This window comes from Haliotis cracherodii, unplaced genomic scaffold (assembly GCF_022045235.1).
Source record: "Haliotis cracherodii isolate W230 unplaced genomic scaffold, xgHalCrac1.p SCAF_5, whole genome shotgun sequence".
NCBI classification, from domain to species: Eukaryota; Metazoa; Mollusca; class Gastropoda; order Lepetellida; family Haliotidae; genus Haliotis; species Haliotis cracherodii.
In genome coordinates this window covers 30,710,656-30,833,443 of record NW_027266308.1, presented here as the reverse complement: position 1 = coordinate 30,833,443, position 122,788 = coordinate 30,710,656, and the positions used below count along the sequence as shown (strand labels likewise).

Here is a 122,788-nt window from a genome sequence, read left to right as displayed (position 1 = left end):
TTAATTAACTTACGGAAATCAATAAATTATACAACATACGTGTCCTTCTTGTCATGGAGGCCCTCAACACAGTAAAACAACATATTCGTAGTATACGATATACATTCAGTCATTTGGAGTATAACAAATGGGGGTTAACTAGAAATAGAAAACAGCACACCTGGCAAGAATGGAAACAAATGAGAGTTATCTCCCCCAGCTGCGTGACTACAGTTACATAATACTCAATACAGTTGTTTGATTTGTTTGTTGTTTAACGCCGCTCTCAGCAATATTTCAGCTATGCGACGGCGATCTGTAAATAATCTAGTCCGGACCAGACAATCCAGTGATTGACTTCATGAGCATCGATCTTCGCAATTGGGATACGATGACAAGCATGGGTTACTGAAGACCTATTCTAACCCGGATCTTCAAGGGCACTCAATACAAACTAATACAGTCATATTGTATTGTTATCTTAAAGTGGTTACATCTGACGTATATGAAACAATGGTGGGTTGAAGCCTGATATTCGATGTTTCTTCATTTGATTTCGTGGCTGGATTCTCCAGTAGGTGAAGCTCATTGTTCATCATGTTCATGCTCATCGTCGTTATACTGTTGCCAGCGGCGCGCGCACTCACGCACTCACCCAGACAAATGTTCACAAGCACCATGCGGGGATCCAATCCTAAACGTATTCGTGAAGGGCGAACACACTAACTACTGGGCTACATGTGATTAATGTTCGTTTAAAAATGAAATCTAGTGTCCATGTACCGAAAAACAACACCAATAACAATTCCGCAATATTTAGTTTTAATGATTTATCATCGCATGTATAAATGATGATATTGAAAGCTATTTACAAGGTGAATAAACAGTGATTCTAGTTACGGTATATACAATACAGCACACATAGTCACAAACACAACGAAGGAAACACTGGAAAAAAAACAGATTCCAATTAGGGAACATAAACGTTGCCATGACAACAATGACGCCATAATATTTACTCGTTGACTCGGTTGATGCATGTCATCGTATCCCAACTGCGTTGATCGAAGCTCATGATGTCAATCACTGGATAGTCTGGTCCAGACTTGATTATTTACAGACCGCCTTCATATAGGTGAATTATTGCTGAGTGCGGCGTTAAACAACAAACAAACAACAGGAACACAACAGCCTCTGTCGTCTATTGGTGATGCCCGGAGAGCAGAAGGTCGATGGTTCGATCCCTGTGGCCGCGTCACACCAAAAGACGTTAAAAAAGGTACTTGTTGGTACCTGCTTTAGCGTGGCATTAAGGGTACTGGCCGGCTCGGCGTCAGCTTATCGTGTCTGAATGGGGTATCCATGTTGAACTGAGGCATGACATGGGATGAGATGCATGGATTCAAGCCTACGGCAGGACCGGAACCAGCTACTAACGCCAGCTCAGTTGTGTCATTGACATTGCTCAGTTGACCTTTGGAACACCCCTAGTCTGTTTTCAGTCATCTGGTGTTACCAAATGCAGCTGCTATAATTTCACTGAAATATCTCTGAAAGCAAAAATATCTCTTTTTATGAAGTTAAAACGAAATTAAAAGCTTCTTAATTACTTAATTAATTTTCACATTCCAAGAATGTTATAGATACTTTACAGGACCATGTAACTAATAAATATAACAAACAGACGGCCTCTTCTGCGGGTTTGTTATTATTATTAGTTTCGAGGTCCTGTGCTTACAGATAGCAGATACGATTTTGCTGTGAGTGCTGACAAACAAGTCCGATATATATTTATACTCACGTATATGCTCCACATGCACTCGTTCTTGAGAGACATTGAAACAAGTGACTCACTCATGACATAGCGTTCGCAATCCAAACAAGGTCTCGGTCCTTGTCAAACTGTACATCTCTTTCGACAGTTACATTCCGCCCTCGGCATTGTTTTATTAAAAAGTGATAATTACTCAATCCAACATTTTAGAACATTCAAGGCCATACCTTATTTATATCTATTTATATCGATGTAATACAACCGTCCTATACATTTCTATCTCAAGTTATACATGCACGGCATTGTGACCTAAATCGGGACTCAAATATCTGGACCACAGCTTATGGGCGAAGTTCGTGTATTTATAAAATCCGGTGTACGATCAAGGTTGAAACTAGTCTTTCCTTCCGCCAGCCAAACGGAGTCAACTACCGAGCTAGCTACCACCTCTACCGTTTCCTTTATACGCCATCTGGTAACGGTGTTATTTAATCAGTAGATAGCTTGTGCTCACGACATGTACGAGTGACCAGTGTTTGTGCAGTGAGAAAGCCACCCATATTTTGTCTCATAAAATCGGGAAAACTGTGATATCGACACCCATTGGAGGATGATTCCATGACCTACATGTGCGCGCGCATCCACAGTGGAACCGATGCACTAAAACCAGGCAATCGATAATACTTTGGTAAATACGCGATTGTACACATGTCGTCATATGTCAGGCGAATGTCATGCGATGACTGGGTCGACATGCAGATACTTTGTAGTTGTGTATACAAACAGACAACCCATCAATTATTATCTATCGCCGTGTTTAGCAATTTGTTTATACGATAGCTACTATGATGTGAAATCTTGCGAAACCAGCGGCCGATGTTATTCATGCTTCTAAATTTAATAATTACTCAGTTTCCCAAATCGGCGGGACCACAGGGTAGTCTCATCGATAAGAAGCGGGTTCTGTCCTTTTATAGACATATCTCTGGATTTAAGTCAAGGCGTCTCTCTGTCCGGAAACAGCCCTTCAGTTAACTCGAGGACACTGACAGCAACGAAGCGGCGCGAGGTATGTTAAATATTATTACATGCACCATATCAGCTGTAGTGTTTATTATTTACGCTATGCAAGGCCGCACTAATGTTGGCCCAGAAATTTCGTTCTAATACTTAATAGCAAGATATGATGATAATGATAGAGGTCCTTGAGTGAACAACAAGCGGTTTCCTTCTGTTACCTATTATCAGGAGAGGGTGTGGGTAGGTCTCAATAAAATATAAAATAATAATAATAATAGTAATTTGAAACAAAGAAAGAAGAAAACATTGTAAATTAATATGTGAAGTAGTTTTTTGTTTGAACCTTGATGGGGTAAGATAAAGGATGTTCTTTGATGATAGTTTGGTACTATTCAGCCTGAATTTCAGGTGAAGGGTATTGTCAGTGTATGATCCTATTCACTGAAGATGCTCTCAATGTTGGATCCTATTCAGTGAAGATGCTCTAAATGTTTGATCCTATTCAGGTGAAGGTTGCTTTCAATGTTTGATCCTCTGCAAGGGGAATGATGCTCTCAGTGTTTGATCCTATTCAGAGAAGATGCTCTCAATGTTTGATCCTATTCAGGTGAAAGTTGCTTTCTGATCCTAATCAGATAATTGATAACTCAGTGTTTGATCCTATTCAGTTTGAGGATTCTGTCAATGTTTGATCCAGTTCAGGTGAAGGATGGTCCTCCACAAGGAAGACAGCATCCAGCTGAAGACAGCTCTGGGTACAAGTGAGATACAGCTGCTGATAGGGGACATCACACAGCTGCAACGAGATGAGGCAGTGGACGTTGTGATGGTCTCAGCATCTCAAGGTACATCTAAAGTTTAGATCTTTATTTCTGCACACCCTAGCAACAATCCCTTTGCCTCGGAGACCAACGCCTTTGAGAGTTTTCATACTTAATAATAATGATAGGTAACTTATGAAGTGTATTCACAACTTCCTGGGGATTATACAACCAAGGCTGCCCTTAAGATGCTTTCATTTTTCCATCCTACCAGGTACCCATTCGCTCTCATCTTCCCGAGGCAAGAGAGTTTACTGACTATAAAAGTCCAGTTTCCACCCTTGCCAAACTAGGCTGGTATTATGAAGTTTCATTTTGGCTGGACTAACAAGTCTATGCATAGTCCAATCAAAATCATACAACAAAATCAAAATCCAGTTCGAAAACTGTCGTGCAGATTTTGGTCGATTGCAGGATTTGCAAAGGATGTGCACCGCCAACTCGTTATCAACAGATATTCATCCAAATCTTCAAGGTGCTACATGATTTGATGCACTTCACGATGTAAGACCCATTTTATCACAATATAGATCTTGATTATCGATAAGATCGATTGACAGGGCGCCGCCATTTTGTTTGAAGCAAATGCAAGAATCTCATTGGTCCATAGGAGAGGCTCAGAAGGGACATAACTCGTTATAGCCACTGGTGGCGCTACAAGCGAGCCTAGGAATTCCAGCCTAGTTTGGCAAGGATGGAAAAAGGGCTTTTAAAGTCAGTTAACTCTCTTGCCTCGGGAAGATGTTCACTCCTGGGTGAAAAGATGCAAATTTCAGAATGGGGCAGGTGAGTGAGTGAGTAGGGGTTTACACCTCCATAGCAATCTTCAAGGAACTTAAAACCAGGGTACACTGGGGGTGGACTTCACACATTGTACCAATGTGTGGAACCAAACATGGAACTTCTATTTGTTTGACATACTTCACAGGGAACTATTCATCTGGCGAATTCTCGGTATCAAAATCTCAGACCCTTATCGGAGCTTTGAGTAGGAATCTGAAGATCAGTGTCAGTGAGCTGTCGAAGGACAAGGAGCTTGACCTCAGGACTAACTTCCATTGCTGGGTGTCCAAACCTCTGCCACACAATGTGCCATACCGACGACTGGTGTGTTTTGAGAGGTAGGAACTTCTTGTGTATATACACGTCATTTCAAACATATTTCGGCAATTCATATAATATGGGGGATTTAGATTGAGATTAAAATCAAAGCAAGGATACATGACAACATGAATATGATTTGTAACATTCGACAAGGCACAGTTTGGGTTGAACAGGTCAGCAGAAAAACAAATCTGGTTCAAATGGAGGATATTTACAATCTGTACAGTAAAATTCAGTATGTCACAGGAGAGTTTGCTTCATGATTCAATATTTTCACTGAACAGATACTATTCATGGGATCAGTTACCAGTTATATATTTTTGAAGTTATATTTTCTCGTTTTTGTAATGCTACGAAAGTAAAACAGAGAGGCAAATAGAAATACATTTCAATTGTCTCCATTAATAAAAAGAACCATTTTTTTTAAGTTGACGTACATGATATGATTAAAAAATTGTGTGTGGGTGGGAAACACTGATAAATTCAAAGTCCCCCCTTTTGTTTCTCTTTTGGCCAGAGTGCGTGGATCTAGAAGCGGAACAACGGCACAGCAGATCAGCACCATGTTCCGTGCCATGACACCCATTTTTAACAATGAAGACACGACCGTCATCACCTCCCTCCTAGCAACAGGAAACCAGGTCAGAACTAAATTAATGACTTAAAAAAAACATTGGAAACACATAAAACAAGAAATGATAAAAAGAAACGTTAATGTTAAGTTATTGTTATAACATTGTTGAAAATTTATAACCTTGAGCTCAGGAAAAGCCCAAGAGCCTAAGTGGGTGAGAGAAAGACCATGTGCAGCATGCAGACAGCTGAAGTCATGACATAAGATTGAGCACCCTTTCATGACCTGCCAGGGTGGCTCAGTGAGAAACCAGTGGGTTACAATACTAAACATGATAAGTGAAGTTGCAGGTTAGATTCACGTCATGGAATTTTCATGTAAAAAAAATTGTGACTTTTATCCTTCTAAACACTAACATTAAATGCATATTGAAAGAATGTTTATACAATTCAACTGTAAAACCTCCAAGGAGATCTTACAAGTCATATATGAGACCTCCAGGCAGGTCTTACTATTTAAATGTGAAACCTCTCAGCAGGTATCATTTGAAAGGAGTAACTCTTACACGGTTAGGCTAGTCAGGTTTTTTTAATTGCTCTACAGAATTTTTAGTGGAAAATACCTGTCGGAAGGTGGCAAAAATGCCAGTCATAATCAATTTAAAAAAGAAAAATTCCTCCACTACAGGTCAGCTGGTAAAACAAAATTTGTACATCTATGCATTCTATCAATTTCCGGAACAACAACAAACTATAGTTTGACTCCCATGTTTGACATGTGTCAACTTCAGAGGGTGCTTGTTAAGAAAAAATATTGTTTTGGTGCAATATGCTATCAGTGGGATTAAAAAAAGAGCAAATTTTGAAAAGAAAAAAAAATGCCATTATAAAAAATTACATTCGGCAGACTCATAGCTACAATACAGCAAAAGTGGCAGTAAGTTTACAGTTAGTTTTCCATGATTCTGCACAAGGATTAATATCAACGTGACTCTTCAATTCAAGAAGTGCCCAGGCCACATGTGATGATGACAACTGAATCAATGTATTCTAGGGCCAGTCCCGAGTGTCTGTACTGCGTGCAATGGTAGATGGAGCTTGTCACTGGATCAAGGCTGGCCTCCCTCTTAGATGTCTGAAGATCGTTCTCTATGCTTCTAATCCAGACAATCTCAACAAGAAGGACAGCGAAGCAGTGGAACTTTTCAAGGATCTTAAGCAGGTCTGGGAGTCCTCTAACCTCAAACAGGTGAGTTTAGGAATGGAGTTCTACAATTGTTTGAAGCCCGTTTTGCTGGAATATTTCTGAAAGTGGTGTAAAAATGAACTTTCTCACTCAGGGCTGGTGTTCAGGACCTTTGTAGACTTTTTTTTCTCTCACCATCAGTTTCATCCAGTAGATCACCATCAGTTTCATCCAGTATCTCACCATCAGTTCCATCCAGTAGCTCACCATCAGTTTCATTCAGTATCTCACCATCAGTTCCATCCAGTAGCTCACCATCAGTTCCATCCAGTATCTCACCATCAGTTTCATCCAGGAGCCCACCATCTGTTTCATCCAGTATCTCACCATCAGTTTCATCCAGTAGCTCACCATCAGTTTCACCTGATATCTCACCATCAGTTTCATCAAGTAGCCCACCATCAGTTTCATCCAGTATCTCACCATCAGTTCCATCCAGTAGCTCACCATCAGTTTCATTCAGTATCTCACCATCAGTTCCATCCAGAATCTCACCATCAGTTTCATCCAGGAGCCCACCATCTGTTTCATCCAGTATCTCACCACCAGTTTCACCTTATATCTCACCATCAGTTTCATCCAGTAGCTCACCACCAGTTTCACCTTATATCTCACCATCAGTTTCATCCAGTAGCTCACCATCAGTTTCACCTGATATCTCACCATCAGTTTCATCCAGTAGCCCACCATCAGTTTCATCCTGTAGCTCACCATCAGTTTCATTCAGTATCACCATCAGTTCCATCCAGTATCTCACCATCAGTTTCATCCAGTAGCCCACCATCTGTTCCATCCAGTATCTCACCATCAGTTTCATGTTTGCAGCCAGAAGAGGATCAGAGTATTGATGTGTTCATCTCCCACAGTAACCATGACAACCATTGGGCTGACAAAATTGCTACCCATTTGACGGAGATTCGCCCTGGACTGAAGGTGTACAAACAACAGCTCCAGTTCTCAGCCGACGAGGTGTGGCAGGAAAATGTCTTCCACGTCATGACGCAGTCGGTCAGGTGGGTACAAATTCTTTACAACCCCACAGCCACTTCTACTACTCCCTGCACAAATGTGGCCAAGTAGTATAAATGTATTTCATGTTCTCAATTGTAAAATAGGGGCCTAGGTGGCCCAGTGATGTGTTTTACCTGTACCCAATTGTAGATAAGGGCCCAGGTGGCCAAGTGATGTAAGTGTATTACCTGTACCCAATTGTAAAATAAGGGCCCAGGAGGCCAAGTGATGTAAGTGTATTACCTGTACCCAATTGTAAAATAGGGGCCCAGGTGGCCAAGTGATGTAAGTGTATTACCTGTACCCAATTGTAGATAAGGGCCCAGGTGGTCCAGTGATGTAAGTGTACTTCCTGTACCCAACTGCAAAATAAGGGCCCAGGTTGCCCAGTCATCTAAGAGTTGTATCCCTTAGTCAGGTCAGGATGGGTGAAGCGTTATGAATGTTTGTGTCTCAGAATCATCACCATCTTGAGCCCTGCGTATGTGGAGAGTCAGGAGTGTCTGGAACAGTTCAACATAGCTCTGTGTGTGGATCGCCTGTCTGCACACCACCAGATCTATCCCATGTATGTTGAGACGGTTGCTTGTCTGCCCTCCTACATGCAGTTGGTGCAGTACGTGGAGTGCAGGTTAGCTCATAATGAAATAATGCGACTCATTACATTTTAACCTGAATATTGTGGTTTATGATGCCTAAAGTCACCAATCAAAAATAAAATTAGAACAATATTTATTGTCTGTTTGCTTTTTAAAAAATAATTACTCCTATAGTATGTATAGTTGGTGAATGATAATGATAAAAATATACACTAAAAATGCAACAAATACAACTGTTAATTCTTCTGAACTTTATAACTGCTAGTCTCAAGCCACTGCATACCCCTATTGTAGACAACAGACTCTTCTAGGTCAGGTGTGAATACTTAATACCAATAAGAAATACAATGGAGATTAAGCATTTAGATTTTCCTTGCCAAACTTACTGACTGACACAATGCAAAATAAGACATATCACATATACAGTTCATTTGTATTTGCTATCAATCTACACTATCCCAGATGCAGACATCAATGAGCATTAGGCATGTTAAATAACGTTTAATAACATTAATGTATTTCTTTCCTACTGCAGAGAGCATGCAGGAGGGGAGGTAACTCAGACACTGATCAAGAATGCATGTGTGAAGATACTGAGTTCTGTGCCCGAGGCTCGTGTGGCTGGGCTGGAAGACAGCTGTGGACAAGCCCAGTGTCCCAGAAGCATGTATGATGTGTTCATATCCTACTCCCATAGTTACACTGACCCTGCTAAGAATCTACTGCAGTGTCTACAAGAACAAGATTCCACACTCAGTGTCTTCCTTGACACAAGCGAACTCGAGACTGGTAAGACTTACTGTAGTTGTCACACAAATCTAAACAGGTTTTGTTTGAAAGAGAAAACTTAATCAACTTTTCAAAATTCAAATACTATTTTCCATCTTTAGTATTTGAAACCCTGTGGGTATTAGGGGCTAGAAAAGGTACACAGCCTTCCAAAAATGTATTATTGATATCACAAAATTGAATTTATGATATCAAAAAATACCGAAGACTTTAAGATATCCCAAATTAAATTCCGTGATATCATTAAATACATTTTTAGATATCACAAAATACATTTTTAGATATCACAAATTCAGTTTATATCTAAAATTTGGATTTTGATCATGTTGATATCAGTAATTATTTCATATCAATAATTATTTCATGATATCAATGATTCGAATTTGTAATATCAATAATTCATTGTGTGATATCAATAAATGAATTATTGGTATAATAAAATCAGGAATTAATAGTAAAATGGCATCTTACGAGTATAGTCAGCAGCCTATGCATGTCGTAAAAGGCGAATAAATGGATTGGTTGGTCAGGCTCGGGGACTTGGTTGGTTATGTATGATTGTATTACAATGGTGTGGGATTTGTATGGTCTGGACTAGTTTGTCAGGTCCAGATTGTATTATTTACAGGTGGCCATCATATAACTGTACACCTTTGAAGATCCAGGACAGAATTGGCCTTAAGAATCCTATGCTTGTTGTAAGAGGCGACTAACAAGATCAGCTGGTCAGGCTTGTTGACTTGATTGATCTATGACATTGTATCAGATGTTCATTATATCAATCACTGGATTGCCTGGTCCAGACATATTAATATTGTGGAGTGCAGCGTGAAAAACAAACTAACTTAACATTACAGGCAGTTCCTGGCAGCAGAGTCTATACGACGCCATGGACAATTCCCGCTGTGTGGTGGCGCTACTGTCCCCAGACTATGTCAAGTCTGACGTCTGTGAGGAGGAATATAACATAGGCCTCGCTAGACTGCTGGCTGGGGTAAGACAGGTGCACTGACACCATTATTCATAACTTTAACCGGTGTAGCCTGTTGGTACCTCAAGTCCATTAGGATCCCATGCTAGTCATAAAAACTGACTCAAGAGGATCAGAATCAATGACTTGGCTGATGGCAAGCATCATTGCTTGTTGATTCATCAGTCACTGATTCATCTGGTCCAGCATCAATGAGTCATGAGCTATCGTAATATGGCGGGAATATTGCTGTCACTCTGCTCCATGAAGTTGATACTGCCGTCTGTGTTCCTACAACTACAGCAGCCCATGTACAAGCCATACTACCTTAATCATTAGATTTCCATCTATCCCTGCCTCAGTACCAACCTCCCGACTCAAATGTAGCACAGTTTTCATCCACAAAGTTTATAACTTTAGTCGGTAGAAAAAACAATGATCCGGATAATAGTAGCTCCTCAATGTATATCTTTGCATGACAAAGTGTTCCTTTTTATTGTTTAATGATTGTCTGTTTATCCTGCCAGGAAGATGTCTGCCTGATTCCTGTGTGTATTGAACCCATGGAGACTGTCCCCCATGCCTTCAGTCATGTGACCATACTTGATGGATGTGCAGCCAATGAGAAAGAGGCACTCAGCTTTCTGAACCAGGTCTCTGAAGATGTCATCAAGTTTGTCAAACATGGGAAGAAATTAACAGTCATTAGAAAAGTAAGAATCAAATTCTGGTAAATAATTACATGTTTGGATCTATTGCCACAACAATTTCTTTTCATTTAAGTTTTCTGATTTCTTATGAACGTCAGCGAAATAACTTCTATCCTTTTATTGACAGATACATAAATCATAACAAAACAGTCCATTTAAACACCAAACTTTAATTATTTAAAGCTAACTATATTAGTGAGGAGAGTAGCTTTTGTTATCACATCATTCGTCCCAAAGATTCCCTTGGTTTTGCAAAGGTAATAAAATGACGGGTACGGCAATGTCATTCACTTGCACCCAGTAAAGTTGGAATTTGAAAGAAATCTGGGCCCTGTTGATGCTGAAAATGGATTAATATGGGTGTGGGTTTGAGACAAACTAAGGCTAGATGAGCTGCTGATTACCACTTGAGGCGGTATATTACCACTTCCCGATGCTATATACATTATAGTGTGGAGCTTAGTGATTTCTTTTGGTAAGCTGAGCGTTCTCTATTGTAATGGACTGTTCATTTTGGTGACCCAATGATCATTTGGTGGAAAGTGCACAATCTGAAAATAATTGTCGTCCCAATTTGATGTAATTTTTAGACATTGAAGAATTCCTGGCTTCCCCTAAAGTAGTTCTGTATCTCTCTGCTCAATTGATAATGTAATCACGTGACATGCTGACGTTCATCGGGAAATGAACGAGTTAGCTTGGTGGTGTTCATCAAGGTGAGGTCTCTCGCTACTGTCAATATTGTATGATGACCAATACAGTTATTACATTCCCTCTTGTCTTTCAAGAAACATTGAGAAAGTATTGGATGTAGTGAAGGTGACAGATGGTACATTTAAACACATTTGTAGCATCTCCATGATCACCAACTATAATAGTATTGCATGTCTTCATTTCAGCCAACTCTCTCCGTTACGCCTAAGCAAGCTCAAGAGCTCCGACGGAAACAAGAATTTGATGAACTGTACAAATTAGAGGGCAAAGATATAGTGTATAAAGTGTCAAACCAGCAGTCAACGTACAATGAGCAACGTTTGAGCAGAAGCGGTCAGCGTATTGTGTTCAGCTTTTCTCACGACTCACTCCGCCTTGCTATTATTCTGTCTGAGTTGATAAACCAGGCATCACCAGGCACAAACTGCACTTTCATCAGTGAGTATAACAAAGATAGACTCCACTTGTTGGACCAGTCCCAGCTTGTGGTGATCATAGTATCTGACGGGTATTCCCAGTCAGCTCAGCTCCTTGAGGAGCTCCATCTTAGCCTCTGCCGACAGCGGAGAGAAAAGCCCACGAGAATGATGTATCTGATCGAGGGATTACACCTCAGGACCAAACCCCAGTATCTCCATCTTCTGGACTACAAAGTCAGCATCACTGACAAACTGTGGACTGCACTGACACCACCAAGGAAGAAATCATTCAAAGACACTGCTCCTGTCAATGAGTGTTTTACAACATCAAGAGGTGGCATGGGAGGAACATACAACTGCTCTCTGGCAGAACGCCTGGCTCTCAGCAAGGCGGCGCTAGAAATACTTGATATTGTCAACAATAGGTGAGTGAGTTATAGCAGTTTTGTGGAGGCACCAATATTTGACTTCGTACTTTGTAGGAAATAAATTTATTAATTAAAACAATAAATTTGATGTTAGTACCGGTACCATTCAATCAACTCTGTAGCTTGTTTTATTTATCTACGAAAATTCAGGGTAGGTCTGTCCAAACAGGTGTAACCAGAAATATCTTGATTTTCAGTCAACTCCATCACCTACTTTTTTATACAGTCAAGTCTCATAAATCAGACATGGTTGGTTGCATATGAATATGCCGGATTAACGAATATGTCGGATTAACGAGTATGTCAATTAAGAATTTAAGTGGTGTCAGTATATTTCCTCTGATGCCAACTTTACATGGTACTGAACTTGTGACAGCTGAATCTTACAAAAACCTCCAACTGTAAATGGAGCACAAATAGCACTGTGTTTGTATACCCATCTCTACCTCAGGCAGTAAGAATATACAGATGTGTTTCTCCTCCTCCAGATCAGTGTCCGGAAGCTGCATGAACATTCTCAACACAGCCAGCCTCATCACAGAGGTTGGGGACAGCGAGGTGCCACTCAGACAAGTACGCCAAACAGAAAGTGTCATTTAGACAGTATTTATTCCAGAAAATTTACCAAATGTACATTTATATGAAATTCAAATGATTGGCAAACAAGCTAAAAAGCCTATGTTAGTGCCTTGCCTTCAAAATGTAAATTCTTTGTTTCAGGAATATAAACCTTATTTTCCTAAGACTGTTTGATGGTTATCATTCTTATTTACCCACTAATTTATGTGATTAACAAATCACTTGGAGGTGGAATAGTTCATGTTGTGAGGGGGTGTCAGCTATTTGGATGAAATTGTTCGTGGGAAATAATACAACAGACTGGGAGGAAAGCATGAAGTGATACGGATTTTAGATGATATAATGTGGGCTAGTCTGGGATTTTCACTTATAAGAAGAGGAGCAAGATAGCTGAACAACTGTATAGAAGCCCTGACCAGTGCAACATAAATGGTTGAAGATTTGGCTTTGTTTTGTTAAACATTGTTAATATAACCTGTATGTAATCTTTGACCTGTCTTTTAAATGTATGTGAAATATTGACCAACAACAGTGTCTATTTCTGATTTCAGTGTTCATTGCCAATACATATGGATGACCTTGACCTATGAATGTAGGACTTACAACAGGGGAGGTAACTACTGATCAAGTTGGAGACAAGCCCATGCCAGTGATCGACAACTACAAACTCTGCTTAAATGAAAAAATTTCTCAACTGAAGGATACTCTCTCAAGAACACTCTTGTATTAATATGAGTTTGAAAATGTTACATCAAAGTCATGATTTTTTGTAATTCATTATCACATTCATACTAATCAAAGGGCATGATCACTGAGCCTATGTTTTTCATGATGTGCCATATTTGTAGTATGGGCTTGATGGTGCTGAATTTTCAAATATTTTTATATCCAATTTTTAACTTTTTTAGGACATTACAAACTGCCCTTTTGCTACTGGTAATCTTTGGAAGAATTGGGACTTCGAAAGGGAGCTGTGTTTTGCTTACTTTGAAAAGTAGATCCCAACATGACACATTGTAGATGTTAACCCTTGATACATGTGGTGCTTACCTACCATGAGGTGAGGTGAAATGGGGGTTTAATGTCGCGTCAAAGATTATTGCAGTTATAAAGCAATGTGTGTGTGTGTGTGTGAGTGTGTGTCTGCTTGTACTAGTCGGGACTGATGGTGATTTATAGTGCAAACCAACTGAGGTACCATGCCGCAGTTTAACATGAATACCCCACAAACACACAGTTTACCGACAAGTCCTTGTTTAAGCCCCTCAAAGCCAAGCGCCAGACAGGGTAACAACAAATACCATCTTTTAACATCTTTCGGTATGACGCGGCCGCGGATCAAACCCATGACCTTCCTCTCTCCGGACAGACGTGCTACCACTAGACCACGGTGGCGGTCACTTACCAAGGACATCACAAGATGAGAACAATTTACTGCAGCAGTGAGTTATACATAACCCAGGAGATCATATCCCAGTATTACCTTTTTTTTTTAAGTTGAGCTTGACTTTTGTCAGCATGATATATTGATCGGTTGATGCATGATAAGAAAGTTAAAGGACAAGGTAGGATGAGGGACTATTTTCGTAACAATATTTCAAAGTTTTCTGCAACTTGAAATTATGCAAAAAATGGCCCTTTTCCTACCTCATTCTTTGTAGAAGTGCACTGGGCCACAAAATGAATTGGGGCTACAAGTTCACTTCCTGTACAGCACAAACATTGTGAGGATGAACTGAATGGATAATATATGATACCGTTGTTTCCTGTCTATGTCTTTTGTAGGCAGGTTTATTTTGGACTGTGCATGTATATATTACATGTATATGTAAATATATGTTTATGTAAATGTTGTTCCAGCTGTGATCTGATGAAAGCTGACTTCCTTATTGAGCTTTTGTTGAATTTGTCAGGCAGAAGTATTGTTTTTTCTTTGTTGTTTAGAGCCACACTATTCCAGCTATGATGGCATCCTGTTAGTAATCGAGTCTGGACCAGACAGTCATCTTTAAAAACACTTGTTTTTAGAAAAACTCATTGACATGACAATTCATACTTGATATATGCATTAATAAATGGTAAAATTGAGTTGTGTGTTTTTTTGTTTTGAAGTAAAAGTATGAACTTTCAAGGTATTATTCTAGTGCATCCTTGATTATCCAGTGTGTTGTGTCTCTATTCACCATGGCTTGAGTGGCGCAATGCCATAACAGCTTTCCAATCAGATTACTGTTAAAACAAGCCAAGACTTCACTTGTACTTGACTTGACGAAAGCCATCCCAAATATAACTGGTAACTTCCTGGCAGCAAAAAGAATTCCGTACTACATCCTAATATTTCAGGAAAACAGTTTTCCAGCTAAAATAACTCACATTAAAGTCTATGGATTTGATTAAATGTATTGAGGACTCCGAAGTAAGATGCCTCGATTTTGAATGCAGGTCCATGCCAAACTCTTTCAGAAGTTCTTTTGAATGGTTGTTGATTTCAAGCTCATGAGTGCGAGACGTCACATCCGAAACTAGGCTTTGTTGACAAATGGGCCCAGGGTATTTGTGATAGAATGGAGATATACACTGGAAAAATCGAGAATGATTCTGGTGAGGTTTTGCTCATTTCACGCACATTTCACGTGGGAGTTCTTTTCCATGTGACCTAAAATCATCTCTATAGATGCTAACACTGTCAGGATTTTCGAAAGGGTTTTGAACCAATGAACTTTGATGGGGAATGGATGCCCAAATCATTGGGGTAGCTCACTACCTCAGAAAATGATTTACATGTGCCAGGAACAGTAACATGTCAGAATATGCAAGATATTTTCATGTTCGAGTGTAGTGTAAGATGTAATCAACTTGAAATGCTACACAAGTTTTTTTACATGAAGAATTATACCAATAAAATATGCAGTATGTGGCCAAATAAGGCAAAAAATAAATCCTGGTCTCCAAGAATATGCAAGCTAACTACTAAGTGATGTGTGTAAGCATAGACTAATTATTTTCAATAACAGCAAGAGCTTTCCTATTTCTGCTGGTCAAGGGGCCATAGCAGGTGCAGCAAATAGACACCAAGTCAAGTACTGAACACGAAGCAAAGGCTCAGCGTCACTGTTTAACATATTCGACATCCTGAAATACCATGTATGTTGTTAAAATTCCACGTCCCAACTCTAAGCATCACATGATACAAAAGTTTCATGAAGCAAACAATTTTTTATTACAATGGTCGTGATAAGTGAGATAAATACAATGTCATTTATTTGTAGAACTCATGCTCTGTTTCGTCCTTCTTGATGTTATTCTTGTAGCCCTTCTCGAAGTCCTTGGCCAGAACAACGTACCTGTTCTCTCGCACTGCCTGCATACCAGCCTGGAGTAGGAGAAACAAAACCAATGCTACTGTTGCAAGCTTGAGGTAGACAAAGTGCTCTTTCTGCTGAGCTTACTGGATGATGAATGTCACACCATTTTATAAGCTCATCTGTTCTAAAATCAGGACGGGATGAATACCTTCACTTTCACCTTTTAATTTTGGTCAAAAAGAGTAACCAAGGGAGTAGGGTTTTACGCCACTTTTAGCAATATTCAAGCATCATCGTGGAAGGAACACTAGAAAATGTATTTTTAGAGTAAAGATATCATTTACACTTATCCTGACTCGTACACATGAGTATGAGTATGAGTCAGGATAAGATAAAATTGGGCTTCACACATTGTACCCATGTGGGAATTGAACCTGTGTCTTCGTTGTGACGAGTGAACGCTTTAACCACTAGGCTACCCCAACGCCCCTGGTCAATCAGAAGATAACAAAGAAAAGATGCTGACTCTTGGATGTGAGTAAGTCAATATTATATTCGATAGTTGATAACATCAGTAGTTTGTTTGTTTGTGTTTAAAGCAACATTGAGCAATATTCCATCTGTATGACAGTGGTCTGTAAATAATCAAGTCTGGACCAGACAATCCAGTGAATGACATCCTGAGTATCAATCTACGCAATTGAGATATGATGAGATGCATCAACCAAGTCAGAGAGCCTGACTACCTGATCATGTAAGTTACCTTTTACAACAAGCATAGTTGCCTCTTACGACAAGCATGGGTTGCTGAAGACCTATTCTCTACCCAGATCTTCATGGGTCGATAACATGAGTAGTATTCATTACGAAGACACATCATTAGTCCGGTCACACATTGTAATTGTCACTTTAGCCAGCTCTTACCATACTTACATCATGGACACAGGATACCTATTCTGCCCTGGAATCTCCACTAACTCTGGGAAACAGGGACATAACAGTGAATCTCACACTGCCCTGGCAGCTGTTACATACCTCCTGGCATATGGCATTGATGTCTGCCCCACTGATCTTGTCAGGGCGAGCAACATAGTCCTCCAGGTCGACCTCCTCACTCAGATTCATCTTGCTCGTAATGGTGGAGAATACAAGACGCTTCTGTCGCCTGTCGGGCAGGGGGAACTCGATCTTCCTGTCAAGCCGTCCAGGACGGAGGAGGGCAGGGTCAAGAGTATCTGCTCTGTTTGTTGCCATGATAACCTGTAACACATTTGCACAAATGCAGATGTATTACAAGGTCCTTGTCGAAAAGGCATATTAAAACTTTAGTGAGCAACTTGATTTCTAAGTATGTCTGTGCCTGTAGTATGTAATAGAAAACTTGTCATCCTTATATCTAAATATATGCCAACTATGCTGTGCTAGCTTTTGTTGTTTTTGTTTAATGTATTTGTCAGAAGCACTTTGTTCAACATGTGCAAAGATTAATTGACATGCACATTGCTCATGACAGTCATGACAACTGAACAAACTGGATGACAACTAACTTACCTTGACATTAACAGTCTGGTCAAAACCATCCATTTGATTCAATAACTCTAGCAAGATTCTCTGGACCTCTCTGTCAGCTGCAAGACAAATAAATTTCTATTCCAATGAAAAAAACCCAGAAACTTCTAAATATTTGTGACTATGTTGTAGGTGAGGTGGGGTATAACGTCGCATCCAAGATTATTGCACTTACATAGTGACGTGCGTGTCTGGACTAGAGTTGATTTTATAGTGCTAGTCCACTTAGATACCAAGCCACTGTTTAACATGAATACCTCACTCAGACACAGTATACTGACTCTGAGCCCCTTAATACCTAGTGCCAGTCAAGGTAACAAGTACAATCTGTTGACATGTTTTGTTATGAGGCGATTGGGGATCAAACCAAGGACCTTCCACTCTCCTGGCAGACACTCTACCGCTAGTCCACAGAGGTGGTCTCTATGTTGTAGAATAAGATTGTGATTCTTTTTATGATGTTGTGTGGACCCACCTCCTGTTTGAGCATCAAATCGTTTTGTGGCTATGGCGTCAATTTCATCTATAAATATGATGGCTGGGGCATTTTCTTTGGCGAGCCTAAACACATCTCGCACCATCCTTGGTCCCTCTCCAAGATACTTCTGGACAAACTCAGATCCAACCACACGAATAAATGCAGCTGAAACATAATTATTAATAGTCACACATTCATACACATAGATACATAACAACATGCAGCATCAGCTTATAGATGTTAAATTTGGCACCATCAAATCTACAGGCAACAAAGAAAACACAGTACGGTTATCTCTCTTCTACGATGACCTTACACACGCCACAGTTGGAGATAAAGAAACCCCAAATTTCAATCTCTCTTGTCCTTGAAATACAGTTTTAGTCAACTTGTTTATTTCAAAATGCCTACCAACAATGATCAAGAAAGAAGTACTTTTCTATTAATATTTGCCTCTGTGGTGATGCAGCTGTCAAAAGCAGCTGTTTCAACCTGAGGTGGTCATAGTGAGAGTTAAGACCTCTGATTGACCATGGTCATAGTGAGAGTTGAGACCTCTGATTGACCAATCAGAATCAATATTTTGAAATGTCACGGTAGACTCTTTAAGCTTAACATGTTATACGTAAACATGGTAATGGGTTGAAAGCTAACATTAGCAAACAAATGCACTCAAAGCAAAATTCAACTCTTCCTACTCAAAAACTGTTGGCTCCAATGTCAGACTGTTATGACAAGAACACTGGAAGCAGGGATTGTTCGGATAACACACCATATACTTCATCAAAAAACAACCCAAGAGAATAAAAGAAACAAGTACAGCACAAGTTACTTAATCTATAGAAGGGCCCTATCTGACCTGCAATGTGTAACTGAGGTGACAGTGAACAAACCTGTTGTGTGATGTGCCACTGCCTTGGCTAACATGGTTTTGCCGCAGCCTGGGGGTCCAAACATGAGCACCCCTCTAGGTGGGTCTATACCAATCTGCTTGTAGAGCTCGAAGTGGGTGAGTGGTAGCTCCACAGCTTCTCTCACCTCCTGCTTCTGGACATCCATGCCTCCGATATCACCATACTTCACATCCGGCTTCTCATCTACAGGCACATTGGTAAAGGAAATCATATCAAGCAAACTGTTACATATGGCCATGAATATCATCATATACTTAAGTTAACAAACTTCAAACATTCACACATCAAATGTTACTTAGCATGCTAAGAACTGTCTCTTCATGCTCATGAGTTTCCTGCTGGTAGTTTGCATGATAGGGTCAAATACTTGGGATGTCATGATTCATCATGTTCACCAATACATTGCGAATATTCTCAGACAATATGATACATGATACACACTTACCTGTATGATTATATTTTAATACCATATCACTGCATACATGGAACATTTAAAACATAATGACAATTGCTGAAATACAATAACAAAGGTGCATATTTAAGTGCATATTGTTTGGGCAACTTCTGCTATTTGAACCAATCAGCAATCAGTTTGAAATAGTTTTATATGATGATATTCAGCCACATTTAATATTCGGGACTGGTTAAGTTGGGTGGGACACACTCGTTACAAGCCATATCATTGGCTAATAATTTTTATGCTATCATATCAACTGTCTGAACTTCTGTCAATATCAGCATGAATTCTCAAAGCTAACACAATGCCTTACTGAAGATTGTATTTTATTTATCGGGTAAATACAAATCCAGTGTATGGAAAGACTTGTTTCCAATATACTATGAGGAAGGGGGAATTACAAAAGTTTGTGGGGAAAAGACTGTGTGTACATTATGCAACACATTCTTGTTCGGGAAATGACAATCATACATCATGTACGTGAAAAACAAGAGTCATCAGAAAATTACCCCCAGCCCCAACTTTGGAAAAGCACCACTTCATGTACCAAGTTTCGACGAAAAATCTTTCACCTTTTTCAAGTTATGCTCCGGAAACGATATATGGATAGACAGATGGGCGGGCGGACTGACAGACACACCAGATGATGACTATATCCACCCACCCCCACCCCCCAAGCTCTGCACTCTACTGCATACAGTGAAACCATGCTAATATAGAGAGTATAATTCTCATTAAAATCGTTGGGATTGACAAATCATGTTGGAAAGCAGGGTTTCATTTTACCTGGTAACACAAGGCTAGGTCATCACCAGTCTCTTTTGAGTCTACTTGCCTGAACATGGCCATAAGCATCATTTTCTGTAGATTTTATTTTTAATGTTATTATTAGCATGATTAGACTATTACTAGCCGAGCTCATTGGACGAGCTTACACAACCTAATAAAATTCTACTAGATGCAGGCTTCAGACCACTGTTGCAGACTCCAACAATGTCGTAAAGTAACATCATACATCTGAATGCAAAGGTTGTAGTGATGTTCCAGGCATGACAAGTCGAGTACTCACCAGCTTGTAACATTGTGATGCTAGAGTCAGCCTCCGGGGGAAGAACATCCACCAGGGCATTGCTGTGTTTGTGCAGAGCCACACTGGCTGACGGCTTCAGTAGCTCACGGTCAATGGTGGACAATATCCGCACATAATAGTTGGACCCTGATAATTAATGTAATTAGGAATAATCAGAAATTGGAAATTTTCCAATAAATTGTACATTTATATACTTATCCACCTGACACTATGCATCTCTTTGATCGTATGTGGAAAAGTCTCCAGATTAAAAAACAACAACAATTCACCCCAACACATCTCACCTCACAATGGTCACCACCCAAACAAATGGGTAATGCATTGGAACCTGTGCAACAGCCTACACGATCTGATCACTTAGTTACCCCTGGTTCATCATTCTCTTTCGTCAGATCTAACAGGCTAGAGGAACTGGTTCAAAACAGGAAATAAATATACATTTAAAACACCACCTAGTGTCGAAAACAACAATAACCTGTCAGCGGGCAAACACATCAAACCTGGTGATATGATCCTGAAAACGGTAGATGGACATAAGAGCATGAGATCGGGTATAACGGGTATAACATGAGGAACATGTTTTCACGTTTGACATCGTTACATGAACGACCACATAGCTGTATAGAAAGAGCCATATAGCATGCTACTTATATCAATCCGTAATGGGTCATCAGACAATCGATTGTACTACACTGGACGCAACCATGGACAATTGAGTGCGCCTACTCGTCATCTCTTTTAACATTTCGTCAATTCTATCAATCACGCCTGAGGGATGAAGCATGCCAAGACGAGAAGACGATCGATCAACAATATCCATAACTGGTTCTTTGAGCTAGTAGCAGACAACACAAATACACAAGGCAAAGGTGAGAGGAATAAAGGGTCAGGACACTGTCAAAAAACCCATGCCTTCCGGCGACTTTGATGTTGAAGACCTAAGTCTCTACAGATGAGCAAATATACCCTCTGATTGGGTAGACAGCCAAGTAGATTCGGAATGTAACTGATGATCTGGCTGTGCAGGAAGCTGTTACTTTGCCATAAAATCCCTGTGAAAAACCTTCACATTATCACATCATTAAACAGGACTTTGTTAACATCCAGGGCATGGACTTTGCTAACACTTGCAGCAGTTGCATGGGCCAGTTAAAAAAACGGTTTTGAAAGTGATCAACTCAAGCTCTTTGTCATCAAGCGGTTCATATTCGGGCGAAGTCAAATGACGAAGGATGGCGTTAAGATGTCAGGTGGGAGGATGGAAACGGGAGGACTGTTCCTCCAACTAGTATGACCGGATGAGAGACTGACGTTCAGCAACGGTAGAAACTTTCAATCCCTTGGTGGTAGCAGTGATGGAGATCTTAAGTGATGGATGAAATTGGCAATCTGCTGTAGAGAAGAAGTGGTGGGAGTGGAAATGTCATGAGCATGACAATAGGCCTCATAGCCTTCCACTTGTGATCAGACCTTTGGCAGAAGTGTGTTGAGTCTCCGTATATGTCTAAGCTCTGTAAATGTGCCAAGCACAAGGATGGAGTGTTGTGAATGAGGGGTGGAGCAACTGGGAGTGAGGCTGCAGAAGAAGATTCTCACGGAGTTGAAGACAGTAGAACCACTTTCTGTAGAACCCGAGGTAGAAGTCCGGTCAGGGGAAAGGCATAAGTGTTGAGGCCTTCCCGTGAGATCGCCAGTGCCTTGTGACCCCAAGCTTGCAGATCTGGAATGAGAGACACGATGCTTGAGAGCTGAGAGTTCAACCTTGTTGCAAACAGATGGACATCTTGGAGCCGGCAAAGGCTGCAGATCCACTTGAAGATCAACGGGTGAAGAAGCCATTCCGTTGGTGACAGTTTGATGGGTTGAGATTAGGAGTTGACCATCATGAACGAGACCCTCGCTTGAACCTGAATATTGAGGAAGTCGCTCAACCAGAAGAGCGACTTGGTGGATCCAACTTAATGTACCAGACGACCGAAATGTTGTCTGACTGGATCATGAGGTGCGACGAAATAGGTTTTCCCTGCCTTGAACTGGAGGTAGTTGACGGACTAACCCCCTGCCACTTGTAGATCGTGGAAGTGCGCTCCCCAACCCAAGACTGACGAGTGAACAAAGAGGTGAAGGGTTGGTACCAACAGTCTAAAAAAATAATTTGATGTTACTAGCCACTATTGGCTAGGGAGAATGGTGTCTGGCAATTATCGCTCTTGATGAAGGGCATGAGGAAAACCTGAATTGGCCAGAGGTGAAGTTGACCCCTCAATGTGAGCGCTTGCACCTAAGTCAAAAGGATCTGTTGCCATTGCAGAAACAGGAGCGATTGCTTGAGTGCTAGGAGCATGAGATGTTGATTCCTTGACCATTGATCCAGAGGGACAAGCATCTTGGCTAGGCTGATGTCGAAAAAGGGCACCTATAAACAGGAGTCGCTGAGTGGGAGTCGTCTCAGACTCGTCGACGTTGATGAGCCAACCAAGTTGGTGAAGAAGACTTTGGAGGACTCGAAATGTTGTAGAAGAACGTTGGAGTCTGCATTGGCCTGGATACAATCTTCTATGTAGGACTCCAACATGAATCAGGAAATGTGGAGGAACTTCATTAAAGGCTTGGTGAGGCGGGGGGAAAAGACATGGGGCTGAAGAAATTCCAAACAGGAGCACCTTCCATTGGTAGTGGCAGCCTTGGAAAACAAACCGAAGGAAATGGTGGGTCTCCCAATGGATAGTAATGTGAGGTGAGGTGAAAGGGGATTTCACATTGTGTCCAAGACTATTGCATTTATATAGGAATTTTTTTTATTTTATATGAAATCCTGGGAAGAATCATAAGGAGCAAGATTGATGTCATGCGGATATGACAACATGTGTAAAGTCTTCATGTTGAAAATGAGCCGAAGATTTAGACTGTCTTTCTTTTCCCCAAGAAAAATTGGCAAGTAGTATCCTGGTTTAGCAGGAACTGGACAGAGACATTCTATAGCATGTTTTTCAAGGAACGTGCCTTTAGTGTCTTCGAGTATCTGGAGCTGGCTGGCCAGATACAAGTGGGGAAATGGAGTGGACATTGTCAGCGGAGTCAAAGTCGGGAACAGTTTATATCAGAGGGCGAGGCAAAGGGATCGTCCAGGATTGCCAAATTTCCTGCAAAAAAAAGGAGTCATTCGCCTATGGGCGAGTCAGCAATGGACACAACTTGAGGTGGAAGTTCCAAGTCAGCCAGAAGCTGTGGTAAGTCACTTGTTTGATGAGTCGCCTCCTTGGGCAGACTCTCCGATGTCCTTGGGACTGGAGAAAGAGACAGTACATCCAAAGGAGGACTTGGACTTTTGCTATCCTTGGGGGCATTTTCCACTTCTTTCTTCTCTTGGTCTTCCAATTGTTGACGCTGTAGATGGAGAAAGTCGACCAATACCTGAAGACCTGTATCCCTTTCGCCACTTCATGTATGCAGTCTGCAAAAAGACTCCTTGATGAGCAGGCAAGCTGGTATAAACAGGCTTTAAACTGGTCATCCCATTGGCAATGTTGGAGCACTCCTTGCCATAAGACAGGGACTTAACCCATGTGATGGGAGATGAGGTCGATGATAGCCATGATCTTCTACTGGATCAAGAGGGCCAAACCTTGATTAAAGGCATCATCTTGTGCTTTATGAGACAGCTGAGTCAAAAGGGCCTTTGTTGCTGAGAGGATGATAGATATCAGAGGGAGAATCTGCCTAATTGTTGAATCAAGATGAGCCAAATCATGATCATAAGTCAAGAAGTCAAGGAGTGTTTAGGGCAAAGGGTCAAGAGATCGCTTTCTAGTTCAGGAGCTGCAGCAGTCTGTGACATGCCATGGGTGCCAGAATCCTCCTAGGTGAAAAGTGAGGACTTGATACCATCGCGCAACCAACAAAAGGATGCAAAGGCCTTGTCAAGATTGGTAGAAATATCCTGCAACACAGGCCTGGTGCAGAGCGTGAAGTAAAGTCAGCCGAAGAAACTACAAAACACAATAAATGACCCTCTGCCGAAGTAAAACAATGAAGCTGAAGCTGGTCTTCAATCCAGTGAGGGGTTGGCAGGTTCAAAGCTCTCGAAGAGGAATCAGGGAAGGTTTGATGGCACATAGCTTCATCAGCTGGTGCATGATCCACAGCCCGAGGAACTGGAACAACTGTGCCTCGAGGAACGGACTGTGGGGCAGAACAGGACTCGAAATGTCCATACCGAGAGTCGCCGAAAGTTCAGAAGGTTGTTGGAGAGACGTGGTTACCGCTCGTAGGAACGATTGGAGGTTTGGTGCTGGGTCAGTAGCCTGATCCCTATGGTCCTAGGGAGCAGCTGTGCAGGTGGATGGAGCGTCACAGTTGGGGCTGGTGCTGAAGAGAAAAGTGGAACTGGAACCAAAAGCAAAGGTCAATCCTTGGAACGTTGATTGTGGGAGCGCCAAATCTGAGAGCGATCAACTGGACGTTGTTCTTGAGAAAGTCGATCCTGAACGTACTGATCATGAGAATGTCAATGCCTAACCAGTCAAACCCAAATGTTGCCCTACATGAGCAGTATTTAGAGTTGCGATCAGATGACTGATCATCCTCGGAGCATCTGTGTGTGGATGAGGAGCGGGACAGATCTGTATTAGAAGACAAAACTTTGACAGTCAGTAAAAGTGGAGTCTATGGTAGTCACAGTCGTCGAAGGATCGAGATTGACTTTAAGTGAAGAGGAGCAATCATCAGCATCAGCGCCATAGGAGTAGAATCAGAGGGAAGTGATTATCTGTGGAAGCCTCGGTTTCCGACGACCGAGATGTATCAGCAACATCATTCCAACTTCGATTTGGAAGACAATGGGTTTTGTCGTGTCCTTTGATATCTTTTCTGAATCCTGCTATTAGGATAGTAGGCGGTTCACTTCTCGGCGATGACACTTGTTAACAGTGTGGTGACGAGAATGAGAATGATGTGGCAAGGGTAAGCTTATGATCAGATTGTGTAGGTCGCTATGCATGGGATTACAGTACATGACCAGTTTGTTTGGACGGTGACCATCGCGATAATGGGATGTGTTCGGGTGAATCATTTCTTAGAAGCTGCAAACTTTGTTCAAGCAGGCTTACACATACGATCGAAGAAAGAAGGAGATATGCATAGTGTGAAATAGGATTAGTTTAAAAATGTACATAATGCTATCACATTATCAAAAGATAATACGAAAAAAATCAGTATTTTTCCATTCTGTCACTTGCCAATAACATGACTACCATTGTCTACACTCCATAATAAACCTAAGAACATGATACAATTACATAACTTTGGTACATATGATAAATCCATTATTGGTTTTGTTTAATAAGTGAACCAGAGTTACCTCCCTTACTCTACAGTGTCATGCAAACTTGTCATTCTTTTGTGATAATCTGAAACCAAACTTTCTTGCCAACAAGTAAACATTCTTCCTTCTCAGGTTGTTTTGTATACCGTATATCGCTGTGTATAAGGCGACCCCCTGTGTAAGACGACCCCCCAGTACACGCCTTCAAAATCAACCCGAAATCCTATACTCTGTGTATAAGGCGACCTGGAATGAAGCACATCACAAGTGCGCACACAAATATGCAATATATGTAATAAAAAAAATATGTTTAGCTTGCGTTGTTTTTTCTATGATGATTGGTCACATGTGTAACTCCAGCACATGTTGCCATTTTGTGTTTACACGGTATGACACCAAATTGGTGCCCGTAAAATAAAATTCATTCATGAAGTAATAACATATAAGAGACAATGGTGAGTAATTTAATCGCCAATAATATATGTTGTAACTATCTAGGCTTATGTGTGCTTCACATTCAGCGTGTTTATTCCACAATCACTCATACACACCGTCTCCAACAGTGTTAATACAACTGTAAAAACAGCGGGAATTGATTTCAGCTTCACCGGTTATCACATGTTAGGTCACATGTGCAATATGCAAATGCTTACCGGTACTTCCGGCTCTCAACTCACAATACACTATTCTAAAATTTAAAGATAAGATGCTTCTCCAAAGAAACTGCAGTGCATAGTCGTATCCCTACAGCCTATGTCATCAGAACGCACCTGTTGTCGACCCTACTATGCCTGTGTTCTGGTCAACAGCCTCCAGGAACTGTCCAATAACAAGAGGAACACTCTGAATCCGCTTGACCTCTTCCTGAGCATGGAGATACTCCTTCTTGAGGTTCTTCTGCTCATCCTTGATGTACTCCTCCTGAACCTCAAGGAACTCCAGCTGTCTCTCTAGTTTCTACAAAACAAAAATAACTTTTAATTTCACACATACCGCTAAGTCTGTGTCAGAATACTGGTAATTGTGGAAAAAATACAGATGCACGTCAAGGTTAACATTGTTTACGAGGTTAAAAGTGTTTATATTTTATGTGAAAATGAATAAACATGATTCAATGTTTCATTCTTCTTCTTGCTCTTACCATGGATAAGAGAGTATGACACTGACTGAACATGATATTAAGTGTTAAACGTGTGTGTGTACTAACAAATTAGAAATAGAATACTTACTTTGTACTTAACATACAGGTCCTCCAAGTCCAGTGATAGGGGATCCACATGAGAAATTCCAGATGATGTCCCAGGACGGGAATCTGTGAGTTGTGAATCCTCCTGTAAATTTATGTTAAATGTACTATTAAATCTGTGGTCAGACAAATTTGTAACCAATAATTCATTGTACATATGCCAAAACTGTGCCAAGATGATGACCAATACACAATACAAGTACTGGGATTATCTAGATCTGCTCAGTGGATAGTCCTATAGTCCTGGACCATGACAGTGGAATACATGTACATATGTATTTTATGAAACCAAAAGACCCATGTTCGCAGCAAAAGTAAGGAAAAATTCTTCAGAATTCACAAAATAAAAACGATAAAATAAATCCAAATTTGAACTTCAGCATATTCAGGTTGGAGTCTTTCATCATTTATCATGTTCATACGCCTCGAAATTATGAAAAGAGGTAGAATGTGTGCCTTTATCCTCTGACAGGTGTCTAACAAAAGACATTCAACTCAAGTATTCTGAATGCCAGTCTAGCATAAGTAAAGTGATGCATCATCATAGATGGATCCAGGGCACCCTAAACCCCCCACACTTTGAAAACAAAATGTAGTATATTTTAGGCAGTAAACATGGTAAAATTGACAGAAAAGATTTTGATATGTTGGACCTGTCCCTTTTAAATATACTGGATCCACCCTTGACCATGCATCATTGCATAGCAATAAGTTAGTTAGTATCTCTCAAAATGTACTTATGACCTCTTTGAGATGATGTATTTTAGTTTCCTAAATAAATTATAGTGCATGTATTGCCATGATGGTGGATCAGAGACCATATAATAGAGGGACGGCCCTCTAGCCAATGCGCGAAACCACCAGCGCTACAGTTTGTACTGCGCAGCCTGTCCGGAAGCGAGCGAAAACGTGTGTTCACTGCAGTCATCGTAGTCGACTTTTTTACCATACAAAGGTAAGATTTCAAAATATATTTTTATGCTCACGTATTTCTTAACATTGTCAACATTACGACTGAGATTTGTTGATGCGCTAAAGCATATCGTTGTTATTGTATTCGATGAAATGGTCACGCTTTGTTGTTGTTCGTGTGAGCAAAATGGCGAACATGTAAATTCGGGAAAAGTGCGTATTTTGACTTTCAATAACGGCCACTAAATATCAATAAAAGTCCTTGGTTACCAAGTTGTGTGCAAAGCAGATATGTCAAAAGGTGGCTTAGTGGTATTATTAAATCTGTGGCAGTCGCGTTATGTCTGATTTTGACTGCGGAAATGACACTAAATCTGACTTTTCCCGAAATAATTACACCACAACACTTAATTTTCGCATGCGTTCAGACTAATGTTTGTTCTATTTGCGGTATTGAAATAAATATGTTTAAATTCGTCACGATTTCCTCCGTGGCTTGGTACCACCCTTATTTTGCTACCATCGGTATTTATTTTTTTATGATTTTTGGCGCTAACCCACATTTTCGTCATATATTCACAGTTTAGTGTACCCTAAAGCAGACGACATAACACCTCTTTTGTCTGTGATTTTGGTACAAATATATTTTTCAAGGCATTGTAATAATTTTCTATTTTTGTATTGATATCAGAATATATTTTGTAAGATCCATATTAAGTTTTTGACGATTTGTTCAGCCATTTCATTGTAAGTCTAACATTACTATTAACTTTTTTCACTTTAATGGGTCTCTTGAACCAAACCTGCTGAAGAAAACTTTAGATAATTTGTCAATGATTATATTTTTATTTAGAAAAAGTCTTTGTTTAATTTTTCTTTTATTAAAATATTTTATATGTATTCTCCCTAATAAATGCTAAATAAACATTATGAGTTATATGACCTGGACAATCATTAATAATGTAAATATGATTAAGGAACTACACATTTTGTGTATTTAGACAACAATAAAATCTATTATATGGTCTCTGGGTGGATGAACCAAAAATTGCAAATGGCAATGTTTGTGAAAAACAAGTGTACTTTTGACTCTTATCATTTGTATCAATCCTAAAATATTTTTTTAGGATACAGCTATCAAACAAATATTTGAGACGTGAACCATATTTCAACATATTAAGTTCTGGGTTGCCTAGACAGATCACCATGTATATTGATGAGGCTGCAGTAACACTAGTGAAAGTCTAAGCAGAGAAGCGCTCATTTTAGCAATATTTGCGTTCCCGGTTATCTAAATTAGTTAAAAGAGGGTATATTGCACTGTACATCATGCTTAAACCGGATCCATACATCAAACTCCGGAGTCTTACTTTAAACATACCTAGACCAGCGTAACAGTTTCAGTCCCTGAATGAATGATAAAGCATTTTTTGAGCAAATCACGATAGAAACATCAAGTGTAAACACCGACATTGAAATCATCTGCTTTCTTAATTCTGGAATGTGTTTATCGTCCTAGACAGTGGTAAATGGTATGTCATGGTTACATGTTGATATCTTTTGTACAACGAGAGAAAATGTATCTATCTGAAAGCACCTTTTCAGGAACAACGATGCCGATTTCCTCCATCTTGAAAGTGCCCGGATATGACGTCACTTCCTCACAACTCATTGTTTACAAATGGCGACCAAGTGCGTAGTTTCTCAATGAATGACAGTGACAGTTAGTTTCAGACCAGCATAAATAGACCAGCAAGGTATCTATCGACTCATTCCAATGACATTCAAACAACATTATATTATGATTCATATACGTGTAAACACGATGTGATTCCGATAATGTCAAACAAATAAACAACGGTGACAAAATGTTAACTTTCCGAATATACGTTTAGAATGTGTCAGAATATGAACATAAATAGTTTTAAAGTGATGATATACGATAGACTTCCGCCCGTATCCACTTAAAAATATATATAACTAAAAGGAATGAGAGGCAATGCATACATATACACTTTTAGAGGGGTGCGATGGTTAGGAGTCTTTTCAAAGGGTGCAGGCTAAAACGGCACCTCAGCAAAACGTCACCGATTTCTTGGGCGAAAACGGCACCTCATATGGCGAAAACAGCTACTAATTGTCACGGCACCTCTATTTTTAATAATGATAAGAACGTATATGTAGTATTTATGTTTTCCTTGGGTGGACACGGTCTGTTATCCGAATAAACATTCTTGGCTGCCGTCAGAAAGGGGAGATATATATGAAATATCTATAACATTACTATTTATATCCTACTTACTAAAATAAATATTAAATATATAATATACCTGTAGTCCAATTTCTTGACATTTCCGGCAGACTCAGTTTCAGCTTGACATTGAGTTAATTTGAGTAAAGGCCTCCCAATCAGATCATTTGTCAGAGTCAGTGAGTAAATTTGACACAATTTAATTTAACAATTATTTGTGTTTGCAAGTGACAATGTAAGTTTAATTTCATTTATTTTACTTCAAAGCATCTGATGTCTTCACAATAAGTTTAGTTGCGCCTCCAAATCAGAGTCAGCGAATAGAGGCTGGTTTCTAATGTAAACTTTTCTTAACATTTCACAATATTTTGTGTTTGCAAGTGACAATGTGAGTTTAATTTCATGTATTTCAGTACCAAGATTAAAAAAATAATAGGGTGCCGTTTTCGTCAGGCAAAAGTAGCCGTTTTAGCTTTAGGCAAGGTCACGTTTTCGCCAATTGGTGCCGTTTTGCTGAGGTGCAGTTTTAGCCATAACCCCTTTTCAAATGTACTTTGTCCTACAGGAGAACCAAGAAATCATTATTATTTGATATAAATCACTCAAAAATTGACTTAAGGTTTCTTTTATATGATTTGAGTAAGATTCATGATCATACTTCAAATCTTGATGTTATGCAATCTAACTCCTTTGCCAGTCCCTGTCTTTATGTGTCATAGCAAATTATATCTTCTTTTGCAGTTAATCAGTCATGTTGTAATGATAATAATGTATATGAGGTGGGAATCACCCCTTGCCATTCAGCCTGATATGAAAGGCGGGTACATGTCTCCCAGTGAAATATGCACTTCTAGGAGGTCCTGATGGGGGGCACCACCTCCGTTGTCTAATGGTAGAGTGTCCGCCTGGATAGTGGAAGGTCCAGGGTTCGATCCCCGACCGCGTCATACCAAAAGACGTTAAAAGATGGTACTTGTTGTTAGCCTGTCTGGCGCTTGGCATTAAGGGGCTAAAACAAGGACTGGTCAGCTTGTAGTCAGTATACTGTGTCTGAGTGGGGTATTCATGTTAAACTGCGGCATGGTATCTCAGTGAGCTAGCACTATAAATCGGCATCAGTCCGGACTAGTACAAGCAGCCACACACACACCTGCATGAATATCGCTATATAAATGCAGTAATCTTGGATGCGACATTAAACCCCATTTCACCTCACCTCACCTCTTGAGGTGGGGTGTCACAAGTCAATAGTAAAATTTGGGGCCTTTAGTCAGCAGTCATTAATTTTTCAGCTTAGTCAGAAAAAATGGTGCAAACTGGTTATCCTTATCATATTTAGTCAGTCAATTTGAAAAGTAACTTTGAACAACAACAGAAGAAAGTGTATACAGTTATGTTATCTAAGGTGCAGTAACACTTTGCTTTTACTGCAGTAGAATAAAATTAGCATGAAGGAAAGCAAAAGTTGAATGCAGATTGTGAGTTTGTCTGTCGGGAAACATGGGGTTCTGCTTTCGTTTCATTACTGTAATTATTGTTTTGCAAATACCAAACACTGACTGGTTCTGTTGTGTTGTTAGACTTAGTTATGCATGACATCTATGAGATTTTCGAACAATTATGATAAACAGTCAAAGTTTCCTATTTACGCTAAGCAGTTTATTCAGACTTCTTACAATAATCTTTAACGATAAAAATTTGACACATTTTACATTTCCGATAGATTTTTTAGTTGTTTTTCACAGAACAGCACAACCCCATCAGGACTGTCATTCTAATATTTACTCCCAGACAAGGTTCCTGTCAGTGAATTCCCTTACACTACCTGCACTTTACTAAATCATCAAGCGACTGTACACAGAGTAATTGTCTAACATCTGCATTCCTTAAATATCATAGATCTATTCTGAAAGAATTTTTTTATAATCCTGGTAATTTCTAACCAACATAATTGTATCGAGTGCTTATACTTGTTGCATTCCAATAGAATGAAATCAAGTTCATCAAATCTTTACATACCTTCTATTAAGAAAAGTTGATATTTATGTCTGTTTATCAATATAGAATGTCATCAAGTCGATCACCAACTCCAGTGAGTTCTGTGTCAGCATTTTCCAAGTTGCCTCCAATCATCACAAGTGAGGCCGACCGCGACTTCCTCCATGAACTCAGCTCGTACATTGACCGAGAGATGGGCAAAATACATTCCGATGATGAAGAACAACGTTACATTGTGTACAAAGGAGTTTTTAATAAAGTAAGTGAAATATGCAGAGCTTCATAAAGGTTTGAATTCTTAAGGTTCAACTGGCCTATTACCTGGGAAAATGATGGGCAAGGTGTCAGAAAAATAGGCCACGGGACTCAATGTTGATCAGAGAGATTTGGGCATTTGTATTTTTTTGAGGTCAGTAACACAGACTCCCAGAAGCCTTAACTACTGGTACAATCTCATTAAAATAAAAAGATCTGAGGACATCCCATTAGTGGTCACGTCAGAACGACCCTGCATCCGACCAATCAGAGCGTCGCTTACCAGATTATGAAAGTGACACTCAGAATGTGATTTCTAATCATGCAACCTTGAAAACTTTAACATGGGGTATTCCGAAAGATAGTTATGGGTTTAACGACTGATTCCTTACAATCTAGACAATCTATTAGCCATTCCAGAATGTTTTTTTGTTCAGGTTTCAAATTTGTAATCGAGAATTAGTCAAAATATGTTTTGAAGCGTAGTCGCCAATTTGAAATAAGTGCCGTTAAGCACGAGAAAGCTGCCTTCTGATTGGTCATTCCATTGGTCGGTCAAAGTTCACGCAAGGTCGGTCTGACGTGACACGTAATGGGATGTCCTCAGATCTTTGTTTAGCAGTAGCAAAACAAAGATCTGATTTTAATGAGATTGGTACTGGTACAGACTATGGTCTTTGCACTAAAAAAATCAAAGACTCAAATATGTAGTCGTTGCACTTTATTTAAAAGACATTATTTCTCACATAATGAACATCATGTCCTAACCCTCTACAGTATTGTTTATTTATTTCACAATTTCTCCTTGAAATTGACATGTCTTTTGAGACCTTGAGTTCTACAGTATGTTAAATGTATTAAATATTGTTATATCTAACTATTATGAAGCATCTGTTTGATTGCTTTGTAGGTTATTGAGCATGTGGTAGCTTACAAGCCTCTTCTGACTGATATAAAGAAGGAATATGAAGACACAATTGGTGCCATCAGGAAGGGGCAGAGAGAAGCAGTATTTCTTCAGGAAAAACTTAAGGCAATGGCCTCGGAGCCTTCCACTATTCGCAATTATAAGAAACGAGCTGATGAACTGGAAGAAAGGTAATCAAAATGTGCATGATATGTGCGCAAACCGTTTTCCCTAATAGGTTAGAGGATATAGCACTACATAAAGACTGGACCTCCTCCATGGTGTAGTGGTAGAGTGTACACCCAGGAGAGCGGAAGGATGTGGGTTCGATCTCCGTCCATGTCAAAGATGGTACTTGTTGATACTCTGCCTGGCGTTCAGCATTAAGAGGTTAAAACAAGGACTGGTCAGCTGGGAGTCAGTGTACTGTGTCTGAGTTGGGTATTCATGTTAAACTGTGCCATAGTATCTCAATGGGCTAGCATGATAAAACTGGCATAAATCTCGACTGTACAAGTAGACACACACCCATGCATGCTAGTTGCTATTTAAGTGCAATAATCTTGGCTGCGACGTTAAACACCATTTCACCTCACCACATATAAAGATTGGACATTAATTTACATGTTGAAAGAGTAAGTTTTTGTGTATATATTTGTTTCAGAATTTCCATTGTACAGAAGGACAATGGCCGCTTGGAAGCTGAATTGTCTCAGCTAAAAGCTGCATGTATGGAAAGAGAGAAGAAAGAAGAGAAGAAGGAGATTCCAAAACCACATCTCAAGAAAGACAGACGACAGATTCCAGGTATTTTGTACTTTATTGTTAATTATACTTCACCATATATATTAAAAAGAAAACTCCACCGGCAATTTCAATGACACTCACATCACAATGATGTCTGGGGTGGTAAGGTACGTAGGATTGTGGTCAGCTCATCATGGTAAAGTCTTGGTTCAACTCCCCACATTGGAACAATTTGTAAAGCCAATTCTTTGTGTCCTCTACGATAGTATTGCTAAAAGTAGCAAAAAAACCATACCCAGAAATAAAAGTGATAACCTTTTCCATATTCATAAGAAATCTCTGCTGAAATTTCCGACTATATCATGAGCATGTGTTAATGAATCACCTTCAAATAGTGATGATCGGACAATCATTCTTGTCACTGATGTGTCAAGTTTGGAAATATCCTTCACATGTCTACCATAACATATTTTGAAACTCACAAACAATTACCTTGACCTCCTTGACCCCCAGGTCTGACCTTGGATGAGTCAACCGACCTGAAGGTGTTGTACCGTAAGCTGGAGAAGCTGGAGCGACAGATGAAGGAGCTAAACATCTGCTACAAGACACGGTATGTCAGCAAGACCCACAAGCAAGAGTTGAAGGAGGGGCTTGACAACAAGGTCGCACACAGAGACCACCTCCTGTGGCAGAGTCAGGTGTACCGAGAGAAGAGAATGAGGCTGAAGATTGCACTAGAAGCTGCCGAGGCATACAATCGAGTCAAACCTCCACATCAGACAGTAGGAGATGCAGTCATGCTGGCATTTGCACAGTTTCAAAGTTCTAGAGCAAAAGGTATTTAATACAAATGCTAAGAGAATGTCTGATTACTAAAGAACATGAATAGGTATACTAACTTCCATATTGAAGTTGGATGGTCCACTAATAAGCAGGTTAATAATGAAATATTACCCCTAAGTGTAGAATGATTGTTTGCGATAACTTTTCGATATTTTCACATGTACATTTTAGTGATTCTCATGTGCTTCGTTGTTGAGAAAAATATGATATGACATAATCCATTGTTCATGTCACAAATTTATTACATTATGTCATCTGAACAAATTTGTACCTTCATTGACGTTTCTGTTAACACTTCATGCTCTTTTTCTTCATTTTCACTCAATGACTAATATATTGACTCACCTACTGTGAAACTCAGAAATACAGATTATCTGTCCCTCCTGAATGAATGTTGTCGCCTGCTGCCAAAGGCTAGGGATTAACACCATTCATTCACTCGGGACATATCATCCGTAAAGCCTCGTGGCTTGTTGGTTATTGTTTGTGTGTAAACTATTATGGCAAATGTGAGGGCATGTTTCTTTGTCATCCTTTCACTGAACCCTTTATTTAAAAATTTGATCCGTAAATGTAAAGTCTTTTGAATTTGTAGACCTTTGGATCTGAATAGATTTTCCCGATGTTGTGTATTCAATATAGACATGAAATACAATTGTATGGGTTTGATGTGTTTCCATCTTCCTGTCCCAGAACCAGTATCCACAGAAGGAGGGGATGGTCTGAATCGGGAGGTGACCCCTTCCAATGTAACAGTTACCACAACAACGTTTGAGGAAGATGATCCCAACAAGGAGAAAGAGGCTGAGATTATGCTGGAGTACATAGAGAAATTTAACGAGTTGTTTGAGGACGGCAAGTTTGAGGAGGCAGCCATCCATGCTGCCAACAGTCCGAAGGGTATACTGAGGACGAGGGCCACTCTGGTCAAGTTCAGGGGTAACTACAGGTCTTCAGAGATGAGGCTTTCTTTTCATTATAATACTGGAAGTAGTTTCACAACTTGTATGAGGTGACAGATATGGAATTTGATGCTTTCATACTGAGAAGGTACTGTAGGTAAGCCTAGTGGTGTATGCTTGTTAAATAGGTCTTGGTGTGAATCCAATATTGCTGTCATATATGTTTTTTCATGTTCCCTACAATCAATTATGATGTGTTTGTTTATTAAGCGCTAGACTGAGTGCCTGACAATATTTCTCTAGTACATAGATCATTGTGCATTAAATGCATTTTGACTCCCCGAGGAGTATCTAACTGAAGGCTGCAACATTGCTCATGTTGAAATGAATTACTGGTAAACCTGTTTTTTCCCATCTTTACATGTATCACATGTTGTGAAATTACCTTTTTGACGGTTTTGTCGCTTTTCTTCATACATGGTTTACAGTTATTGCTGCATGTTGCTGTGTGTTCACAGGGGGATCCAGAGTGGGGGTGCAGGGTGTGTGCATGCTCCTTTTTTTCTGACACCTTACTGGTTAACTGTGCCCTCTGCCAAGTGACATTGTGACTTGGGTATTATGTGCACACCTTCTTTTCCAAGTCCGGGATCCACCTCTGATGTTATATGTGTTTTTTAGAGGTGAAGGGCAAGTTCCCTGGCAGGACTCCTCTGCTGAGTTTCTGCGATGCTTTGATGTCATCGGTGAAGGAGGCTGGGTCACGGCCGAATGAAGCGTTGTCCCTGGATTGTGTGCTGTGTGCCCTCAATGAGAACAAGCTGGACCTCCTCTACCACTGGCTGGCTCAGGACAGGTCAGGGGTTACATTTTCATACTGTATATTTCGTTAGTAGGGCTTTAGCCAACAAAGACATCTAGAGTCTAGAGAGCAGAGTTGTGTCCCTTAGATGCCAGGATCTGGTCCCCGTCATACTCCCGCTTAATATGGAGGAAACATCTATGACCTATGTCACTTTTGGTTTTTGGCCCACATTAAGCCTGTACTCTGTGATGAAACAAAACTGTTCAACTATGGAACCAGCCTTCTTTATTGTTTGTTTCAATAATTGTTAAGTTTGTATTATGAAAATATATCTCTATCTTGAACAAAAAATAACCACAAGCTATGAAACTTACAGACTCACCCTGTCCCTGGATGTCGGTCACCACATGGCCAACCACTGCTCGTGTACCATCCCCTGTAAATGTGGCTGCCAAGCATTGGCCCAGAGTGTCTTCATGCGCCTTCAGGCACACCGAGACAGTGTCCTGTGTCTCCTGAAACAGGGCCGAGTACATGCTGGGATCCAGTTCTCACGCAACAAGGGTGTCCTGTCCACAGAGAACCTGATGGCCATGTTGACAGCCTGTCCCTCCCTCCAGCTTGTCCACGCTCTGGTGGAGCATGTGCCCATTGACCAAGAGGCTGGACCTCTGCTGCCCCTTGGCGTTGTGCTTCGGACACTGGTAAACAAGGGTCAGACAGACCTGATTGCCCGGTGCCTTCAGGACCTCAAACAGGGCACATTACAAGGTGAGATCAACTTGTAGAGAGTGTATGTTTGTCTTTACAGGATCTAAAGCCTTTAGCCAAACAGTGGGGTTTCTTACTTCTTCAAATATTTACTCACTAAATCTGGGATGAAGAAAAATGTTGACTTCAGACATATTTTTATAATTGAATAATACAATGAACCCCCGTCCAGATGATGAGTTTCTGAGAACCTCACTTTCCTGATGATTCTTGTTAAACTTGGCGTAGCCTAGTGGTTAAAGCCTTATAAACCGAAAAGTACAGGTTCGATTCTCCACATGTGTAAAATGTGATAAGCTCATTGTTTACTTCCCCATGATATTATTGGAATATTGCTTTCTCTCTGTAAGCAGTGTAAAATGAAACACACTCATTCTGATGTTTAACACAATGTACCCTTGCTTCTCGACAGTTGGTGATGAGACGGCAGATTCACTTCTCAACGCTGTGTTCCTTGACTCCCAGACCTCCATTGACCACTGGATAGCCATCTCCGGACATCTTCAAAATAACGATTACGAAGACACAGCAGTACAACTGGTTGCTACGGTGACAGTTGTTGAGGCGTTACAGAAAGCATTAGAGATCAATGCCCAGAAGGAACATGACTATATGCAGTAACCATAGCAACAGGCCGTGGTACACTGTGTGTACAATGTGATACCTTGTGTGACTGTGATATACAATATACATGATATACAGTTATGTTTTATATTCCCGAGAATCAGGGTTCCGTTCCACAAAGTGATCTTAGTGCTGCAGCTGTTGTAACCTTCCACTTCCATAACACAGACCTTCCATGCTTGGGAACCAGGGTGCCGCAGTACAAAACAACCTTAGCGCTAAGGTGACTGTAAGCCAAAGTTAAAACATAGGAGTTACGATCACTTAGTGCTAAGATTCCTTTGTACAACACCACCCAAGTCATAAGTTTGAGGTCGGATAAAAAGCTTAATTCCTTACGTTTTTAGACCTAGCCCCACCTCTCCACAGCAGAACGTTTATCGGCTGAAGTTTATTGTCTAGCTCTTGAAACTCATTTGTAGGCTTTTTATAGATCAAATCTGCCATTCATTATTACCCACTGCACTTGGATATACTACCAGTGCTGGCAATGTCAAACCCTACCTCTTGTGAAGACAGTTGTATTGAATGACAGCTCATTATAGCATGTGAATACAAATAAGATCAGAGTTCTTGCTTAGTTTAGTTACTATAAAAAAAATTAGAAACTAGTTATTATTGTCAGAATGAAAACTTGCACAAATTAAACTTAAAGAATAAAGATGTTTATCTGACATCAAACTCGGAACTGGTTCCTTACCACTGTTATGTCAGGGCGTGAAGCCCAACTCACTCACTATAGCTGTAATGCTAGGATCGCTTTCTGGAACATAACCAGGTCAGCTTGAGTGCAAACAGCCAAATCTGATGACTGACTTTGTTATGTTTTTGTATTGATGAGTAAAAACATTATTTGTCATTTTGTTGGTATTGTTCTTATTTGTATTGAATGTTGCTTGAAGAAGTCTGAACATGCAACAACATGATGATTAAGTGTATTAACTGCTAAAACATACACCTGGCCAGATGCATTAGGAGCTCAACATACAGCAGGTCAGATGGAGTGAGTTAGAGGGTATGGTTTTACGCCGCTTTTAACAATATTCCAGCAATGTCACGGTGAGGACACCAGAAATGGGCTTCATACATTGTACCCATGTGGGGAATAGAACCAGGTCTTCATCATGACGATCGAACGCTTTAACCACTAGGATACCCCTCCACCCCTGGCCAGACGGATCACCCTTTTTCAGACACCTCACATCTTATCTGCATCCTCGGCCAATCCTTCGTGACTTGGGAATACGGTAATGTGCACCCCCTCAAAATCCTGGATCCGCCTCTGATATTCACACCATGAAAACTGTCCTTACCAGAGATCATGAAACATACACTACTCAACATTTCCAAGGACAAAAAAAGTTGTCTTTAGTCAAAAGTGTGGTCCTTAGCAAATGTTGAATAGTTTAGTATCCCAATGCATCAGTAATTTTGTGATTGGGTGCAGCTATTAGATACAAATGGTACATCATGCATTTTGGAACTAAGTCACATTTTTGTAACAGACAAATCAACAAAGTGTTTATCTGAAAGTCAAATTGAACCTTTTTATTTGTAAAACTAAAAGGTGGACAAATGTCGTTGTAAACAGTCATGAAAATAGTAAGTGTTACATTCAACAGCAAACCTTCCTAAAAATCTTCAGAATGTTGTAAAGTGTTAAATAAAACCAAAGTGTTAGAAAATATCTAAAACTTGTAGGACAGTGTCATGATGAAAGTGTTCCATCCACTCTTGTTGATATTTGGCTTGGTTTGTATCAACTACAACCACCTTAAGTGGAACTGTGCCAGGACCAACACGAAACCTGTGTGTCCGTGACATAAACAGTCTGGTTGACCTGCAGCTAAACTTAGAGGAGATGAAACAAACGGTCAAGGAAAAATGTCCCAATCTCATCATGCTCATATAACCTGAAAATGGAATTAAGTTTGAAAGTCATTTTCATAATCTCAACAGGTCTACCAAGACAGGTTTGGATTATATGACACTCAGATGAATTCTTCTGCTTGATGATTCATGTTTGTGCTTTATCAGATCAGTTTCCATGATACATTTATGTGAACCCACATCACTTAAAACCAAAGTTCATACTCGTCATGACAGATCAGATGCAAACTTGCTGTTCTGAATGTGGAGAATCTCTGAACAGTTGAAATTTGGAAAGTCCTTTCAAAGTAAATTTCGAAAATCCTATATATCAATAGTAGCACTATTTCACAAATATCAGATCAAATGTCCCTGAGGAGCTTTTCTGAGTCAGCAATAATCGTCATAATCCGGAATGACTGGTACATACCCTGAAGTGTCCCGAGAATAGGCCATCTTTGAGCACCAACAAACTTCATATTCTTGTTGGTTGTCTTGTGGTCTAAAGTCCACTAACCAAACTGCAACATCTACTCTATAAGGTTGACCTTATCCTGACTACCCAAACAGTAAACATCATCAGAATCAATCAATGTCTCATAAGTTTGTTATTCTCTTAGTTATTGTTTGTTTTATAGCAAAAGAAAATTAGCTCTAGATCATGATCATGTACTCCACATAATATCAATGATAACTATTCCGTGATGTGAGTGGTGTAAATTGTTACTGTTGCTTAGTGGTTCACATGGTGTAGGATTCTGGTAGAGATGGGGTCCCTCACAGGCAAGGAATAGGCCATTGTATAGGGTTGGAGGGTTCGGGCTGGAGTGGTGGATCTTAGGATAGCATCATATTTGGCTGTCCCTCCTTTTATGTAAAACAATTTCAAGATCCCATCCCTAACACACAAACATGAAAATGTTTATTTGAAAAAAATGGAATCGTGTCAATTTTTAATGCCTTTCCCTTTCCAAACTTTTGACAAAAGGACCAGATTGGTGCAAGGGGTCTCCACCTGTGACAATCCAGTATTAAAGCTTGATGAACATTTCAATATTAATGAAAAAACATACCACAAAAAAACTTTGTAATTTCGATGAATTGTACGATAACAGGAAATGGGATTTTTGGTTTTTCACAACGGTTGCTTTGAGGTCATTTTTATAAAAAAGATATCCAAAGAAATGAGCAATTTCAATGGTAAAAATATAAAGATGACACATATAAGCTATGCTGAAATACAAATTAAAAATGAAATAGAATAATGTCAAGAAACAAACACAAGTTATTGAAAATCGTGCAAATGCAACACTAATAACACATTTCAAACATTTGAGCAGAACAACAGTAACCTAGCAGTTTCCAGTTTCTACCAGAGACCCAATTGCCAGTAATCATGGCAACATGACCTTGTCAATAATTCAAATCTATTGACTGTATTAATACTAGATCAAAAGACAATAATCTTCTACACCCAAGACTTTCTCTCACCTTGCTAGCAAGGTCTACCTGAATGCAGTGTTGTTGTTGACTTTGAAAATTCTGAAGTGTTGTAGGTTTATCAAGATTACAGACATATTAATTATGTTTTATACTTCCAATAATGTCATTTTATTGTAATTTGAAGATTAAATTACACTGACTAAATTGGTGTGGTGAGTATATATTCATGCTTCTGCAACAAAATACAAGAATATAAATAGGATAAAGCTTAAGTTGAAACACTGCCATGAACTTATAGCTTTTGTAACCCAATATTCCACCAACAAAAATCTATGCTAAGAATCCAACAAGTTTAATCAGCTGATTAGCTTGACACTATCAGGTAGTCCTTCACTTCTTTTGAGTAGTATAGATATAATGGTGCTTGGCCACAGACTGTTTAACAAGTTTCTGTGTTTTAAAGCTGTTACCCCGGTACATAATCTGAGGGGGTACATGAGAGGAAGAAACACCACCTGGGTATTATGGCAGGGCCTTTATGAGCAACTATACGTATTATACTTAATATGCGCATACTGCAACAGCGACAAAACGAGATACTAGAAAATATCACAGAAATAATGACAAAAATTTGCTATATAATATTTGATTAAAACAAGCAATATGACTAGACTAATTCACAAAAGTTCAATTCTTCAACTTGCCCGGAATTATCCAACAGCCAAGAGAGAATATGACATTAACAAGTCCATTAATCTCTTCCAGGAGAAATGAGTGAGTTCGATTCTTCTAAGGTGAAACGTATGAGCATGGGTAAGCAGCTGAAACACTACCGATAATAAATGGGATGAATTTTGCATTCCAGCGGATCCTGGTTGCACCAAGGGAAGCAACCCTGCACAGCAAATTGTGAAAGATTAGCAACTGCACCACCTAAGCTCAGCTAAGGTACAGCAGGATTCCATCAGCTGCAGAGGCTCTCTGGTCGACCACCCTTGTGAACCATATTGCAATCAGTGTACTACTTACTCATCAGGGTGAGTGAGTTAGTTGGGTTTAATTCTGCTTTGAACAGTAGTCCAGATATAATCACTGTGTTTCAGCTTAATGTGGAATGAAAGCCCAAAGTGATGCATGTCTTAGACTTTTACCACTTTGGTGAAACCCATGAGCACGGTTATGGTGCTGACAAACCTGGAAACATAATCAGAATGAACAGGGATTCGAGCCCATGATCATAGGTTTGTTGGGGACCCAAGGGACATTACTCTGCAGAGTGAATGAGGAGCCTTAGATGACTGGGCCACCTGTGCCCACTTTACTGATCAGATGTATGCAACATGATACTATGGGGCTGCAGTGAGTGGGTAGCTTAAGTAGATGCATTTAAATAACATGGTCAACACTCAGTCTTATCAAAGCAGCTTAACATGAGTGGAAGCTGACCTATGAAACAAGGTTTTGACACTGACAAAACCTTAATGTAACATCGTACACAATAATATGAAGATGCAAGACAAAACCAAACTTTCGTTGTTTGTGCATAAAGTGCATGAGGTGTTTGATGTGTAGGGCCATATAAATAATCTTAAATTTCACAACAGCTTATTTTAACATGCAACCTCCTGGTTGGTACAAAGGCTATGAACAACCTCTGTCATAGATCGGGGTCACCACTGAGGGAGACAACTTGTCCAGGAACATACATACAAATATAGAATATATCAGAATTCTCTATGTTCATTAAAAAAAATAGAACACTGAAGTCACGGAAAAGACTCCCCATAAGATACGATTTTCAACATTCAGCGCTTGCTGGCATCAAAGAGGATATTTACACTGATATGTGTCAGATCATCACTTGTTTCAGTAATACATGTATACCATGCTCAAGCATGTTTCAGATCATCACTTGTTTCAGTAATACATGTATACCATGCTCAAGCATGTTTCAGATCATCACTTGTTTCAGTAATACATCTATACCATGCTCAAGCATGTTTCAGATCATCACTTGTTCCAGCAACACATGTATACCATGCTCAAATATATTTCAGATCATCACTTCTTTCATTGACAAATGTACTCAATGCTTGAGTGTATTTCAGATCATCACTTGTTTCAGTGATACAAATACACAATGCTTGAGTATGTTTCCATTTGCATTCTCTAAATGCCTAAGTATCTCACACCAGGGAACATTAAGTTGTAATAATTTTTCTGGCTCAACATGTCCTGGACTAATATCATAAATTGTTTGAAATTAAAATTTCTAGAGCATTCCTGCTTTTGTTGCACAAACCGATCTTAGCGCCTTGTCTCTACTCCCATATTTTTAACACAGACTTACATACTCCCATAGTTTAACACAGACTTACAATTGTCTAAGTACTAATATTGCTCTGAACAGACAACTCTGAAGAAGTGACATTCTTGAGCATAAATATATGGTACAGGATCAAACATAAAACAAGTTCATGGAATGGACGATGTGCACAGTTTGGTATTCACAGTTATATGTTTTCAACATGTACAATCATCTTAACTTCCCTAATATATCACTTTATCATATGAGAACAATTCTCAAATACTCAGCATCTAAAGCCTTACAATAACATTGTTATCATAGCTTTATAGGTAATGAAGTTCCTGCAGGGTCAGCTGTTCAAACCAGCATGGAGCAAGATTCCGTCTTATCACAAAACCACAAACACTTGATAATGATATGTGAATGGCAATTAAAAGTGATTATGAGAATTGATATTTGAAAGATGAACATTATTAGCAAGGAAACATTGCATGTCTACTTGTCAACTAATAGCTTCTCTATTCCTTTCCTTGTATATACCCTTGTATGACAGTAAGCTTGAAAGGCAGAGAGGAAGATGGGGGAATTGGCACGTCAAGAGATCTCTGCATAATTTTACAGCTTCGTGCCACAACATATTGATTATTTGTTCATCAGATCAGTGCATACAAATGAGAAGCTCTTTACAATTTTGTCTTCCAGAATGTAGTGGTGGGTGGGTTGGACCCTATTAATATCATTAAAAAATCTGTATTTCTCCCTAGACATTCTGGAACAAAACAGGGTCGTAGAGCCTCATCTTTAACTTGCTTCTTTCCCTCCCCCCCAACACACACACCATAAAAAAAACCACCAACACCAAACAAATAGGGAGAAAAAATTGCTGTGATCCCAACAAACAAATAATATGTTGCAGTCTTATTATGATAAATCCATTCTAAAAACACTGAAACAATCCTTCAAAACAACCTCTTGAGCATATGGACAAATATCTTCCAAAGATTTACCCATTTTTCTATGCGCATAATACTCCGGCTGTGTATCAAGCAATGTCAAGCAACAAATTGAGCAACTTGGAGTGTTGTGCATGAACGTAGACATCCTCACATTACCACAACCAGCACAACCATGACGGTTCTTCTGGGAAATAGTGGACCTTCTGCCTCTTCTTCAACGTGAACCTGGTGAGATGAAGCAGCTCCCTCGACCGCTGGAACAGCCGTGTGAGAATGATGCTGATGGCTGACTGATCGTGGCGATGACACTTCCCGTACCTCCATGCTGTGTTGTCACAGTCGTACACGGCCGAGTCAGGAAGGATGCAGGTCTTGTTGAGAGCACATGCCACCCACGGCCGCATCACCTTGTCCATGGTGAAGCTGTTCCCGTAGGCAATGATGTAGCCTGGCTGCACCTCATAGTAGCTGGAGAACAGGCAGGGCTCCTCCTTGAACCAGCGGAACATGCCGAGATCGGTCTGCTGGGCCATGGAGAACTCGCCGTATGCCACCATGATGCCGTTGTTGATGCCAAGCTGGAAGGTGCGGTGAAAGTCCTGCTGCAGCAGGCGGATTGACGAGTCCATCCACGTCACATAGCGGTGTTGCAGAAGCTCAAGCTGGGGACAGACAAACATCAGCATTTATCAATGTTCAGTGTTCACTTCATAGAACATCATGTGACGTTTTCATTTCAAAATGTTTCAAGTGCTCTGGTTGAAGGTCCTTAGGTTATTTTTTACTTCTAAAGGAGTGATGATCATATGATTTACATTTGCTATTAGTCTATTGCACATTACACTGCAGAGACACAAATATTGATGCATTCTTTGGTCACTGTCATGAACAGACTATTCAATGCTATACTGGCTGGCATATGCTGAATAATTTATGTCTTTTGTTTTAGTTTGTAGAAAGACAGCCAAGTCTGGTATACATGGCTTGTGTGAGGACACTTTCTTGAATTGCACACAATTACAAGTACAGTTATGAACCGTGACAAATTAGCTGACACATACAGAACAACATCATTTCATTAATAATTATGTAAACATGTGAGAGTGTTCCACAAAGCTATCTTCGAAATTTGATCATTGTAACAGGCAGCAACACATTCATATCCAAACTCAAAAAAGTAAGTTTATTTGCCCCTTGGGCAAGAGATTTTCAAAGCACCATTGGAAGGAAGCAGCATTTACCTGTATGAGAAGAGGTTTCCATGCGTATGATTTCATATTTTCCCCAACATGTGCTGGGAACAGATGGAATGGGAAATCCTTCACTTCACATCGGCAGTACTTCTCCACCTGCACGATCAGACAATAGTTCTTTCAGAGTATTATCATGATTGCTGGTTTCAAATACACAATAGCTGCATATCAAACCAACTATATAATGATGCAGCTTCGTTGCTCACCAAGTTCTTTCCATAGTCATAAAATTATAATTCAAATAATATATTGTACAGAACTAGCTCGTAAGGGACTGGTCATTTATCATAAATGGAAGGGGGTCCAGGGGGAGGGTCACCAAAAAGTATGATTGTCTATCGGGGAGGGTCATTTGAATTAATACACAAATTTTATAATAAAAAATAAAGTGCTTTTGCAGTTTGTCTTTTCAGGAAGGGTCTGGAAAGGAATGTACAAGGACATGGGGAGGGAAGTTATTTTCAGTACTTCAGTGCATCAAAATCCTGTGACCACCCCCCACTTTCCCCCTACAATAAATGTCCAGTCCCTAAATAAACAAGGCTTGACACGACACACCTGTAGTTCATGAGCAATGTCCCATGCCATTGGGTGTGAATCTGCCAGTTTACTCTTCTTAACAACTCAATGCTTATTTAATAAGCTCTTACAACAAGCAAGACCTACAGGGCAGCTCACCAGTTTTCTCTGACATGGTTGAAGACCAAGGTCATAGAAGACCAGATGGATGTTGGAGTATGTCCCCATCAGTGTGGTGTGCAGCATGTGGAGCAGTCCCTGCGATGCGTGGAAGAACTCCGATGATGATCCTGTTACTATGACAACAGTTTCCAGGCTGACCTTCTTCAAGGGTGTGGCCTGGATATACTGGAGCATGTCCTGCTTCAGCTTGTCCACACCGTCCGTTGGGTAGGACTCCGCCTTCTGGAGGTTGGCGTCCGGTAGGCCGGAGAAGGTGAGATGGCACAGATTGTCCACACATGGCTCCTGTCCTGAAACACAGGTTAGATGCGTTTTTAGAACTTGGTTTAGGTACTGAGTGTGAAATGTGCAGCTCCAAAAGTGCTTTTTAAATCTCCAACATCATCATCATCATATCTGCATACCAAAATTAACAAAAGTAAAACTAAAATCAAATTCTTAAGAATTATCTGATTAATTCCCATTGAATCTGTTTACAATTTAGATGCAAAATGCCAATGTGATGCAAAACTTTGACTCTCTCACTGTTTACAAGTGAGACTGATTCAGGAAAGGGGGCTAACTCTTTGGGTTGGTATTTAAATAATCATCACAGCATTTTATTTCCATTCACTTCATTTACTCAATTCATCTTCTCATCAGAATATTGATGAAGACAAAAGCCATAGAAAAATCTGCAAATTTCATATTCCATCTTAGACCATTTGTTGCTGATCAAGCTAGGGATGTGATGACTGCACCTGGGGTTATGTATCTGGAACACACTTGGGGGTTGAAGGAAGGGAAGGCAAAGTTGCGCTTGATGCTTCGATGTTCTGAAAACATAAACTTAAACTGAGAAAAATATTAAACCTATACTCATACATGAGTATTTAAATAAAATTATGCGAGTTGAAACATTTTTGTAAACTTGGTACCATATTAAATTCTTATATTATTTTTTAAGTGAAAGGGGAAGTGACTTGGGTCAATCGGTTCAACCCCTTCAATACACTACTGCTTTGTCACCAGCTGAAGAGATGGAATATCATCTACTTACCTGAGAACGTGCCAAGTATATGTTCCAGGTCCCATTTGTCTACTTTCGGGTATCTCAGGGACAGAACAGCTGAAAAACATCATCATCATTTGCAGACATTATCATTAATCTTTAACCATAGTAACTAAACGTTGTTGGGTAATTGTTACCCTTAATAATTATACAATAATATTTATTTATCACTGTTCATTCTCTAAACAGAGGAACAGAATAGAAACATGTGTAAAACATGCTCAGCATAGTTGACTATTTTCTGAATTGGAAGTAAAAAGTCTGAGAGCAAAGATAAGCCACAAATAAAGTTCTACAAAAGATGAACAAACAGTTTCCAAGTTTTTATATAACATACATGTGGCTTCATTTGTAAATGTTGTGCAAGGTTCAAGAAGCAATCACATTGAACATAAATGAGTATACAGTATGCCAGTTTCAACATCTTTTCTGACAATGTGTTAGAGATATTTGTACCATATATTGACAAGTATATTTTTCTTGGTGTTTGAGGCAAATACATTTTCAGCACGACTACTTTAGATTTATTGCTAATTCGTTTGTGTCAAGTGGATAATAATCAAGTTATTGTACTTCCAGGCAAAATGTCTTATTTCAACTGGATCTATTAATTCCTACTTGGTTGCTATAGTTACAAGGAGAAGTTCTCATAAAGCTTGCATGTTTCAAATAAATAAAACCTGTGAAAATCCGGGTTACAATAGGTCTTAAGCAAACCATGCTTGCCGTTAAAGGCGACCATGTTTGTTGTAAGATGCGACTAACGGGATGGGTAGGTCAGGCTCGCTGACTTGGCTGATGTATGTCATCGTATCCCAATTGCGTAGATAGATGCTAATGATATCAGTCACTGGATTGTCTTGTCCAGACTCAATTATTTACAGACCGCCGTCATATAGCTGAGTGCAATGTTAAGCAACAACCAAACAAACAAAAAATCATATAAGTAAGAGGCTTATTTCTTCCAACAATCTTGTTTATACCTCACATCATAAGCCAACTTGACCAAAATGAAGATGAGGAAATTGTAAATTATTAGCAAGAAGACAAAATATTTACTGTTTTACGTACATGAGGGGCGGAGGTTTTCCACATAATCTTTGCGAACACTTTTCTCACTTTGTTGACCTAGAGAGAGACAAAGAACAAAATTAATGTTTTCATCACATAATGCTTTGTCGGGTGCCAAATATTTGATTCTAAGAGGGTATATGCAGAAAAATTGAAAACCCAATGGATGCAAAAAGAAAATGACTGTCAATTATCAAAACCAAAACAGTTATAGCCATGGTAGTTACACATACAATTTTACTCTCAATGTTTTTGTTTATGATTTTCACAAAAAATGAATTTTCTCACCAAGGTTCACCAGGTACAGGAACACACCTATCAGCAATGTCGTTAAAATCCATCGCCATTTCCTAGGACCTTAAGACAAAAGATATACTCATGACAAAATAGCAATACTGAACATGGATAATTAAACATGAAAATTAATGGCGGAGTTTAATTTACATTTCCTTGTGTTAATTATCATAGTGCAAAAAGTGATGTCATGTAAACATGGTAAGTCTGGTCTCAGATAATCTGGACATGACAATTTATTTAAGTGACATAATTAACAATTATTACAGACAATTTCCTGATGTTACTGTACAATAGTGTATATCTCTATTCAACTGTGTGATCACTGACGCTTACCGAGGCACCTCATTGTAAGCAGAGCAACTGTCCAGCCTTGCGCCTATCATGTGACTGATCATGTGACCCTCATCCATCATGCAACATATTTCAAGCAAGTCTTCATCTTAAAGAAATATAAGAAAAAGATGTAGTGAACATGTGTCAGATAGTAACCATGGTAACAGTAGAACCAAATCTGAAACATGACACAGAAAGCAACCCTAAGAAAGTTTTTTAACCAAGAGAATCCTATCATGCCTATAGCTGGCAATCTATGATGCAACCAACATTTCCTGATGACCATAACAATGGCTTTGGCCTCTAGCACATATGAGCTGATCCCCACAACAAACAGTTAAAACTACACAAATATCAAATTTCAATCAAATTTCTTCAATTTGAAGAAAAACATGTCTTGAACAATGGTCATATTGGTAATCAGATTCAAAACTCTTGAATAAATTAAAACATCATCATTGATAGCGATGATTGTCAGTCTCATTAAAATCTGATTTTAATGAGATTGGATGATTATGGATGCATCACTTTCAGATGGACTAACATCTCATCTCTGAAATGAACATACTTTACAGAAAAAACAATTGTTAAATCATAGTTATGAAATATAATAAAAAGGGGCCCAGAGACTTTCTTCATTTTCAAACACTGCAGTAATCTAGACTTGCCAAACATTATGGGCTGTATTGGATATATTTGGACTACACTTCAGATGACAGACACTGTTTTAACACTGTCTATTTTGACTTGGCACCGAACACATACATAATTTACAAAATTTCTCTTTGCTATTTGAAAATGTGGCTGATAAATGTCTATTAATGAGTCTTCAAATAGGAATACCATGATGCCATATTGAGACAAGGATCTGAATCTCTTGACCAGGTTATAATTGGCTGAAACATCTGGGGCTGGGACTCGGGTCTAGGGTCAGGTGGGTACTGAGTAGGATCTGGGTACCCACAGGACTACATGGACCCGTGGTTAGCCACGTGATTATATTATTATTTAATGGCAAAAATTATCTAGAACTCTATCACTTTAAATAACAAATAGTCACATTTCTTTCTGACTATGCACACATTCCTTCTGACTTTATATGTTTGCATAAAGATAAAACTTTAGTCAACTTCAGTTTAGGCATGACCAGATCATTTTATACCTGTATCTAAATACATTTTGACAGGAGTACGGTCAAACGTTTCCCAATCAGACATTTTGTACCTATCAGCTATCTCCTAAGACCTACAGCGGGTAGCTGGGTAGGGTCGGGTAATAGGGGGCTGGGTAATAGGGGGGTGGGTACCCGGGTAGTAAATTTGGACTCATTCCACCCCTAGTAACATCAACTTTGCAGCTTATTTGGTTCAGCCAGAGGCCATATGGTCTGGGCCAACAGATTCAAGAGTGTCAGGGCAGAAGAAATAGGTCAAAATATGACGGAGAAACACGTTGTGTCATAAGATCATATTTGGTTATAGAGACCAAAAGATGTTTTCAACGAATCCTTTGTTTAGTCCAGACATACACATGCACACACTGACACTGTAACTGGAAGCAGCTGGTGCCAGCGGTAGGGTCTTTGAACCGTGGAATCAACTCGCAGACTTACCTTGTTATGTATGGAAATTAAGCTTATTTAGATGCATAAATGCAAAAAGCAAACATCTAAATATGAAGAATGACAGAATCACTAGTTTCTGAAAACCTTGTATTCCATGCAGCTTGGGGGATTAAATAACATCTGAAGAGATAAACATCTTTTAGACATGAAAGCTATTGTTGAAGGGAAGTAACTCAAAACACAATGTACTTGCCGACCACACTCAAATATCAAAACATACCCAATATCCTTGAAATTTGAGTGAGTGGATGCAGGCTTAGGAAGAGCATCATTCTTATCCTCCGGATATATAAAAGTAAAAAAAGTAAAACAATAAATGAATGAAAAATATATTAAAGTTTAGGAGCAAAACATTTGACACATCGAAATTGAAGTTTTCACCCTTCGCTCGCTACGATAAACAACGCATTAAATCAATATTCTGCACTTATTGAAATCAATTATAAGATATCCACGGTTGTAATTAGGCCATACTAATAATATTTGCAGAACCATTGCCATGAAAAAGAAACACCGCAACACAATGACGGTGTTGATTTACTTTTGTTATGAAATGTTTGTCAAACAAAAACGCAAGAGTACCGAGTACCGAGTGGGCCCCGGGTACCCACAGAACTACCCGGAAATGTGGTTAGTCACATGAAATATTGTTTATTGACAAAAATTATCTAGCACTCTATGGTTACACTACAAGTCACTAATTTTCGCATTTTCTTCTGAGTTTTCATATGGTTGAATAATGATATAACTTAAGTCAACTTCAGTGTATGCATTACCAGATCGTTTAATACATGTATCTAAATACATTTTGCCAGGGCTATGGTAAAACAAACCCCAATCGGACATCTTGTACCTATCTCTTGAGACCTACAGTGGGTACCCGGGTAGGATCGGTAATAAGCGGGTGGGTAGCCGGGTAGTAAATTTGGACTCGTCCCAGCCCTATTCAGTATATATTTGCTATACTCTACAAAATCATAAATTTTTACTTAGAGGTGCAGAACGCATAAATGAGATCTTAGTCTGAAATATATTATGTCATGTCTAGCAGAGCAGGTCTCTGTGTCTTGCAAACCAATCTGGTGAAAATACTTCCCGTTTATTAATCATTAATATATTTGAAGGCAAAGGCGTTAAATAGTTACATCACGTTTCTAGTTTAATAAAATATTACAAATAAATAATTGTTTTGAGATCAGATATTATGACAGTGCGGTTACAAATGTAGGCGTGAAAAGTCTTTTCTTCTCCGAAGAAACAGAAGGCCGTCGGTGTCTGGTCCTCCGCACGCTGTTGACACCTGCTTTATAACGGGGCGGGGCGATTACGTCACCGGGGTTACGTTTTTTGTGGATCACCGGTAAGCAGACCCCCATAACTCGTGCTCGTACCCAACAGAGACATCTCCAGGAATGGCGACCGATCCTGTGTGTATCGAAGACTTTAAGAAAATAGCCGAGGCAAAACTGTCAAAGTATGTCCGTGAATATTACAACAGTGGGGCGAATAATGAAGACACCTACAGAGATAACACTGATGCTTTCGGGAGGTGATGCAATGGTCTTCTTCATTAGGATCTAGGCCTACTTTGTATACCATGAATTATTAAATATCGATTGGAAATGATGGTTCATTACATTCCTAATTTGATGTAAACGTAGACTATATTGCCTGAGTAAATATCACAGAACACAATGCACACGGAGCACAGTTGACCTGCCGTCTTCGTGCAGATATCCCCCTGGCGGTGTCTTGGGAAATTTGCCCCTCCCCGTATATGATCCGCCCCTGGTAATATGATCCGAATCAGATCCAGGCGTTATTGAACGAACGTTTGTTTCCTAATACATGTATAAGGCACACCACGCACAGGAAACATTCACAACAATCTGACATAGCTCAACTAGTGTAAGTTAATTTGCAATATGAATGTTTCAATACATGCTTCTTGAATCACGGTCTTTGGCTCTTAAGTGGCAGTTAAGAAACAAGAAGTGTCAATGAGTTGACTTATTATATGGACCCAACTTCATTACTCTTCCCATGCCACAGATGCTAGTACCTTTATCATGCAATTTACACGTGACAATTATAGTAAGGTTTATGTTGTGGTGACGCATTTACAGTGTCAGATACTAGAATTGACTGTCACATATATAACTGCTAATATGCCACAACACACACGATCTTTCAAGTTAAATAGTGCTGGGTCTTTTCAGGTATTGACGCGGCTTATTGTAAAAACAAAATATTCACTGCTGGATTCTCAATAAACATGTTGTTGCAGTATTATTCTTCTGTTGTCGTTACTTGACCTACTCACGTTAATCTCTCTTATGTCTGCAATTGTTGTTACTCTTATTCCTCCACCTACCATTTATTATCTGTAACATGTTCAGAATTTAACCTTGCTTGACAATGGTATATCGATCTATACCGAAATGTCGCCTATAACAGTAAATATAGAAATTATCCATAATTTTTGTTTACATTGTCATCCGTCAACATGTAAGTAATGCCTATTCAACAATGGATTCTCAATGTTGTACACTATTATCTGTCACTCGATATCAATACACGAATTCCAAATATTCAAAGCGTATTTAAAGCTTTCCCACCACTATTTTTTATCAGTTTTGTCGCATTGCAACTTCAGTGTCACTGATACGGTTTACAGGTACAAGATTCGACCGAAGTATATGCGGGATGTGTCCAATCGATCAATGGCGACCACCATTCTGGGGCAGAGAGTAGACTGTCCTATCGGCGTGTCCTCTGTTGCCATGTGTCGTCTGGCCCACCCCGAAGGAGAGGTGGCTGTAGCTCGCGGTACGTACACTCACATCCGCAACAGGTGGAGTAGGTTGAACTATTGTTAGGTGATGTTTTATACTATTGTCTGGTAATGTTTTGTACTATTGTCTGGTAATGTTTTGTACTATCGTCTGGTAATGTTATATACTATTGTCTGGTAATGTTTTGTACTATTGTCTGGTAATGTTTTGTACTATTGTCTTGTAATGTTTGGTACTATTGTCTGGTAATGTTTTGTACTATTGCCTAGTAATGTTTTGTACTATTGTCTGGTAATGTTTGGTACTATTGTCTGGTTATGTTTTGTACTATTGCCTAGTAATATTTTGTACTATTGTCTGGTAATGTTTTGTACTATTGCCTAGTAATGTTTTGTACTATTGTCTGGTAATGTTTTGTACTATTGTCTGGTAATGTTTTGTACTATTGTCTGGTAATGTTAGTGCAAGAGGTTCAGGTTACAGAATGCCCAGTCAGTAAAGTGAAACCACGCTTTGACTTAAGAAGAAAGTATTGTGTGGACGTGTAGATATCCATATTTTCTGTAATTACGTCACTGCATGTTGTTATTTGAATAAATGTAGGATATTTCTCCTTTCTTGTCAATTGGGATACGATGCCATCCATCAGCCAAGTCAGCGAGCTTGATCACCTGATCCCTTTAGGTTTGGAGATGAGTTAAACATATTTGACTTGATGTACTGTCCATAGTTATATGATGCTTGTGTTCCCTTACACTGTGAGTGAACACTGTTGTACATCACAGTCAGTAGTGTTCCAGCTATATATAACGACCACAATTTTATGACCGAGTTTTGGCCAAGTATGGGTCAATGATTGATGGCATATGAGCAACGAGATCCACACCGTCGGGCCACATGATGACAGATCACAGACAGACATGTTTATTCAGTATTAAGGCCTAATGGACCAGGGTACAAATTCAGTGCAATAATTCAGCTTCCAGGTGAGAGGGGCACAGGTGGCCCAGTCGTCTAAGGCGTCGCAATTTGCTGTACAAAGTTGCGTCATGAAACCTATGGAACTTCTGAGACCTGCATCGCTTCGGGCTTTCCTCCTACATTAAGCTGACACGCCATGATATAACTGGAATACTGTTAAAAGCGGCGTTAAATAATTTTCACTCACTCCAGATATGAACAGCACACACGTGTATTTATGAAGCATCCATAAAAGTTCTTAAAGGGACATGCTGAACATTTGTTTTAAATGTATTGCCACAGCTGTAATTTTTCTTCGCTGCTTAGACCGTAAAATATTTACAAGGTCTTGTTTACGTTTATACGTTTGTGTATAGTAACCACCCGATATTCATTTTAATCGTCCCTTTAAATTTTGGTCTCTTCCTGTCCATTATGCTATAATTACTCTTTGCTCCAGGTAACCCGAACTTCCTTAATAACAGTCATTGCCAGATGGTCTTTAACAACATTAAATGCTGATAAGTCGAAGCAGCCCATATTTACCACAGCAAGTACTCATTGGTTCCACCACAGTGGTAAAGTCTAAGACCTGCATCACTTTGGGCTGTCCTCCCACATCAAGCTGACACGCCTTTGATATTACTGAAATATTTTTTAGAAGCCTCGTTAAACCCAGAGAGCAGAAATCGGTATATGGTCTCTGTTAAACCCTACTCTCTCATACTAATGTCCGAATATTAGCTCTTCATCATGTCTGCAGCTTGTGCCCGACTTGGCCGATGTTTCACACTGTCCACATCTGCCACCACGGGTCTGGAGGAGATTGGGGAGAAGGTGCCAGATTGTCTGCGATGGTTCCAGATCCACATCCTCTCAGACCGAAATATGCTGACTCGGCTCGTACGGAAAGCAGAAGATGCTGGCTTCTCGGCCCTGGCGCTAACTGTTGACTCCCACGTGCACGGACGCCGCCATGCTGAGATGAGGAACCACTTCACATTGCCAGCTCCTTACAAGTTAGTAGCCGCAGTAAAGTGTTCATTTTGTTGTTTAACACCGCACACAACGACATTCCAGCTACATGATGGCGGTTTGTGAATAATCGAGTCTGAACTAGAAAACCCAGCACCGATCTATGCGTGATATGATGACATGCATCAACCAAGGACAACATGAAACGCGTGTGCAGCCGAAATCGACTTATGAGGCACATTAAAAGAGTCGTGACGCTCATGTTTTTTCAGCCTCAAGGAATACACATTTATTTTCAGGCTAGGTGTGCTAGAGGGATTGAAGTCACGTGACGGGATGTCTGATGAGGAGAGGGAGGGAGGATGGAGCAAGTTCGTCAACAAACTCTTTTCATCCTCCGCAACATGGGACGACCTGCGATGGCTGAAGACCATCACCAAACTCCCGGTGATAGCGAAGGGCATTGTAACAGGTACCTTCAAACATACATGTCGGTGGATATAGAGGTACGTGGGACTGAATAAAACAAATTGCCAATAGAGATTACTCTAGCCAGTGTGTAACCTATCCGCTTGGTTCTTGAGGAATAGCCTCCGTGGTCTAGTGGTAGAGCGTCCGCCCGGAGCGGAAGGTCCGGGGTTTGATCCCCGGTCGCGTCTTACCAAAAGATGTTAAAAGATGGTTCTTGTTGTTACCCTGTCTGGCGCTCGGCATTAAGGGGCTAAAACAAGGACTGGTCGGCTCGGAGTCAGTATACTGTGTCTGAATGGGATATTCATGTTAAACTGCGGCAAGGTATCTCAGTGAGCTAGCACTATAAATCGGCATCAGTCCTGACTAGTACAAGCAGCCAAACAAACACACACACGTACATGCAATAATCTTTGACGGGACGTTACGCCCCATTTCACCTCACCTCATTGAGGAATTCTGATGACGAAAAGCCTTAGATTTCGGACAGTCGTTTCTGAATTAGCTTGCCCATGATGCAATATATACAGAACAACAAAAGTTCCTGTGACATTGAATAAGATTTAATGCAAAGTTATGTTTTTAACCAAATCTGAAACAATTTCGGTTTGCAACAGATAAAAGACTCATGTAAGTGTTCAAATGGTTTAATTTGCCATACTGACTTCAGAAAATGCGTGATTTCATAAAAACAACAACCCATGACCATGCCAAAATGTCAATTTACAAATCAATAGCGTGTGTGTCCACTTCTGTTTCGATGCAAGCAACACATTTTCGTCTCATGGAATGGACAGGCGTCGCACAAAGTCCTGTGCGATATCTGTCCATATCTGCTGGAGCATGTTTCGAAGTTCCATGTGGAGTGGTTGACGTCGAAGGCGCTGATCCATCTCATCCCACATTCACCTCGTCGTCGGTACACTCGAATCCGTCCATCGCTGTGGCTGAGGTGAAAACGAGACTCGTCAGTGAATAGAACTTGTCCCCACTGCATGGCCGTCCAGCGTAGACGCTGTCTGCACCACTGTAGACGTGCTTGGCGGTGACTTTCCTGTCAAAATGGGACGTCTGGCGGGTCTTCTGGCGACAATCCCTGCACATCTGAGGCGACGACGTACGGTTTGGGAAGATATTCTTCGAAGGCCAGGTGTTTCTTGCAGTCAGTGTTGCTGGCTGGAATCGATTTCGTAGGTGTGTTGTTCGAATCCAGTTGTCTTGTCGATTATTGGTAACGCGTGGCCTGCCACTCCGAGGATTGTCTCTGACTGCATTTGTCTGTTTCCAACGTTGCCATAAACACCAAATGGTGTTTCTGTGGACGTTAAATTGTCTTGCAACATCACGTTGACTCGATCCTGCTTCAAGCATACCAATGGCTCGCAGGCGCCCATTTTCGGACAGGCGTGGCATTTCGTAATGTTGAAAAATTGCGTAATTTTGCTGTTTTCTGAGTAGTTGTCAGCACGATGCTAAACAATGCATCAGGAATCCCGTTAACGCACATGTTTTTATACTCTTTCTTTGGTAGTGAAATGCATGGGGCTTGCATAAAAGTCAACTTTTTCATGGAATGCACGCTTTTCTGTAGCAGCTGCGTTTTTGTGACTTGATTCCATACATGTACTACAATATTGAAAACCAAACTTTACTTGTTTGAAAAATACACTAAAATATTGGTGTCACAGGAACCTTTGTTGTTGAGCATACATGTTCCTGCGTTGCCAGGTGAGGGGGCCCGGGAAGCTGTCGAGGCAGGTGCCGATGCTGTGTGGGTGTCGAACCACGGGGGTCGGGAGCTGGACTGTGTACCCGCCACGGTGAGAAAGGGGATGGGGATTTCTACAAAGTTCGGACGTCAGAGTTGTCAGGAAACAGTAGCAGATTCAATTATTGTCTGATAAGACCTCTATTGGGCTTTTTGACAGCAGGAGGCGCACCTTCCCGAGGCAAGGGAGTTAACTGACTATAAAAGTCCTGGACGTTTACAGTCAGTTAACTCCCTTGCCTCGGGAGGATGCAAGAGACGTGACATGCTCCAATGCTGATAGGCTGAGCGATTCCCATTCAGTCTTCAGAATTCAAACATAGAACCTGTATGAAGGTCGGACGAGGCGACACAATGGATCGGGTGGTCAGGCTCGGTGATAGGGTGATCTCGTACCCCAACGGCCTTGATTGTTGCCCATAATATCAAGACTGGTTTGTCTGCATGGTCCAGACTCGCGTTTTTACAGGCAGCCGTCATATAGCTGAATATTACCGAGTGTGGCTGAATATTACCGAGCGTGGCATTAAACAACAAAACAAATGAAACAGAGGAAAGGCTAAAGAGAAGGTTTAATCACGTTGTTCACGACCACAATTCAATACGTACGTGTCAGTGACTGTATTGAACATACACCAGACAGTCAAATCTAACCCTTGAAGATACAGCAACAGCGTCTGAAACTCAGCAGAGTAAACTGAGAGACTTAAGGGTCAGCAAATTTGAAAAGAAATTGTAGGCCCAGTGGAAAAAACTGTCGGCTCAAACATTTTATCAGAAGCTTGGAGACATACTCTTGCAATATAAATTACAAAACATAACCAGTCATACAGAAGCTATTACTGCTATCACACCGAGTTCCCAGGGACTCGGTGGTGATAGATGAAGCCTACATTTATCAGGAAAATATCAGCTTGTAAATCATCTTTGCGACTACATGTCATACATCATTTGAAAGGTCTAATCCTACTGTTTATAAATATGAAAATTATGTTTATCACTATACTGAAATAATGCTTAATAATTAAATATTTATATACTGCAGGCCGTAATTTTAAAACCAGCAGCCCGAGAACAAATCTGTCGGCCTTGGGCCTGCGGGCCGACGTCTACTATGAAAACTGTACAGCAAAAAGATTAACACACGGCACTGTTGATGCTGAAATAATATATGGCTGTGTTTATCTACCCCACTTTAGATGGACGCCCTGCGGGAGGTGGTGGAGGCCGTGGGGGACAGGTGCGAGGTCTACCTGGATGGGGGAGTCCGGAGTGGGTTGGACGCTCTCAAAGCCATCGCTATGGGGGCACGGGCCGTCTTCGTTGGGCGGCCGATTCTCTGGGGTCTAGCACATACGGTAGGTGACTGCGGAGTGCTCGCTTTAAAATTACTTGACAGCCTTGGCGCAGATATGTAAGTTCATCTCGAAGTTCAGATATATAATAATGACTGTTGATTTTTCGCACACGGTTTCAGGCTGTATGTTTTGACCGTTTACTTAATTCTCAAAGACAAAGTAAGGGTTACTTTACAAATCTGTTTTTTAAACCGTTTGGTTGTGGGACAAAATTCAATTAAATTGTCAAAAAGGTGAGTGTTTTAAAATATGATTAAGGGAAACGGTGAAATAAGAACAAGATGATGTTGTTGTCCCCCAGGGATGCGAAGGAGCAGAGAAGGTGCTGCAGATCTTGGGCGATGAACTAAACACGGGCATGGCTCTAGCAGGTCAGTCGATGGCCAGTCTCAGCTATTATGTCCAGCTGCAGGACCGTTATTCACATAATGTCCATAGATATCCCGATTGGACGAACTTATAGTAGAATATGCACATATTAACTTAAATAATAGTAAGTTCGCTTGTGGTAGACCGTGGTTAGAATTGGTCTTTAGCAACTCATGTTGTCGTAAGAGGCGACTAAGGGATCGGTTGACAAGCTCGGTGACTTGGTTGATGTATGTCATCATACCCGATTTGGGTGGATCGATTCTCAAAAATGATTGTCGAAACAGATGCCTTAGTCTGCATCACATCGTTTTTTTTTGCCGCATCAAGCTGACATAATATAGCCTGCTATAACTGAAATGCTGTTTAAAGCTGCGTTAAAACAATCTCCAAACTCACTCTTTATTTCAGGAGCATCTAAGATAAGCGAGATCTCGCGAGACATGGTGGTTCACAAATCCTACTACAGCTCCATGCTCTGAGTGAAGACGAAGGCATAACCCACCCTAGGTGTTGTGTGTGGCAGGGGAGTAGAAGCTGAACATCATCACCTTCACGAACTGCATGTATGTTGGGTGGCCTCACTTATCTGAAGGCACACCGGGTATTGCTGATATACTATTATCTCACTAAAACTGTTGCAAAGTATATGTTTTTTGTCGTTTATGTGAAACAGCAATAAAACCCCGAGCGAAATATCGAAATCTGATTGCCTGTGTCATATTTTGAATAATATTCTTTAAATAAGATCAGTTGTTACACACAAGTTTTTGATAAAGTATATGCCAGCATCTGACATTGAACTCTCCTTAAAAATAACCTATGCATGAGGCGTGAACCAAGAATGGCAGTAAAGGTATATGACAAATATATCCTATTTATTTTAAAGAGAGATTGACATAAGGACGAGAATCAGAGGATTAAGTCACAATATTGACTATGCTTGTCGTAAAAGGCGAATTATGGGATCGGGTGGTCAGGCTCGCTGACTTGGTTGATACATGTCATCGATCCCAACTGCGTGGATCGATGTACTTGATATTAATCACTGAATTGTCTGGTCCAGACTCGATTATTTACAGATATAGCTGGAATATTGCTGAGTGCGGCGTTAAACAACAAACCAACCAACCAATCTAAAACTGTACTGTATTCCCGATTCCCGCCAAGAATTAACACTGGATTACAGGTTTTGGAACAAATAAGGGTTGCCATTGGTTGATAAATACTTCAAACTGCTACCAAAATGGTAACAAAACACATTTAATACTTTTACATAGGGTTTAACGTCGCGTACAGGATTATTGCATGCATGTGTGTGAGTGTGTGTGTGTGTGTGTGTGTGTGTGGCTGTTTGTACAAGTCTGGACTAATGCCGATTTTATAGTGCTAGCTCACTGAGATACCATGCCGCATTTTAACATGAATACTCCACTCAGACACAGTATACTGACCCCAAGCCGGCCAGTCCTTGTTTTAGCCCCTTAATGCCGAGCGCTAGACAGGGTAACAACAAGCACCATCTTTTAACGTGTTTTGGTATGACGCGACCGGGGGTCGAACCCACGGCCTTCCGCTCCCCGGGCGGACGCTCTATCCACTAGACCACGGAAGCGGTCCAATGTTTATACGCCATGCAATGCTGTTAATAAAGAATAATACTGTAAAATACTGTCTCACAATCATTTGTCACTTATCACTTATGTTTACTATGGGCGTAATATATGGCCATTCAGTTCTGTATTTCCACCATTAAACGCCCGGGTGTATATTTCTTTTTCAGACGCTCTTTACCTCTGGCGTTTAATCGAGAACCGTCGATTGTAATTTCAATTTCCGACCAATGATTCGCTCAGAACCTCCTTCGGTATCGTAGTTTAAAAGTTCTCTAAAATGCATCTCATTGGCGAGGATAATTAAGCAAAGACAATAATGGGGTGAATTCCGTGCATAAAAAACTTTCCGGCGTTTAATCCAGAACCGGCATTTATATATTTCAGATACTCGGCACGCGGCATTTAATCGAGGAAATACGGTATTCTGAATAAACAATGATTGCATGATGCATAAGCAACACACTGTGTAATTTGAAGCACACAGTTGCCTCCCTTATGCTACATTTGTGTGTCGTCTGCATACAAAACAAAATGGCGAGCGAGCTAGTCTGTGTCAAGGAAAATCAGAAAGCAGCGGAAACAAAGTTGTCGACTTACGCCCGTGCATACTTCAACCACGGAGCAAACTATGAAGACACGTTCAGAGATAATGCTGAGGCCTTTAAGAGGTAGGCTAGTCTCTACAGGACCTTATACGTCTATTATATGTGATTACGGAGTGTGGATATAGGGTGAGTGGCACACGATATGCACTTGATGAAGTGGACCCCTAAAGGAAGTTTGAAAAAATCATTTATTTCAGAGATCTACTACTACTACTACTACTACTACTACTACGACTACGACTACGACGACTACTACTAGTACTACTGCCACTAGTACTACTGCCACATGTATTACAGAACTACCACTAAACTAATACTGATGTCCAACTACTATTAATGCTAATATTACACATCTAATACGACACTAGACTTTTACTAATACTACTTACAGTACTAATACTACAGTGCTACTTGTAAACATAAATACTATTAAGATTTATGCACATTCAGATATAGCCCTAAAGGCTATAGGGAAAAAAACATCGAAATAGTTCAAATTTCTCGTTTATCCGGTGGTATGATTATTTTGAATGGTATTAGCATGTGGAAAGCTGTAAACATGTTACATTTCAAAGAGTGAATATTCATTCGTACATCGATATGCTCTCCTGTGTCAATACACATAATGCTGGTGTCATCGCCGGGGGGTGGGACATGAATTCCGCCCCGAATACCTTTTGCGCTTCAAAAGGTAGCGGTTTATTGATTGAAATACGACTTATAAAAAGCAGTGATGGCTTTTCAATTACATTACATTCTTATGTGAATGTTATTGCATGCCTAAACAACTCTCCACAAGACTGAATGGCAAGACCATACAGAGGGATGACTTCAACTTTCCAATAGTCAACCTTCCCTTTATGTCGAGCCACACTCCAGCAGCTCCAGCCATTGGTGTTTACATTTCAGAACTTTTGAGGTACAATCGAGCTCGTTCTTTCTACCAAAATATCAAAAAGTGTCATACGACTCATGCTAATAATGTTTGATCAAGGTTTCAACATTCAAAGTATATACACCTTGCACAGTTTGGATTTTGTAATAAATAATAATGAAAACGAACGGGGATGTACATGAATGTATACACTCATACAGGCTATGTAACAAAACATCGAATTTGGTGAACTCTGAATTATATTTATTACTCTTTGCTGATGACATGGTCCTAATGAATATAACAACTGCTGGCTTGCAGTCACAACTAGACAAACATGCTTATTACTGTAACAATGAGGGTCAACCTGTCAATATTGACAAAACTAAAGTTGTAATTTTCAGAATATCATATCAACCGTTACACATACAGTTTCTATATGAATCAGTTTCATTAGAAATAAACCGACTCCGTGGTCCAGTGGTAGAGCGTCCCAGGTTAGATCCAAGGCCACGTCATACCAAAATACGTTAAAAGATGGCACTTGTTGACCTATTCTACCTGCAAGTCAGTGAGAACCAACTGATGTCCTCATACAGTCATTGAGAACCAGCTGATGTCCTTATACCAGTCATTGAGAACCAGCTGATGTACTTATACAGTAATTGAGAACCAGCTGATGTCCTTATACAGTCAGTGAGAACCAGCTGATGTCCTTATACCAGTCATTGAGAACCAGCTGATGTACTTATACTGTCAGTGAGAACCAGCTGATGTCCTTATACAGTCAGTGAGAACCTGTTGATGTCCTTATACCAGTCATTGAGAACCAGCTGATGTCCTTATACCAGTCAGCGAGAAACAGATGATGTCCTTATACAGTCAGTGAGAATCAGCTGATGTCTTTATACCAGTCAGCGAGAAACAGATGATGTCCTTATACAGTCAGTGAGAACCAGCTGATGTCCTTATACAGTCAGTGAGAACCTGTTGATGTCCTTATACAGTCAGTGAGAACCAGCTGATGTCCTTATACATTCAGTGAGAACCAGCTGATGTCCTTATACAGTCAGTGAGAACCAGCTGATGTCTTTATACCAGTCAGCGAGAACCAGCTGATGTCCTTATACCAGTCATTGAGAACCTGTTGGTGTCCTTATACAGTCAGTGAGAACCAGCTGATGTCCTTATACAGTCAGTGAGAACCTGTTGATGTCCTAATACCAGTCATTGAGAACCGGTTGATGTCCTTGTACAGTCAGTGAGAACCAGCTGATGTCCTTATACAGTCAGTGAGAACCTGTTGATGTCCTTATACCAGTCAGTGAGAACCAGCTGATGTCCTTATACATTCAGTGAGAACCAGCTGATGTCCTTATACAGTCAGTGAGAACCAGCTGATGTCTTTATACCAGTCAGCGAGAACCAGCTGATGTCCTTGTACAGTCAGTGAAAACCAGCTGATGTCCTTATACAGTCAGTGAGAACCAGCTGATGTCCTTATACAGTCAGTGAGAACCAGCTGATGTCCTTATACATTCAGTGAGAACCAGCTGATGTCCTTATACAGTCAGTGAGAACCAGCTGATGTCTTTATACCAGTCAGCGAGAACCAGCTGATGTCCTTATACAGTCAGTGAGAACCAGCTGATGTCCTTATACAGTCAGTGAGAACCAGCTGATGTCTTTGTACCAGTCAGCGAGAACCAGCTGATGTCCTTATACAGTCATTGAGAACCAGCTGATGTCCTTATACAGTCAGTGAGAACCAGCTGATGTCCTTATACCAGTCAGTGAGAACCAGCTGATGTCCTTATACCAGTCATTGAGAACCGGCTGGTGTCCTTATACAGTCAGTGAGAACCTGTTGATGTCTTTATACCAGTCAGCGAGAACTAGCTGATGTCCTTATACAGTCAGTGAGAACCAGCTGATGTCCTTATACAGTCAGTGAGAACCAGCAGATGTCCTTATACAGTCGGTGAGAACCAGCTGATGTCCTTATACAGTCAGTGAGAACCTGTTGATGTCTTTGTACCAGTCAGCGAGAACCAGCTGATGTTCTTATACCAGTCATTGAGAACCTGTTGGTGTCCTTATACAGTCAGTGAGAACCAGCAGATGTCTTTGTACCAGTCAGCGAGAACCAGATGATGTCCTTTTACAGTCAGTGAGAACCAGCTGATGTCCTTATACAGTCAGTGAGAACCTGTTGATGTTTTTGTTACAGTCAGCGAGAACCAGCTGATGTCCTTATACCAGTCAGTGAGAACCTGTTGGTGTCCTTATACAGTCAGTGAGAACTAGCAGATGTCCTTATACAGTCAGTGAGAACCAGCTGATGTCCTTATACAAGTCGGTGAGAACCAGCTGATGTCCTTATACAGTCATTGAGAACCAGCTGATGTCCTGATACAGTCATTGAGAACCAGCTGATGTCCTTATACAATCAGTGAGAACCTGTTGATGTCCTTATACCAGTCAGTGAGAACCTGTTGATGTCCTTGTACAGTCAGTGAGAACCTCTTGATGTCTTTATACCAGTCAGCGAGAACTAGCTGATGTCCTTATACAGTCAGTGAGAACCAGCTGATGTCCTTATACAGTCAGTGAGAACCTGTTGATGTTTTTGTTACAGTCAGCGAGAACCAGCTGATGTCCTTATACCAGTCAGTGAGAACCTGTTGGTGTCCTTATACAGTCAGTGAGAACTAGCAGATGTCCTTATACAGTCAGTGAGAACCAGCTGATGTCCTTATACTAGTCGGTGAGAACCAGCTGATGTCCTTATACAGTCATTGAAAACCAGCTGATGTCCTGATACAGTCATTGAGAACCAGCTGATGTCCTTATACCAGTCATTGAGAACCTGTTGGTGTCCTTATACAGTCAGTGAGAACCAGCTGATGTCCTTATACAGTCAGTGAGAACCTGTTGATGTCTTTGTACCAGTCAGCGAGAACCAGCTGATGTCCTTATACCAGTCATTGAGAACCTGTTGGTGTCCTTATACAGTCAGTGAGAACCAGCTGATGTCCTTATACAGTCAGTGAGAACCTGTTGATGTCGTTGTACCAGTCAGCGAGAACCAGCTGATGTCCTTATACCAGTCATTGAGAACCTGTTGGTGTCCTTATACAGTCAGTGAGAACCTGTTGATGTCCTTATACAGTCAGTGAGAACCAGCTGATGTTCTTATACCAGTCATTGAGAACCTGTTGGTGTCCTTATACAGTCAGTGAGAACCAGCTGGTGTCTTTGTACCAGTCAGCGAGAACCAGATGATGTCCTTATACAGTCAGTGAGAACCAGCTGATGTCCTTATACAGTCAGTGAGAACCTGTTGATGTTTTTGTTACAGTCAGCGAGAACCAGCTGATGTCCTTATACCAGTCAGTGAGAACCTGTTGGTGTCCTTATACAGTCAGTGAGAACCAGCTGATGTCCTTATACAGTCAGTGAGAACCAGCTGATGTCCTTATACTAGTCGGTGAGAACCAGCTGATGTCCTTATACAGTCAGTGAGAACCAGCTGATGTCCTGATACAGTCATTGAGAACCAGCTGATGTCCTTATACAATCAGTGAGAACCTGTTGATGTCCTTATACCAGTCAGTGAGAACCTGTTGATGTCCTTGTACAGTCAGTGAGAATCAGCTGATGTCCTTATACAGTCAGTGAGAACCTGTTGATGTCCTTATACAGTCAGTGAGAACCAGCTGATGTCCTTATACAGTCAGTGAGAACCTATTGATGTCCTTATACCAGTCAGTGAGAACCTGTTGAGGTCCTTATACCTGATGTTCTTACATGCGGCATTATGATTATTATTGTTTGTTTGAAACCAATGACAAACTTATATTAGTCCAGTTCTTTCTGGAACAAAGTATTTAATTAGAGATGACAATCAAATGACGTGCCGTTTATTTCAGCAAGGACTTGTGAAAACCAGGGTCGTCATAATTTTACCAATTTGAGGTCAATAAATGATACAAAACTTTATTATTATGTGCCAGTTATATTTAACACCTTCAAAGAAAAAACAAGAAATACAGTTTGGGAGACAAAATATACCATGCTCGGCGTATTTGTGTCCACATCTATTTTCACAGGTACAAATTTCGGCCCCAGTAGATGCGGGATGTATCACGCTGTCTCCTGTCCACCACTATCCTTGGACATGGGGTCAGCTGCCCTATTGGGGTCAGTCCCATGGCAGTGTGTACATTGGCTCACCTAGACGGAGAAGTGGGCATAGCTCAAGGTATTTGTCTGTGTCGCTCCCATGGGCGTGAGTAGATTGGCTCACCCGGATAGAGAAGCGGCCATAACGCAAAGATCTTTCTGTCTCATATGCCAATCATGGTCACTGATACATAATCTATGTGTATCCTCAAATCTTTTCTTTTTTGACACCAGCATGTTAAACTGGTTCTTACAACTGTGATAACGATCCATGTTTATAGCCTGTTCCAGATTGGGCATGTGTTTTACACTGCCTCCGCGGGTATGGATGAGATTGGTGAGAAGGTGCCAGATTGTCTGCGATGGTTCCAGATCCACATCCTCTCAGACCGAAATATGCTGACTCGGCTCATACGGAAAGCAGAAGATGCTGGTTTCTCGGCCCTGGCGCTGACTGTTGACTGCCACGTGCACGGACGCCGCCATGCAGAGATGAGGAACCACGCGCTAGTACCTCGTACTTACAGGTTCGTGATATACAACACTTTATAGTTATATGTCACGGATTCCTCTTGATTTTGTCATGAATGTGTCTTGATTGTGTCACGGTATTACCTTCAGAAAAAGGTATACTATGGGAATTAACTATGGGAATCCATGACTATACGACAAGGAATCTCTGTACATTTTGTAGAGATTGCCAAGTTATGAATGTGTATTCATTGAACCTGCGTGTCAGGTAAGACTGGGATATTCGATAGCATATTCAGATGCCACGGCGTGATAATGAGTTACTTTAACCATAACTCTGAAACACCTAGTAGGACCATGTATAGTTTGTCAATTCGAATCATTAATAGGTCGTGAAAATTGAACACTATACTCCAAGGAAGAGTTGGTGTGTTTAAACGAACGTATAAAACGTAGTCGAGTAAATGGCGAGTTATAAAAATGGCGTCTGTTTTGTAGCAAATTCGCAGTTTTGTGGACGACATTCAAATGCTTGCTATCACCCAAATTCGTCACTAAGTATGTAAGCATCCATACACTAAAAGCATATGTACGCATTGTGAAAATAATTTAATCGTACAACATGTTAATCGTTTTGATAGAAGTATAATATGTTATGGAACCTCATTGTTGGGCATGTCAACCAAGCTTATTAAATGGAGACTGTATATATGTAAGTTGTATAATGCGTGTTCGTTTCGTCCTGACTAATAGACAGTGCATTGTTTTAGACTGGACGTTTTGGAGGAACTGATGTCCTTGGACGGGATGGCAGACAGGATGAAGGAAGGTGGTTAGATGTCCTACAGAACTCCTGACTAATACACAGTGCACTGTTTCAGACTGGGCGTGTTGGGGGAAGTGAAGCCCTTGGACGGGATGACAGACAGGATGAAGGAAGATGGTTAGATGTCCTACAGAACTCCTGACTAATACACAGTGCACTGTTTCAGACTGGGCGTGTTGGGGGAAGTGAAGCCCTTGGACGGGATGACAGACAGGATGAAGGAAGATGGTTGGGTATCATTTGTCAACAACCTCTTTTCACCCTCTGCAACCTGGGACGACCTACGCTGGCTGAAAGCCATCACTAAACTCCCCATTGTCGTGAAGGGGATTTTGACTGGTAAAGTGGAGGTGGCTAGAGCCTGGGGCTTTATTAACTTCAGCTTACTCTCAGATCCGGTCCATGTTATTCCCTTCGTACCTGTGATGAGAATGGACAGCTTATAATTAGTTGAATATACTTAATTCAAATTCAAGTTTGAAATGTTATGGATAGAAATCATTAGCTGCAGCTGACCGTAGTGTTTTTGTACGTCCGACTCTTATTTCAAAATATTACTACTCGACATGGCCCTTGATATAGATGGAATCCTAAGAGAAGAAATAAAATATGTTGTCCTCAATGCGACCATGGTGCGAAAAGCTTTGCTTTGTTGAATTAGGAAGAAAAAGAAATTGCAGCAGTTTCGGCACGAGGTACCAACTTTCTTTAACCATTTTTTTTGAAAATAAAACCAATTTTCAAAGATGTGCACATGTGCAGGATCATATTTACATAGCAGTATCTGTAAATATTGTTTGGTTCTATTTCATATTGAGAAATATGTTTTTAGATAATTACCTGTGCGAAGTCAGGCATTAGACAAATTAGATTATCTTATAACAGGTTAAAAAATGCCTGAGGTGAGTTTCATAAGAAAATGTTTTTTGTTTTTTTATGAAATGAGTGTGATGTTGACAATAGATAACATGCTCGCGGACATGTATGTTTAAAAAAAAATTGTAAAAAAAAAATCAAAAAAATCATAGCACCCCACCATTACACTTCTCTACTGAGATTCGTGTGTACATATATAAAGAATATTAGTGAATCGCCCACCTTGTCTTTGAAGCAGAGGGGGCACGGGTGGCCCAGTCGTCTAAGGCTCCGCGATTCGCTTTGCAGAGTTGCGTCCCTTGGGCACGCCAGAAACCTATGATTGTGGGTTCGAATCCCAGTTCGCCCCGATTATGTCTCTAGGTTTGTCAGCACCATACCCGTGTTCCTGGGTTTCACCGAACTGGTAAACGTCTGAGACCTGCATCACTTCGGGCTTTCCTCCCACATTAGGTGGTGGAGGCCGTGGGAGGCAGGTGCGAGGTCTACCTGGACGGGGGAGTCAGGAGTGGGCTGGACGCCCTCAAAGCCATCGCCGTGGGTGCACGGGCCGTCTTCGTTGGGCGGCCGATCCTCTGGGGTCTAGCACACAAGGTTTTGGAGCCAGTGAAGATGCATCCGTCTGGCTAGATGAGTGCTACAGTGTTACGTGTCGATTCCCATAGTGAAACAATATGTTAATCCAGAAATCTGTATGTAAAAACACTTGTGAAACCAACCAACAACCAACAAGTGGTTTACAATCAACAAATGTGTTACAAAATTCACTAAGGTTATAAAAATAATACAAATTTCTGCACAACAATTATAAAGGCAGCGGTAGTACAATATTCAATGGAAATAAATAATATGATGGCAGTGCTTACTATGAAAAACGAATGAACACATATTATGTTGTTATTTTCAATAACATAATATTTACACACCTTTATATGAAGCACAGGTACTTTTTTCCGTAAGTATTTAGAAATGTTGGTTGGAATTTATTTTCATCCTGGGTTAATACGTAGGCTGTCAGTGATAATTTAAGCCGAAAAATACCAATCCTTCTGAAGTGATCGAAAGAATTGAAATATATATTTGTTTCAGGTGCAGCTCGGATAAGCGAGATCTCGCGAGACATGGTGGTTCACCAATCCCACTACAGCTCCAAGCTCTGAACTTTTCTACATTTTACCACATCTTCTTTATACAGTGAGTGAGTTTTGTTTTTCGCTGCTTTTAGCAATATTCCAGCAATATCACGGCGGGGGGACACCAGAAATGTGGAGATTCGAATCTGGGCCTTCCGCGTAACGAGTGAACGTTTTAACCACTAGAATACCCCACCGCCCCCTTTTTTATTCAGATTGAGTATATTGTGTATATGTGCGTATAATGTGATTGATGGAGATGTCACGTGAAACGAACATAACCCTTTTCGTGTTCCCTTACACCTTTCTTTCGAGATATGTGTATACATATATTCAAGAGATCACGTCGCACCGTGTATAACGTAACTGATAGGCTTCCATAAATGCATGTCGGATAGAATAACTTGGTCAGTACGATGATATAATCGACCGTATTTTTTGGTTGTATTTTTCATCTGTTTCCACCCAGATGCAATTAAAATTGAAAGGAAAAAAAGAAATATATGAAGTCGTCTATTTCTTCTTCCTTGTTGATATGACAACAAAGAAAACGAATGTTTTTTTAAACAAAAAAATCGGCAAAACGTACACATCTGAACTAAAACAAGCTCTACTCTATATTTTACGGTGGCCCATAAGGGACATGGAGTCTGTTTATCCATATTTTGATATTTCACGTACTGTTATCGTAACCTTTAGCAAATTAACACGATTTGTCATACAAATATGTGATAAATCATGTATAAAAACAACTGAAAACATAGAAAATGTACTTTCAAGTAGCTATTGAGTTCCTGAAATGTGAAGCGAAAATGTCAAAAACTAAAATGGAAATGTCAAAAACCAAAACGAAAATGTCAAAAACAAAAGCGAAAATGTCAAAAACTAAAATGAAAATACAGAAAACTATTTCCACCGCGGTGTAAATAGTTTTCACCGCGGTGTAAATATTATCACCGCGGTAGAAATATTATCACCGCGGTAGAAATATTAACACCGCGGTAGAAATATTATCACCGCGGTAGAAATATTAACACCGCGGTTGAAATATTATCGCCGCGGTAGAAATATTATCACCTCGGTAGAAATATTAACACCGGGGTGGTAATATTATCATCGCGGTGGAAATAGTTTTCTGTATTTTCATTTTAGTTTTTGACATTTTCGTTTTTGTTTTTTGACATTTTCATTTTAGTTTTTGACATTTTCGTTTCACTTTTCAGCGATTCAGTATCTTCTTTACACATGATTTATCACATATTTGTAAGACAAAACGTGTTAATTTGCAAAAGGTAACGATAAAAGTAAGTGAAATATTAAAGTATGGAAAAAACAGACGCCATGTCCCTTATGGGCCACCGTAATATTTCACACAAGGACCATTCTCTCAGGTTGTTTATGTTGTGGTACATGGTCATGTGTACAGCGCACAGGTCAGAAATCAAAGAAGTTAAGTAAGAAAACGTACAACTTTATGGATAACAACTTGTGGTTTATGGTATATAGGGACGATTCGATGAAGATTCCTACACCGTTACCACGCTCCACCAATTCCTAGAATGCCAATCCAACAGTCAGGTGAAGTTAAGCAACTCTGTCGCGGATAATAGTTGGAAGTATGTCCGCGTTCGGCAGCTTCACTTCTGAGAACTTCGAGAGCTTCTGGCCTGCCCCACACTGAAGCACTTTGCTGAGACTGCCAATGTGCCAGAGCTTAGTCCCCCTTTAACAGTTGAAATGGCTCATCTGAATCAGTCCAACACTAGCAGGGATGGGGTGGAAATAAGAATGACTGGAACATTTGAAACATGGTTTATTTGAAATAAATGATATAATTCCCAGAATAGAAAGTAACTCTTGCATTTTATTTTAAAAATTCTGTTCAAGCACTTCAGCGTTGTGCATGACCTATATCTGCAACATTGCCGACTGCGGCGAAAGACCATTCACTCCGATAGTTGAAGCAGACGTAAAATACTCTTCACTCGCCTATGAAGTTTACCTATTCTTATATTTATTGGTCATTCAGTCACGCGGACTTCCCGGAAAAAGACTCGTCTGTTCACCCATAACCTACCTGCAGCACTCAACTTATTGCCCGAAGTTTGAATGGGTCAGGCTCGATGGATGACTTGGTTGATAAAGCGTGTCATCGTACCTGACCATTTGAAACGTTGCTCGTAATGTCAACCACTGTTCTGGCCCTCTGCTGTTTATGACATGATTCTGATATTGGGTAAGTGAGTATGGTTAGTACGTCTTCTGATACAAATGATTGTAAATCGAGGGATTGCTTTGCTAATCTACTAATTGCTACCATGGACCAGCTGTAACCTCGTTTTGAGTCCGGTTCAAATAGCACTGTTCTTGATTGAAGCATGCGGAGGGAGCCCAGTGCTCGCCTCGCCTAATGTTTGTCTATTTGTTTGTATGTTGTTCAACACCAAACTCTCGTCAGATGAGTTCTTGTGATTAGTTGTGCATTTCAGACTCATGGGAGAGGGGAATTATGTGCTTGCGTTCGATTTGAAAAGCCTGGGCCAGGTGAACCCATGCTGACGAAAGTCTAACCAAAGTTGGTTGACCAATGTTAACTCATGTTAACTGTTACACGTCATACTTCGCTGGATGCGGATGGAGATGCGTACTATGGTTAGCAGTGATGTCAAGGGTTAAGAAAAATTGTTTTATTTATTTATTAATTCAATCATTTATATAAACATTTTGATGAATATAATGAAACACTTGTTAACCTCTCCTAGTTGTGATACAGCGCTAGTAATACTATTGCTATTTCACAAGTAAGAGAGGTTCCCTGGGGTTAGTGATCCAAACAAATAAAATCGATGAGACAACAGAGAGTGGGTGAGTATGGTTTTACGTCGTCTTTTAGCAATATTCCAGCAATATCACGTCGGGGGACAGCAGAAATGGGCTTCACACGTTGTACCCATGGCGGGAATCGAACCCGGGTCTTCGGCGTGACGAGCGAACGCTTAACCACAAGGATACCTGACCGCCCTAGACAACAGAGAAAATGTCATGGGCAATTTCTGTTCAAAATCAAGCATATCTCCCCAAATCGTTTGTCCTTCTCAGTAGGAAAACGTAAAGAGCTAAATTAAACTGATGATCTAAGAAATATACCGAGCTGTGTTGTTTCAAATTAATATAAAAAGTACACAAAACCACATGTTGATGCAAATGTTGTATTAAGAAAGTATATAATCATTTGGTGAGATATAAATTCTGATAAACACATTGTTGATCATCAAGTGTCACCAACACAGATCCCACAGATTACACTCAGGACGAGTTGTGAGTTAACATGACAATCACTATCACTAAATGAAAGTCAGAGCGTCAATGGCCTCCACGTGCAAACATACAGGCGTGCACACGACGTCGGGCAGTGGTCGGACAAGAATGGTAATGGTTGAAGGGTCAACTGGCATTGATACCATGCTCTCCAAGTCGGCCACTGATGACACGCCCATGTGCAGTTAATGCAGATGACGTCACAGTGAGGAATCTGTCACGTGGGTGCAAGGTGCGGTGATAGCGGTCATCAAGGGCGGTTGTGACGCGGGGTTGTGAATGCTTCTTGCAACCTGCGCGAAACTTGTCCCCCACTGCACTATACCAATTAGCCTTGCCATGTTTTACGTATTTTACTGTTGACATAACGTTCGTTTGCCTTGCTACCGTTTTAAGTACCCTTATGTCCACGGATATCATGCTCCACGTGCATTGCAAGTTTTCTTCACAACGTCATTATCGACGTGCAGCATAGCCCAAACGTAGCAACTTGAAACGATTTATCATTTCCAAAAGACAATTCTGTATCGGTTTTGTGATCGTCAGTTTGTAAAGGTGTTCCATGTATAGAAATAAATCTGCAACGAAGCAGGGTGAAAAGTGAGAGTGTCTAACCCAAAAGATACAACGATGTTCCTGTAGAATATTTCTATGATTGAACCACTTCCTAACACAGTTTGGACACCCCCACAACATGAACTGTGACACATCAGTTCTGTTTATTGTCACGATAGTGTCATTTACACATTCACAGAACAGTGACAAAACACCTTAAGAGACAAACCCCCCAAGCTAGAAATATGACGCTTTGTCGAACGCCGACCACGGATTTTTTGCCACAAAATTCAGGTAGGTATATAACAATGGAAACATTCCAATGCGATTCGTTATTTATTTCGTTGCGTTTTGTAACTTTTTAAGATACATTTTCAACAGGTTTTGAATATAGTATTTTAGATACTTTGCTTACCTTATAAACGACGGTAAATAAGTTTTTTAAAAACATTTTACTTCTTTCTTGCTCACTTATCCTTTCTGTTTCACATTTCAATTTTTATTTGTCAGACTGGTAAAGTTTTTGGAAAAGTCTGGCCTTAAGAACAAAAGCATATACAAACTCGCATAATACAATTTGTTTTCTTTATAGACTCAGCAGACGAGAACACATTTGGCTCATACGTTTTTACTTTAGAAAGAACAACACGTTAAGCAGGAACTTTCTTTTAATGCTTCATTTCAGATTTCCAGTCATACCAAACAAATACACATTAAAAATGTATATTTTTGCTATTCCATTATTGCAACCACCGACACTAGGCCTGTAGTTTGAAAAAACAACATTGATAAAAACGGGGGCTTATTAGTGGTAAACACAGAAGAGTTCAGATTACCTAAGATGTTACCTGCGCTGTGATCCAATTGAATTTGGAGAAGTGGCATGGTCCATTATATTTGCAGGGGTGTGGGGTGCATGTTGAAGGTCAACACGGATGACAGGGTATTTGTTTGTCTCCACAAGCATGTTGGAGGAAAGCCCGAAGTGATGCAGGTCTCGGACATTTACCACTTCTGTGAAACCCACGAATACGGGTATGGTGCTGAACCTAGAAACATAATCGGGGCGAACGAACCTAGAAACATAATCGGGGCGAACCAGGATTCGAACCCACGATCATAGGGTTCTGGCGTGCCCAAGGGACGCAACTCTGCACAGCAAATCGCGGCGCTTTAGACGACTGGGCCACCCGTGCCCCCTTAGCAAGCCTGAAGAGTTCTGCCTTCAGGACGTTTATAGTAAACGTTGCCCCACATCTGTATAACCATATGCCTTGATATCATATTTCTTGTCAGCAGTCTCAAATATTTTGCTGTGACACAGGATATTGTCCATGACAACAAGAGAACGAAGGGGTGGTTTGGGGGTGGGGTTGGGGTTGGGGTTGGGGCATCGTGGGTGAGGGGGTGAGGGGGCATGCTTGGTATTAGTTGTTCCTGTAACCATTTTGAGAAATGTTCAAATTTCATATCATTATGGTAGTCACCTCTCTTTTGTTTAGCTTTGACAACTAGAAAATCATTGGGTATAAAACCTTTTGTCCGAGCTACTATGTATGCTTATTAACCTCGTACCACAGCCCGACCCCACCAGCTGATCCCTCCATCTGCAGCCGCGTGATGTGTAGAAACCCATGTCTCCACAATGTAAACTAATGCCCGAATGTTGTCATAATATTTAAGAATTGTAAACAAAACCTGGATTCACATGGAGATGACGTCCTTTCGTTTGACGAAGGCCCGTGTGACAGACGCGGTTTAACGCCACACATGACCTACTTCTTTCAAACATCTCCTGAATGTTTCTTCAATGAGATGGCGGTGAAGGTCAGTTTTTGTCCTTTGACATACCCTGTCAATAGGAGGTTGTGTCTTCCTTTCTTCAGATAACACAATGTTAAGGCTCTCTTATGAGAGTGACCTGAGACTGACCCTTTCACCTGTAAACCCGTGAAGATCCGGGTTAGAATAGGTCTTCAGCAACCCATACTTTCCGTAAAAGGCGATTATGCTTGTCGTAAGAGGCGACTAACGGGATCGGGTGGTCAGCCTCGCTGACTTGGTTGAAGCATGCCATCCATCGTCAATTGCGTGGATCGATGCTCATGATGTCAGTCACTTGATTATCTGGTCCAGACTCGAATATTTTACAGAAAGCCGTCATATAACTGGAATATTGCTGTGTGCGGCGTTAAACAACAAACAAACAAACGCTTTCACCTGTAACACGCGACTGAAACGCCCTGTGAACATATTGGATCTTCGCTACCATGCAGGACGCCCATGCGAATATGTGCATTCTCAACGCATCTGTGTTTACCAGTAGTGGTGACTTGAGGGCTGGCATGGCTGTTTCACGTAAACGACAAGAAAACATATACTTTGCAACAGTTTTAGGGAGATACTAGTATATCAGCAATACGCGGTGTGCCAACAAAGTGGTGAGGTCACCCAACATACATGCAGTTCGTGAAGGTTTGGTATGCCATAGTCTTCAATCAGAGCTTGGAGCTGTAGTAGGATTTATGAACCACCATGTCTCGCGAGATCTCGCTTATCTTAGATGCTCCTGAAATAAAACAAATACGTTGGAATACTGAATCATTAAATGTTAAATGTAGGACAAGGTTTGTTTTTTGATATGTTGTGACATATTAACAGATAAATACATGTATATACACACCCAAACATTAAAAGTAATTAATCATATTTCGAAAGTTTCCATTGATAGAATGATCTTAAGAGTCAAGGGGCGCCGCTATTCGTTGTGCGGAGTTGCATTCCTTAAGTGAAACGCATGCCAGGGTCCCGATCCCTAATTATGTTTCTAAGTTGGTCAGCACCATACTTGTGCCGTGTTCGTGAGTTTCACAAAAATGTTCAATGTCTAAGACCTGTCGCTTTGTACGTTCCTTGAACAATGGTGGCGGGTAAACTTGCAATACTGTCCAAAGAGAAGTTAACCAAACTCACTCACTCTTTACAGCCAAGTGATAATTCATAAAGAGGAAGGCAGTGGTATCTTAAATTTAATTGTGTTTAAGTTTATTCCGTGGTTTGTCCACCGATCCGTTAGTCGCCTCTTACGACAACACGAGTTGCTTAGGACCAATTCTAACCAGGATCTTCATGGGTCTACCACAAGTGAACTTATATAATATTTCAGTAATTATGTGCATATCCCCCTATAAGTTCGTCCAATCAGGATATCCATGGACATTATGTGAATAACGGTCCTGCAGCTGGACATAATAGCTGAGACTAGCCATCGACTGACCTGCTAGAGCCATGCCCGTGTTGAGTTCATCGCCCAAGATCTGCAGCACCTTCTCTGCTCCTTCACCTCCCTGGGGGACAACAACATCATCTTGTTCTTATTTCAAAGTTTCCTTTCGTCCCACCCAACACATATTTAAAAACAAAAACCGCGCGAAGAGCGCATCGTCGCTGGTTCGATCCCCGACTGCGTCACACCAAACGATGTTGAACAGATGGTATTTGTTTCCCTGCCTGAGGCTCGGCACTAATGGTATAAAACAAGGATAGTGCATGCACGTCGCTTTATAAGTGTAAACATAACGCAACTTGAAATCGCATTTAATCTCACCTACGGTTTTGAAAACAGGTTTGTAAAGTAGCCTTTGCTATCACAATGCAGCATGATCCAGCTCGATGTCAAAAACAATCTTTGATCATTAAGTAAACAAAAAAACACCCACATAATCTTACCCCTTACTTAAGCCAGATTCGAAAAACAAACGTCCACTTAGTGTATATGTCTGGATTTAAGAAAAATGTATCTTTGATGTTTAACGCCGCACTATTCCAGATATATGACGGCGACCTGGATCGAGTCTGGATCCAGTAATTCACATCAGGAGAATCAGTCTAGGCAACGGGGACACCAAGTCAGCGATCCTTACCACCCTATCCCTTTAGTCACGTATGACAAGCATGGGTTGCTGAAGACAACTTCTAAGCTGGGTCTCCATGGGGGACAATTTGAAATGAACATACATATCGCCGTCAAGGCTCTCTCAAGTCATTCTCATTAAAGTACTCCACAGTTGACTTCAATAAGTCATAGCCATTGTGCGATAGTTGTTTCTTCATTGCTATAACTGCTACTGTTTCTATAATTCCAAGGCACGTTAAAGAATACACATATATGAATACACAACGATCAAACCGAGATTCCCCTGCCGCAGTCACCTACCGCATGTGCTAGACCCCAGAGGATCGGCCGTCCCACGAAGACGGCCCGTGCCCCCATAGCGATGGCTTTGAGGGCGTCCAGCCCACTCCTGACTCCCCCGTCCAGGTAGATCTCGCACCTGTCCCCCACGACCTCCACCACCTCCCGCAGGGCGTCCATCTACAGGGGGAGACGAAAGACCAATCATCAATAACAGTCAATTATTTTACCTCCATACATTCTTATGGTGGGGCTGTGCACCGAGAGATATGATATACCAAAATACATTCCTATAGAAAGATGTAGAAAGGGAGTTATGATGTACCACAATGCATTCCTATTGCATGGTTTAATAGGGGGAGATATGGTATACCACAATACATTCCTTTTGCAGGTTGTAGAAAGGGAGATATGATGTACCACAACGCATTCCTATAGCATGGTTTTAGAAGGTGAACTATGGTATACCACAATGCATTGCTATATAAGGGTTGTAGAAGGGTGAATGTGATAAACCACAATGTATTCCTATAGCAGAATGTACAAGGCGAGATATACGATGTGGCACATTACATCCTCAAAACAGCTCGTCCATCTACAGGGGGGATTTTTGTGTACCACGCAGTACTGTTTAATATCATGTCCCATTGCATTTGGCCCGGACTAAAGCGCCAATCTACAGGGGGAGAAACTCTCACACCTCAATCATTTGCGAGGCATCACGGAGATTAGACAGACTTGTTGAGATCAAGATCTTCATCAACACGTCAATTGTTGAATTCGGAAATGTTCAGAAAATCGTTTCTACAGTCTTCGAACAATTCGTCTTTCGTCGTAAGAGTGGGGCGGTCGGTTAAAGTGTTCGCTCGTCACGGGTTCGATTCCCGACATGGGTACAATGTGTGAAGCCCATTCCTAGGGCCCCCGCCGTGATATTGCTGGAATATTGCTAAAAGCGGCGTAAAACCATACTCACTTACTCACTCATCGTTAGACTTTGAAAGTCAGAAAAGGGAGTTACCTCAACTGTCTCCAGTGTCGAATTAACCACGACATGCATCCACTGTGCTGCTTGCCATCACAATGGTGTGGTCATATATGGCAATAAGGAAAACCAAATCTTCTGTTAGCTACTGACTACTCTGAATAACTCTGACCCCACATCAATGCTCCCCTCCTTTTCTCACCGTGGCGGGGACGCAGTCCAACTCCCGACCCCCGTGATTGGACACCACGATAGCATCAGCACCAGCCGCCAGAGCTTCCCGGGCCCCCTCACCTGACAACGTAGGAACATGTATATTGCATCCGGGGCTCTAAGCAATATTCCAGCTATATGACGGCGGTCTGTAAATAATCAAGTCTGGACCAGACAATCCAGTGATTGACATCATGAGTATCGATCCACGTAATTAGGATACGATGACATGCATCAACCAAGTCAGCGAGCCTGACCACCCGATTCCGTTAGTCGCCTCTTACGACAAGCATTAGCATTCCTCATATATAAATGGTTTTCACTAATTGTGCAACTCATTTTATGACATTTTAATGTTTAAAACACAGTCTTTAAATTAATTATGACGTAGATCGAGTCGCTTTGCTTCGGAAACGAATTATTTTATAAACATAGTTGAAAAAAGATCATGCTAACCTTGGCTTTTTTTATTCCTGTTAATATTTAGCCAATCTTTTAAACTCTGGTTTTAGAGAGCTATGTTTCAAGGTACCTGTTATAATGCCCTTCGCTATCACCGGGAGTTTGGTGATTGTCTTCAGCCATCGCATGTCGTCCCATGTTGCGGAGGAGGAGAAGAAGTTGTTGAGGAAGTTGCTCCATCCCCCCTTCCTCTCCTCTTCAGACATCCCAGTACGTGACTTCAGTCCCTCTAACACACCTAGCCTGAAAAATTCGGCATTACACACACGAATCTGAACAGAACATTCTAAGTATAGGGATTCTTACTCCAGAAATCTGTCATTGATTGTCAGTATAACCAGGCAACATGGGCCGGTGCTCGTGATTTCAACCACTGGAACTTCTGGCCCTCATACACTTTTATTATATGGACGGTGTCTATGGATATCACTTATGATAACCGAAAGAGTGAGCATTGTTTACGCCGCTTTCAGAAATATTCCAGTCACTATGTAGGGATATTAGAAATTGGCTAAACCCATTCTACCGATGTGTGGAATCGATTAACGAATACTATAACCACAAGGCTATCCCTTCATATGAGATTTTGACCGAGGTCGGATTCTGTTGAGGGAGTCCATATTATTTAAATGCGGGTATATATTTTTAAAGCTTGTACATTTTATCATCATCCTTAAAACGGCGGTTCATAATGTTGACATATCATATAAACGACACGTGGTCGTTGTTTTATCGTACACTCGGGGCTGCCCCCTTCATGGTTTATTCTCCCTGCAGTATTTTATTGCACGATAAACAACTCCCACTGGTCGTTTATTTTTCAAATAATAACCGACGTTGTTGTGTAATATACAGGGCCATGTTGCATAATACTTAGCTAACATACAACTCACTTGTGTTTAGCTGGTAATATGAAGCCGCTCCTCATCTCTGCATGGCGACGTCCATATACCTGGCAGTCAACAGTCAGCGCCAGGGCCTTGAAGCCAGCACGTTCTGCGTTCTGTACAAGCTGAATCTGCAGATCTCGGTCTTTTTGGATGTGGATCTGGAACCATCGTAGACAATCTACCGCCTTCTCTTCAATCTCGTCCAGACCCGCGGTGGCCATTGTAGACAGCATGAAACAGCGGCCAAGCTTGGCACAAGCTGCCGACATGATGTAGGCGTTTTTGGTGGCTATACATTAGTTAAGTTTAACGCCGATATGAACAGTATTTTAATTATATCACAACTGTATGTGACTGATGGCAAAAATGCCTCGGGTCGTGTACGTGCGCACATTTGTGAAGGCACGAGCCTGGCTGTATGGCTATGACAACTGGCGTGTGTGGCGTGACAGAGTCCTTAAGTTTGGACAAGTGTTTCGGCTACTTTTTTCAGCTTCGTAACGCAGTATTTGGTCAAAATTAAGTCTTACTTTTTTTGCTTTGCAGTTTATTTGCAACTTGTGCAATCAAGTTTACAGGGATCATCTATGCTTTGAGATCTCGATGATCCCCTAATCAGAAGTGTTCATTTTGATGGTTGTTTGCTCGCTGTCCATCATTATTATTTATTCAGACAAAACCCTGTTTGACATGGAAAATATTAACACCAGCTACGGACTGAACACGGAAATCATATTGGACATTTTAGAAGCATTTCATACAGGAGCATTTTGGCTTTGACTGGACATTTATAATCTGCTGGCGTCACCGGTTTCACTGTCTTATACTTGAAGACTGAGGACATAGTTTCGGAAAAAAAATCCTTAAACTTATTCACTCTGTTGGGGTTGAGCACCATCTCAAACTAACATAATAGTAAGTGGGTTGGTTTTAATGCTGCTTTAAACAGTATTCTAGTTATATCACGGCGTGTAGGGTTAATGTGGGAGGAAAGCCCGAAGTGATGCATGCCTCGGGCGTTTACCAGTTCGGTGAAACCCACGAGCACAGGTAGGGTGCTGACAAACCTAGAAACGTAATCGGGGCGAACCGGGATTCGAACCCACAATCATAGGTTTCTGGCAAATTTCTGGGCCTGCGCCCACGTTCGTAAACAGAACACATTTAATACATTTAACATGATATAGTGTTTATTGAACGATAATCCTGTTTACACTCTTGAGCAATATTTTAACGTTTGAGCATTCTGCAATTACTACCGCAACACGAACCTCTTGCGCTAACATTACCAGACAATAGTACAAAACATTACCAGACAATAGTACAAAAAATTACCAGACAATAGTACAAAAAATTACCAGACAATAGTACAAAACATTGCCAGACAATAGTACAAACCATTACCAGACAATAGTACAAAACATTACCAGACAATAGTATAAAACATCACCTAACAATAGTTCAACCTACTCCACGTGTTGCGGATGTGTGTGTACGTACCGCGAGCTACTGCCACCTCTCCGTCTGGGTGGGCCAGACGACACATGGCAACGGGGGACACGCCGATAGGACAGTCTACTCTCTGTCCCAGAATGGTGGTCGCCATTGATCGATTGGACACATCTCGCATATACTTTGGTCGAATCTTGTACCTGTAAACCGTAAAACTGAAATTGAGTGGTTATATCAATATGATGATGGATCTATAAGTTTCAATGTGAAAATATGTGCATTTGATCATTTTGTGTGTATTCCACTAGGACTGAAGGTGTATTTTTCATAACCATATCAACTTGGGGATAAATCATTTTGGGAAATCTTGAGATACACGCCTAAGAAGGGAACATATAGGCAGATTTTTGTTTCGGAAGAACATATATTTACTGCACATCTGAGCATTTGCGTAATGACATGTTGCAAACATGACAATTTGAAGACAATGCACGTAAATGGACATGGTCAAGGACAAGGTCATGAGAACTCGTGTACCCATGTGTCCACTATCAGCCTTACCGCTTGGTATATCCTGCCCATGGGCGTAATGAAAGTACGGATCACACTTTAGGGAATCTGAGCTCACTCAACCTGTAGTACACATTGACGCTGTTCCGGCGATCCAGCTAATCCTACAGGTTCTATCGGGTTCACAGCTGGTTTCTGGGGTACCTGTACATAGTGCTTCTGTTGGAAGGATAGTGTTAGGCGTGCTCAATGTGGTCGGACACTGTCGTGTTGGAAGATGGTTGGTTCATAATGAAAACAACGATAGCGTTGGGCCATTATGTTGCCTTGCACTCGGTTTGCACGTTCAGCCTGTTAACCCATACTCAATGACCCTGAATCCACTGACGCCTCACGTCAAATAACACCGCTGACAGCATCACGTATTCTTTTACCAGTGAAGACCCGAGTTAAAATTGGTGCTCAGCTACCCATTTTTTCTATATAACGGGATCGGGTGGTCAGACACGCTGACTTGGTTGATGCATGTCATCATACCCTAGTTGCGAAGGTCTGGTCCAGACTTATTTATATACCGCTTTTATAAACCTGGATATTGCTGAGTGCGGCGTTAAACAACAAAACAACAAAACAAATTACATATTCTTTATGTGCTGAAGTCTTTCATATTTGTATGCCACTCAACTGAAGTTAACGTACACCCGATGTCTTCAAATGACTATGGTTAATCTGTCATGGGCATCTTAACTTCTTTTGAGTAGTATATATCAATATCAATTATGCGTTTCTTTAAAGGAGATTGCAGCATGTGTATTAAGGAACACGTAGGCAACCCTGGTCAGAATAGGTATGAACCGACCAACACATGAATCGGATGGTTAGGTTGAATGGCCTTGCTGATTACAGTCAAGATGTGCCTACGGCGGGGGACATTGCCCCTGCTATAAATCACTGGTTGGTCTGACTCTGGGTCATTATACAACTTGATCACATAGTCAGACAACGTGTGTTCTGCTGACTGCGCGGTAATACATGCAACACATTAATAAACCATATACAAATAGACAAAGTGGCATTACCTCCCGAAAGCCTTCCTATTATCTTTGTAAGTATTTTCATAATTCGCCCCGCTGTTGTAATATTCACGAACACTCTTTGACAGTTTTGCTTCAGCGATTTTCTGAAAGTCTTCGACACACACAGGTTCGGTCGCCATTCCTGAACAGATTCCTGCTGAGAGTGCACGAGTCGAAGAGGACAGTTCCTATATACGCGTGCCGCCAATCACGGCCTTCGTGCGTGTAGGAGAGAAGTTGTGTGACCTTGACTGTCAGCGAGTCCCGCTCATCATATTCATCATCCTTGAACAGGGACTGAGGTCACCCGATTCTCCCTTTTTTATCAGGTACCTACAGACGCACCAAAACGGCTGCTATGGGAAATTAAAATACAATGTGAATGTATTGTTAATACTAGATTGGTGTATTTTTGAATATACACTCGCAAAAAACAAACGCACAGGTAGTATGTAGTTCATTGATCCTGACCACACACAAAATCCAGTTTATAAATTGGATATATGTTATTGGAAAATGTTGATGGCCTGAGATTCGACAAACGGTGCGTCAAAACGCAGCCATTGTCAATTTGTAATGTCTTAAACTGCATTGTTTTCACACTTGTTAAAAAATGTCATCGAGGAAAACAGTTAAGCAAAATGCCCGTGCGAACTATGGCATTCGTAACTCGTGGTAGTGGCTATAGAAAAGCAAGCATAAGCCAATGATTTGTCATTCAATTGTCAACATTTTTCAAGTTCGAAAATGCCGAGACTCAGCGCTGCCGATCGGAACATCGCCATTGGACGTATCCAAAGAGGGGAATCGCAGTCGTCAACGTCCACCACAGCAGTATTTGCCGCCTTTGGGACCGATACACACAGTTTAATTCCACTGCAGACCATCCGAGAACCGGCCGACCAAGAGTTACAACCCTTGCACAGGATCGCTACATTCGACTGTTCCACCTACGTCATCGAAATGCCTCAGCTACGGAGACTGCAGGACGCATCCCTGGTTTGAGGCGGGGGATCATATCCTACACTAGGAGATCTGACTTGGTTGGGGTGGTTCAGGGAAATTTGATCAAATCATCGATCGCCAGAGGTAGCTGTTTCAACAGGACAACGCTCCACAGCACACAGCTCGTGTCACGGTAGACTACCCACGTAATGCCAACATCAACGTCTTGCCCTGGCCGTCGAGATCTCCAGATCTCGACTCAATCGACCACCTCTGGGATGAACTCGATGTACGTCAGCGTCAGAACACGCCGAATCGTTATCAGACACACGGGAACTTGTCAGATCCGGTCGATCCCGTATCACTAACAGAGAACAGGACAGATTCATACGGCCACGTCGCTTACCACCACGACCACCTCCACAACTACGGCTATGTTTACCAGGAGTGCGAAGGATATCAGCCCAGACAGTGAAGAACCGTTTAGCGCTAGAAGACCAGTTCGAGGAGCAACAATCACAGAACATCCGACAGTTTGTCCAAGCCCTGAGTGGGTGAATATTCCTCAGGCAACAATTCGGGATCTGATGGCTTCCATGGGACGTACTATGCGTTTACGTGAAAACATACTAAGGTGTGTAAAATTACAATGCAAATAGTGTAAGACACAGCTATTCATCAGTCTGTTCACGAATATCAACATGTAATGGTTGACAGTCGAATGAGAAGACAGTTACCATACAAAACTATCATGAACCAACAAGTGTTCGATTTAGTCCGTACACAAACACTGTACGCCCATCTCTTGCTGTCCGCTTAAGTTTGTACTGCTTTATACTGATTATATTGTTGGTTGTTTAACGCCGCACTCAGCAATATTCCAGCTATATGACGGCGGTCTGTAAATAATCGAGTCTGGACCAGACAATCCAGTGATTGATATCCTGAGCATCGATCCACGCAATTGAGATCGATGACATGCAACAACCAAGTCAGCGAGCCTGACTTTTGCACTTGCTCCAGATATGGTGCAAATTTCCTCCTGGTGTAAGTATACACACATAACTAAACGTATTCACATGACAGGTATACTCACGTGCTCCGAAAGAAGCTTTTAAGAATATCTTCCGATAATGTCAAATCCCGATTACAATATGTAATATTGCACACTCATAAGAAAAAGCCAAGGTCAGCATGATCTTTTTTCAGCTATGTTTATAAAATAATTCGTTTCCGAAGCAAAGCGACTCGATCTACGTCATAATTAATTTAAAAACTGTGTTTTAAACAATAACGTAGTGGGGAACCTCACGCCTTTCTTTCACGCCTTGTGCTCACATTAAAACAATGTTATTAGCATTATGATTATGGAAACGTATTTGTCGCTTTATAAATACTTCTATGTTATGACGTCAATGTCAGTTCTCTCGAGCTTTGAAATTAGCGGAAAGAAAATCTAAAAACTGTCACGACATCGTAAATTGAAAACATAAAACCCAATATGTGACTTAACCTTCTGGGTGGAATTGGTAATGCACGTGAGCTGATGCGGTCATGCTAAGCAGTGAACTTGTCAATAGCGCTTTTAGTACTACATCAGCACGTTGTTGAGCAGTTGGAACTTGCCCCTTACAAATTCATAATATAATAATATATTTGTGATAAATACATGTTTAGTAGTAAAAGTGTCATAAAAGGGACTTTAAAAAGGAAATAATACTCCCCTTTAGGTGTTTCGTTCGTGTGACACATTTTACTGATTGTATTTTCACTGGGAACATGTGTCATTCTTATAGCCAATAGTATTAGTATTCTTCTGTTTTGAAATGACGCATATATTTGGAAACAATTATTGTTTGTCGATTACGTTAGATAAAAGTGCCTTTTTTGCGTATACTTATCTTTTAGTCTGTATCAATTTTGTAACATAAAATATACATTAAACATTAAAGAAGGAAACAATAGCATGGCAATATGATATGAGATACTTTGTTATCTTGAGGTATATTTGATTTCCATCAATACTTTCTCAGCATAAAAAACCGCAATGAACACCTTCCGGAAGCAAGAGCGTTAACTGACCATAAAAATCCAGTTCCCTCCCTTGCTGAACTAGGCTGGAATTATGGAGTTATATTTTGGCTGGACTAACGAGTCTAAGCATAGTCCAATCAAATTCGCGAAACCAAATCGACATCCGGCTCATAAACTGCCGGGCAGATTTTGACCAATTGCAGGATTTGCAAAGCATGTGTACCGCCAACTCGGCGTCAACAGATAATTACCAAATCTTTTCATGTTTATAAACAAGGTGCTCACGTCATTTGATGCACTTCGCGGGTTAAGAACCGTTTCATCACAATATAGATTTTGTTTATTGATGAGATCGTCTTGACTAGGCACCGCCATTTTGTTTGAAGCAAAAGCAAGTGATATGAAAGGTGGAATCCGATTGGTCAATAGGACACAAGTGGCGCTACGATCGAGCCCAGAGATGCCAACTTACTTTGGCAAGGTTGGAAACTGGACTGTCACAGTCAGCTGACTCCCTTGCCTCCGGAAGATGCATAGTATAATGAGGGACTCAAGCCAGTCGTCTAAGGTGCCACAATTAGCTGTGCAGAGTTGCGCCTCTTGGGTACGCCAGAAACCTATGGTCGTGGGTTCCTTCATCACTTCGGGCTTTCCTCCCGTATTAAGCTGACACACCGTGATATAACTGAGATACGGTTAAACGTAAAATCTAACTCACGCACTCACTCCAACGACTTTTTCTTATATATCTTTAAAGATTGAAAAGTCTTAAGGGATTCACTGGTCTGTTTTGCAGGACTTAGGATTTTGTCTTGTCAGACTGTCTCCCAATGAGCATAATTATTACAAGCCTCGTTTTCAGACTCATATGTCAGCCAGGACATTGTTATGTTGCCATGACCTCATTAAAGTCCAGCAATCAGCGGCAAACTTTCCAATGTATTGTGTCACGGAACTAATTATAGACACATGGTTTAGGGGAAAACTTGCATGTGTGCACTTTCACCAACGCACTTGATCCTACCAATCGGTCGGCGTTGTTTATAAACACAAACTTATCTGAGAGAGGTGCCTAATTGTTTGGCATTCAATATGTCACAACAAAACACATGCACGTGTTTGTTCTGATTGACATGTGGGGCATAGCCTTGGCAGCTTAATTCTAACAGTAATGATATTCCTGGAGATGTTAACCCTTTCCACCAAATGAGATCTTTCACTCCGATTCCGTACCTCTCTCAGTCAAGCTCTTACAAATCCCGATGATGCCATTCCAAGTGAACCCTGTGCGGTTTTTGATTGGGTAGTTTATTGAGCCAGGCAGATGTCAGCTTTCTAAATCTGGCTTCATTTCTTTATAACCTCGATACGGCAATTACGATCTTAATAAGATAACCTCACACACAATACAAATGTTCCCTCGATAGTAAACCCATTTGGGTGCAGATGCCAAGGCGCTGTGAGACAAAAAGGTGTATAAAACATATACAACCTTCATTATTATCAATTCGGAACCCCCGTTTACGTTTGTTTTCGAGATACAGTCTCAGATATGATGGTCTTATTGGTTCGTTAACTCATATCGAGATTTTCGAAGTCTCCGCGCTGATGTGCCTCCTATGGAGTAACAAGTCAAATTTATGTGAGGTAGGCAAATACATTTTATACGATGAACCCGTACAAGGTATTGAGGAGAAATGTTGTGGAGAAAACACTTGGTGATTGTAGTCATCTCAGTTATCGGCATATAGGCAAAGTCTAAGGTGAAGATCAGCTACCATCAATAACGCCTATTCCGCCTCTGGAATCGATAGCGTCCTGCCCATGGAAGAGACGAGTATGCGAATCACATCCTGGAAAATGGAGAAATATTGATTCGTCGGTGAACATCTCTCTCATCGCAGTTGAGGCCATAACGTGTGTTGACGACACCAATGCAGTCGTTGTGACGTTGTCGTCGACTCAATATGACGCGTCGAACAGGACATCCTGCTCGTAGACCTGCTGCTCTTACACGGTTTCGTACGGTCTGGTCGGAGATTCTGGGTAGTCCGGGTATTCGGGATGCGGTTGAGATGGCTGTAGTCGTCCTTTCACGTAGGTGGCGCAGTTGAATGTAGCGATCTTAGGCGGGGGTGGTCACTCTTGTTGTCCCGACCTTGTCCGATCACCTGTTGACCCGTGCCGTTGAAACCGATCCCATATAGCCTTGTGATGATGCTGGGCGCTACATTAAAAACCCTGGCTACAGCTGATCCGGATTTCTCTGCCTGCAAGCGACGTATGACGTTGTTTCTTTGCACTTCTGTTAATCTTGGCATGCTGTTGAACTGTCACTGTTCGATCGACGCAGATACCAGACAATAAAAAAACTGTACTTTGATACCATTCATAGTGCTGATGCAAGTGCAGTACGTGCAACTCAACGGCCGTTTTGTTGATGCACTGAGTGCGTTTTTCCGAATAGTGCGTGTTTACCGACTAATGGTTTGCATGTCCTTGTTGTGATCATTTTGATCCGGGACATTTGTCACTGAAACTTTAACACATTAAACCTCTTCATTTTGCATCTAATTTTGCTAATTTTGCTTTTATGACCAAAAATATGCGTTTTGCGTTTCTTGTTTATGGAGTATATTTATGTGAGCTCTTTCTCATGATGTGAGTAGATAAAGGTCAACTAAGACACATTTCAGAATTACAGATGTTCATTAAATTCATAATATTCAATTTCATACTTACCCCACACTATTTGACCTTTCAACGATTTACCAGATTACATAATTACTGTTGACAAATTCCAAACATTTTAGAACTTGATAATACAAATAATAAATTATCACAGATTACGTAAACTCTGGAACTAGACCTTGTCAAATAATCCATTATCGCATCACGCTCCCTTGTAAATGTAGATACATTTAGAAAGTTCATATCTGATAGTGCAGCACATTCTTTGCATCTAATTTCTTTTTCGTATGTTCTAGGTATTGGATTATCATAAACGATGTGTTTTTCTATACCAAGTGTTTAAACATGAGAAAATTGCTTTATGTGAGAGAGGTGAGGTGAAATGGGGTTTAACGTCGCGTCCAAGATTATTGCACTTATATAGCGACGTGCATGTACGTGTGTGTGTTTGTGTGTGTGCTTGTACTAGTGCCGATTTATAGTGCTAGCAGTTTAACATGAATACCCCACTCAGACACAGTATACTGACCGACCAGTCCTTGTTTTAGCCCCTTAATGCCGAGCGCCAGACAGGGTAACAACAAGTACTATCTTTTAACGTCTTTTGGTATGAAGCGGTCGGGGATCGAACCCCGGACCTTCCGCTCTCCTGGCGGACGCTCTACCACTAGACCACGGAGGCGGTCACTTATGTGAGAGAACACGAAACTACAAATATAAATATTCGTCAGATAGTTCACAGCTTTATCTGACTCTCTAAATATATAATTTATCAATTTAATATTATCAGTACATGCATGCTGCTTTGCAGGTTTCTTGAAACTGACCACAATCTAGATATACGCCTATTTATGTACTCTCTGTATAGATAAGCCTGAATTAATGTATAGTAAACTACGGTTATAACGAACTCCAAGGGACCACTAATTTTAAATGGTTATAACCGTTATAAGCATATGTACAACATACATACGGCAAATGGACGGGACCAAGAACTAGTTCGGTATATCCGTCAGTTCGTTATCAGCGTGAACGTTATAAACGTGATTTACTTTATTTCAGTTTGAGTAGGGGCGTATTTAATTGTATGCTGATTCATTTCCTACACAATCTGTTCATGAAACTTTTCCATTAACGACAGAGAGTACAGTTGTACCGTGAGGGTCAAGGTCACAAATGAAGCAAGGACAATGGCATTGGAGCGTACCGAGCACGGGCACATTCATCTTTGATGTTATGTGTAAGGAAGTACATATGTTATACATATGAATGAAACCTAAGGTGTTTAAGTATTATAATATATTGTGACTCGCTGCTAAGTTAAAGGCTTGAGTGTTTGGCAAACTGTGTGTGTGACAAACGGAGAGTATGGCCCAATGTGTATGACAAACGGTGTATAAGGCAAACGGAAGGTATTTGATCTTTTTAGTGGAAATACCCACTCCTTTAACACAATATCATCTTCCAGAGGCAAAGGAGCCAACTGACAGTGAAAGTCCAGTTTCCAACAGGACTTTTCAAGTCAGTTAACTCCCTTTACTCGGGAAGCTGACACAATTTGTGTTAATTCACTTCTTCACTTCACTTCAAGTTAATTTCACGAACGATTATGAAATCGTATCATTATAATACCAACGACAAAGTATCAGAAATGTGACATTAAATTATGAAAATATGGTTAATATGGCTTTCATCGGCCTTTAGCATCAAACCGCTTATCCAGGCGGGCCAGGTCAGCTGGCTGTATATTTGGGTTATGAATTATTGAATTTACTCAGTAACAAAATTTTAGCAACACCGTATTTAAATACACAAAATAAGAAAACTCAACAGAGAAATGGTTTTTTTTATTATCTTGACCATTGTGTTGTTCAATGTGACATTCATGAATGTTCGACACAGTTGTGACAGCAATAGGAGAGATTAGGAAAAGTCACTCAGAGGACATGGGGGTTTGTTGACCATTTTCACACATGACTGTTGCTATCCCCCAGTAGCGAGTGTGACACTTAAGGGGATGCGTCGAAGTGGACGTCGAGCCCGCAAACCGGATGAATGGAGGCGATTACGGACAAGCTGTGCAATGTGCACGTGTTCCAGTTGCGCGATGAAGTGCTTGAGCAAGTTCTGGTGCACTGTTTAGTCGATTACGTCGTGATGACGTCACAATGTAGCGATCTTCCTTTGCTGTGGTTTTACGGGGTCTACCGCTGCGAGCTCGATCTTTCACGGTCCCAGTCTGTGCAACACGTGTCTGTAGACGGGAAATGGTGCTGTAATGCACATTAAAGTGTCTCCCAACTTGTCTCAAGCTCATCCCTGCCCTTAACATGCCAATGGCTTCATGTCTGGTATTTTGAGGTATTCCTCTCCATCGACCCACAATTTAAAACGTGTAGCGTCCAGTGTTTTCCTTTCAACAATGAGTGCCACTAACGTTTCATCGAGCGATTTTATAGCGATTCATGTGACGAGATTCACGGGAGTCCCGATGTGAATAAAATCATGTGCAATGCACGTGTAAATGAAGATGTCACTAAAAATCAGCGTGTTGGTGCGATATGTTCTCTCCGTGAAGGCAGTGCATTAGTCCGTTTCTGACATTTTCTCATTTTCAAATAATGCTCAAGATTTGTTGTAAATGCAACAAAAGCCTTTCCAAAGACACAAGATATCTGAGTATATAAGCAGAGTCGACTGTTCGCTTCCGAATGTATCATGAGAATGTATTTTTGAATCTATCAAATAGTGATGATACTAGGTGCTCTAAAAAAAGGTGTGCGTATCCTGCCCCACTGGGGGTACCCGTCACAAACACACGTAAAGGCAAGTCAATTGTACACCTGGAAAACCACGGGATCACGTACAAATGACCATAGGGCAACGCATAGGATATTATTTTCGTTACTGATGCATCAATTTTTGAAATCTGCTCCACTGAGGCCTTGAGTGTTATAACCATGATCATACAACTTTTGAAGGAAGGCAAATCTCAACTTCTTTTATTTCCCTTTCAATCTTCCGTACATCTCTAACGGTGAATGAACATATGTCAGCACTGAGCCATAACATGTATAAAGATTATTATTTTTTGTTGTTTAACGCCGCACTCAGCAATATTCCAGCTATATGACTATGCTTGCCGTAAGAGGCGAAACAAATATTAAATATTATTTACTTTATTTCTTGGTGGTAGTTGTTTTTCTCAGGCCAGTCGAATCCGTTAACCACTACTTAAGAACGTGTGGCCTGAAGAGAGGTGCACTGCTGAGTGAGCCAGTGAGCGGCGCGTGTCACAGTGATTGGTCTCCACACTGACAGCGTGTCTGCATGTTTACCTTCATGAACAAACTGAATGTACACAGGCCTGTTTTGAACAGTGTACATAAACCAGGTCTGCATAGCCCTTATTCAGTTTACTTTGTCACGTTTTGGGTGATTGAGAAATATTAGAGCCCGGACGCAGTGTGGCCTTGTAGCCCATTAAACCCAGCATTAGGTGATACTAAACCCGCGAGGAACAAGAACACAGTGTTATCCCGCCTTTGGTGGTGTTAAACCCAACACAGCAGGGAGCAAAAACTATAACTCTGTTGTACAGCCGAATTTACGACAAAAAATGTCCGAACTCATTTGAAATCGTGAACAGTAACACCAGTGTGTAAAATTTCATTTCTCTAACTTTAATAGTTTTGAGATATGGCATAAAAACAATATTGTGGCTATGTCGCCATGCTGCATTCCAAACATGCTTCTGCACTTGTACACAGCAGACGTAATTCAAAATTACAATATCGTTTTTTAGTTTCCACAAAACAGTAAATGCATTATCGAGTCACTGAATTTTCTGTCTGGTCCACCGCTTGATTCTCTGGTTTGTTTAACGACAACCGTCGCATGGAGGGCAACATACAAGCACTTACTTTATATGCAAATTGTGTGAGTGGCAAGTGTTGCCGGTAGGGCAGGTAACGCTGACCTTTTTCAGTGCTTTTCAGTGAAAAATATTCATATATATTTTGCTGTTACGCCCAATGGAATCTGTATCTGTGGATATTCGAGACTGGTTGTTCCCGGGTTTGACGTTTTTTAACCAATGAATGCTAAACTTACAGTGAACGGTTCAGTAGAACTAGCAGTAGTGAAAGTGGCAATAACTAGTTATAACATGAGTTTGTTGGCCTCACCGGTTTCAGAGAAGACGATTTCTCATAATACTATATCTTACGGTCAGATTTAGTATTGCTGGAAGCAGTTTACACGAATTTCAGATGTGTTATAAAGAACTAAATATTATTATCATTTTGACAGTAGTAATAGTCTTTGTCTTTGTTTTCCTCGCTCTACGTGGAACCGATATATTATGTATACCTTTTTTGATATAATAAGCGCCCAAGGTGCTCTCAAAATTAGAAATAGGGGGCTCTTATTAGAACATAATTGTGGTGAAAAAGAACAGAGTTGAAAGATCGTACATTTCGTGGTTTATGCTGACAGCCTGAAATGTTTATATACGACCGATATATTTTCCCAGAATTTAATTTCCCATAATAAAGGATGCATATAACACACGTATTATACACGAATAAATAAGTCTTGTGTACATTGATCATTCGGAAGGGGTGCTAATTGGGATTGTTCACTAGCTAATATATTAGCAAATATCGCCGTGGGGGCTTATTAGAGAGGGGGGCTTATTACGTCGAATACGGTATATAACCTTCTAGTTTGAATATTTTGGGCTGAAAATATGCGGAAAAAGGTACATGTTCCCGGTATCAGTACTATCTGTGTTTTGCGTTCTACATGTACACACAGGAACAGAAGCAATCACCTATATACCCTTCAGATTTACATTAACTTTATAATGATTCCTATCTCCTTCAAATCTAGTATTTTCTATAATATATAAAACATGTTGTTCTGTTATATGCTGCAATACTGAATTTTAAGGGTCGTGTCCATAATGTTACCACATTTATAGACTGCAGAAATGTGTTTAGGTATAAAACATGTGCAAAACAAACTTAGCTCTAAAAGTGCTTGGGAGCTTTGTCCCAACTTATACTTTAGTCCAGGAACAATGACTTTGTGTGTTTTATTTCAACCCGTTAATGTCATGTAACACATGTGCTGATTAGTTGTTTTGAGCATGAGCATGTTCATGAAAAATGTGGAATTTCGTTACTGTTGTCATTCATTAATTACCCCTCCCGTTCGCGAGTCAACATGAAATACGTTTACGCATATCTACTGTCCTAATCATCGTTATATCAAACTCAGAAAGACTCTAGAAGAGTCAGCAGAAAATTGTCAACCGTTCTATGATGTCCAGTCGAAACATATTTAGACATCAAATACTTGACTATCTAAATATTTCATCTCTTTGCTTTGATAAATACAGCAGCGAGCAAGAGTCGAGCAAGGAATGTAGAAATGTGCGTTTTTGAATGGACATGTTTAAGCTTTTGCTTGGTGTTGTTGTCGTATCTTAAGCATCACGGAGCAAGATACATCAAGCACCAACACTGCTTACACAGTTTAGAGGGTTAGAGGGTGGTGTGGGTGGATTGGTTGAGAGTGCTTACTTCTAATATCTAGGCAGAGATAATATTAGATGACTAATAATTTGCTGAGATAATGATAACGATAAGATCTTATGCAAATTATTTGAACTCACAGTCTTGTAGCACTTAACGATACACTGCTCAGGACCCAAACTCCAGTAGCCTAACTGTACAGAGCTGAGATAATTGAGACTGGTTATTCTCTGTTATATATTTGTAAGTGAGAGGTAGTTGCATGCTGGGAATTGTGATGTAGAAGAACATTGTGAAAAAAATACGTGATGTTCGGGTTATAAAGTCAAAGAAGGCAGCTTTCCCAACATTGCTGACACATGTTGAAATGTTGAAGAACTCTTCAGTTTGGATTGAGCTTCCTACAAGTGTCCCTAAACTCTGCTAGAGCATTCGTCCAAGTATAACACATCAACCATCCTGGATAACCTAGGCTATATCCAGGCTTCCAACACTGACAAGGCAGCTACAATGCTCCCACCCACAGAAGACGATTTCAAGCAACATGTTAGAGCTATGTTTCAGACGACATGTACCAAACCCTAGTTTGGAGAATCCAGAGGGAACGAGGTGGTGATTGGGGTCTTGGACACAACCTTTACGTGTGGACCCAGATACACCACTCATCTCATCTGCAGTGACAGATCACGGATCGTCTCCAGTGTCCTTGCCTCATGGCTGGACTGCCATGTACTGAACACTGCACCTGCTTTGGCTGATAAAACTCTGCACATCATGAAGATAGTGACTAAATGCATATGTACTGCATTGGAGAAGAATAATGGATTTTTCAGTGAGTTACTGACAATATTGAAGCAATTGCAGATAAGTGATCAACAATTATAGTATATAACATCGGCGATAATAACATGATAGATGGAGCTCCTGGTCAAAACAATATTTTGACATTTAAATTTCTCATACATTCCGGAGTGAACACGAAATATTGTCATTTTCCTGTATTGGCCGATTATTGGAGGCCATTTAGTCCGCAATATTGGATAATTCAAATTTCTCAAGCTCATATATATAAGACACTTAACCGATTTATGTGTTGAAATAAAACAATTTGGTGTACAAAAAAATTAGTGCTGTCATAGTAAATGGTTTTAATATGTTATTATATATTTGTGTTTTTTAACAGGATGGGATCAAATTTACTAAATTTTCATGCATAATATTATACCTACATTAATTGTGGATTTTTTTAAAGCCTCTAAAGCATTAAGTCACATTTGAGATATCAATATAGACGTTACACTATCTTCAGTTTTGCAATAATTTTAAAATGAAAACAGGGTGATTTTTATGTTTTTGACACATTTTAGCTAATAACTCGATTTAAACAATTTTGCTGATTGTTTATTTATTCTTTTGTAGGTTACGCAAGGCCACCTCCTCATTAAAACGAGGGACTTCCCCACTAGTTCCCTCTGACAAGACCCTGACACTGATAAATCCAGGACACAGATCTCGAATTAGGCCAAACAGGAACCTCCCGGATGCCAACACAGCCTCTGAGTCGGGAAGCGCATTACCCCCTGCTTGTTCCAGTCAAGGTCTCAGGCCATGGATCACCTCGGGCTTACATAACGCCGACACGCTGATTTAACTGAAATACTGTTAAAACCAACGTTAAATCTCTCTCACACACATATCTAAAAAAATCGACATGATGCTTTAGTCAACTAAATCATTATAATTATATTATTGCCTAAAAAGACCATCTCCAACACTGTTAAATGTGTTTAGAATGTAAACACAAACAATGCATGTTTAGGAATGCGTTTTAAATCATAAACGGAATACATGGTTGGTGTGTTTTATCTCAACACGTTTAGGGTCTAAATACATGAAATGAGCTACGTTTCACAGCCTAAACACCACCAACACATGTTTAGAATTTAAACGTGTTCAGAGTTTAAAGATGTTCACGACAAAATGCATATCCTTGTGTTTTATCCGAATAATCTAAACATTTTTAGAATTTAAACAAATTTAGACTTTTAGCATGTTTAAATATAGTGCATTTCATTGGGCATTAAGTCAAATGTGGATAAGATGTATAATATATATTGAAATGAGATGTTTAAATCAGATTCACGGGTACTTGCATACCCATTACAACCAGGACTTCCAACGAACTTGGAAACAAGAACAAGAAACCAAGATAAGGTAATAGTGACAAGGAAAATTGACACTTGAGACGACAACAGTCTCCGTAGCAGTGGTGGTCGAGCGAAGGACTACAACTCAAGAGGTCGCAGGTTCGTATTCCGCAGATGTTTAAAAAGTATTGTGTTCATAAATGTGTTGTTGCTGATTGTATTTTTATCATACTACGGTGGCCCATAAGGGACATGGAGTCTGTTTTTCATTATTTGATATTTCACTTACTTTTATCGTAACCTTTTGCAAATTAACACAATTTGTCATACCAATATGTGATAAATCATGTATAAAAACAACCGAAAACATGGAAAATGTACTTTCAAGTAGCTATTGAATCGCTGAAATATGAAGCGAAAATATCAAAAACTAAAAAGGAAATGTCAACAACAAAAACGAAAAGGTCAAAAACTAAAATGAAAATGTCAAAAACAAAAACGAAAATGTCAAAAACAAAAGCGAAAATGTCAAAAACTAAAATGAAAATACAAAAAACTATTTCATTTTAGTTTTTGATCTTTTCGTTTTTGTTTTTGACATTTTCATTTTAGTTTTTGACATTTTCACTTCACTTTTCAGCGATTCAGTATCTTCTTTATACATGATTTATCACATATTTGTATGACAAATCGTGTTAATTTGCAAAAAAGGTTACGTAAGTGAAATATCAAAATATTGAAAAACAGACTCCATATCCCTTATGGGCCACCGTAATCATACAGGCAACGGAAGCTGACAATGAAAGTATATCTGATTACTACGATATACACTTAACTTTTTAAAGTTACCCCCATACTTCTATATCCCCATTAAACGCTAAAATACATATGGGAAGCGCTCCTTTTTTAAAGTACAATACTTTCAAGGGAAGGATACGGGTCTTTCCCTCAATTAGACCCTAAACACGTCTAGCTCCTAAACATGGTCTGATCCTAAACATGTTTGGACATAAATGCGTCAGAATTATGGGCCAAGGAACGTGTTTAAGTTTGTGTTAAGGATCTAAACACCTTTTTAAAGTGATCCCAGTATCTGATGATTGACAACCATCGCCAATACCCCAACCATGTTCCTTCATCATCCGTGAATACATACGGCCGTGATGCGGTGTACTTGCTATTTTCAACCAACGAATAAAACCACATTCTGGTTCCGTCGAGAGGGAAGCCAACAAGTGCTTACATGTGTAATCTTTCTCGCGCAACATGTGCAATAGCCATCTTTCCTAGACATTGATTCAATGTGGACGTTGCTAATTCTTTCAGCCACTGGTTTATCTATCTATCTATCTATCTATCTATCTATCTATCTATCTATCTATCTATCTATCTATCTATCTATCTATCTATCTATCCAATAAAAAAGGGTAGAGTTGTACTCGGTAAGCGCCTGTAAGAAGACATACTCGCCAAATCAAACCAAAAGCACGGTTTTACCTCATAAACAGGTTAAAGCCCCAATTTTCAAAGTCAGCTGTGAGTTGCATCCTTATTGCACGACACCAAAGGCCGTGTAATTAATTTTGAAAAATTCAGTAAGAGATTCAGTGTAGATATGACACGTGGGTACAGCTGTGATATTAAAATACTTAAACAAAGTCCGACGTCCCTTGCAGAAACATTCCATTATGTTCCGTGGTAAATTTCCACTGTGTCGCGATCTCTGGTCACATTCCTTCTCTAAACGGTCGACTGAGTCAAGATGGCGAGCTGGACTAATGTGGACCGTGATGTCAGCTGTGGCTTACCTTGTAACAGTTGATGGGTATGTTTCCGGTGCTCGCAAGGTCATCGACCTTATATAATTCAGATAAATGTTAAAGGCGTACTCAGCAGTATTCCAGTCCCCCGTGAAGATCCGGGTTAGAATTGGTCTTCAGCAACCCATGTTTGTCGTAGGAGGCGACTAACGGAATTCGGTGGTCAGACTTGCTGACTTAGTTGATACACGCATCGTATCCCAATTGCGTGGGTCGATGCTCATGATATCACCCACTGGTTTGTCTGGTCCAGAATCGATTATTTACAGACCACCGTCATATAGTTGAAATTTGCTGAATGCGGCCTTAAAAATAAACAAACAAACAAACAAACAGTAATGCAGTTACATCACATCGTATCCATCCCGTGAAGATCAGGGTTGTCTTCAGCAACCCATGCTTGACGGAAGTAGTGACTGTGCTTGTCGTAAGAGGCAACTATCGGGATCGGGTGGTCAGACTCGCTGACTAGGTTGATGCATGTCATCTGATCACAATTGCGTAGATCGATGCTCATGGTGTCAATCACTGGATTGTCCGGTCCAGAATCGATTATTTACAGACCGCCGTCGTATAGATGGAATTTGCTGAGTGTGGCCTTTAACAACAAACACACAAAACACATCGTATCCCAATTGCGATGATCGTTGCGCATTATGCACAATCATTGGATTATCTGGTCCAGACTCCATTTATTACACACCGCCGTCAAATAGCTGGAATATCGTTGAGTGCGGTAAACAACAAACAAATAGTTTCATCAACGCAGTCTGATCATAATCGAATCAAATCAACCAGTGGTTAATATTGTGAGCAATGTCCATCACGACCGAGGTACGAGGACGCGCAATCAACCAAGTCACCGAGACGCATCACCAATCCTTGCTTATGTCAAACAGGTTACTCGTGGCCTTTCGTGACAGAATCCCTACATGGGACAAGCAGGATTGTAGCTGTACGTCACACGTTTGACCTCACACGTTTGACCTCAAAACAAGCCCTGTGTGTTGAGCAGGACGCTGCCTTGGAAACGTTCTAAGGTCGTGGATAAAATGTAACATGTCAGTAAGTGCAATGGTTGAACAGAGTATAGACCTACTGTCTACGTCAACATAACTGAATCACAAGGGTACGAGAAGACATAGTCTTCCCACGAAGGTGAAGGAGAACTCCTTGGAGATCTGGATTCTTTAACATAGACTTATGACAGTCGTAGCGCAATGTTTGCTTTTTGGAAAGGGGCTCTATGGTAAATACTATGACAGGTGTGCCTAGTATGCTTTCTATACAGAGCAAATTCATCACCATACTCACAATAACTTACATTCAAATCATCTCCCTAGTGTGGTGTTTCAGTGGATCGTGTCAATAGCTTCAAGATATATTGTCAGTATGTGTGTTAAAGCACTATGCATAAAGCTACTGTGTCACAAAAATTAACATGTCTGTGTGGAAATCCATGTGAAAACGTCTATCACTTCATTCTCGAATGTCGTAATTATAATATCATTGCAACTTCATAATATAACAATATTGTAGCAATTGATGATCATGTTTTGATCCAGACAGTTCTGTGGGGTGATATATCATGCTTGGTAATACATGCTTGGTAAATGTGTGCAAATTTATATAATGTCAACCCAAATATTTGAGTATCATGTATATTTATTAAATCTGTGCTTATAGACATGTGTTCTTTTATCATTCACAACCCCTCACCAGATGACTGGAATACTGAATTCATCACATCAATATTCTTATTAATTTGTAATGTCGCTAGTATTGCAACTTTATATGAACGCTATTTATTTCACTGTTGAATATTTACACTATTGTCCAACCCGTGACGATCCAGGTTAGAATTGATCTTCAGCAACCCATGCTTGTCGTAAGAGGTGACTAACGGGATCGGGTGGTCAGGCTTGCTGACTTGGTTGAAGCATGTCATTGTATCCCAATTAAGTGGATCGATGCTCATGATATCAACCACTGGAATGTCGGGTCGAGACTCGACTATTTACTAAGCGCCGTCATATAGCTGAAATGTTGATGAATGACGCGTTAAACAACAAACAAAACACTATTGCCCGCCGTATTATGTTTATGGAAAGTTCGTCTTAGGTTGGACAACCTTTGCACAATCCATTTGACCCCAATATAAATTGGGCGGCAAAAGAAAGTATAGGTCGAGTTCCATGATCGATAAAAAATAACAAGAAGAGGTTTTGTTGTGAATTATAATATGATCTAGGGAGGGGTAACAAATGATTGATAAACCACAGTTTGAATGAAATTGTGCAATCACAGGTATAAGCTCAAGGTAAACAATGGAAGGGTAAGAAATTTCATTTTCAAAAGTTGTCTGAAATGTCACCAGAACTTGTCAGACACTACGGGTTCATTGTCGACACACTTGCCTTCAATAGCGTGTATGACCCCCAGCTACCTCAATGCATGTTGTGATACGCCGCCTCACCGATGACGTCAGTCTTCTGATGACGAGGACTGGAATCCGTTGCCACTCGTCTCTCGGGGCCTGCTGCAATTCTTGTCTTTTGACGGGAGGCTGATGGCGTGCTCTAATCTGTCCGTCAAGATGGTCCCACAGATGTTCAATAGGATTCATATCGGGTGAGTGGGCAGGCCAGGGCAAAACTTCAACGTTCTGCAGGTTTAGAAAGTTCCGTGTCAGTCTTGCAGTATGGGGCCTGGCATTGTCGTGTTGAAACAATGTCCCCTGCTGTTGGTTTTGTAAGAACGGAAGCACTGGCTGCAACACTTGGCCTCTGAACTGAACAGCGTTCAGGTTTCCCTGTATAATCACAAAATCAGTCTTCTGATCTCCACAAATACCGCCCCACACCATGACACCTCCCCCGCCGAATGGATGGACCTCTTGAATACACGCCGGAGCCAGCACTCGACGACAATTTCTCACTTGCCAGCGCGAACCTGCCTCGCCCATCGCAGTCTCAGGCGTCGATGTTGAGCAGTCAGAACCATTCCTCGGAAAGGACGATACGCTCGGATTCAAGCAGCACGAAGTCGTCGTAGTACTGTACGTTGGCTAATGGGATGTCCCAACGCTGTTGACGCCATCGCCGTCGCCGTTACGAATCTGTTTCGTAGGTGAATGAGCCGTATCTGACTGTCTTACAGTGGTGTTGTCACTCGGGGTCGTCCGGTTCTAGGCCTGTCCTGTGTCCTCCCTGTCTGCCTGTACCGTTGAATCAGCCTGGCTACTGTCAATGGTTCAATGGTGAAAGGTGGCGCATTCGGGTGAGGTGTTTTTTGGTACCTGTTCCTGGGCAGTCATATTCCCAATACCCATTTTCCACTAGTTATCGCTGTTTTTAGGAAAATTACAAATTGCTAACCTATAGTTTCTTTTGCCGCTTAGTTGAATATGTTTAAAACATAACACAGTACTATATATAGGGATCAGTATTGTGCCACTTATAGTGTCCATATATCCTGTGGCTGGTGACGTGTACGTAGCAAGCCCCCTTTGGAACGTGCGGCCTACTTTCTTCACGGTGACATGCACATACCACGGGACAACAACCCTTTTGCGAGCCAACCTCTTTGCCCACCTAGGCACATATCCTTTTCACAAACTCTTTAACCAAACATCATGTACATAACGTGCTTGCTGAGTAATATTTACTGTGTGTACACGTCTACGTCTGACATAGATGGCAAGTGAAAAACACGAAATAGCATGTCATGAATATACCAACTATTGCTCAACCTCGTTCAACGTTTCACTTTTTTTTCAAACATGGAAATAAGTTTTTGAACTGTACTATCCAGAACTATGATATGTTTTGTTGAATGTGTTGCAGAATTTCTGACATTTAAACGTGCTTTAATTTATACCTAATCTGTGTCTGTTTTAACACATTAAATGTTAGTGAAAGAGATACCACGTGGCCCTAACAATATTGGACCGCCTCAGATGTCTTGTGGTGGAGCGTCCGTGCCATATCAAAAGACGTTAAAAGATGGTACTTGTTGTTACCCTTTCTGACGCTTAGATTAAGCCTTTCTGGTTTGGAGTCAGTATACTGAGAGGGGGTGGGGTCGCTATATAAATGCAATAATCCTGGACACGACGTCCTATTTCACATCACCTCTAACAGTATTGGATGTTTTGATTCGTGTTTTGTTTACCATTTTGGTAGCAGTTTGAAGTATTTATCATCCAACGAACAACGCGTACCGGTATCGTTGTATTGTTTGGGGTATGGTGTGTATGGTTTGCAAGGGGTCGATGCACGGATCTCGGTATATGAAATATTCATATATATAACATATTCCTATGTGCCAGGGGGCGATGCACGGTTCTCGGTAGAAAGTGACAATATTTCCTATATGAAATATTCATATATATAACATATTCCTATATGCAAGGGGTCGATGCACGGTTCTCGGTAGAAAGTGACAACATTTCCTATATGAAATATTCATATATATAACATATTCCTGTATGCAAGGGGTCGATGTACGGTTCTCGGTGGAAATCGACAACATTTCCTATAATATGAAATATTCAAATATATAACATATTCCTATATGCAAGGGGTCGATGTACGGTTCTCGAGTGACAGTACTGAGTCGATGGTTTGCGGTATACACAAATATCTACTTTTGACGGGTAGATATTTACAAGAAGCGCTGTGTGTCAGTTCAGCACATAGTAGTAATGGTGACAGTGCCCCGGAGCTTCTAGCCTTACCCTAGCTAGACTAAGGGTGAGACCTTCCTCGTCGTCTCTGGACGGACACGGATCAGGTCATAAATATAAACAATGGTAATTAATGAGAAGTAACACAGTGGCTGACAGCAAATGTACAAAACAATGGTGATGAGGATCAACAATGGGGTTAAGCGTCTTATAAGTAATGGCAACTAAGTGATTCAAGACGTATACTAAAAAAAAAGGTACTCACGGAAATGAAAAAAAATATGTTTTTCTCAATTTAAAAATCGACACAAAGTGTTACATAGCTGTAAATACGAAATACCAAAACAACTCGAAAAGTACTAGTCTGGATTTGCTAGATTGATCTCAGTGAACAATACAAAATGTACTTTACAGAAGGTAATTTGTCGGCACTTTCAACATTCAAAAATAAAACTAAGTCCAAATTGACATAGCAGAAACAGACTATATAGGCATGATGCACCTGTTCTCACCTGTCGTCAAGATGTCATAGGTCACCTTGATCTGCTTACACCTGGTTATGCCCTGTTTCACAATAGTCTGTTTTATTCACATTTTTACACACTTTTACGTGTAAAAAGGCATAAAAACATTTGATACGATGTATTTGTGTCACGGCCCAATTAGTACTAATTTAGTTGTTTGAATATTTACATATTTTGTATATTAACTGCATTTATTCAAGATCTGAGGTCGAAAAAACAGTTTTTTTTCATTTCCGTGAGTACTTTTTTAAATTTATTTATTTATCTTTTTTTTAGTACTTATGTTGGCTTCAGGGTAATTAGCCTTTGAAATAAAATGTTCATTCGCACAATGGTTGTCATGAAACGGTCGCTATGACCCCATGTTAGGTTGCAAATGCAATTTTCATAAGACATTTTATTAAATTAAATAATGGTCCATGTGGTCCTCTGTGTGTTAGCGTTATCTAAGTGACAGTTTTCACAATGAAATCGGTATTGAGGGAAATTTGATGAAAATTGCCAACCACCATTTTCGGATTCGGGGGTCTATTTGGAGGGTTTGGGGGACTCAGTAGTGTGGTACGCGGGACACACGCGGGATTCGGGGGTCTATTTAGAGGGTTTGGGGGACTCAGTAGTGTGGTACGCGGGACACACGCGGGATTCGGGGGTCTATTTGGAGGGTTTGGGGGACTCAGTAGTGTGGTACGCGGGACACACGCGGGATTCGGGGGTCTATTTAGAGGGTTTGGGGGACTCAGTAGTGTGGTACGCGGGACACACGCGGGATTCGGGGGTCTATTTAGAGGGTTTGGGGGACTCAGTAGTGTGGTACGCGGGACACACGCGGGATTCGGGGGTCTATTTAGAGGGTTTGGGGGACTCAGCAGTGTGGTACGCGGGACACACGCGGGATTCGGGGGTCTATTTAGAGGGTTTGGGGGACTCAGCAGTGTGGTACGCGGGACACACGCGGGATTCGGGGGTCTATTTATTTAGAGGGTTTGGGGGAACTCAGTAGTGTGGTACGCGGGACACAGGTGGGATTCGGGGGTTTATTTAGAGGGTTTGGGGGACTCAGTAGTGTGGTACGCGGGACACACGCGGGATTCGGGGGTCTATTTGGAGGGTTTGGGGACTCAGTAGTGTGGTACGCGGGACACACGTGGGATTCGGGGGTCTATTTAGAGGGTTTGGGGGACTCAGCAGTGTGGTACGCGGGACACACACGGGATAAAAATAATGGTATATAAATATGAAACGTCAGCGGCAGAGAATAACCAGTCTCGACTATGTGCCGAAAAACATGACACTGGGCGTAAAAGACAAACTAAACTGATAATCAGTCATGACACGAGGTGTTCGCGAAAAAGGGTAACGATGTCCTGCCCTTTGGGTAGCACCCGCCACAAAGAAAGTAAGTTGAAACAATTCCTTTCTATATTTTATTTTTTCGATATTAGAAAGTAATAATTAATCTTCATATAACATCCATTTATGGCCTATGAACGTACATTATATGTTTTCGTCTGCGATCGACATTCTGCCTTTGTAATTCAGTGTGTGTGTGTGTGTGTGTGTGTGTGTGTGTGTGTGCACACCTTCTTTTGTCTGTGTTTCTCCATCAGTGTTAAATTCCCGTGTAACAGTATTTCAGTTACATCACGGTGTGTCGTAGGTTCGTATGGAGGAAAGTGAAATTCTGCCTGGTGAACACCCATTGAAAGGTTAGGCTATAGACCACGTTGGTTGTGTATTTTACGTCCGCTTCATATACAAGCTACGCAGCTACTCGGCTCACCTCAATTCCTATAGGTTATATCCGTGCTCATCGGTCATCAGCGAGTGAAGTCCATTTTAGAACGGTATTCACCAGTTTCACACGTTCACGTGACCATTACAATACACAAAACAATTTGACGGCAGTCATGACCTTTATATATACATGTTCCTCGATTTCACATTACATACCTAAAATCTATTAAGCAGTTGGGGTAGTTTCTGTTAATCAATGGCGGTACTTTAGTGGTTAAAGCGTTCATGCCGAAGTCCCAGGGTTGAATCCCATATGAATACTTTACATTTCTGGTGTTCACCACGGGAATATTACTAAAAACGGCGTAAAACGCTACTCAATCACTCTCACACTCTATCAATCATATAAAATAGATTTCTTAAGTGCAACTTGGATCATTTGGTTTGTATGGTGGCCGAGAGGTCACACCGCTTTATCCACTTCAGTTTCGGCCGCGAGGATGCGATAAAGCGATAACACCAGAAGAAAAGCGATGGTTTCTCGCTCAACAATACCGTTTTCACTTCTGGTGTTATATGTTTCTCGCGGCCGTGATTAAAGTCGATAAAGCGATGTCCACTATCACCCACCATAGGTTTAAGGTTTACATTGAAATCATGCCGAGTCCCTGCTTACTGGCCGAGGTAACGGAATACATCGAGGGGGCCCAAAATGAGTACGATGACCCACTGACAAGCAATTTTCTGTGGAACATCGTTAACAACGAAACTTTATTTCATTCCAATATTTTCTCACTCACTCACACACACTCTCATTTTAAGGGGTTTGACAGTAAATGTCGAAAACGCCGCATAAATAAATTTAAAGGAAACAACACAGGTATATTGTATGGGTATACCCATTCTGTTGATGTTGACTGCGCCCACATTTTATCACTGTTGCTGATAATTGGTTGACTGACAACATTGTGCATACGTGAAAACTTGTAAACAAAATGTGCATACTAGTACATGTACTGTGCTTATCTGCGTGCATCTGCAATAAACAAGCTTGTTCTCGAATTTCAGAATAGAATTTGTTTCGGAATTCGGGTCACGACCCATATTTCGACTCTTGTTATCGTCCTTGACATAGTTTTGTAACTGAAAACAAGCACAGAAAGGTATTAGAGCATTGCGCTGGATTTAAAAGAACATCTGCCAAAGTTGCTGAAGCAGAACCAAATTCCACGGTGGCCACTTTGTAATAGTTTTCTGAAAAGTCTGTGGGACTTCAGGTTAATTGAGTAGAAAGTACACGCATACTTTCCCGACATGTTGTTAGGTGTTCAGTTTTATTTTGTTTTACAGTTGCTGTATTATTGTATGGCGCTTCAGTTACTATTGTTGCAATAATGCGAACAGTATTTTATACTTAGGATATAAGCCTGAAATTTGTTAAAGTACCACTGTTGATTAAATACCTCAAATATAATTTGGAACTACAGTAGGTCTACATCAAGTTTTAAAACACAGTAGGTTTTTCTTCATTCTACCATGACAAGAAAGGTTTCAAAACGGTAGTCAAGGTCAGCGTTCTCAGAACGCTCCGAAATGGGGTCACGGGTAGTAATAAATGGAACAAATATTACTCAAATTCAAGATTGTTTACTTTTATTCTTGACTTATTCAACATAAAGGTTACAAAAATACATAGTTTTTCAAAATTGATGAAATAACCCTCCATAGAAATATATTGAACCTGTTGCAAATGTGTACTGCTTGGGGCCAAGCAAGTCATTTCTTGGAAATCAACATGACATCTCTCATTGTAAGGGTGACTAGTCGTAGAAATAGTGAAAACAATGCTGAACCAATGTATGTCTCCAAAAACTTTATCAAATGACACGATGTTTTGAAGTTGTACTTATGTAGCAGTTGGTTTGAAACATCCCTCCCCCCACCCCCCCACCCCCCCACCCCCCCCCACCCCCACCCCCAACGGTAATACAAATTACGAATGACTATCTCTCCACACCGAACTTTGGTATAACTTGACTTCCCGTCACACTTCGCTGTCCATGGTTGAATAAAAATGGTTGCTTACGGTGACGGTGCTATTTACAAAATCACATGACAAGCATGGTTGTCTGAACCCAGATCCTCTCTCACCGTGTTCCTTCCCTGTGACATATCGGTCTTCAAACGAAATGAATTCCTGAAATAACTCGAATTTCAGACAATTTACGTTCTTAGTCTAATAAAGGCGATGCACCGTAGGGACAAGATGTACGAGATATATCGGGGTACAGACACTGGGCCATCTGCAATACGCACTAAATCCACTCAGATCAGATCTTTACCCCGACTCAATACCTCTCTCTGTCAAGCTTGATTTAAAACATACAAGAAAGTGACGTCGGTCTCGTTGACGCTTATCAGTGAAAGAGGGCGGGTGTAATTAGTGTTAACAATAAGAGTCGTAAAGAAGTCTGAAATAGTGTATGCTTGGACGACCTATGTCTCCATCGAAATAAACACCCATGCTTCGGGAAAATGGCAAATGTGGTCCTCTCTGTCTGCCTTAACCTTGCTGTACATGGATCGGTGCTCATACTGTCATCCACTGGTAATCGTGGTTTGTGTTTGTTTGTTGTTTAACGCCCAAATCAGCAATATTCCAGCTATATGACGGCGCTCTGTGAAATAAGCGAGTCTGGACCAGACAATCAAGTGATTGACATGATGAACATCGATCCACGCAACTGGGATACGATGACATGCATCAACAAAGTCAGCGAGCCTGACCACCCGATCGCGTTAGTTTCTTCTTACGACAAGCATAGTCGCCTCTTACGGCTAGCATGAATTGTTGAAGACCTATTTTAACCCGGACCTTCACGGGTTTAATCTGGCTGATGTTAGCATTTCGGATGAGACTAGGTCCCCGCACAAGTAACCCAATCTTGTGATTACAGCGAGTCATGGACAGATAAGAAAGGACTCGTCGGCTCGGTGTCAGTATAGTGTGTTTGATGTTAAGCTTCGACATGTTACCTCAGTGAACTGGCACTATAAAAAACCCGGGTAATAAATTTGGACTCGTCCCAGCCCGCTATATAGGCCGCCGTCAGATAGCCGGAATATGGATGACGTAAATTAATATCACAAATTCACCGTACGTGTGGTTTGTTTACATATGCGAATCAAGAAAAAAACATATGAAACGTTTCGAACTATTAAAGTGATGAGGTCTACTACAAACAAACGTATTACGTAAAGTGCAGTCCTGCCTTTTCAAAAAAGTTGTATCCCCGCCTGGTTATCATAACAATGGTTTGAGGGCAAAAAGATAACATGTCGCAGTTTAACATCAAACACAGTATACTGACACCGAGCCGACGAGTCCTTTCTTATCCCCCTTAACGTCGAGAGGGGCGGTCGGGTAGCCTAGTGGTTAAAGCGTTCGCTCGTCACGCCGAAGACCCGGGTTCGATTCCCGATATGGGTACATTTTGTGAAGCCCATTTCTGGTGTCCCCCACCGTGATATTGCTGGAATGTTGCTAAAAGCGGCGTAAAACCATACTCACTCACTCATTTAACGTCGAGCACCAGGCTGGATAACATGTACTATTTGATAACTTCTGACTGACCAATCAGAATCGAGTAATTTCCAAATTCACGGTAGAATTCACTATACCGATTTGACCGAGGAACATTTAAATAAGAGTCACGACCCTACCCAGCCTGTGTTGTGCAAAGTGATAGTCATGTGAACCAGTAACGCTGCTGAATCCAGTTCAATAATAGATTCATCACAATGCTAGCCGAGGTGGCGTGACAAACTGGACTTCTTTGTTGTTTAACGCCGCACTCAGCAATATTCCAGCTATATGATGGCGGCCTGTAAAATAATCGAGTCTGGACCAGACAAACCAGTGATTGATATCATGAGCATCGATCCACGCAATTTGGATCGATGACATGTATCAACCAATTCAGCGAGCCTGACCACCCGATCCCGTTAGTCACTTCATACCGCAAGCATAGTGGTCAATTCAAACCCAGATATTCCTGAGGAAGTAGGATGTGAGCCCAACAGGTAATATGACTCTACAGCTCATGTGATAGCACGTTACAACGTTTGGCCACAAAGATAGTCCATTAAAACGTTTTTTTTTTGTACATACACTGTTCTATGTCTGATATCATTATTACGTTAACTACATTTGCATATCCATATTAGGGGCCCGCCAAATATCGAGTAACCAAGTAACTGTTGACACAGTGCATGTAATTGTCACATTGACACAGACTGAGCAGACATAGGACTACAGGCGCGTTTGTACTTTACATCATTAAAATTCTACATTCGGTTGAATTACGAAACCAGCGACCTATTGCTCGTTATAGTAGTGCGCAGTGTGTGTGTAAATTTAATTGCGTATACCATATGACCCTATGCTTCAAAATAATGCATTTTTCTGCAAACTATTGCGAAGGAGTGGAATGTGAATACATTCCCAAACAATGAACGTCTATGTCGGATTTGAATACGACATTTTCTGTCAATAAATTGACACGCGCATTTTTAAGGTGCTATACAGAAATACAAAGTTTGACGTGGAGAGCCTATTGATCAGCTCTGCTCCCGTAAACTCGAACATTGACGGTGGCGTCAGCTAATTGTCCAGATAGCCCCAGGACGTATTGAACACCGTTATCTTTTCCTACACAGTAAAGGTAAGTGAATGTTGTTTCGTGCAGCACCCAACAATAGGCCAGCTTTGTCACAGTGACCTGTAAATAGTGAAGTCTATGGTGGCCGAGAGGGGACATCGCTTTCTCGCTCTGTCGCTTTCTCGCTCTATCGCTTTATCGCTCTAACGCTTTCTCGCTTTCTCGCGGTTAAGCAATTTCCCCTCTTGACCCCTTTAGGGGCCAGATGTGATATCTGCTGCAATTGGGAGGTAATGTTGAACTTTTCTCCCTATTAACATAATATACTTTTTGACATTTGATGTATGTTTAACTTGAATTGTGTCTCTTGTCTTATGCAAATCTACAAGTAAATGTACTTGCATATAGTAATTTGATAAACACCGCTGTGTGTGAGTGAGTAGGTGAGTGAGAATGATTTCACGTCGCTTTTAACAATAATCCAGTAATATCACGGCGGGGAACACCAGAAATGGGCTTCACACATTGTACCCATGTGGGGAATCGAACTGGGTCTTCGGCCTGACGAGCGAACGCTTTAACCACTAGGCTACCCCACTGCCCCATCGCTGTGGCTTTACCACAGTTGATATGTGTACTAGTGTAAATTACACATATGGATAGACATTATAAATAGTGTGGCCACAAAGTTAAAGTTGATAACAATATGAAATGCATTACTATGATTATCTATTACATATGTTAAATCAGCTATCATTGTAAGATTTTATGTACATCTTAAGTATAGTTTTGTCAAAGTTATGTATGCGTGTGTGTGTGTGTGTGTGTGTGTGTGTGTGTGTGTGTGACTCATTGTCTGTGTAAAAATGTAGTAGATAACTACATAACACACATCAGAACGCGCAATTGTTAATTAATTGTTTTACGCAGAAATCCGTGGATGGTTATGAAAGCACATACATCTGTACTGTTAAATTGTGTCAAAATAGACAGAGAGAACATTTCAACATTCCATCCATATGTATAATTTGAAATGTGACTGAGAAAAATCTCAGCTTTATGATTAAAACCCACCTCAGCCTCCGCCCACTGAGGTCAGGTTTAACAATTCATTGATGTTGTTTTACGTATATACTTTTTATCGTATAGAAACACATAACACATGCGACCCCTAAAGTAGCCAAGAGGGAATATTGCTATGGGAACACCTCACTGTGCCCTCACCTATTGTTATAGGGTACAGGCGTAGTCAGCGGTGGTTAAGTAGGTTACACTAGGGGGATTACCTCCTATAGTCTGTTGCATGTCTATATAAAGAAAATTACTATCTGTCACATTCATAAAATTTCATATACATTTCAACAGTACATTCACTTTACAGAAGGATATATTAAATAAAATTTGATATATTTCATATTGATAGATTTCGTATTGCATAAATAAATATACATTTCAAATTCACTTTACAGCAGAAATATTCAGTTCTCAATCCAACATATTCAGCCACAGCGTCAGCATATTCAATTAGTGTCAGTCTGCCAGTCAACAAGTTGTCCTGCTCTATCAGGATGTTGTCGTCAATTTGGAGATATTTCCTTCTCTTTGGTAAAAAATAACATTGACTTTCTCAATAAGAATTCTTGACAAGATGTTAAAAATCCTGCATAATTGGAAAGTCTATCCTGATAACGATAAACGAATCTATACCGCTATGTCGCTATAATAGTATATTAAAGAAGTTGTATGCCATCGTTGAATGATAAATATGGAAAGCTTAACTGTCGAACAATATTTGAAGGTTGCCCTAGGGCAGCGTTGGAGCCTTTCAGACAAATATCTTATATCTGTGGAGGATGCAGACAAATATCTTATATCTGTAGAGGATGCAGACAGATATCTTATATCAGTAGAGGATGCAGACATGTATCTTATATCTGTGGAGGATGCAGACATGTATCTTATATCTGTGGAGGATGCAGACAAATATCCTATGTCTGTGGAGGATGCAGACAAATATCTTATATCTGGGGAGGATGCGGACAAAAATCTTATATCTATGGAGGATGCAGACATGTATCTTATATCTGTTGAGGATGCAGACATGTAACTTATATCTGTGGAGGATGCAGACAAATATCTTGGTTCTATTGCTTGAAGCAAACATTGCGAAATCGATTTTATTTGAGAATTATTTGATAAAGCAGGCCTATTCACTGATACTTTCATGAACACGTTATTACTTGATTATTTCTTTCTTTTGTAACGGCGCATGCAAGTGTGCAGAGCGTGTACCGACACCCACAGTCTGTGTACAAACATTCATATAGGTGTATACCCACAGTAAACATTTTACAAGTAGGTTTGGTGCCCTAATGTTTAGGTTTCCGAGCGTGAAGCTGCATTGTTGATATAGTGCACAGAGAGCACGGCAGTACACCCTTAACTATGCCCACTCGAAGTAAACCCCAGTCAAATGCAAATACTCTGCTTTATATGAAGCAAGGGTAGTTAGATCGGTATTTAATTGAGATTTATTTGCAAATGTGACTATGACTCATGATCGCATGCAATAGTACACAACATGCTCCCGGCTGACGCACGCTGATGTGTAGTCTCCATAAAGGCCCAATGCATGTGTCTCTCGGGGCGGAATAACGTACATATGTATCCATTTCGATTACAAGGTTGTGTGTCGTTCGGTCAAATGGGATGGTTATTGTGTCTTAAGGTAGCATGCTGGTTTAGTGTTCAGTATGTTAAGGTCTGACTGTGTTCGATCCTATCACCAAATGTGGTCTGAAGTTATCGTAGTACTCAAATCATCAGCTTCCGTTTCCTTCATATTCGGTGGGATACCAACCTGAAACCTCTTGAATTGTTGTCCCTCACTCTACCACTTGTGCTACGGAGACTGTTGTCGTCACAAGCGACAGTTTTCTAGTCACTATTGAAATTAGCTTGGTTTACCTGTACATTATCATGTTAATATTGTACCAACTTCGTTGTAAGTCCCGATGGACTATGTGTTATGCAAGTGGCTGTGGATCTGATTTGCACAATCTAATTTCAATATATATATATATTATACATCTTATCCTTATTTGACTTAATGCCCAGTGAAATGCACTTTATTTTAACATGTTTAAATTCTAAACATGTTTAGATTATCAGGATAATACATAATGATATGCATTTTATCGTGAACATGTTTACATTCTGAACACCAGACTGTTCTGTGTCCAGCATGAGAACCCTGGCGGACTAAACGCTCCATTTACCTAAACAACTATACAGTGGTGATCCCGCATCACTTAATCCAGGGTGGAATGATAATAATACACGACACAAGTTAGACAAAAAAGCGGGATCTTCCTTCACCTCAGCGACCAACGCAAAAAATGGACCCGACTCGTCATTTGTGGAGTTCTTTTTTATTCGGTTGCCCATTTGTACGTTACCTGTCATGACGACCAGGAACGGGGTGCGTGATTTTATTCCATTTTTTCTCATGAAGGCTATAAAAAATACTCTCTACTACTTTCTTATGTTGTTTTCATTTAATAAACTGTCTGGCAAAAGAAAATAGGATTTGACAAAAAATAAAAATGTTATCAAAACAGTCACCAAAACACTGCAAACTTAAGGTCCAAAACACAACTATATCCGTATCAAATACGTCACACTCGAATAATCATTTCGTATTTGTTTCATTTTTAGCCACCGTCAAACAAACATGGGTGTATACTTTCTTGTGTCTGGCAGTCTGTTAGCAGTAATTCTGTCATATATTAGGGGCGGTCGGGTAGCCTAGTGGTTTAAGCGTTCGCTCTTCACGCCGACGACCCGGGTTCGATTCTCGATATGGGTACAATGTGTGAAGCCCATTTCTGGTGTCCCCCGCCGTGATATTGCTGGAATATTACTTAAAGCGGCGTAAAACCATACTCACTCAGTCAGACATGTATTCCTGGATCGGAGTCCTTGAAAGGTGCAGAAAATCTGCATGGACACTAACACAACATTAGTGGCTAATGCACACAATACGATACTTACATATGGTAGGTCGTCACGCTTAAGGCACGAGTTCAATTACAACATTGAGTACAAAGTGTGAAGCCCATTTCTGGTGTTTGCTGGAATCTTGCCTAAAAAACGTCGTAAAACCATACTCACTCACTCTTTATCGCTCTTCATGTGAAACTGGAGATTCCTATCTTGCATTTAGGCAATAAGTAGGTGTTCCCATGGGTACCAATTGTGACCCCCCCCCCCCCCCCCCCCGCCCCCGAGATATGTTTGTTTATGCATACGAGTCATTTCTGCAAAGATTGGCATAATACACAAAAGAGAATTTGGCCCAGAGGTATTTAACTTAAGCTTCGGGTATATCGATGATCTGATATCTTTCAATAATGTTCAAATAACAAATTCTCTTCCACTGATTTATCCAACTTAGCTTGAAATGAATGAGACCAGTGACACTTCCTCATCTGTTTCATGTTTAGATATATGCATAACGATTCCAATAGTCAAATTTCCCTTTATGTCGAGCAGTATCCCCCAGTTTCATCTATTGGTGTCTACATTTCACTACGTTTAAGGAACAATCGAACATGCTCTTTAAAAGAAGATTTCAAAGGACGTCATGCAACTCTTGTTCAAAAGTTGTTTGGTCAGGGTTACAACATTCAAGGCCTTAGTGAAAATAAATAAATAAATAAATAAATAAATAAATAATAATAATAATAATAATAATAATAATAATAATAATAATAAATAATTAAAAAAATATGGTAGACAGCACTTACTGACTAAAATGACTGATGTAATTCCCTATTTTGACTTTTACCAACTTATTTTCCGTATTTTTATCAGGCGAACAATTGACTTGCTTTTACGTGTGTATGTGACGGATGCTTCCGGTGGGGCAGGATACGTTCACCTTATCGCGAACACCTTGTTTCACCACTATTTCATTGTGGTTCATAAACACATGCTTCCGATGTACTAGAAGTTGGAATCGTACAATAGACTCTGCTTTTAGCAGAGCTTTTGCGTGTCACGCCCATTGCAATCGGCGGATAATCGAGCTTCTTTGAGAGGCATTTAGAAGTTGGAGTAACAAGTAAGGATAAGATATAGGGATGAACAACTTCTTTATTACAAATAGGAGCGGCGTTTCAGTTTGGGATCTAACACCGTTATGAAGCAAGTATTGATTTATGGCGATAAGAAGGTCCACATGATCAAATGACAGCCTTGTTTTGTACAAGGGCCTTGTATAAAATGTTTTTCTCATCAACAAACCTCAATCATACGAGTACTTTATGTCGAGCAATATCCCTGCAGCTCCATCCTTTGGTGTTTACATTTCACAACTTTTGAGGTACAATCGAGCATGCTCTCTCTACCAACATTCCAAAGAGCGTCATATGACCCTGGCTCAGAAGTTGTTTGATCAAGTTTACAACATCCAAGGCCTCAGTAAAGTTTTCAAAAAGTTTTACAGTAGACATGTGGAGGACATCAGTGACAAAAATGTTGTTCAATGCAATTCCTTATTTTGACTTGAGCCACAATTGACTTGCCTTTGCATGTGTTTGTGACGGTTGCCACATATGGGGCAGGATACGCTCACCTTTTCACGAACACATTTTATCATTACCATTTGATAATGATTCATTAACGCATAAATATAGTAGGAATCGTACTGTCGACTCTGCTTTAAGAAGGGGTTTCTTATGACTATGAAATGGGTTTTGTCGCTTTTATTTACATATTTTTGTTTTAACAATGATCCGAGCCAAACGTCCCTCACATAAATTGTACACTAAATAGTTATATCAGCGTTTTCAGAAACATTGGTCATGTTGTCTAATCATCAAAATGATTTGTTTTCAAAATGTATGTTTTTAGTCATTCAAGTATACTGGCAGTATAATATTTTGCTCTGTGGTGATTCCAGGGTAACGATCCCAATACGCCATACCTGTCGTCAAACCTGATGGTGGGGGTCATGTGGCTACAGTGCGTGATCAGGCTGATGCTGTTACACCCGACGTAGTATGCCGTTGCTCTTGGCATCAACCACTAGTTCGCTTAGTCGAGGCTCAACCATTTCCCGACTGTCGTGATTTATCCAGAATATTGCTGGCTGCAGTGTAAAACTGTACAACATTCACTCACCCATCGCAATATATTTTTTGGCTTTATATTCATTGTCATCCCTTAGACGTCATATTGAGAGACAGGTTGCACAGGAACCAAAAATTCGCCAAACTGAATCAGATTAAATCTGAGTGAGTATTATTGTACGCTCGCTTTAAGCAATATTCCAGCTAAATCACGGAGGTGGGCGTCAGGTTGCTTCGACATTGTGAAGATTCACCGAACATATATAATTACCGAACATAGTCACAAAACATAATTACCGAACATAATCATATGACATAAATGGGGAATCGAACCCGTGTCTTCTGCGTTACGGGCGAATACTTTCGCCACTAGGCTACCCCAGGCAAATGCGTGGACCACATAGGTAGTGGTGGGGGCAGGAGGATTCCTGGGGGTAGAGGTGCTTGGTGGGGTGGCTTGAGACGGATGTGTCGCAGGCCTGACACCACAAGTTTCTCGTGTAGTGAGACCCATGTGTCGTTCACATGGCCGTGTTGTGGTTTGTCATGGAGACGAGGAGTGTGTTTGAAATAAGCCTTATCACGATGAAGCCACATTCCAAAGTTGTCACCTTACGGTAACTTACACGTATTCTTCCAGAATGAGACATTGAAAAAAATTTGATCTGGTGACTTATGTAACCGAAAACATTAAAACATTAATACCTTACACAGGAGTGAGTGAGTGAGTGAGTTGGGTTTTACGCCGCCTTTAACAGTATTCCAGTTATATCGCGGCGTGTCAGCTTAATGTGGGAGGAAATCCCGAAGTGATGCAGGTCTCTGACGTTTACCACTTCGGTGAAACCCACGAGCACGGGTATGGTGCTGACAAACCTAAAAACATAATCGGGGCGAACCGGAATTCGAGCCCACAATCATAGGTTTCTGGCGTGCCCAGGGGACGCAACTGGGCACAGCGAATCGCGGCGCCTTAGACGACTGGGCCATCCTTACGACTGTCGTAAGTCTATATAAAGAATAGGAGCTCCGACAGTGTTTGCACTAAAGTCGCTTTATGGAGCCGGGACCTTGTCACAAGATTAAGAAGGTTGAATTTCGAGATTAAAATAGCTCCCCACTTAAAGCCATCTCCCTGCGGTCTTCTCCACCAGTATGTACACACACCGTGTCCTATAAAGCCCTAGAAATACACGATCAGGTAACATGATCAACGTACTGCCTTATATAAAATACACTGAACATTAAAAGGTGGAGTAACACAAATCATCTTGGGGAAAGAAACTAGACCAAAACATTAGTAAAAACGATGAATTTGATACTGTAATAGTTAGTGTAAATAGCCTTACCATTGGAATTACCATTCAAAAAAATAATATCTCCTTGATCGGCAAAAATCTACACCAAAAATACGTTTTCTCTTTATAAACGTTCCGTGTCATGACCTTGCTAAGAATTGCCTGTGTCACGTGATACCCGTTGCTGTGACAACACAGCCAGCAGGTAAATATTTGTCAGTTTGACTACATTCTGTAGTGTGTATTTAGTGTTAGTTTAAAGCGGAGGCTTTTACATCTTTCAACGGGTTTTGTGTTCGAATGTTGATTTAACTTTGTTATGTTTTTTGCCTTTATGACGGATCCTGATGGTGGCTTACATATTTTCTTTGAGTTGTGAAAACTACATAACTGGGTTTGAAACCACGCACGATTGTTCTCAACAGCCTTGCCCAGCGACTGAAACATATATATGTATACCCATGTTCTCAACGTGATTAAGAGTGTGATTTATTTCTATACGGAAAGAAAGGTATTGCGTGTATTTAAACACAACTTGAATCTAAACACATGTAATGGGCTAAGATTTCGCTACCTACACATGACGGGATTCGAACCCACAATCATAGGTTTCTGGCGTGCCCAAGGGACGCAACTATGCACAGCGAATCGCGGCTCCTTAGACGACTGGGCCACCCGTGGCCCCCCCCCCCCCCCCTTACACAGGAGGCTATACAAGAACATGCACGTATTACACAATGTGGGGCATTTTTGCGTGTCCCGAGGCACGTGTGTACAATACATACAGGACGAACTCCAGCCCATTTATCAATCACACCTACTTACTCACTGTAATGTGCATCTTGTCAATGCCTCCAGCAGTAAGACAGTACATATGTCAGTTCTTTTATAATTTATACAATTAAATGAGACAAATCCCACATACATTCCAATCTATTAGGGGGCACGGGTGGCCCAGTCGTCTGACGCGCCGCGATTCGCTGTGCAGAGTTGCGTCCCTTGGACACGCCAGAAACCTATGATTGTGGGTTCGAATCCCGGTTCGCCCCGATTATGTTTCTAGGTTTGTCAGCACCATACCCGTGCTCGTGGGTTTCATCGAAGTGATAAACGTCTGAGACCTGCATCACTTCGGGCTTTCCTCCCACATTAAGCTGACACGCCGCGATATAACTGGAATACTGTTAAAAGCGGCGTTAAACCCAACTCACTCACTCACTCCAATCTATTAGCCATTACTATACTTCCCAAAAGAAGCTAAGTACCACCCGATTCTTTCATATTACTATCGTCATGCCATGAAAGTTTATTGATAGGAATATGAAACAATCGGATGGTCTTTAACTTCTTTTAAGTAATGAGGTGAGGTGAAATGGGGTTTAACGTCGCGTCCAAGATTATTGCACTGATATAGCGACGTGCATGTACGTGTGTGTGTTTGTGTGGCTGCTTGTACTAGTCCGGACTGGTGCCGATTTATAGTGCGTTCGTTTACCTGAATTCTCTGAAGGAATGAGATGAAGTTTTTTATGGTACGTAATATGATGTTGACCGATAGCTTCACCCTTTGAAGTCGTGTGTATATTAATCAACAACCAAAACACGTCAGTTTGGCTGCAGCTCTTTATCGTATACCTTTCTGATGATATACGACTGTTCATTGTTCGATCTTCCGATAGGTGTCGCTTCTCGCAGCGCAGCGAGAATATCGCCGAGCAATTCGAAATTATAAATCCATAATAAGCAAATTTTGAATCCGCAAAGAAAAGGTTGATCCAATATTTTAATACTATGAAAGTTGGAGTGTTGTTTCCCTTTAACGTAATCTGGTCAATATTTTCTGTTGACGATAGAGATTTTAGGCTTATAGGTGTAAACCATTCATTCAACAATTTTCATTTAATCACCATACAGCTCGTATACGCATTATCATATTATGCGTACACGTAGACTGACTTCATTTGCAACGCAATATGTTGGCTATATGCAGCTGAGCTAATTTCAATACACTGAACGATGTTATCTTTAAATATTTAAACTTTTTAAACATATAAACAAGATGAAATTCAACCCGTTTGTCCATGACAGTCGTGATTGGTATGACTCAACACATACATTACACCTGGTGTGTCAGTGCTCATATGAAACTTCACCAGTGTCGTGAGTATGTTTCACACATGTTTCATGCATGTTTCACGCATGTTTCACAGAAGTGAGTCTTGCGTAGCAAACTTATCAGTACAGCTATCCAACACTTCACTGCAGTATACTTGTGCTCAGAAACCCTTATAGGGCTCTGTTTTAAAAAGTACTATTGACAAGCAGAAGTTTTACACGTTCTGTTTTACGTGATCTTTTACACGTTCTGTTTTACACGCCCTATTTTACATGTTCTGTTCTACACGTTCTGTTTTAATGTTCTTTCAAATGTTCTGTGTTACATGTTCTGTTTTACACGTTCTGTTTTACATGTACTGCTCTACACGTTCTGTTTTACACGCTCTGTTTTATGTGTTCTGTTTTACACGCTCTGTTTTACATGTTTGTTTTACACGCTCTGTTTTACATGTCCTGTTTAAACAGTGTCTGTTTTACACGTTCTGTTTTACACGTACTGTTCTACACGTTCTGTTTTACACGCTCTGTTTTATGTGTTCTGTTTACACGCTCTGTTTTACATGTTTGTTTTACACGCTCTGTTTTACATGTCCTGTTTAAACAGGGTCTGTTTTGATGTTCTGCTCTACACGTTCTGTTTTTCGCGCTCTGTTCTACAAGCTCTGTTTTACATGTTCTATTTTAAACGCTCTGTTTAATAAGACATTGTGTTCTGTTAGTTCTGTTTTACTTGTTTTACAGGTTCTGTTTTAGATGTTCTTTTTTACACGTTCTTTTTTTACATGTTCTGTTCTACATGTTCTATTTTAATGTTCTTTTACATGTTCTGTTTTACACGCCCTGCTCTACAAGCTCTGTTTTAATGTTCTGTTCTACACGTTTAATTTTGGGTGATATGTTCTACACATTCTGTTTTAGATGTTCTATTCTACATGTTCTGTTTTACATATTCTGTTCTACACGTTCTGTTTTAAACGTTTTGTTTCACACGTTCTGTTTTAGATGTTCTGTTCTACACGCTCTGTTTTACATGTTCTTTTTTTAGACGTTCTGTTTTAGTAATTCTGTTCTATACGTTCTGTTTTACACCTGTTTTACACGCACTGTTTGTTTTACATGTTCTGTTCTACACGTTCTGTTCTAAACGTAGCATTTTATGATCTTTGGTAAAGCAATTAATACAATGAATTGTGTGGAGGGTAAGTCCCCCACCCCCCACCCCCACCCTATGGCCGAAAGCTATGTACACACAACCCAGAAAGCACGAGAATCTGTACTTTACTGAGAAGGTGCTATCCCAAATATAACATTTGTTACATTTCACCACTTTCTTAATGGCATTGTGTGTTCATGTGAACACTTGATAAGTAATGACATATTGCAAACTGGACAACAGTGGACGCGTGTCCAAAATGATGGCATTACACAGAAAATGACAAAGGCCAAGGTCATGTTAACTTACTCTCCATCAGCGCCACCTTAGAGTCAAGTTACTGACGTGTACCCGGAATGAGATTAGGGATCACACGTAGGGCATGTGAAGCTGCTGCGATATCTATGGTTAAGAATGCCACTATAGCACGCGGCGATCCAACTCGACCCATACATGTACAGTTAGTGGACATAAGTATTCGTCGCTTTACAAAACGCTCCGTAAAACGTGTGATGAAACGTGAAACGAGGGTATATCCCAGCTGACTCACGTGTGCTATATTTAGAACGTGCAAGTCACGTGACAGCCACTTGATATCGTCTGCTTGCCCCAATTATAGCACAGTCAGCAATAGTTATGGGTCGCAAATCAGCCGAATTGAACAGTGAGCAACTAGAAAATATTGTAAAAACATCAAAACACATTGGAAATCACAATAGGTTGGCAATAATAGTCGGCATACCTAGGACGACAATCAACAGTATTATCAGAAAATGTGGGAGGTGGAAAATTTGGAACGAAGATGGCGGAGGACATCTTTGGTTGTTAGAGATGAGGCGGAATCAACATAATCCATAAGGGAAAGGAGGTAACGTTCTGTTAAAAAGACTGTGGAGAGAAAACTGAAAAGTATGGAATATCCCAGACTATTTGTGAAGAAGATGGTGGTGCGTGGTGGAAACAGACAAAAACATGTGGAACGGTGTAGGGAAAGAAAATTATGGACGGTTAATGACCACTGGGGAAAGTTTATATAGTTGGATGAATGCCAGGTTGTTCCAACAACTGAGTTTTCATTTGGGGTAAGGGCCTCTGAAATCAACAGCCCCAATCTCGTGTGCCCATCCTCGAAAATGAAGGTTTCTGTTTTGATGGGGGTGCACATGTTATGAAAGTGTCGGAACACTGACTGCGGTCGAAGGCAATACAAATGCTCTGATATATAATGACATTCTCTCGCGGCCTTTCAGCAACAAAGCGTCCACATTCCATGACTATGCCCCCGTTCATCGGGCACGTGCTGTGAAAGCCTACATCG

At 40.6% G+C, this 122,788-nt stretch overlaps 6 protein-coding genes and 1 pseudogene across 6 annotated transcripts; 4 read left to right on the top strand and 3 right to left on the bottom strand.

Moving 5' to 3' along the window:
• Positions 1-2,225: 2,225 nt before the first annotated feature.
• Positions 2,226-12,158, top strand: LOC139441957 (uncharacterized). The gene is made up of 11 exons (XM_071222703.1): positions 2,226-2,822; positions 3,471-3,618; positions 4,523-4,715; positions 5,216-5,339; positions 6,326-6,520; positions 7,343-7,530; positions 7,986-8,159; positions 8,663-8,916; positions 9,774-9,910; positions 10,414-10,599; positions 11,496-12,158. Exons 2-11 carry the CDS (start codon positions 3,483-3,485, stop codon positions 12,156-12,158), a joined length of 2,250 nt encoding a protein of 749 aa, XP_071078804.1. The 5' UTR covers positions 2,226-2,822; positions 3,471-3,482.
• A 3,774-nt stretch (positions 12,159-15,932) lies between these two features.
• LOC139441956 (26S proteasome regulatory subunit 6B) lies at positions 15,933-29,717 on the bottom strand. The gene is made up of 9 exons (XM_071222702.1): positions 29,628-29,717; positions 27,102-27,203; positions 26,643-26,829; positions 20,529-20,675; positions 18,982-19,185; positions 18,086-18,253; positions 17,593-17,669; positions 17,077-17,301; positions 15,933-16,109 (listed from the first exon to the last, which is right to left on the bottom strand). Exons 1-9 carry the CDS (start codon positions 29,700-29,702, stop codon positions 15,996-15,998), a joined length of 1,299 nt encoding a protein of 432 aa, XP_071078803.1. The 5' UTR covers positions 29,703-29,717; the 3' UTR covers positions 15,933-15,995.
• Positions 29,704-38,770, top strand: LOC139441955 (clathrin heavy chain linker domain-containing protein 1-like). The gene is made up of 9 exons (XM_071222701.1): positions 29,704-29,787; positions 32,346-32,538; positions 33,445-33,632; positions 34,106-34,248; positions 34,702-35,028; positions 35,728-35,973; positions 36,618-36,792; positions 37,118-37,512; positions 37,925-38,770. Exons 2-9 carry the CDS (start codon positions 32,347-32,349, stop codon positions 38,131-38,133), a joined length of 1,875 nt encoding a protein of 624 aa, XP_071078802.1. The 5' UTR covers positions 29,704-29,787; position 32,346; the 3' UTR covers positions 38,134-38,770.
• A 3,511-nt stretch (positions 38,771-42,281) lies between these two features.
• LOC139443140 (uncharacterized) lies at positions 42,282-51,180 on the bottom strand. Its single transcript, XM_071224087.1, has 9 exons — positions 51,032-51,180; positions 49,420-49,525; positions 49,078-49,146; positions 48,790-48,846; positions 47,707-47,775; positions 47,408-47,482; positions 46,644-46,957; positions 45,954-46,061; positions 42,282-45,374 (listed from the first exon to the last, which is right to left on the bottom strand). The coding sequence occupies exons 2-9, from the start codon at positions 49,430-49,432 to the stop codon at positions 44,865-44,867; spliced, it is 1,215 nt and encodes a 404-aa protein (XP_071080188.1). The 5' UTR covers positions 49,433-49,525; positions 51,032-51,180; the 3' UTR covers positions 42,282-44,864.
• A 1,231-nt stretch (positions 51,181-52,411) lies between these two features.
• On the top strand, positions 52,412-60,339 carry LOC139444048 (2-Hydroxyacid oxidase 1-like). The gene is made up of 8 exons (XM_071224954.1): positions 52,412-52,592; positions 53,721-53,872; positions 55,562-55,817; positions 56,073-56,245; positions 57,973-58,064; positions 59,212-59,370; positions 59,672-59,741; positions 60,151-60,339. The coding sequence occupies exons 1-8, from the start codon at positions 52,456-52,458 to the stop codon at positions 60,219-60,221; spliced, it is 1,110 nt and encodes a 369-aa protein (XP_071081055.1). The 5' UTR covers positions 52,412-52,455; the 3' UTR covers positions 60,222-60,339.
• A 1,547-nt stretch (positions 60,340-61,886) lies between these two features.
• Positions 61,887-69,822, top strand: LOC139443646 (2-Hydroxyacid oxidase 1-like; annotated as a pseudogene).
• A 6,874-nt stretch (positions 69,823-76,696) lies between these two features.
• Positions 76,697-84,121, bottom strand: LOC139441930 (2-Hydroxyacid oxidase 1-like). The gene is made up of 8 exons (XM_071222676.1): positions 83,985-84,121; positions 82,444-82,595; positions 80,947-81,202; positions 80,124-80,296; positions 79,581-79,672; positions 78,415-78,573; positions 77,476-77,545; positions 76,697-76,767 (listed from the first exon to the last, which is right to left on the bottom strand). Exons 1-8 carry the CDS (start codon positions 84,119-84,121, stop codon positions 76,697-76,699), a joined length of 1,110 nt encoding a protein of 369 aa, XP_071078777.1.
• Positions 84,122-122,788: the final 38,667 nt, after the last annotated feature.

Coding starts and splice junctions, on each gene's coding strand:
- LOC139441957 (XM_071222703.1), top strand. CDS start 3,483: ATGGTCCTCCACAAGGAAGACAGCATCCAGCTGAAGACAGCTCTGGGT. Junction 5,340..6,325: donor TCCTAGCAACAGGAAACCAG/GTCAGAACTAAA, acceptor AATGTATTCTAG/GGCCAGTCCCGAGTGTCTGT. Junction 8,917..9,773: donor CACAAGCGAACTCGAGACTG/GTAAGACTTACT, acceptor TTAACATTACAG/GCAGTTCCTGGCAGCAGAGT.
- LOC139441956 (XM_071222702.1), bottom strand. CDS start 29,702: ATGAGTTGTGAGGAAGTGACGTCATATCCGGGCACTTTCAAGATGGAG. Junction 27,204..29,627: donor GCATCGTTGTTCCTGAAAAG/GTGCTTTCAGAT, acceptor ATAAATTTACAG/GAGGATTCACAACTCACAGA. Junction 16,110..17,076: donor TCAATGCCATATGCCAGGAG/GTATGTAACAGC, acceptor CTCCTACTCCAG/GCTGGTATGCAGGCAGTGCG.
- LOC139441955 (XM_071222701.1), top strand. CDS start 32,347: ATGTCATCAAGTCGATCACCAACTCCAGTGAGTTCTGTGTCAGCATTT. Junction 32,539..33,444: donor ACAAAGGAGTTTTTAATAAA/GTAAGTGAAATA, acceptor ATTGCTTTGTAG/GTTATTGAGCATGTGGTAGC. Junction 35,029..35,727: donor TCAAAGTTCTAGAGCAAAAG/GTATTTAATACA, acceptor TTCCTGTCCCAG/AACCAGTATCCACAGAAGGA.
- LOC139443140 (XM_071224087.1), bottom strand. Junction 47,776..48,789: donor GGAAAACCTCCGCCCCTCAT/GTACGTAAAACA, acceptor GATGTTTTTCAG/CTGTTCTGTCCCTGAGATAC. Junction 46,062..46,643: donor AACCATGTCAGAGAAAACTG/GTGAGCTGCCCT, acceptor CTGATCGTGCAG/GTGGAGAAGTACTGCCGATG.
- LOC139444048 (XM_071224954.1), top strand. CDS start 52,456: ATGGCGACCGATCCTGTGTGTATCGAAGACTTTAAGAAAATAGCCGAG. Junction 53,873..55,561: donor AGAGGTGGCTGTAGCTCGCG/GTACGTACACTC, acceptor TCATGTCTGCAG/CTTGTGCCCGACTTGGCCGA. Junction 58,065..59,211: donor TGGACTGTGTACCCGCCACG/GTGAGAAAGGGG, acceptor ACCCCACTTTAG/ATGGACGCCCTGCGGGAGGT.
- LOC139441930 (XM_071222676.1), bottom strand. CDS start 84,121: ATGGCGACCGAACCTGTGTGTGTCGAAGACTTTCAGAAAATCGCTGAA. Junction 79,673..80,123: donor AGCGAAGGGCATTATAACAG/GTACCTTGAAAC, acceptor CTACGTTGTCAG/GTGAGGGGGCCCGGGAAGCT. Junction 77,546..78,414: donor TCTGGGGTCTAGCACATGCG/GTAGGTGACTGC, acceptor GTTGTCCCCCAG/GGAGGTGAAGGAGCAGAGAA.